This window comes from Heterodontus francisci, chromosome 13 (genome assembly GCF_036365525.1).
Source record: "Heterodontus francisci isolate sHetFra1 chromosome 13, sHetFra1.hap1, whole genome shotgun sequence".
NCBI lineage: Eukaryota > Metazoa > Chordata > Chondrichthyes > Heterodontiformes > Heterodontidae > Heterodontus > Heterodontus francisci.
In genome coordinates this window covers 75,109,532-75,253,710 of record NC_090383.1, presented here as the reverse complement: position 1 = coordinate 75,253,710, position 144,179 = coordinate 75,109,532, and the positions used below count along the sequence as shown (strand labels likewise).

Here is a 144,179-nt window from a genome sequence, read left to right as displayed (position 1 = left end):
TTCATACGCCAGTTCCCTTAGGAAATCATCCGTCCACCACCATTGGCTCCACTTTTCCCTGACTTCCCTTCCATCTGGGACACCCCATTTACAGCATCCCTTTGGCCTACAATAAATGACACCAACAAAAGCCTTTCCAATACATCTCTAACCAACAACACATCCAATTAAACAATTATTATTGAACTATTCACCCTTGTGCATTCCAGGAGTGCCTGTCTTGCAGGTAGCTTTGCCTGGCCTAGTGCTCCCACGCAGAACTGTCCCTGTGGCTGCAGCATGACTGGTGGAAGGCTGCTGACTTTCACTAGGGCAGATTGCTGATGGCCTTGAAGGATACTCTCGAGCAGCTCTAGGCTTTGAGGGCCCAGCGTTGGACTGTTCCAAATTGGTATGAGCGGAGATAGTCTGGGCTGGCTGGTGGAAAGACACCAGCAAGGGCACTGGCAGAGTGGTAGTGGGGGAGCACAAATGCTGTCATTCTGAGAGAAAATAGCAGGTTCAAGATCCATGGTGCCCCTGCGACTCCCTTGGGACGTTGCCTTATTAATCAGTTGGAGACAGATTTCTGGACTGCCACAAGAGCTTGTATGCCCCTTTTGAGCTCTGAGATCCACAGCCATGATGGCAGCAGTCTGAGCCTGCACGGCAGAAATCATGGATCTGCTGACTCTAACTGAGCTTCCACTGAGATTTTGAGCGGTGTTATGAAGGTGCTTCCATTTTTTGAGGACTCGTGTTTGAAAGACTCTGGCAATACCTGAGGAGATGCTGGACTTGCTTTTTTTAAAAGGGTCACTGGAAGGACACTTGGGACTTAGTTTAAAAACAAACACCTAGGGGAAGTCACATGTCTTAAGCTAAGTAAACAGCAGGAGCTTTGCTGTCTATTGGAGTTGTTTACAGAGAAGTCATATTGGTTATTAAAGAGCTTCGATTTTTAATATTTTTTGAGGACTCCCGTTTAAAAATTGTGGAAATTGATTCATTTGAAAGATTGAAGAGATTCCATAGATGCTGGGTGCTGTTTTCTTTTTAAAAGAAAGGTCACTGGAAGGACTTGGGGGCTTTGTTTAAAAATGATCCCTTACTGGAAGTCACATGTCTTAAACTAAGTAAACAGCAGGAGCCTTGATGACTAGGGGAGTTGTTTACAAAGAAGTGACATGGAGTGGAGCATCTGAATGTTAAGCCTCAATCCTAACTGTGAGGGACTGCTAATAGGTGAATGGTGGGGGTGTGGCGCATAGAACAGCATGAGAAGTTGGTGGTTTGGTAGGTAGGTCATTGAACTTCTTCCAGCACTGCTGCTGTGTTCTCCGGGCCAGGCACCTTAGATTTACCTCCTTGGCCACTTGTTCCCATTCCCTTCGAAGGGCATTCCTTGATGACCTCCTGGCACCTCCATGGAAACATGGCCTCTCTCCTCCTGTTGACCTCGATCACTAAGGCCTCTAGCGCCGCATCTGTGAACCTGGGAGCCCTCTCTCTTGGTGCTCCTTTTGATTTGTTTCTTCTTGCAGTCAATTGCAATTGGGCAATCAGCAACAGCTTCCTTTCAGTCAGTGCAGCTCCCCTTTTAGAGGGGTAGATTTCCTTTAAGAGCTGGAACACATGTCTGCCTCACATGCTGTTATGCACCCTGTTGTGTGTTCAGCCAGCCAGCAGTGGCCACAATCGATTTGAATGCTGTAATCATGGAAATGAGGAGGCAGCACAAAGTTTGCATGCTGCCTGCCTCAACGAAAATGGGCAGGGGCATATCGGGAATCATGACCCTCATGCCCGAAAATGGATGCAGACCAATTTTAAGCCCTTCATCGAGCAGAGTTATAATGTAGTTTAGAGCTGGTGTCATACTTGGAACAGATGACATTGCTGGACCTGGACCCTGCACACTGGCGAGAAACTGCTGATCTGTGAACAAACCAGTACTGAGGGTTGAGTAATGAATGATATACATTCCAGGGCCCCATTAATAATGCACAAAAGCAGCTAGGCACAAAATAGTTTGTTTTTGTTTACTTGTTTAAATGGAATTCATGTTGCTGGAAAAATCTGAGAAATGCAGAGGTGACACCTCAACTGTTCGAGCAGCCAGGAATGATTTTTGTCACTAAAGCATTGAAGATTATTGTAAATGCACACTGTGGGGAGCATGCTTTCACTCTGAATAGATTTCGCAGATAGATTTCATAGGCTGTAGCAGTCATGTATAAATGAATTTCCAGCAATTAGTCAGATTTATTTTATTAAAATCATTATATTTGATGTATAGATATTGTGTGTGATATATAAATATATATATATGCATGCACACAAATCGAAAAATGCTTTGTGAATATATTATGTTCTTGCACATATTAAAATACTCTTTGCCCTTAACACGGAGTCTGATTTTAAAGTACTGTGGTGAACAATCTCTTAAGTTGAGTCTATGGTGGTATTTTGTTAAAGTGCTCTAAAATTAACTAGATTATAATCATTTTAAAATAAAATTTAAAAAGATTCCTGGAGAGCATATTCATGGACCGTTACATCTCCTTCTCTCCCCAGGAATGAGCATTAGTGTTCCCAGCAGGAGTCGGGTAAACATTTGGAAAATATGTACAGGAAAAAAAAAGAAAAATTGGAGGTGCATTAAATGCCAAAGGACAAAATAGATGCTGTAGGAAGGTGGCACAATGCCTCATCCCATGTTTGGTTGGTAAGTGAACATGCACATGAGGTGGGTGTAATGAGGCTTGACCTTAATGCACCACAGGGTACTCTCCTCAATGGACACCATGCTCGGCAGGAAGTGTGGTGAGACTGAATGCTGTCTATAATAGCTGGAACAGATGTGGAAAATGACATCACACTTTAAGTGATCTGAGAAGGTAAGACCAACCAACAGTGTCATCGACTTGTTAGATGGCACATAATGCAAAGTGTAATCTTTCAACTTATTCAGTGTTTACTGCTCACGGGTGCAATGACTTGATACAATCTTGTAGCTTTTTCACTGCTTGTGATGTGTACCATACGTGAGCAGAACACAGTCAACAGTCAAGATGCAACATACAATAAACATTTTGTGATATTCAGATCCAGTATGTCCCTATTTTCATCTTGTACCACATCTACCATAAAAATGAAGTGCTTTAAAAGCAAGCTTACCTTAAGGAGAGAGCAAAAAATGGCTGTCAATTTTTCCCCCCAAAATTAAATTGTTTTGAAATGTCTCACCAAGAATGCTGTATTGTAGACATCCTGTAAACATTCTAAAAATAACACCTCTTCTAAAGGCTATTTAAAAACTGCATCCATGAAACTTCCCTATTCATACAAAAAAAGCAAATTTGACAGATATTGGGGAATTGAGGGGTATTTATTCAAATGTTATATCAAATCTGGGGACTTAATGAGACTTATTCATGAAATGGGTACAAACACAAGTGATAGAAAAGCACGGAATTGCAGCCTTAAAAGAAATTGTTACTGGATCTCTACTTTAAAATTTTCTATACCCTCTGTATTAGTTGCACACCTATTCTTGCAGCACAGAGGGCCAGGTGTTTGGCCTTAAATTGTGGCCTAAGTATAGCACTGCACATATTTAATGTGACATCTTCTCACTTGTACCCTGCAATAAAGTTTAACACTCTATTTGTTTTGTTGCTTACTAATCTAAAGTGATGGTATCTCTATGTGCCATGTTTAGTAATGCCCTTTGATCTCTTCCAACTTGTGATTTCCAGCTGTTTCAATGCTATCGAGTACTTTTATTTATTTAGAGATACAGCACTGAAACCGAGTCTGTGCCGACCAAGAACCACCCATTTATACTAACCCTACAGTAATCCCTTATTCCCTACACTAGGGGCAATTTACAATGGCCAATTTACCTATCACCTGCAAGTCTTTGGCGGTGGGAGGAAACTGGAGCCCCCGACGAAAACCCACGCAGTCACAGGGAGAATTTGCAAACTCCGCACAGGCAGTACCCAGAATTGAACCCAGGTCCCTGGAGCTGTGAGGCTGCGGTGCTAACCACTGCGCCGCCCACTAATGTTGCCGTTTTTCTCTAATCTGCAATACTTTGGTTACTTATGTTGAATTTCACCTGCCACTATTCCACCCACTTAAAGATTCTACCTGATTTGTTTTTTAAGTCTTTAACAGTCTCCTTCGACTCAGTTGATTCAGTTTTGACCAATTTGCATTGGGTTTTGCTTGTGACATGTAAATTTGGAACTAGTAGGAGGGCGACACATTCCACTTTATATGTAGCTCGCCACTTCACCCCAAAATCATACCCCTAATGAGGACAATACTTACTATTTAATATCCTTCAGTCAATTTCTTATTCATTTTCATATTTTACCTCATTATCTACCTAATTTGAATGTTTTGAACTACATTAGAATATTCTATGTTTTACTGATGCAGAGTAAACCAGACTAAGAATAATCTTCAGCTTTGCCTAATCTACCAGCAATAGCAAAAAGATGTTACAGCACCTTGTGAAACTCAGCCACTTTATGATTGGTTGCATTTACAGCATCTCAAATTAACTTTCTCTCCAGTGATGTTTTTTTCTGCTGTTTTCCTAGATTGTGGCAAAACATTCAGGACCACATATGGCACTCCTAACCCTATACTCTCTGACTTGAACTGTCCATATTTTTTCCTACCCACTGAACCATTTGCAAGCAGGGTACAAGTGAGAAGATGTCACATTAAATATGTGCAGTACTATACTTAGGCCACAATTTGAGTTTACCATTGCAAAAGGAGCAAGTTATTTTCATGACTGCATTCTGCAGGAAAATGAAGAAGTAAATCTAGTATTGCAGGTTCAACAGCAGGATTACAGATGTGTTTTGATATCAGCATAGGTCCAAGCCATCTATTCAAGGTGCCTTTCCAACTGGCTGAGAGCAGCAAGGCTGGATTGCATGAGATTAGTGGGTTAATCCAGTACAGCATGGGTGGCCTAAACAGCAAAGGTGACCAAGTGTCGAGCTCTGCTCCACTTGGATTCAGGAGCTCGGATAGGGATGTTGCTTTTGGGTCTTCTGAAGTTGGGGAGTATGTCATAACAGCAGTTTCTGTAGTACAACCACAATGTTGCAGTAGTACCTTTCCACACTTACTCTAGTAGGCCTTAAACCTTATTTATACAGCCCAGCTCATTTGGAATGGGGTATGCTCATTGGTATACCTACATCGGAAAAGGATACACACATCAAAATGCACCTACATCAAATTCATAACATAAAACAAAGAATGGAGGCATGATCTGCAAATTTGCAGATGATCAGATCTGTGTGAGCGTTAGGACTATAGATGATGCTTGAGTTCTTTGGGCAGAGCTTAATGTATTGGGAGATTGGACTCACAACAGGCAAATAATGTCTAATTTGGATAAGTGCAGTGTTATGGGCAGGGCGAATGTTCAACGTTCATACATCCTTAATGGAAAAGCATTAAAAAGGTTGAGAAATAATCTAGGTGCATAGATCTCTGAAGGTACATGAGCATGCCGTAAATTGATACAGCAATCAGGGTATTTGTGTGTATTAATAGGACAATTGATTATAAGGGGAAGCATCCTATTTTTTGTCCTTATGCAAGACCTTGGTCAGGTCTCACTTGGAGTACTGTGCTTTCAGTTTTGGTGTCCTCATATGACAGGTGATATTGAGACTTTGAAAAGAGTGCAGAGGAGAGTCATTAAACTAATTCCCAGTATAAATCATCTTAGTTATCAAGATAGGCTAAAAGAGTTGGGACTCTACAATTTAGAGAAGTGTAGATTTAGTGGTGATCTGATTGAGCTTTACAATATGATGAAGGGATTAAATTGTGTTTCCATTGACACTTTGTTCCAATTAAATAGATTAAAGAGCACCAGGGGACACAATTTTAAGTTGTGTATAAGGCCAAATCCAGGTTAGATTTCAGGAGATAGTTTGTTCCCCAGAGAAAAGTGGAACTCGGGAATAAACTGCCATTTCATGCTATGGACGCTGATTCGCTGAATTCCTTCAAGTGAAAGCTGGACCTGTTTCTTGTTAGGACAGATATCAAGGTAGGTGCTGCAGGGAATTCGAGGCCTGAGTGATCTCTAGGACTAGTTTCAATTGCCTAGGTGGGTTGGAGAGGAATTTTTCAGATTTACCACCCCCCAAATTGACCGGGGTTTTTAATCTAGTTTTTCACCTGTCCCAGGAAATCACATGGTTTTGGGTGGGATGGAGAATGTATATATTGTGATGCACAAGATATCACAATTATCTGGGACAAGCTGGATGGACCAGAGGGTATTTTCCTATCCATCATTGTTCATATGTTCACCTTCAACTGTTTTCCTAGAGTCGAAGGGGACTAAGTCCCTTTCTCAATATTTCTGCTGTTTTAAAGCTGACATTCAATTATTTTATTTGTGCTGATCATACAAGGAGAATCTTTTTGTGATATACATTTTGTATCAAGAGGAAAGAACAACCAAGAGAACAAGAGTTTGGGTCTTAATAAAATTGGGAGTGAAGAATGAAGTGCTACACACAAAAATTGTTATAGTTTGTGTCATTACCAACTGCATGTGTCACCTCTTTTTTTTGGTCTGGATTCAAGGCTTGGGGCACTTCTGAGGTAAAGAGGGTGGGATAGGACTGGTGGGGGTGGTGAATCAGGGAAGACCCAGAAATGCTGACTCTCTACCGTGAATACATCAGCCCGGATATTCCCCTGTCTCACTCCCAGCAGGAAGTTCCACCTGCCTCATAAACAGCTTGACAGATGGGGCTTCCAGGGAGGTGTCATCTGTCAGATTTCCTGCAGCTGTCACCTTCTGTACCCTCAGTGACCTGGGGATCAGAAAGATATTGGCATCAAGATCAACGGAAGGATGATAGTGGGGTTTACAAAGGTGTTGAGGCCTGTGTCTTGACCAGAATCACATCAGAACACTGGAGATGGTGGCATTTACAAGCAAATTTGCCTTTTTGTGAAGGAGACTGATTTTTTCCCCCTTTTTTTGTACTTCCTCTTAGAACATCAACTTAGAAAGCAGGTAATGCAGGGTGAGACTTTGAGGGGACTGGGGCAGAGGAACATCAGCAGGATGTTACTCCTGAAACTCCTTTGTGGTCTTGCTCTCAACATTGTCCTCAAATGTGGGAATATAAACCCATTAGGATTAAGGACTCAGAAAGGTTTGAAAGCTTCTGGCTGTCTTTTGCTTCACAGATGCCCCCTCCAGTGTCTTGCTTTTCATGGTCACTATGTGCAAGTTTCTCCAATAACAAAATTGATGGAGTTAGGTTAGGGCTGGCATTCAAAGAATGTCTCCCAGATGGCTATCAGATGGCTGATGTAATAGATCTGCAGGTATCACCTTGTTAAAGTGGAAGAACAAGTTTTAAAATTCTGCATGCAAGTAATTGCTGTTAGGAGATAGCATTTCTCTCTCTCTCTCTCTCTCTCTCTCGCTCTCTGCCCTCCCTTTGTTCAATGGGCATTTGGATCCAGGGCCATGTCTAAATGACATGGCGGAAGTCCATGCACACAATACTGTTTACACTCCTGATTACAGCACATGTAAGCTTTCTATTTAAAGGCATGATTACCTTTCATGTAGCTGAAAGGAAATAGCACCAGCTGCCTATTCTGGGCCAATGGAGATGCAACCTGCAGCAGGGTACTCTTGGGGTCAGTTACCCTGACAAAAGGACCACCTGACTTTAAAAAGGCGAATTTTACTAAAATACAGCCAAGCAGCTCCAGAACTTTGGCCTACAGGTAGCACTGACACAGTGCTCCAAAGTAGGCTCAAGGACAGTGCCAAGGGTACCAAAGAAAAGCATGGTGTTCACAAGAAAGAAAAACCTAAGTTTTTTTTTTTCACATTTTTAAAAACAAAATTTGATGTTGAACAGTTGTCATCACAAGACTACTCATAATTTCAGGAGTGTGATATTTCTGTGAAAGCTCTGCTGGGGTTCCAAGATGAGATTAGTATGCAGTTGGTGCTTATGAGAGAAGGCAAAGTTTCTTTGCACTCTGAGACCACAGTAGAGCTTTATTTCTTTGATTTACTAATTGGAAAATATATTTCTAATAACCTGCAGTTGAATCTCTCTTGTTCCTGGTCCCAGCTTCTCGTTTGCCTCTTTCTCTTGCTGCTGTTCCTCTGCGTGACTTGATCCTAACTTACTTTTCTCCTCAGGGATATCCATCACAGGGCCTTTATCTAGTCTAGAGCATAATTATGAAGAACACAGTAAACCACAAACATTCTTGAGACTCTGCTAGGTGTATACAGCATAGTACCTCTAGAATGATGTAGACAGTGGAATCATCCACTTGAAGTGCCTATAGTGTGCTTTATCATGCAGGCCCTGGAATGGGCCTCATTATACCTCTTTTGCAGCTGTTGTGGGCCTCAGAACAAATGTAATGAACTGTGGAAGATGTGGATAGTCCATGTCTTCTGGTACTACGCAGATACTTTTCTGTCTAACTGGAAGAGTTGTGGAATTCTGGAGTGCCTCAGCAAAAAAGAGTCTCAGCAGTTGCAAACAAGCTTTGCCCTGACATAAGGGAAAAACACATCCTGTAACATTTATAAAAACTTAAAGCCATCTCATGTTACATAGGAGACATGCCAAAATTTATAAAATTTACAGGCTTGTTAAACAACACATCAATCACCTGTTTTTTAAAAGTATTTATTCTAGGGATGTGGGAGTTGCTGGCAAGGCCAGCATTTATTGCCCATCCCTAGTTGCCCTTGAGAAGGTGCTGGTGAGCCACCTTCTTCAACTGCTGCAGTCCATGTTGTGAAGTTTGGTTGGAAATTCCAGAATTTTGAGCCAGCAACGATGAAGGAATGCCAATATACTTCCAAGTCAGGATGGTGTGTGACTGGGAGGGGAACTTGCATGGGTGTTCCCATGTGCCATTTGGCCTTGTCTTTCTAGGTGGTAGAGGTTGAGGGTTTGAGGGATGCTGTCGAAGAAGCAAGTTACTGCGGTGCATCTTTGTAGATGGTGTACACTACAGCTACGGTGTGCTGGTGGTGAAGGGAGTGAATGTTTAAGGTGGTAAAAGGGGTGCTGATCAAATGGATTGCTTTTTCCTGGATGGTGCCGACCTTGAGTGTTGTTGGAGCTACACTAATCCAGGCAATTGGAGTGTATTCCATCACATTCCTGACTTGTTCCTTGTAGATGGTGGACAGGTTATGGGGAAGTCAGAAGGTGAGTTACACAGCCTACAATATCCATGTCTCTGACTTGCTGCTATAGCCACAGTATTTATGTGGATAGTCCAATTAAGTTTCTGGTCAATGGTGACCCCAGGATGTTGATGCTGAGGGAATTCAATAATGATAATGCCAAGGGGAAGTGATTAGATTCTTGGCTGGCACTGTGTGGTGTGAATGTTACTTGTGACATCAGTCCAAGCCTGAATTTTGCCTGGGGTTTGCTGCATGCAGGCATGGACTGCTTCATTATCCGAGGAACTGTGAATAGAACTGAACATCTGCATCAGTGTGGATCGCCACCTCTAACCTTATGATGGAGGGAAGGTCATTGATGAAGCAGCTGAAGATATTTGAGGCTAGGACACTGCCCCGAATAACACTTGCAGCAATGTCCTGAGGCTGAGATGATTGGCCTTCAACACACAAATATTTTCCTTTTGTGTTCATTATGACTCCAGCAGTAGAGAGTTTACCCCCGATCCCCATTGATTTTCAGATAGAGACTGGTTCATTGAATATATTCAAGGCTGAGTTAGATAGATTCTTGATAGACAAGAGAGTCAAGTGTTATGGGGGGGGCAGACAAGAAAGTGGAGTTGAGGCCTCATTCAGATCAGCCATGATCTTATCAAATGGCAGATCAGACTCGAGGGGCCGAATGGCCTACTCCTGCTCCTAATTTGTATGTTCGGATATTCACTAGGGCTTATTGATGCCACACTTGATCAAATGCGGCCGTATGCAGCAATGCATGGCATATTGACTTGGAAATTAGTAAAATCCCCTCTAGCTGTCTGAGGAAACCTGCAGTCAAAAATGTTGAGCGCTGATGTTACCTTGTTTAGCATTAGTATTGGAGGTGAGTTGCAAATCTGGCTGTGCCAGGTGATTAAAGTTTATCCAGAGCTTCTTTGATGGTGCACTGTTTTTTCTTGTAACATCCTAGGAGTACTGGGGTCTGTCTATTACTGCTGCTAGGTATTAGCATGTAGGTCTCCTCAAATCATTCAAAAATCAAAAAGTTAGAGCCACTTTTTCTAAGATACCCAGAAGCCTATAAACATACTTCTGCCTTGATCATAGGAACATAGAAACAGGAGTAGGCCATTCAGCCCCTCAAGCCTGTTGTGTCATTCAGTTAGATCATGGCTGATCTGTATCTTAATTCCATTTATTTGCATTGGTTCCATAATGTTTAATAACTTTCACCTAACAAAAATTTATCAATCTTAATTTTGTAGCCAGTCTTCATGTTTGGCCTGGATAGCCGTGAGCAAAGTTTGGGAAAATCCTGGTGGACCTTACAGGATTTTTGATGCAAAGACAAAATATTGCAGATTCAGGAAATATGAAATATCAACAGAAAGTGCTGGAAATACTCAGCAGGTTAGGTTAATGTTTTAGGCTTGTGACTGTTCGTCAGAACTGGAAAATCTTACATATGTAACAAGTTTTAAGCAAGTACAGAGGAAAGGAGAGGAGGAAAGAGCTAAATGGAAGGTCTGTGATAGGGTAGAAGGCAGGAGAGATATGTCGGAAGCACTGGTATGAAAGGTGGCATCATCAGAATAGATGCAACGGAGATGGAGAAACTGGGAGAATGGAATAGAGTCCTGGCAGGAAGTGGGGTGTGAGGAACTGTAATCAAGGTAGCTGTGGGAATTAGTGAACTTACAGTAGACATTGGTTGACAGACTGTCCCCAGAAATGGAGATGGGGAAATTGAGGAAGGGAAGGGTCATAGATGCACTACTTGAAGGTGAAAGAGGGGTGCAAGTTTGAAGCAAAGTTGATGAAATCTTGCAGTTGTGGTGAAAGCAGGTATCGGCACCGATCCAGTCATCAATGTACTAGAAAAAGAGGTGAGGGAGGGGACCTGAGTAGGACTGGAACAAAGACTGTTCCATGTATCCCATGAAAAGGCAGGCATAGCTAGGACCCATATGGGTTGCCATAGCAACACCTTTTATTTTTAGGAAATATGAGTCAAAGGAAGAGTTGTTCAATGCAAGAATAAGTTCACCGAGGCTGAGAAGAGTGGTAATGGATGGAGACTGTTGCTCCTCCATTCAAGAAAGAAGCAGAGGGTCTGCAGGCCATCCTCGTGGAGGATGGAGTTGTCGAGAGACTGGATCTCCATGGTGAAAAGGATACAGATAAGGCCAAGAAACTGTTAAAGTGGCAGAAGGAGCCAGAAGAATCACAGATATGGGTTGGAAAAGAGACTGGAGAAGGGGAGAAAAGATGAGTTGAGATACGAAGAAATAAGTTCTATGGGGGAAGAACAGGTTGAAATGATTGGTCTATCAGGACAATCCCATTTTGTTGATCTTGGGAAGAAGGTAGATACAGGCTGTGTGGGGATGGAGGCCCTGGGGAGAAGATCATCAGAGGAGACAGTGGGAAATCATGGCTTGATGGTCGACAATGGGGTCAGGGTCTGGTGGAAATAGGAGGTGGTGTCGGAGAGTTGGAAGATTTTTGATGGATATCCTTATCCTATCATTTATATTGTTATGACCAAGGCGGGAGTAATGCACTGTTAATTCAGTTCCACTACTCCGCAGGTCATAGCATATCAAATAAAGTTTCCCACCTACCGAAGAATAGCCAAATTAAACACTGTATTTCCCCCCAGAATAAAGCACAACAAACCAGGTTTCTTTAAACAATAATACTAACTATTAGAAAAGAAATAATAGGTCTTAACTACTAACGAGATAAATCTATATATACGAAAAATACTCTTAATTCCTTAACCCTCATGCACATACACATACATACAAAAAGAAACTGGTTAACTGGGGAAAAAGGATTTTTGGTTTACAGCTGTTTCTTAGGAATGGAAGGAATATTAAAATTAATTGAGGTTCACGTTCTGTTAGGATGTTTTTGGTATGGTGAGGTGTCCCAGAGTCAAATATTTGGATGCCACGAAGTCTCTCCAGGCGAGGTTGATAAGCAGTCTGACATATAGGCATTCATGGCAATTTAACTGCAGCAGGCATCACATAGGTCTTCCATCGGGGTGTAACAACAGGTCTGCTTGGGTTTTGAAGCAGCTGTCTAGCAGTAGAAGAGTTCTTCAGATTTCAGGATTTCTTAGCACACAGGAAGCAGCAGGAATCTCATTGGATGCAGGAATTCTTCAGAGACCAGAGGCAACAGGAATCTGCCACCTTTCAAATGCAGGATTCCTTTTCAAGAGATGCAAGTCTCAACGGATGTTGAGGTTAGGGACAGATGTTTGATTACTCTAGGTCAAGTCGGCATAAGGAGGGAGGAAGTGTTGGGTATTCTAAAAGGCATTAAGGTGGACAAGTCCCCAGGTCCGGATGGGATCTATCCCAGGTTACTGAGGGAAGCGAGAGAGGAAATAGCTGGGGCCTTAACAGATATCTTTGCAGCATCCTTAAACACGGGTGAAGTCCTGGAGGACTGGAGAATTGCTAATGTTGTCCCCTTGTTTAAGAAGGGTAGCAGGGATAATCCAGGTAATTATAGACCGGTGAGCCTGACGTCAGTGGTAGGGAAGCTGCTGGAGAAGATACTGAGGGATCGGATCTATTCCCATTTGGAAGAAAATGGGCTTATCAGTGATAGGCAACATGGTTTTGTGCAGGGAAGGTCATGTCTTACCAACTTAATAGAATTCTTTGAGGAAGTGACAAAGTTGATTGATGAGGGAAGGGCTGTAGATGTCATATACATGGACTTCAGTAAGGCGTTTGATAAGGTTCCCCATGGTAGGCTGATGGAGAAAGTGAAGTCGCATGGGATCCAGGGTGTACTCGCTAGATGGATAAAGAACTGGCTGGGCAACAGGAGACAGAGAGTAGCAGTGGAAGGGAGTTTCTCAAAATGGAGACGTGTGACCAGTGGTGTTCCACAGGGATCCGTGCTGGGACCACTGTTGTTTGTGATATACATAAATGATTTGGAGGAAAGTATAGGTGGTCTGATTAGCAAGTTTGCAGACGACACTAAGATTGGTGGATTAGCAGATAGTGAAGGGGACTGTCAGAGAATACAGCAGAATATAGATAGATTGGAGAGTTGGGCAGAGAAATGGCAGATGGAGATCAATCAGGGTAAATGCGAGGTGATGCATTTTGGAAGATCCAATTCAAGAGTGAACTATACAGTAAATGGAAAAGTCCTGGGGAAAATTGATGTACAGAGAGATTTGGGTGTTCAGGTCCATTGTTCCCTGAAGGTGGCAACGCAGGTAAATAGAGTGGTCAAGAAGGCATATGGCATGCTTTCCTTCATCGGACGGGGTATTGAGTACAAGAGTTGGCAGGTCATGTTACAGTTGTATAGGACTTTGGTTTGGCCACATTTGGAATACTGCGTGCAGTTCTGGTCGCCACATTACCAAAAGGATGTAGATGCTTTGGAGAGGGTGCAGAGGAGGTTCACCAGGATGTTGCCTGGTATGGAGGGCGCTAGCTATGAAGAGAGGTTGAGTAGATTAGGATTATTTTCATTAGAAAGGCGGAGGTTGAGGGGGGACCTGATTGAGGTGTACAAAATCATGAGAGGTATAGACAGGGTGGATAGCAAGAAGCTTTTTCCCAGAGTGGGGGATTCAAATACTAGGGGTCACGAGTTCAAAGTGAGAGGGGAAAAGTTTAGGGGGGATATGCGTGGAAAGTTCTTTACGCAGAGTGTGGTGGGTGCCTGGAACGCGTTGCCAGCGGAGGTGGTAGATGCGAACACGATAGCGTCTTTTAAGATGTATCTAGACAGATACATGAATGGGCAGGAAGCAAAGAGAAAGAGACGCTTAGAAAATAGGCGACATGTTTAGGTAGAGGATCTGGATCGGCGCAGACTTGGAGGGCCGAAGGGCCTGTTCCTGTGCTGTAATTTTCTTTGTTCTTTGTTTACAGAGAGCGATAACACTTTTTTGGGGTCTTTTCTCTCTTTCTCCAAGCAGGTCAAAGCAAAGATTTAAAATGCCTGCCCTTTGTCCAATTCACAGGCTTTTTAAAGGGTCCAAGGTGAATAAAGAACCTTCCTGAACATGGTCACATGTCCAGACACAGTGTCTCCCCTGTCACTCAAAGGCTGCTCTGAAGAAACGTCAAACCCCTGTGGTTTCCTTGAAATTTCTGGCTTTCCTGTCCTTGTACAAGTTGAACTTCCTTTCAAAACACCCATAAAGTTCAACTCTTGTTCTGAACTTCCTTTCAAAACATTGCAGGAATTCCAATTATTTTGCAGGTGTCTTTCACTGAGCAAAAATCCTTTTCTCAGTTTTTTTTAAACATACGAAATTCTAAGTTCTGAGCACAAAAATAAAACCTTTGTAACAATATACATTCAATGGTAGGGGGCAGTGGCTTCTTACTCCCATGCCCTCTTCCAGCAGAAATTGCAGTGGTGCAAAAAGGGATAGAATTTTGCATATCTGGACACTGTTCTCTTTTCCTTCCTTCTCCCCATTGCTCCCTCCTGCATCTAGTTTGCATGATTTTATTGCTATTAAAGTGTAGGAATTTCTAGCGTAGGAAGGTCCGAGTGACAGAAATAGTGGCCTGACACAACTGGTGGATATCTTCAGGAGGAATTTCATCCACTCATTCACTGTAACTTTAGTGGTAGAACTCCTGGCTCCATTTGGTTAATTTTTTCTCTAATGAATGAAGCAACAGTTAGTTACTTGTGCTATATTAAATTCAACATCAGTTTCTTTTGTAGCTTTTTGTTGAAAATTACAAAATTCATATTTTAAATGTAAAACAGATCCTCAGCAGCAGACTACTTTCCTGTTTCAAAGCTGCCAGAAGGTCCGACTGAATTAGCAATATTAGTTATTTCTCTTTTTGAAAGGTTATGAATGAATTGTTCAGAAGTGTGAAATTTTGTATCTTGTTTCTACTGTTTGTTTGGACAAAGTTTTTTAAAGACATGTTATCTATTTGGGCCCAATGTCTTTCAACATTGTAAATATCTTTCTTCATTCAGCATCATGAGGTGGAGTTTTTGCCAGTTTTATCAGCGCAATCCAAGTGAAATTGATAAAACCAGTGCAAACATAAGCATAAGTTACACGAAGGGTAAATCGAGTTTCTGCCATCTTTAACACTAGTTTAAAAAATCATTTCTCCCAAAGCCAGCTCTTCCCACAAAACTGGCCACGCCTCCAGATCGAAATAACGAGGATGGTGAGTTTCTGCCGATTGGCCCATTCAAGGAGGATCTTCAAATTGAACTTGTTTTCTTAGGCACACAAATACTAGTAGGCATATTTTAAAAGTTTTTACACGTTAAAAATATTTAATTTACTGAGGAACTGACTAATGTACACCAATGAAATTAGTAAATCTTTCAGTATAGTTTTTTTTGTCATTTTCAGTGTTTCAAAAACAGGTTATTCACAGGCTGAGATCTGTACATGCTTATTTTTTGTGATAAACTCATATTTTCAGCTCCAATAAGAAAACTGCACCACATGACCAATTCTAAGCACATCAATGAATATTTATTTTTATTGCAAAAAAAACAATTGCGTTCTTTTACGCTGACCTGTTTGTGCTGGTTCATGGAAAGTTTTATGTTTGTGTTCATGCAAATTTTACTGGAAACTTGAACAGTGCAATTTGCACCCAATTTTTCAATTGTGTCAAGGCAGTGGAAACTCTACCCGCATCCTGCTGCCTTTCAGAACTGTGGTTGCTGCCTTCTTGCCCAAAAAGCATACCCCTGACCTATCCTTCTTTTTGAACTATTGTCCCATCTCGAACCTACCTTTTAATTTGTTGTTTCCTCTCAGCTATATTCACCGTTCCAAATGGCCTCAAATGACTTTTAATCCTACTTATCTGAGTGCAATCACCGATGCATCTCCAGTAAGGACTTCCTTTGCTAAACCCGCCTTCAGAGTGTCTCATCAACGTGTTGCCTCTCAATGACATTATCTGTAGGCATGGGGTCAACTTCCCCATGCCTATGTTGAGGACATAGTTCTGCCTTTTTACTATTTCTTCTATTAACCTCACAGCTGATGGGCTGGGCCAGCCTCGGACCTCTCAGCTGGGGCATGCATTGTCAATTCTGGGCCCAGGAACAAATTTGTACCTCATAGTATTTTCCATCTTCTAGATTCAGTTTAGTATGGCAGAATAAAAGATACAGACAAAAGTTTGTTCGGAACAGTCTACTTGCAGATACATTACAATGATAACTCGCATTTTAACATAGTAAAACGTCCCAATGTGCTTCACTGGAACATTATCAAACAAAATTTGACTCTGAGCCACATGAGGAGATATCAGGACCGATGACCAAGAGGTAGGTTTTAAGGAGCGATTTAAAGGTTGACAGAGAAATAGAGGGAGGGGAGAGGTTTAAGGAGGGAATTCTAAAACCGAGGGCCTCGGCAGCTGAAGGCAAAGCTGACAATGGTGGGATGATTAAAATTGGGGACGCATTAGTGGCCAGAATTGGAGGAGTGCAAAGATCTCGGAGAATTGTAGGGCTGGAGGAGGTTACTTAGGTAGGGAGAGGGGAGACCAAGGAAGGAGTTAAAAACAAGGATGAGAGTTTTAAAAATTGAGGCATTACTGGACTGGAAGCCAATGTAGGTCAGTGAGTGCAGGGATGAGGGGTGAATGGGACCTGGGGCTGAGTTTTGTGCTAGAGGCGGGGCTCCTGGCGCTGAGCCGAAAAGGCAGGGGGAAATCCCACCTCTGCCTTTTCTCTCCCTCCCCTCCAATCTTTTTGTTTTAGGAGATGGGATCCCTGTTCCCTTTACAAACTTTAAAGTGATGGGAATCCTGCCTCCAAGAGCTGCTGGCCAATCACAGGGTTGGCAGCTCAGCAGTGCCATTGGGAGTGGTGGCCACTGCCGGTACTGCAGAGGCCTTAGACCCAGGCCCAGCGCTGGAACCCCGGAGAAGAGGTAGATGAGGCAGGGTCACCGGAGCCAGTCCAGAAGGCCCTGGCGAGGGGTGGGTGGTCTTGTGGTCCAACGGGAGGGAGGTCATGAGGGATGAATTGGTTCCAGGTAGGGTCCTTCATGGGCCACAAATTTCCCACAAAGGAGGGACATCACCCCCGAGCGCGCAGGGAGGGCGCCTCATTTTACAAGGCGTCCTCCCCGTCCAGCGGAGGCTCCCCCCACCCTCTGCTGATCGTAAGATCCCAGCGGTGGTGGGAAGAGGCCCTTTATAGGCCACTTAAGGACCTCAAATTGCCTCTAGGCAGGAAGGCCATCATCAATCTATCCCATCCCTGGGAAGATCGCTGGGTGACAGGGAGGCGAAGGGCCCCATAAAATCCCAGCCTTGGTGTGAGTTAGGATCCAGACAACAGAGTTTTAGATGAGGGTGCAAGGTGGGAGACCAGCCAGTGGAGCTGTTTGAACCTCTTAAAAAGTTATTGGAGAAAAGCCCAGCCATACTGCTGGCTATTTTAAAAACTGTTCTGAAGCTTAAACTGTTTCTACTCTCTAGAATATGTTCTACTGCCAGCAGACTATAGGGTGGGACGTTGTAATCTTAGATCTTTAATCATTATCTTTTTAATGATTTTTTTTGTGTGCACATGCTGTACATGTGCAGATTCCAGTCCATGTTATACAACATATTTCTTCACCTGAGTGTTCTGTTTTACCAATGAAGTCTCTTCTTAAGTTCAGTCACAACTATTACCAGCACTGAGTCCAGGGCCGTTTTCCTAAAAGGCAATAACCATAAAGGGTATGATCACATTATATAATCCTTCCTTGTTAAGATTGTTGTGCTAAATTGCTTTCTTTTGTCATTAATCATTATCAGAACAGTGACCAACCAGCCTAGTAAATATATTGCATACATAAACGTTTTGAGTGTAACTACGTTCTGCTTAAAAGGCACCAGGGGCTAAATTGGAGAGCCCACCCCAGAAGCATCACCATAGTCACGCTACCTGCTCGTTTTAATTATTATTGTATGCAGCCAGCGCAAACCAGGCTGTTCATTGGCTGCACGTATCAGCAGGGGTCCAACAGGGTAGCACTACTTAAAGCTAGCTTGCACCACTTAAAGGGAAGGTGCATGGTGGCTGCTGGAGGTGCTGACATCATTTGGAATAGTGCTGTGCAACAAAGAACAATGGCAGAACATGGGAGACACAGCACGCACCAAGACTTTATAATTCTGTATTGGAGATCTTGGTGGAGGAGGTGGAAAGAAGGAGACATGTCAGGTATCTGCAGGGGCCAGGAGGCCCTCTGAACACATGATGAGAAGGCTTTGGGAACAGATAGTCATGGAGGTAAATGTCAGAAGTCTAGCCCTGAGGACCTGGATGCAGTGCCGCAAGAAGTTTAATGATATCACACCAGTGGTCAAAGTCAGCGAACACATCTTCAAATGCCACTTCCACCAACTGCACCACTAGCCTCAGCCACTGCTCAATTCACCACACACCCATCTCTATAACCACCAACCATCTCTATCAACAGGATTCATATCAAGAATTCATATACTCACCATCACACACCCAGCACTGTTGCAAACTTCACACCCATATCTCATGCCTTGCATACACTGCCAGCTATTCAACCACGATGGCCACATCACCGAAACAGATTGCACAAGACTCACTGACACACTTCTCTCTCTCTCTCTCTCTCTTGCAGAAGAAGATGATAAACAACCAGAGGCAGCAAGAACTAACCGGAGGGGGAAGGCAGGCCTACATGTTCTAACCAATCTCACCACCAACCCCCCCCCCCCCCCCCCACCCACAACCACCTTCGCCATGGCGGAGACAGTGCTGGCCATTATCAGAAGGGCTGTTGCTGAGGTGACGCTGTGGTCAGAAGCAGGCGTGAATCTGTTGAAGATGATGGTGTCCTGATACCTAATCATCCTCCTAACATCCTATTTTCCCCTCATCCCACAATCTATTGTGACTTACAAGCTGCAGATGCACTTCTTAATTTCCTTTCTCCCCTCACCACAGCCTATCCCTTGTCCATCTTTCCTTTCAGATATCCAAGAACTGATACCTAGTCAGGCAGCCAAGGAAGACCTAGAAGACAGTGATGACGAAGGCACACCATCTCTTGATTTCACACTTGCAGCTTCCAGCTCAAATATTGACATTGTGCGGTATCCTGGAAGATAGCATAGAGGCGCGAACTGCATGTGGTGAAACATCAGTCTCAAGTGCACTGCAGCTAAGGCAAGGAGCAGGATGGTGCAGCTGGAGCTCATTGGAGGGTGATGTTGCACATGAGTTCTGTTGCAGAGAGCTCGGATGAGGACTTTGATGTGCCAGACTACAGAAGAATGCTGATGGATGTACACAACAAAATACTTGGTGTGTTTGGAAGCCTGCATCAATGTCAAGGAACATGGAGGAGTCTGGTACCATCTTGGGACAGTGCTTTGCCCAGAGCTTCAAGCCAACTCCATCAATGCACCTGTGTACCCAGCCATAATGCAACATCTGATGGCTGATGTTTCAGCTTCCATTACAGCGTAAGCAGCAACTAGCCAACACCTGAGTTCTGCAGTGGAAACTCAGACTGCTGTCATGCAAGATTGGCAGCAAGCTGAGAGTGGGTGTCACAGCAGTGCAGCAATCTGTCCTGCAACAGATTACTAGGATTGCTAAGACGCCACTTCGGAGAACTGGCCATAGCTCCATGGAGCACGAACCTGCTGTCTTCTCTCAGGATGATAATATTCATCTTCTCACCCCTGCCACTCTGCCCTTGCTGTTGCCTATCAGCCAGCCAGCCCACACTGCTGCCACCCATGCTGAGGAGGTGCAGTCTGCAGCTGGGCCTTCTAGGCTCAGAGCTGCTCATGGTTATCCTCCAAGACCATCAGCAGTCTCCCCCAGTGAAAATCAGCGGCCTTCCATCAGCTATTCTACGGCCACTGCAGTAGCGCTTTGTAGGAGCCCTGGAACAGGTAAAGGCACATGGAAGACAGGCAGTAAGGGACTGGAAAAGGGCAATTAGTTTAATTTTGTATGCAGTATGGCATGATTTAATTTATAGCTGATTTGAAATGTGTGTTGTGTGTTGGCTTTTATTTTTGCATTATGGGCAAGAGGATGATGTGAGGGTTAGTGACAGAGGGAAGGTAAGGGTTATGGCACTGATGGTGAATGGGGAATCAGGGTTGAGGTTACTCGTATCACAATTGAATTCATTCGCTACGTACAGCCCAGACAGAAAGGGTTGTCTAGGTTACAGTCTCCCTGCTTCTTCTCCTCCTCCTCCTCCTCCTCCTCCATATTCTAGTTGCTTGCCCTATGCAGCGTGGCCTCTGCTAATTCTCCCAATCATACTTGATTGCAAGAGGAAGGCCTACTAGTACACCCAAGTCTGGGAGCAACTGGTATGTGCAGAAGCTTTGAAGTCAGCAAAAAGTACTTCAGCACCTGCTATTCCACTCTCTGTAGACTATTGAAACATTATGGAAAGCACTTGTAGAATTGTAAAGAAATAAGGCAGTATCTAACGTGTAAGTCGTTGATGATCCCCTTAAATAACACTGGTGGGAGGTGCTTTATGCTGCTCAATGTATGTACAGCTGTGCAAGGTTAAGAGAGGGCATCAGCTGAATCATGGAGCTCCAGAATGGCAGTGTTGCATGCTGATCAACGTCATGATCTTCCTGCTCTGCATAATTTCAGCAGATGCTAAGTGTATGCTAAACCCTTTACCAAGATGGCATCAGCACACTGCGCATTGGAACTGTGTGCTATGCATACCATTTTGGAACCCGAAGGGTACTCATAGCCGCCCAAAATGTGAGTGCTACTGAGCCCAATTTCTCCCCCATTGAATTTGTCAATTACTTTTGTCTTTAATAACCAGCTTTTCAAAAAAGAATGCCCAAGGAGATTGATTGGATAAGAGTAACAGTGGTTGAAATTGGTTATGGCCCATTTTAGGCCTCATTTCAATAAATTTGAAAGACCTGCCGCTGTTTGTTGCAACTTGACAGGCAGCTTGAACATTTCAAACAGATCAATTTCAGGTTGCTTGCCTCACCAACAGAGGCTCTCGGGTAAATCACGGGGTGGAAGAGGATGGGAGGAGAGGAGCAATTGTTGGCCAACAGCGGCCCTCACAAGCGTGGTGCACTCCTCTCCTCCTCTGCATCATCATGCTGCAAACAAATGTGGCAGCTGCTTACTGGGCTACATCCATGACAAGAAAACCTGAGTGGTGCAGGGCAGCCCAATATAGTAGAGGGGTTCTAAAACAAGCATTAGACTGCTCATTAACACATACAATTAGCCAACATCTGTTCTAGGCACCTGCTGGAGACACTGGGAAAAATTGCTCCGATGAGTATAACAGTGGCATGAATGCACACGCAGATTCAGTGTGGGCCTTTGCACCGCTTAGTTTGCCATTGATGCGCCAGTTTGTTCCCTGGAAAAAGGTTGCAACGCATAATTTCTACCCTGAAATCTGACCTGACTGAATTAGTAGGTTAAGATATAACCTTGCATTTCTGAAACAATGAATGCTGTTGGCATCCTTCCATCTACAAAAGATGATGGACATGTAACAAACAATCCATTTAGGTGGGGTGTCTTCTCTTGGTGCACCTTTGTTGATGGCTGTAAAGGTCAATCCTTGAGAGGCAGATTCGGACACAAATGCTGCATGTGAAGCTGCCAAGTGATGCTGTGAGTTGTGCTTTGACGTTGGCGACTGTTGTCAAGCTGCTGTAGCAACTGGTCATCATGATAGTGCACCAATCCATAGGATGTGTCGCCATTTCCCTCTTTCGCCAGCTAGTGACTTGCAGGTGCAATAGTCGACATTTAGGGCCTCCATGTCACACTTGCAAGCATCCTTGAAGTAGAGCTTTGGGCGTCCCACTGGTCATCTGGCCCCAGCTACTTCACCATACAGAAGGTCCTTGGGTATGCAACTGTCTTCCATCCTGCGGATGTATCCGATCCACCGAAGCCGCCTCTGTTTGATTAGTGCTAACACACCTGTGAGCTCTGCCTTTGAGAGGACTGCCACGTTTGTGATTTTGTCCTGCCAGGATATACCCACAATGCGCCGCAGACAGCGAAGATGGAAATTATTGAGATTCTTTTCCTGGTAGCTGTAAGTCGCCCATGTTTTATAATGCATGTTATATTCAAGATTTTTTTGATTGTGTATTAATTTTAATTCCAAGGATTCTGTATGAAGTTGACTGTATAAATGTGTATCATGACATAAATGTCATGGCACTGTCTGACAAAGACAACCATTCAACAAATGTGCAAGCTGCACCTAATTCCATCCAAGTTAGCAATAGGATGGACTGTAGCAATGATGCCCTATGTTATACAAAGCCACATACAGCACAAATTGTATCCTTCATTGTTTAACTAGTGTGGCAGGGGGGTGGGAACCAGAGCAGTAGGTCAGCTGGTGAAATAACTGAGGGGGAATTAGTAAATAAGGCCAGTAAGACTAAGAGGAAGAGCAGGCAGGGAGATGTTGCTGAGCACAGCAGGACTGGTGGTCTGAAGTGCATTTGTTTCAATGTGAGAAGTATAACAGGTAAGGCAGATGAACTTAGAGTTTGGATTAGTACTTGGAACTATGATGTTGTTGCTATTACAGAGACTTGGTTGAGGGAAAGACACGATTGGCAGCTAAATGTTCCGGGATTTAGAAGCTTCAGGCAGGATAGAGGGGGATGTACAAGGGGTGGGGGAGTTGCATCACTGGTTAAGGAGAATATCACAGCTGTACTGCGGGAGGAAACCTCGGAGGGAACATGCAGCGAGGCAATATGGGTGGAGCTCAGGAATAGGAAGGGTGCAGTCACGATGTTGAGGGTTTACTACAGGCCTCCCAACAGCCAGCGGGAGATAAAGGAGCAGATATGTAGACAGATTTTGGAAAGATGTAAAAGCAACAGGGTTGTAGTGGTGGGTGATTTTAACTTCCCCTATATTGACTGGGACTCACTTAGTGCTAGGGGCTTGGATGGGGCAGAATTTGTAAGGAGCATCCAGGAGGGCTTCTTGAAACAATATGTAGACAGTCCAACTAGGGAAGGGGCCATACTGGACCCTGGTATTGGGGAATGAGCCCAGCCAAGTGGTCGAAGTCTCAGTAGGGGAGCATTTCGGGAACAGTGACCATAATTCTGTAAGTTTTAAGGTACTTGTGGATAAGGATAAGAGTAGTCCTCGGGTGAAGGTGCTAAATTGGGGGAAGGCTACGTATAACAATATTAGGCAGGAACTGAAGAATTTAGATTGGGGGCGGCTGTTTGAGGATAAATCAACATCTGACATGTGGAAGTTCTTCAAACGTCATTGGTTCCATAATGTTTAATAACTTTCACCTAACACACCTGAATTCATACATATATATTATATATGAATTCATTTTTTAATATATAACTTCTCAACTGTCTGAACAGAGCGACCTCGGAGTGCACGTCCACAGATCCTTGAAGGTAACAGGACAGGTAGATAAAGTGTTTGAAAAGGCATATGGGATACTTTATTAGATAAGGCATAGAATATAAGAACAGGGATGCTATGTTAGAATTGTACAAAACACTAGTTAGAGCACAGCTGGAATACTGCGTACAGTTCTGGTCATTGCATTACAGGAAAGATCTGATATACCAGAGATGGCAGAGAGGAGATTTACAAGGATGTTCCCAGGATTGGAGAAGTTCAGCTGTAAGGAAAGATTGGATAGGTTATGGTTGTTCTCTCTGGAACAGAGGAGGCTGAGAGGAGATTTAATTGAGGTCTATAAAATTAAGGACCCATCCCCTTAACAGAGAGGTCAACAACCAGGGGACATAGATTTCAAGTATTTGGCAGAAAGGTTAGAGGGAAGTTGGAGAATTTATTTCATCTAGATCTGGAACTCACTGCTTGAAAGTGTGATAGAGGCAGAAACCCATCGCATTAAAAAAATCCTTTCATAGGCACAAGAAGTACCGTAACTTGCAAGGCTATGGACCAAGAGCTAGAAAGTGGGATTAGGCTGGCTATCTCTTTTCTGGCCAGAACTGACAAGATGGGCCAAATTACCTCCTTCTGTGCTGTAAATTTCTATGATTCTTTGATACTGTGAAGACAAACACAAAATATTTGTTTAATGTCTCTGCTATTCACTTATTTTCCATTATAATTTCTCCTGTCTCAGCCTCTAAGGGACCCACATTCACTTCAGGGGACGGTAATGTGTCCATATATGGAGACCAGTATCCGTGGTCATTTTAAATGTCTTGCTCCAAGCCTTTCAACTTTTGTTTTAAAATAACTTAACACAAGTCTAAAGGCTTGCAGCAAGACATTTAAAATTACCAGGAGTGAAAGTAATTAGAAAGGATCGGGATCATCAGTGCATCGGTAGCACCAACCAGTCCCAGTGGGGCAGCTCGGCGGCTGGGACTGGAGTATATGCAGTGTGTATTAGGAAGTATTAGCGGTTTTAACGGGCTTAAAAGTGGATAAATCACCAGGCCCAGATGAGATGTATCCCAGGCTGTTATGTGATGCAAGGGAGGAGATAATCGGGGCTCTGACACAAATTTTCAAATCCTCTCTGGCCATAGGAGAGGTACCAGAGAACTGGAGGACAGCAAATGTGGTACCATTATTCAAGAAGGGTAGCAGGCATAAGCCAGGTAATTACAGGCCAGTAAGTCTAACAGTAGTGGTAGGGAAACTATTGGGAAAAGTTCTGAGGGACAGGATTAATCTCCACTTGGAGAGGCAGGCATTAATCAGGGATAGTCAGCACGGCTTTGTCAAGGGGAGATTGTGTCGAACAAACCTGATTGAATTTTTCGAGGAGGTGACTAGATGTATAGATGAGGGTAAAGCAGTTGATGTAGTCTACATGGACTTTAGTAAGGTTTTTGTGAAGGTCCCACATGGGAGATTGGTTAAAAAGGGATCCGCGGCAATTTGGCAAATTGGATGCAAAATTGGCTTAGTGGCAGGATGGTCGAGGGTTGTTTTTACGAGTGTAAGCCTGTGACCAGTGGTGTACCTCAGGGATCGGTGCTGGGACCCTTGCTGTTTGTCGTGTACATTAATGATTTAGACATGAATATAGGAGGCAAGATCAGTAAGTTCGCAGATGAGATGAAAATTGGTGGTGTTGTAAATAGTGAGGAGGAAAGCCTTAGATTACAGGAAGATATAGATGGGCTGGTAAGATGGGCAGAGCAGTGGCAAATGGAATTTAATCCTGAGAAGTGTGAGGTGATGTATTTTGGGAGGACTAACAAAGTAAGGGAATATACAATGGATGGTAGGACCCTAAGAAGTACAGAGGGTTAGAGGGACCTTGGTGTACTTGTCCATAGATCACTGAAGGCAGCAGCACATGTATTTAAGGTGGTTAGGAAGGCATGTGGGATACTTGCCTTTATTAGCCGAGGCATAGAATATAAGAACAGGGAGGTTATGATGGAGCTGTATAAAATGCTGGTTAGGCCACAGTTGGAGTAGAGAAGGCTGAGGGAGGACCTGATTGAGGTATACAAAATTATGAGGGGCATTGATAGGATAGATAGGAAGAAACTTTTTCCCTTAGCCAAGGGGTCAATAAGCAGGGGGCATAGATTTAAGGTAAAGGGCAGGAGGTTCAGAGGGGATTTGAGGAATTTTTTTTTCACCCAGAGGATGGTTGGAATTTGGAATACACTGCCTGATGGGGTGGTATAGGCAGGACCCTCACAACATTTAAGAACTATTTAGATGAGCACTTGAAACACCATAGCATACAAGGCTATGGGCCAAGTGCAGGAAAATGGGATTAGAATAGATAGGTGCTTGATGGCCAGCACAGACACGATGGGCCGAAAGGCCTGTTTCTGTGCTGTATAACTCTATGACTCTATGTGGATGCTGGAGTGGATGGAGGTGGTCATGTCAGATCCGCAGCAGGTGAGAAACTGTTGAGTGCAGGAGAGAAATGGAGCTGGTCGGTGGGTGGAGAGGCTTCAGAAACTCCCGGTGTAGGCCTCAACACCCCCAATAAGAAGCTACCGGTCCCGTATTTGCACTGAGTAAGGCGGCAGCTGCGGGGCTTCTCCCAGTGACAGACCTGGGATAATGGCCACGAGCTTCTAGCCTTTTTGGAGGAACTAAGGATTAATAAATTGTAACATCAAACCCCAAAACTTTAAAGCAAGCTTAGCTCAGTTATAAAGGGGCATGGGGGAGGGGAGGGAGGAACGATTTGGGACCCAGCACAGGTGGGAAGTGTGTGTGAGAGAGAACCTGCTGGAAAGAGGGAAAGCAACTGATCCAGAGCTACTACATAAGGCAGAAATTCCTTTAATTTAAAAAAAACACCACTGTCCAAAACAAACTAGAAACTCCCCAGAAATACTGGTTTAACATAATAGAAAGGAGGAGGATGGGAAGTTAAGTAAATGAGCCATTTCATAAAGACCACCAGGATATTGTTTTTTTTTCCTTTTATTCTTTACGGGAGGTGGGTGTCTCTGGCAAAGCCAGCATTTGTTGCCCATCCCTCATTGCCCTTGACAAATGAGTGGCTTGCTAGGCCACTTCAGAGGACAGTTAAGAGTCAACCACATTGCTATGGGTCTGCAGTCACATGTAGGCCAAACCTACTAGGTAAGGATGGCAGATTTCCTTCCCTAAAGGTCATTAGTGAACCAGATGGGTTTTTACAACAATCAATGATAGTTTCATGACATCATTACTCAGACTAGCTTTCAATTCCAGTTTTTTTTTAAATTAATGAATCGAATTTATTAATTAATTGAATTTTTAAATTCCACCAGCTGTTGTGGTGGGAAGAATCAGCCCGGGCCTCTGTATTACTAGTTCAATGACATTATCACTCGGCCACCACATCTCACGTCCTGGTAGGAAACGGTCTCATCTGGAACCATGGTGATCGCACAATGGTCCAGGATGTAACTTCTTTGTTTCAGAAGAAGACATTCAATTCTGGAATGTTTAGGATGGGGAGCAATTGACACCTCTTAGCTTTGAAGATTTGTCCTTTTGTCTTTGTCAGACAGTTTGAATACACAAAGGCCAATCCCTTTTCTTCTGTGGCCATTTTGGACCATTGTTCACTTTTTAAAATAAAGGTTCTTTTCTAAAAAGACAAAGTCAGTTTGTATAACTCTTCCGAGTTTAGTCCATGATTGTTGTATCATTACATTCTGGTGTGCGTGACACCTCCCCCAAGAAGAGAAAATATGAAATTCCTTGGATTTCATCTTTATGCTTCTTTTTGGATTTAGAAAGAGGGAAAAAAGAAACAGTATGAAAGTTTAGGTTCCCACCACTGCACACATTCAGGCTTCCAGTTTAAGTTTTTTCAGCATTCTTCCTTTAGATGAGGTACCATTAAAAAAAAAAGTTGCATTTCTTTTGGTTATGTGCGGTCAAATGGGGTTGTAGTTTCTCTTGCACCAGTTTGTACTACTTTAGGAATGTTAAACTCCAGAACCATGTGATTGTTGGTGAAGCTTGTGGTATTTCTGTTACTGCTTGAGGCAAGGTTCCCTGTTTGTACAAGCTTTAACCCCTTAACTACTGCATCCACAATACATGGCTTAAACCATTCAGGTTCTGGCATATTGATCATTCTTAGTTCTTGGGCAATAGTGGGTATACTTTTTTTTAGCCCCTGCAAGGCATCTGGGATTTCTTCCTGCCCCTTGTTCTTGCTGAGTTCTGACTCAAAATTGTTGGGTTTGATTAGTTTTGGATTTGGATCCTGATCACTTGATTCTTCAGTGGGTAGATCCATACTAACCTCACTTTTAGTTTTCTTGTGATTTTCACAAGTGTGGTTCACTTTAGGGTATGCTATCTTCCCTTTTCCTTCAGAGATATGCGTTTCCCTAATCTGCCCCATGCCCTCCGAGACACTACTGCTCGCGGGTGGTTGTCCAGCTTCCACTGCACTCCCTTCAGTTAACTATCTCTTTGATGCTTTTCCTTCAGCTTTTGTGGCTTTTATCATGGCTTCTTTAAATCTTTTTGGCTCTATCTGGGCCCTTTTAAATTCTTCTGGCTCTGTTGCCCCCAGTGGGACTTTTGGGATCTCCTCAGCCCTTCGCAGCTGTATAGAGTTTTGTTTTCTCACCTCAGTTTCTCCAGTCTCTGTGGACTGTTCTGGACCCTCTGGGTACAATACTATGGCTTCCTGCCAAGTGATTGCCCAGCAATAGGTCTACTCCCTTCATGGGTAAGCTCGGAATGATTCCGACTGTCACTACCCCGATGACCAACTTATTCTGTCGGTAAATTTTAACTAAGGGAACCTTCAAGCATTTGCCAGTAAGCCCTTTTACTAATACCATGGTATTTGTTCTGCTTTCCAGTCACATTTATTTATTTAATTTAGAGATACAGCACTGAAACAGGCCCTTCGGCCCACCAAGTCTGTGCCGACCATCAACCACCCATTTATACTAACCCTACATTAATCCTATATTCCTACCATATCCCCACCTTCCCTCAATTCCCCTACCACCTACCTATACTAGGGGCAATTTATAATGGCCAATTTACCTATCAACTTGCAAGTCTTTGGCTGTGGGAGGAAACCAGAGCACCCGGCAAAAACCCACACGGTCACAGGGAGAACTTGCAAACTCCGCACAGGCAGTACCCAGAATTGAACCCGGGTTGCTGGAGCTGTGAGGCTGCGGTGCTAACCACTGCGCCACTCAACTTCAGTTTGGCTGCCAGTAGGGTTTGAAAACAACCGTTATCCCCGAGCATGTTTATCTGGCCACAGATGTGATTTAAGGATATGTTGCCTCCCTGGTACTAGGGTCAAGGATGTCACTGAGCAGCTGCAGAGCACGCTGGGGGTGGGGGTGGGGGTGGGGGGGGGGGGGGGGGGAAAGATGAACAGCCAGAGGTCGTGGTCCATATTGGTACTAACAACATAGGTAGAAAGAGGGATGAGGTCCTGCAGGCAGAATTTAGGGAGCTAGGAAGGAGACTCGCAAGCAGCACCTCAGAGTTAGTAATCTCTGGATTATTCCTGATGCCACATGATAGTGAGTATAGGAATACAAGGATAGTGCACAGGAGGATAACGCAGACGAATGCATGGCTGGAGACATGGTGCAGAAGGAAGGGCTTTAGCTTCCTCGGATATTGGGACAGGTTCTGGGGAGATGAGACCTACACAGGCCAAATGGATTGCATCTCAGCAGAATTAGGACCAATGTACTGGTGGGGTGGTTGGCTATTGCTGTTGGGGAGGGTTTAAACTAACTTGGCAGGGGGAATAGGAACCAGGATGTAGCATTTGAGGGAAAAAAACAAGGTGCACAAGGGATTAGCACTGGAGTAAGAAATAGTCAGATGTTAGTTGGGGTCAGAGTAAGAGGGAATGCAACAAGTTCTAAATTAGGGTTTACGTAGCAGTATTAAGGAGAATATTACATTGCTGGAAGCAGGATGTCCTAGAGGGGTCAAGGACAGAATCTATTTGTTTTAAGTTAAGAAAAATTATGGGGTGTATACTGTAGGCCACCAACCAGTGGGAAAAATATAGAGGAACAAATTTGCATTTATGTAAACACATTAAGTATAGTAAATAAGTTTGGTGAGCTGCAGCCATGGATAGCCACATGGGAAATATGATGTGGCAATAATAGAGACCTTGCTCAAAAAAGGGCAGATCTAGATATTACATATTCATGGATACAAGGTGTTCAGGAAAGATAGGGAACGAAAGAAAGGAGGCAGAGGAGCAGGACTGGTAAAGGAGAATATTGCATTGCTGGAAAGAGAATGTCCTGGAGGAGTCAAGGACAGAATCTATTTGGTTAAAGTTAAGAAACAAAAGAAGGAACATTACACTATTGGGTGTATAGCATAGGCCACCAACTGGTGGGGATCATAAAGAGTTAGGACCTGGTGAGAACAGTGTCTAGGGGTCTTTGGCTGTTTTTACCTGATCTTATTGTAACAGGGTTTAATTTTAAAGACACTGTGTTTTGAACTTCCCCTTTGTGAATCCTTGGTCACAACTTTCCAATTATAAGGCAAAGAAATGAACACAAACAGGCTTTCTTTGCTTTAAAGAAGATAGATGAAATTTATTAAACCGTAAACTCAAATTCTGTTCATGCCCACAGCTATATGGCACACCCACACTAGCAGGCACAAGCGATATAAACATGCAGATAGGGACAAAAAAAAATTAGAACAGTTTGAGGCAATATCTTGTTACTGTTTCTTGAACTCGCTGTAGTCCTCGATTGAAGATATGGTCTTGCGTTGCAATAGGGCCCAGTAATCTTCCTAAAACTTTGTTCACATAGGAAACCTTTCTTTTTTGAGTGTCACGTGTTTTCACCAGATTCAGTTCCGTGGGAAGAGATGAAGGCAGGCAGACAGGAGAGATGTTCTCAGTCCATGAGCACATGGCATTCTCTTCAAATCCTTTGTTGAAAGTTCAAATTCAAAAACTCCAGCCAGCTAGTCATCTGACTAAAATTTCTGTGTATTGGGGAAGCAACCGCTGGGTCCCCATTGTTTCAACATTGTGTGGTGCTACGCAAATGTCCTTCCAGTCAGGGCTTGCAATATTAAGTTTTAATGTTCACGTGGCAAAATAATGTGTGCCTCAGTCTTGGCAGGTGGGATTTGCCTGACAATAGGGAAACAAATTTGCAGGCAAATTACAGAGAGGTGCAAAAACTATAGAGCAGTGATAATGGGGGACTTTAATTATCCCAATACCGACTGGGATAGTAATAGTGTATAGGGCAGAAAGAAGCAAGAGTTTCTAGAGTGTGTTGTGGAAAATGTTCTTGATCAGTATGTTTTGGGCCCAATGAGGAAGGAGACATTCCTAGATCTGGTTCTGGGGAATGTGGTGAGTCAAGTGGCAGTAGGGGAACGTTTAGGGAACAGTGATCATAGGTGGCGTAGTGGTAATGTCACTGGACTGGTAGCCCAGAGGCCCAGGCTAATGCTCAGGGGACATGGGTTCAAATCCCACCATGGCAGATGGTGAAATTTGAATTCAGTTAATAAATCTGGTATTAAAAAGCTAGTCGTGTGACCACGAAACCATTGTCGATTCTTGTAAAAATTCATCTGGTTCACTAATGTCCTTTAGGGAAGGAAATCTGCTGCCTTTATCTGGTCTGGCCTACATGTGACTCCAGATCCACAGCAATGTAGTTGACTCTTAAAATGCCCTCTGAAATAGCCACTCAGTTCATGGGCAATTAGGGATGGGCAACAAATGCTGGCCTAGTCAGCAACACCCACATCCCATGAACGAATAAAAAAAAATGGTAAGGTTAGCCAAGGAAAAGGCCAGGAAACAATCCAGAGTAAAAATACTTTAGTGGAGGAGGGCCAGTTTTCGTGGGGTGAAAATGGATCTGGCTCAAATAAATTGGAATTAACAATCATTAGGCAAAATTAAAACAGAACAATGGGTTGCCTTTAAACATTTCAGATCCAGTCAAGCTATATTCCCACAAGAGGGAGAAGTAGGAGCTCCCTGGATAATGAAAGAAAGGATGAAGCAGAAAAAGGGTGCGCATGACAGATGTCAGTTTGATAATACAAGTAAGAACAAGACTGAATATAGTAAGTTCAGAGGGGAGGGGAAAAAGGAAACGAGAGGCAGAGAGAGAGCATATGAAAAAAGATTGGGGCCATAAGTGTTTGCTACAGTCTAAATTAGCTGGAGGTATTCAATGTGGCAGCTTACAAGGAACTTTTCAGAGCTGAGTCTGACCAAAAACTCTAGCGATACTTCCCTCTTAAACAAACTGGTTGTTGCATTTGCTGTGCTAATTGTATTTAACTGGATATAGGTTAAGGAAATTCTTTTAAAAAAACTTGCATTTAAAGAGCACTTTTCACAATTTCCATTCTTTTCAAAGCACTCCAAACACCATGAAATACTTTTGTCGTAGTCACTGTTGTAAAGTGGAGAAATGCAGCAGCCATTTACACACCGCAATGATGCACAAACAGTAACAAAAGCAATGACCAGATAATCATGTGAAACTGAGAACTCAAGTGAAGGAGGGTGATGGAAAAGTTGCAAATATCGATGGGTTTCCCTCGTCCTCACCTTCCAACCCACCAGCCTCCATATTCAAAAGATCATCCTCTGTAAATTCTGCCTACAGCACGATACCACCACTAAACATCTTCCCCTCCTTTTCCAGTGTTCCGAAGGGACCATTCCCGCTCGACACTCTAGTCCACTCCTCAATCACTCTCGACAGCCCCTCTCCTTCCCATGCAAGTGCACGAGATGCAACACCCACCCTTCTATCTCCTCTCTTCGCAAGGTCTAGGGCCCCAACCGCTCCTTCCAGGTGAAACAACAATTTACTGTACTTCTTTCAGTTTAGTTTTCTGTATTCCTACTCACGATGTGGTCTCCTTTACAATGAGGAGACCAAACACAGATTAGGTGACCACTTTGTGGAAAACCTCGGTTCAGCCTGCAAACATGACTCCAAGCTTCTGGCCGTCTGTTATTTTAATTCTCCATCCCGACCTCAGCTTCCTACACGTCACAAAAAAGAACTATGATATTATTCTATGAAGAGCAGGAGTGAAGCACTGAAGCTCAGGTTGAGTATTTAATTCTACTTGAAATTGAGTTAAACATTGCTAACCAGACACTCCATTCCATTAACACATTCTGTTCAGAAATGCTTCTTTTTCATTGACTGTTTCAATCACATGTTAAATGACTGCCTGAGATCTCAATTCTAATTGTGACAGTTTGTTACCTGAAGCATGAAAGGTGGCTGTGGCAATTAATTCTTAGACAGCAGGTTTATTGTAGATACAGGCCTTTAGTGGCATTATTTGATCACAATTACTGGAAAGAAAGATGAATGAACTTGCATTAATATAGTACCTTTCATGTACGCAGGATGTCCCAAGGCACTTTACAGTCCATGGATTTGTTTTTTTTTTGAAGTTCAGGTCCTATTTTTAGGTAGCCAAACACGGTAACCAATTGCATGCAGCACAGGTCCCAGAAACAGAGATGCTGTCTTTCGTACTATTGGTTAAGGAAGGAATATTGGCTGAGACCTCAGGAAAACTCCTGTTCTTCATAGAACGTCAGATTTTAAAAAAACATGAGCAGGCAGACAGGGTTTAAAGTATCATCCAAAAGGCAGCACCTCTGCCAATACAGCACTGCCTCAGTGCTGTACTGCCATCCTATTATCCAAAGTTGGGCTTGAAACCATAATCTTCTAACTCAGAAGCAAGACGTGATCAACTAGGCCAAGCTGCCATGACTGAGAACAGGCTTATTCCTCTAATAGCCAGGTGGTATATTTTGCTCTGTTAAGTTAAGTTAAAGAAATAATATTTTACTAATCTGCAGGGCAATCTGCAACACTGCCAGAGCAAGTCCCCTGGAAGTGCTTTGGAAAGGTCAGAAATTGGACAAAGATATCCAGCGGATCTCAGCTCGTGTTGGTAGTTTCTGTAAGGACTTGTTTGAGACAACCTCTATCGGCCCCCAAAATGGTCCCCGATTTCAGGAATTTCTTCACCTTCAGCCTGATTTATGCAAGGCAGACAGTATGCCTGCATTAACCTGTTAAACAAGCCACCAGTCAGAATGTCCAGGTATGGGTCTTAGTATTATCAGAAAATTGGTCCTCTTTACAAGCTAGCCACAATTGACCCTTTTTAAAAAATACTCGTGCTAATAATTCTGCAGTATTTACCCCAACTGTAACTGCTACTTTTTGTTCAGAGCTAAAATGCTTTTGGATCAATAGATGGATTTAACACCACTTTTTAGTGCATTCAAATTGATTCCCAATTTTACCATGCAAGGGCTGAAACACTTTGCTTCAGAGTATAACAATTGCAGCACAGAATGTTTTTAAATAAAACAATTTGAGGCAAGAAATCAGTGTCAGAAGTGCATTCAGAACAAAACAGTAATATTTCTATAGTATTTGAAATCAGATATATACTTAGGAAACACACAGCGCATGTGCTTGCAGTATTGAACTGCTGGAGCCAATTAACAAATGGAGAATGCCAATAGACATGGTTGAACATGCTTTGGTGGAACTGAATTTTAACATGCACTGTCATGGTACTTTAATTGTAGTGAAGTAAGGGGAAGATGCATAAAGGTTGGGCTGAGGGAAGGTAGGTGGATTGTAGCAGTAAGGTAGTCAGTGATAAGAATTGCAAGACTTGTGTGTATTTGGAATGGGAGGGATGATGTTTCATTTAAAGCACTCTTGAATGACCTGCTTTCCAAGAGCTCGGACAGCTGGAACACTGCTCTTCCTCGATCTCCTACACTTCCTGATGCCCAGGTAGTATTATTAGCACTATTAATGCAGTACTGTACCATAAAATGGAGAATGTCCTACATATTTTGGAAGCACAGCATTACTTCAAACTGCAGGGTACAATTTTACCCAAACTTCATGGAGCAAGAGATCAATCAAAATCTTGTACACTGAATATATGCTGCAACTTTAATTTCCAATTTCAAATAAAACTGTTTCTGAAAAGGTGAAACTTTTACATTATACTGAATATTCCAAACAGGGACTGCCTGATAACCAATGATAACGTCAAACAGCAACACTTTACAGCATCAGTAAGTTAACCTTGATATGCAACAGTTAGGAACATAACTTTACTGGATTATTGTACTAATTATCAAACAAAAGTAACATTAGGAAAGGCAGTAGTACACCAGCAATGGTAAAACCCCGTCAATTCATATTGTATCAGTTCTGTACATGTAGAAATCAGAAAGCTAAGAGGATGGGACTGAGGAAGGATATGAACCTTCTACTGCTCAATGTAGATAAACTATTGTTTTTACTTAAGAAATCAATATGCCCCTCTAGTATCATTTTGTTACACATTATCATGATTGCACAGTCTTAAAGACACTGAAGAAATTATTATACATTCCTTGCAACTAAACCCTTTAACTCCATACTCATTTATGTAACAATGAAAAATCTTAATGCATTTTCAAAGTGCAGGCATGATGGTAAAATCCAAATTGTTCCAAGCTCTGAAACTGTTTCCAGGTTTATATCAAAACAAAATCTGATTTAGAAATATGTGGAGCGAAGTTTAAGGAACAATAGGGTCAAAATTAACCAGTAACACGACCAGTTCATATACATAGTTGCAACTCAGTGCCTTTTAGATGGAAAACAACATTTTGAAGGGTAAGTAAAATTATGCTGGAAAATGTTGTTTAAAAATCAGATAAAATTAAAATGGAACCACATCTTTTTACAGGCAAGTAAACAAGGCTAACAGAACAAACTAAATGATTACTTCAGCATTCAAACCATTGATTAATTAAATACAGGAGTTTTGTTCTAGCTTGTAGTCCTTTATTTTCTGTAACTGCTCATTTCCCAATACTGCAAGATGAGCTGGTTTTGGTACAGGTGGCAGCTTTCAATCCTCCTATATACACACATAAAAATACACTGGCCTCTTCTGTACATGAACCAACACTCGAGTCAGAATCCTTGGATCAGTAGTAGGGAGCTGCATTACTAGTACATATTTTTGTCATCATCAGAATTTGAATTGTTACCTCGATAGGTGGAGGATGATTTATTTTGATTGGGGAACAGAGATAAAAGTGAACAAAAGGTTAAAGAAAAATTAAAAATCTATCAACCCAGTTTCATTGGCAAACTAATTGAAACCAGGCACCATCACAGATGGCACTGACAAGAAATAGTACACAATGAAGACAAGTGTTCCATCAAGAGTGTTGCAAGGTCATAATGCAGCATTAATTTAAGTCAATAATTTGTCCATTCTCAGCAGCAAATATGGTCAGTTAGTTGACTTCTGCTGAAAATATGAAGAGATCTTGCGCATTGAAGCTGGAGTCTGTAGAACAAAAAAAACAGTTTGTGAGGTAAACTTTGCCACACAAGTTACAACATCTTCGGATACTAATGTTTGTACATGGAAGGGAAATTAATCAACAAGGGAAATTAATCAATAGGCACAGTGGCGCAGTGGTTAGCATCACAGCCTCACAGCTCCAGCGACCCAGGTTCAGTTCTGGGTACTGCCTGTGCGGAGTTTGCAAGTTCTCCGTGTGACCGCGTTGGTTTCCGCCGGGTGCTCTGGTTTCCTCGCACAGCCAAAGACTTGCAGGTTGATAGGTAAATTGGCCATTGTAAATTGCCCCTAGTGTAGGTAGGTGGCAGGAGAATTGAGGGAAGGTGGAGATGTGGTAGGGAATATGGGATAGTATAAATGGGTGGTTGATGGTCGGCACAGACTCGGTGGGCCGAAGGGCCTGTTTCAGTGCTGTATGACTCCAATCTAATCTAATCTCTAAAACAACCCATTTCACGTTTTAGCTACCAGTTTGAATGGAGAATGCTAGTGGCATCAGCAAATTGATTTGGCTGAGGTAAAGCATGCAAGGGTGTTTACTGGTCAGCAGTCTGTACCAACACACAGCAAGACTGGACAACATTCAGGCTTAGGCTAACTGAGCGGTAACTAACATTTGCAATACACAAGAACTAGTGAATGACAATCCCCAACAAGAGAGTCCAACCATTTCCCCATGACATTCAATGGCACCGCTGAATCCCCCACCTATATCCTGGGGGTCAGCACTGACCAGACACTTAACTGGACCAGCCAAATAAATACTGTGGCGACAAGAGGATGTGGTAGGAATATGGGATTAATGTAGGATTACCGTGGAATCTCCCTGCTCAGCATAGTGGGGAAAGTCTTTGCTCGAGTCGCTCTAAACAGGCTCCAGAAGCTGGCCGAGCGCTTCTACCCTGAGGCACAGTGTGGCTTTCGTGCAGAGAGATCGACCGTTGACATGCTGTTCTCCCTTCGTCAGATACAGGAGAAATGCCGCGAACAACAGATGCCCCTCTACATTGCTTTCATTGATCTCACCAAAGCCTTTGACCTCGTCAGCAGACGTGGTCTCTTCAGACTACTAGAAAAGATTGGATGCCCACCAAAGCTACTAAGTATCATCACCTCATTCCATGACAATATGAAAGGCACAATTCAGCATGGTGGCTCCTCATCAGAGCCCTTTCCTATCCTGAGTGGCGTGAAACAGGGCTGTGTTCTCGCACCCACACTTTTTGGGATTTTCTTCTCCCTACTGCTTTCACATGCGTTCAAGTCTTCTGAAGAAGGAATTTTCCTCCTCACAAGATCAGGGGGCAGGTTGTTCAACCTTGCCCGTCTAAGAGCGAAGTCCAAAGTACGGAAAGTCCTCATCAGGGAACTCCTCTTTGCTGACGATGCTGCTTTAACATCTCACACTGAAGAGTGCCTGCAGAGTCTCATCGACAGGTTTGCGGCTGCCTGCAATGAATTTGGCCTAACCATCAGCCTCAAGAAAACGAACATCATGGGGCAGGACGTCAGAAATGCTCCATCCATCAATATTGGCGACCACGCTCTGGAAGTGGTTCAAGAGTTCACCTACCTAGGCTCAACTATCACCAGTAACCTGTCTCTAGATGCAGAAATCAACAAGCGCATGGGTAAGGCTTCCACTGCTATGTCCAGACTGGCCAAGAGAGTGTGGGAAAATGGCGCACTGACACGGAACACAAAAGTCCGTGTGTATCAAGCCTGTGTCCTCAGTACCTTGCTCTATGGCAGCGTGACCTGGACAACGTACGTCAGCCAAGAGCGATGTCTTAATTCATTCCATCTTCGCTGCCTCCGGAGAATGCTTGGCATCAGGTGGCAGGACCGTATCTCCAACACAGATGTCCTCAAGGTGGCCAACATCCCCAGCTTGGCCATGTGAGCCGCATGGAAGATGGCAGGATCCCCAAAGACACATTGTACAGCGAGCTCGCCACTGGTATCAGACCCATCGGCCGTCCATGTCTCCGCTTTAAAGACGTCTGCAAACGCGACATGAAATCCTGTGACATTGATCACAAGGCGTGGGAGTCAGTTGCCAGCGTTCGCCAGAGCTGGCGGACAGCCATAAAGGCGGGGCTAAAGTGTGGCGAGTCGAAGAGACTCAGCAGTTGGCAGGAAAAAAGACAGAGGCGCAAGGGAAGAGCCAACTGTGTAACAGCCCCGACAATCAAATTTTTCTGCAGCACCTGTGGAAGAGCCTGTCACTCTCGAATTGGCCTTTATAGCCACTCCAGGCGCTGCTCCACATACCACTGACCACCTCCAGGCGCTTACCCATTGTCTCTCGAGATAAGGAGGCCAAAGAAAGTATAAATGGGTGGTTGATGGTTGGCACAGACTCGGTGGGCCGAAGGGCCTGTTTCAGTGCTGTATCTCTAAATAAAGAGCAGGTCAGAGGCTGGGAATTCTGCAGCAAGTAATACACTTCTTGTCTCTTTTCCACCATCTACTAGGCACAAGTCAGGAGTGTGATGGATACTCTCAGTTGCCTCAATAAGTGCAGCTCCAACAATACTCAAGTAGCATGACACCATCCAAGACAAGGCAGCCCACTTGATTGGCACCCCATCCACTGCCTTAAACAAACATTCATTCCCTCCTCCACTGGTGCACCATAGCAGCAGCGTACACCATCTATAAGATGAACTGCAGCAACTCGCTAAGGCTCTCCAAACCCACGAGCTCTACCACCTAGAAGAACAAGGGCAACAGATGCAGGGAATACCACCACCTGCCAGTTCCCCTTCAGGTCTCACACCATCCTGACTTGGAAATAAACTGGCGTTCTTCACCAAAGAGTCAAAATCTGGGAACATCCTCCCCAACAGTTGGTGCACCATCATAGACTGCAGCAGTTAAGGTGACTCACTACCACCATCTCAAGGACAATGAGGAATGGGCAATAAATGCTGGTCTTGCCAGCAATGCCCACATCCCATGAATGAATTTTAAAAAGTCATTGACCTGGGGAGCTTTACTTCATAATGTATGTGTGGTCAGACTAACATGTTGAACTGAAAAAAAAGGAAATCTCAGGGCAGTTCATACACAAGTGAAATAAGGCATTATTCAGCATCTGGTGGATTCTATGAATGCATACCAAAATTCTTCATTAATAATTTCACCTGGGGGAAGAGGACAATGAAATGTAATTTTAAGAAAAAGTCTGAGCTGATTCTCTGAACACATGACTCATCAAAAAACAAAATAGGTGCTTTTTTTAAAAATCAAGGGATATCAATAGGGATTCTAAAACTTAGTGCACAAAATTGAGAGATTAAATCTGTAGAGAGAATTTGGAAAGGAGTATCAGTACAGAGGGTGTGAAATATGGATGAACAATGGAGGAATCCCCATGCAATGTTACGAGATTAAGAGCTTAAAGTAGCAACTGAACAAAGAACACCCCTTTGGAACAAAAGCAATTGGAACTTTTGAAAGTCGATCAAAGCCAAAAGCCTGATTTGAGCATTGGAACCTCTGCAAGTTAAACATGCCTGTATTTATGAAGATTATTTCACAATCACTATTCCGACAGCAGTCCCAATTATAATCTAGTACATAGCATTGAAGTAAATTACTTACTGGCGAGCCTGTTGCTGTCCTTTCTTCCTTTTTCTTTATAGCTGGACTACGTGAGGCTGTAGGACTGTTGGATAATCTCCCCATTCTACTTCCCATTTCAAGTTTCTGTTTGCCCCCCAATTCTGTGAGCCAATTTAGTTTTTGAGGAGAGCCGTTTTCTTTGTCCAGTATCTCAGGTTTCTGTCTGTATTGCAGCTTGCAGGAAGAAGCAGCAGCTTCCAGGCCTGGACTCAGGAAAGGACTTGCCAGAAGGATGTTTTCCCCAGTGGTGCAAGCACAGCTTATCATCCCTTTATCTTCTGTAGATGGGTTTTTCCTCTTCTGCTCCTTCAAGCAGCAGATACCAACTTTACATCTTTTAGAAACGGGACTGACTTCTGCTACAATATGACTGTCTTCATTTTTACTATTGTTCATTATTGACCTACCACTGGTGTCCAGTCTCCTTTTAACTTTCTTCTCTGAAACCTGGATAGTTACAGCTGCCGAGCCATTTTTTGATTGACTTTGTTCAACTGGGCCAAGCACTCTCCTGGGTGAAGTATTGAGGGCATCAGAAAAAGAGATAGGAGTGCTAGGGCTTTTAACCATCCATTCTTTGATTGACATTTTCCCAGAGGCAGAATTTGATGAAGTAGAACTTGTCTGAACTAGCTGACGTGGTCTACAGTTCTTTACTAAGGAACCCTGAGCCACAGAAGTGGGTGTGCTGGAAGCGAGAGGCAGGCCTCCATTGACATTAGGGGCACATGCAGCTTGCTGAGGTGATGGCAGATTGGGACTTTCTATCATTGATGCTTTAGGAGGAGTATTGTGTATTGGCCGAATGACAGCATCTGTTAAAAGCAAGATGTTAAAACTTACTAAGATTCATAAATTTCAAAAGTAATATAGAAACTGCCAGTAAAAATTGCTAATTGATAAATTCTGCAGGCAACTTTGGCATGTTCCAGAGAAAGTATCCTGGAATGCAGCTTAAGTACATAAACATGCTGCAGGTTTGTACAATTTTGTGCAAAGCATCTGCAAAATTTGCCTTCACCGGCACACCAATTCATAAAACTCCAAATTGTTTAAAAAGACTTTATGCAGTTCTATATTCCTATATACTGCTCAGCACAACATGGCAAGTTACAACAACCAGTCCTAACTGCACTTTGATTAGTTCACATAGTTCATTTCTGCTCAGCTGACCATGTCAAGCACTTCCCTCTCCATGGCAAATAGTCATCTCCAGACATTACAATCAAGACTGGAAGATTCAAGTGACAAGCAGCTACAGGACTCAAAACCTCATTTTCATCATCAGGTTGCTCAATAGTCCATGAAGATAGTTAACAGTAGAAAAATTAATATATTAATATATTTCTGAAGTAAAAACGTACAAAAATAGAAAAGTACAACTAGTCAAGACAGCATTTGAAGCAGAAAGACAGGTTAAATATTTTGGGAAAAATGCTTCTGTATTCTGAAGGATCACTGCCAAAATATTAACGTGGTTTTCTCTTTAATGTGCTGAATGACCTGCTGTGTTTTACAAACACCTTCTATTTTTACAAGTTTTGAAAATATTGGTTTTGTTTAGCACCATTTGCCCAAGAAGAAAATTTAGCATCCCGTCAACATTATTTTATTATGTTTAGGGTTGATGAGTTGCATTTTGCAGCTCTGCAGTAATGTAGATATACACACTGATCAAATCATACTATTACCATACACAAGACTACAACCTCCAAAAGGTCATATGCCCCAGACTTTAATAGGTCCAATATCTATTTTACCTTTCTTTAAATGCTTCTTCTGGCATGCAGTTCCCACCAAATCAGACTTTGCCACATCCATTTCTCGATTGAGACGCCAGATTCGAACAGTATTATCATCAGAACAAGTGGCAATCTAAAAGAGATGACAGAGAAATAGAATTAGGACATCAAATCAAAAGCTTGTAGCTTTGTGATGTAGATTTACAGGAGGGGCTTTGTGCAGAAGGTGCTCATTATTTGTGCACCTGAGAGCTTTACTGTAAATAATCTATCTTCATGTTGTTAGACATTTTTAGAAAGTAAATCCTTTCCAGTCTTTGGTTTTTTTTTAACTAACAATAAGCCCATCTCTAATAAAGCAAAATTATAGAATGGTTGCCCAAGATAATTATATTTCCTTAAAGGCCAGATTAAAGATGCATCTACAAGACTTGCCACCTCCAGACATGATTCAAATACTGTTTGGAGTTTCCTCCAATCATGCACATTAAGATTCTTATTTTGGAGTGGTAAGGATTAGCTAATCAGTGTACAACAGCAGCATAACTTTAGTGAAATTTAGCAGAATCAGTTTGCTTCGTAACCACCCCCTACTGGCTCAATCACCGCGTAACTGTGTTGTAAAGTCAAACAACAAACAGGGCCAATGTGAAGTTATGTATTTAAAAAATAATTTGTTACACAGTTAACAGAAACAGAGGTTCAATTTTCAAAAAAAATGTTTCATGATGATGATTTAGCTGAAAATTGTTGCCCCGATTGCTTCAGTTAAGCAGAATATCCTCGGGCAAGATCCTGAGAAGTACAGCCGAATAACCAGCTGTTTTTTTCATAAGGACAATTGGTCAGCATCAGCATAGTGAAAGATTTCACTTGACAACCTGGAACAAACAAATAGTTTTTATTCTATAATCAAATTGACAATGATCTCCCCTTTAAATACCACCTGGAAGAGATCACAAAGACACACACTGACCTTTGAGAAGTCTGAAGGGCACCAGGTCACACAGGTCACCTCTTGGGAGTGCCCCTGGAGCACTGTTGGAGGATGAAGAGGATCAGAGACCTGAAATAATGAGAACTGGGATTAAATTGATTTGCATTAAAGCTAGATAATTTAACAACCCAAACATCATCTGCTGCGCTATATGTTTAACTCGATTAGGTCTCATTGATGCAATTATGAATCCTAGTATTCAGGTGAGAGAAAGTCACAAGTGGGAAAAGTTCCAATGATAATGCTGCAATTCAGACTCAAATTATTATTGTGACCTTGTCATGAGCATTCAGTCACTGTAACTAAATAATGCAGCACTACAACCCTTTGACACAAGTCTAGATTGGAATGCTGTCAAACACTCCAGAGCAGTTTGGGATCATGGGGCAGTTCTTGACACATCAGTGTCGCCTAGATTTTAGTGATAAGATGACAGCAAATGGCAACTCTCAGCTCAAACATCCCTCATCTTATGAGAATAGGCTCATGTGGTCAGCGTGTCTCATGCAAGTTTACCCACTTGCAATAGATGGTGAAAAGATATGATTAGCAGGGCGTCTTGAAACTATCCTACCCATCAGCAAAGGAGATTACAGGGCAGTTTGGAACTGATCTTTTGTGGAGAAAAAGTTCCCTGCTCCCCCAATCTACTCGAGAACTGCACAACTCACTAGAAGCAGTTGTGACAAGTTCCTCATTTGCAATATCTCCTCTTCCTTTCCTGAAAGTGATGATTCATGCTGTGGTGTAATTCAATAGACAGCCCGATGAAACCTTCACTGTGACGCAAAATAGTAAGGTTACTTATTTAATCATGAAAGACATCACAACCGAGCTCAATCCTGTTCTCACTGAACGCATATGGTTAACTTTCCAGCAGAAGTCACTGGCTAGTGTACAAGAGCAGCAACTTTAGCTGATTTTTCTACATCTCGTACCCAAATGCTGAGGCCAGCTGCAGCAATCCACTGCTGCCCCAAGTTAGGATTGGCTAAAACATAGAAACTGGGTGCTTCCTGGTTCATACGGTTCAGTTTCTCACCTCAGAGTGCACTAACCATTGAACTATTAGAGGAGCACTGAAGGTGCTGATTAAATGGACTCCTGCACAGCACAGAACAGAAGCTGTCATTTCAACATGGCGTCACATTGTCCAAGATTGAAATCCAAGGCCTCCTGCCTTGGGCGCTATGGCATTGGAAGGATGAATGAGAATGGACCAAGAATGCTTGGGTTGTGTACCTATCATAACCACTGCATCACCAACTCGCTCTTTCACAATAAACCCTGTCACCAGGTTTCTTGGAGGCACCCAAGATCACGTTGTTGGCACCAGCTGGACCTCATCGTCACAAGGCGAGCATCTTTAAAACAGTGTTCAAACCACACGCAGCTTCCACAGTGCGGACTGCGACACCGACCACTCCCTGGTGTGCAGCAAGGTTAGACTCAAACCAAAGAAGCTGCATCACTCCAAGCAGAAGGGCCACCCGCGCATCAACACGAGCAGAATTTCTTATCCACAGCTGTTACAAAAATTTCTAAATTCACTTGTAAAAACCCTTCAAAACACTCCCACAGGGGATGCAGAGACCAAGTGGGCCCACATCAGAGATGCCATCTATGAGTCAGCTATGACAACCTATGGCAAACACGTGAAGCGGAATGCAGACTGGTTTCAATCTCACTTTCAAGAGCTGGAACCTGTCATAGCCGCTAGCGCATTGCACTGCTGAACTACAAGAAAGCCCTCAGCGAGTTAACATCCGTAGCACTTAAAGTAGCCAGAAGCGCTGCACAAAGAACAGCCAGGTGCTGCGCAAATGACTACTGGCAACACCTATGCAGTCATATTCAGCTGGCCTCAGACACCGGAAACATCAGAGGAATGTATGATGGCATTAAGAGAGCTTTTGGGCCAACCATCAAGAAGATCGCCCCCCTCAAATCTAAATCAGGGGACACAATCACTGACCAACGCAAGCAAATGGACCGCTGGGTTGAGCACTACCTAGAACTGTACTCCAGGGATAATGTTGTCACTGAGACTGCCCTCAATGCAGCCCAGTCTCTACCAGTCATGGATGAGCTGGACGTACAGCCAATAAAATCGGAACTCAGTAATGCCACTAATTCTCTAGCCAGCGGAAAACCCCTGGGAAGGACGGCATTACCCCTGAAATAATTAAGAGTGCTAAGCCTGCTATACTCTCAGCACTCTACAAACTGCTTTGCCTGTGCTGGGATGAGGGAGCAGAAATTAATTTTACGCTTTACAGCTATGGGGACATTGTTGAAAATGAAAACAGTATCAATTTAAAAGACTCGCTCTTCTGAAACAGGCAACTTTGAGCTGGAAGAAATCGTTACAAATGAGTTAAACCGAAAAATCTCTCTCTTCCTTTTCTCAGTCTTTCGAAGAACAGTCACAGAAAAATTCCTAACCTCCTACAACAGTTCTGCAGGCTTTCAATTTCCCGATGATGAGTCACCCTACATTTCAGCACTGCGCAGATGTTACAGTTAATAGATTGGCTGCTACAATGAATCAAACATGAAAAATCTACCAAGAAAAAAGATGCAGTGTTACAGGGAGTGTGTGTTGGGTAAAATATATATTTAGTGAGACACTGAAACAACTTAAAGAAAGACCCTGACATTGAACTTAGGCTATACTAGGATTTAGCAATGTACTAATATTTAAACACTGAAACCAAACATTTAGTTTAGATCCTGAACTAAAGGCAACACAGCCCAGGCTAATGCAGAAGAATAATGGAGAGAAATTCATTCGCATTGCACTGCTTCTAGTGATATCATCAATGAAGAATGCCGTGCAGGTAATGGCCCATGGTGCTGCCTGACCCTGGAGAATTGACGTAGTTTCTCCCTAATGAGCTTGGTCACAAGTGACATTGTAATAATCCACCCAATTCAGGCACATTCTTACAAAATGTTCCTAGTCAAGAGTTTTGGTCTATGCAGTTAGTTAATCTGATTACTGCCAGAGTGACAGCAGGGACACTATAATGCAAATCAGTATCCCCTAGGTTTAGGAGGGGGAGGGAGCAGGTGAACGACAAGTTTCCCATTCTTCCTGACGATTCAGTAATTCCTGCTGGAAATTAATATGTGCATGTGCATTGGGTGACGACAGGACAGTTGTGAAAATGATACCCCTGCTTCCTTCCACCTTCCTTGCAACTGGGTGAATAACTTGCTAACAAGCATCACACATGAAGAATATGTATTTAGATATAGCGGGAGCTCTATCAAACCATATGGCAGCATGAATTGGCACATTTAGGAAAGCAGAAAATTGAAGAGGCAAAAAACTGCTAGCTTGTAGATTATAGTAACTCAACGTAATTCATTTACTTTCAGCACAACTGTACCACGGTTGAGAAAGGGGGAAGAGGGGAAGCTTTTTAATGTGACATTGGATTGTAATAACTCAAGTTCCTGCTTGGCCTGAAGTGCTCTTCGATGCAGATTGAAGAGTATAGAATTATAAGCACTTTGGCTTGTTGCACCTGCTTCCACTTCTGACTGCACAGCAGTTACTCACCTTCCAGATATAGGCATTATGGTCAGTGGACCCACTGAGGAGGAATTGATCATCCAAACTAAGATTGGCCTTAATATAGAAGGTGGAGTTCTGGTGCCCACTGAATGTTGCCACTATATAAAACACAAAAGAGCAATCAGTAAAAGGAGGACAAAGAAATTTCATGAATTAGGATATAACCTGTTTTGGTGCAACTTAGTGCCAGACTTTAGGTCTTAAATTGTTGGAAATTTTAAAAACATGCAGAATAGTTCAAGACGATCAAAAATTATAATGCGAATCATTTCTTTACTTATATTTCCCACTAGTTCACATTCTTTCTCAATAACATACAGTCTCTAATTGTTGCCTTGACTGTGACCCTGAACTTGGTAAATGGAACAAGTCATATTCAGGCTAAACCAAGATGTCAATGGAAGTGGAGTCAAAATTAGACATTTGGGGAAAGTACAGTGCATTTCGGCTCATTGAGCTGTGTCCATATTTCCTTACAGAGTTATGTTCTAATCTCATGCAGTGTGATAAAAGCAAATTAAGCATTTCACAGGGAATGTGGCATCCAAAAATAGAATTTCTTCACTTTGGGGAGGATCTTGCAAACTTTAATGCAGTCAGCTACAGACGTGGAAAAAATCTCCAATTCATTCCCTCAACCAGCTGAAGAAAGGGGCAACATAAATACAAGTTCTTTTCTCTGTATTCATGGTACAACACATTTTGATGTGTGGCAGTTTTACTTTGCATCAACTCTGTGTTGACTGCAGTGCAAATCCTGAGTTGTGCCCAAACTGAGTTGAGCGCATTAGAGCGAGACCTGCTGAAGGAAAGTCTCAACTCGCCTTTATTCCGGACTCATTCTGGACCTGGACTTAACTTCTAAACTTTGCACCAACACTAGTTGTAGTTTAAATACTGCCTCTGTGTTACTCATCAGAAATTTTAAGCAAGGCCTACATGTGGGGTTGTGGACATATAAAGAACACAAGAACATAGGAAATAGGACCAGGAGTAGGCCATTCAGCTCTTCGAGCCCACTCTGCCATTCAATGAGATCATGGCTGATCTACTTCAACACCATTTTCTGGCAGTATCCCCATATCTCTTGATGTTTTAAATATCATAATAGCATCTATAAAGCACCTTTCATATCAAAAAGGTCTCAAAACACTTTACCCAATTACTTTTTAAAAACGTAGACAAGTTGGAAACATGAAAGGATGCTGATATAGATGTTATATGAAAAAAACTAATTCACTTTTTAAAAAGATGAAAGAAAAATGATTGTCATGAAATAAATTAAAATGCTCTTCTCCTCCCCATTACCGCAAACATAATTGACAGTCCACCCCTTACTCACCTGGTACAGTTTTCAGGCCAGTCATATTAAACATGTAAATGTTATCATCAGTGCAGTTTGCAAAAATATTGGAGCCTTTTGAGTCCAAGACAAGATTGGAGTATCCTACAAAGTGAAAGAATTGAAATTCCCTAATTATTTTAGGGTTTGGTTAAAATTCAAATTATACACAGCTAAAAACTAACTGTACTACAACTGAATCACCTAATGCTTACACACAAGGGCCTAGCCCAAAACAAATCTGTTAGGCCTCAGAAACAAAGATAAACTGCAGTTAAGGTCCGCTATACTTTTACATTCAGACTAGGACATAACTGTTATAAATATTCAGTGGCTCATGGCATTAAGAACTTCAGTATTTTACTTCCTGCTACTGCTATTTGAATGATGACACCTGGTCAGAGTAGGTCACGCACTATTTCCTCTGCTTCTTCACGGGAATAATGTTGCATTCAATAGCAGATTCCTAACCACATATCAGTGAATCCTCACCCATCTCCCAAAGCTGAACTGACAATAAAAGAATATATACCTCGCTTCCGTGCACTGGTTCCTGGATAAGGGAAGGACTGGACTGGCACAGGATCTTGGTGATGAATGGTGTAGTTCTTTCTCAAATCCCACACTTTGATGACACTGGAAAATAAATAGAACCCGTTTTTACTCATGTGACCGACATTGACTAAATGCTCTAAATAACGGTCAGCCTTGGCTTAGTGATGGCACCTTTGTCGGAGTCAAAAAGCCATGGGTACGACTCCCACTCCAGGAACTTCATCACATAGTCCAGATGTGCTTCAGTGCAGGACTGAGGGTGCTGTCCTTTGAATGAGATGTTAAACTAATATCCTTACAGATGCTGTGACACTATCTAAAGAACAAGGGAGTTCTTTTTTTATTATTCATTCATGCGATGTGGGCGTCGCTGGCCAGGCCAGCATTTATTGCCCATCCCTAATTGCCCTCGAGAAGGTTGTTGCGAGCTGCCTTCTTGAACCACTCCAGTCCTTGGGGTGTAGGTACACCCACAGTGCTGTTAGGAAGGGAGTTCCAGGGTTTTGACCCAGCGACAGTGAAGGAACGGCGATATAGTTCCAAGTCAGGATGGTGTGTGGCTGAGGGGAACTTGTAGGTGGTGATGTTCTCATGCATCTGCTGTCCTTGTCCTTCTAGGTGGTAGAGGTCACGGGTTTGGAAGGTGCTGTCGAAGGAGGCTTGGTGCATTGCTACAGAGCATCTTGTAGACGGTACACACTGCTACCACTGTGCGTGGGTGGTGGGAGCGAGTGAATGTTTGTGGATGGGGTGCCAATCAAGCGGGCTGCTTTGTCCTGGATGGTGTTAAGCTTCCTGAGTGTTGTTGGGAGCTGCACCCATCCGGGCAAGTGGAGAGTATTCCATCACAAGTGGAGAGTATTCCATCACAAGTGGTCAGTATCCCAGCCTAAAATTTATCCCTCAATCAACACTATTAAAGCAGATACAAAAGCAAAATATTGTGGACGCTGGAAATCTGAAGTAAAAACAGAAAATACTGGAAATACTCAGTAGGTCAGGCAGCATCCGTGGAGACGGAAACAAAGTTCCCATACCACTAAAACAGATGGTCTGATCATTGATCTAATTGCTGTTCAGATTTAACCCTACTAAGCAGAGATATCATGCCATCTCTGCACCACACACTCAGACCCTCCTCACCCCTCCAAACGCACACAGCTATGTGGAAGTAACCCCTCCTCGGTCCCAACCCCGGTCCACATTTTAGAAACATAGAAAAATAGGAACGGGAGTAGGCCATTTGGCCTTCAAGCCTGCACCGCCATTCAATACGATCATGGCTGATCATCCAAACTCAGTATCCTGTTCCCGCTTTCCCCCCGTAACCCTTGATCCCTTTAGCCCCAAGAACTATATCTAATTCTTTCTTGAATATATTTAATGATTTGGCCTCAACTGCTTTCTGTGGTTGAGAATTCCACAGGTTCACCACGCTCTGGGTGAAGAAATCCTTCCTCATCTCAGTCCTAAATGGCTTACCCCTTATCCTTAGACTGTGACCCTTGCTCCTGGAGTTCCCCCACCATTGGGAACATCCTTCCTGCATCTAGTCTGTCCAGTCCTGTTAGAATTTTGTTGGTTTCTATGAGATCCCCTCTCATTCTTCTAAACTCTAGCGAATACAAGCCTAATCGACCCAATCTCTCTTCATACGTCAGTCCTGCCATCCCAGGAATCAATCTGGTGAACCTTCACTGCACTCCCTCCATAGCAAGAACATCTTTCCTCAGATAAGGAGATCAAAACTGCACACAGCACTCCAGATCTGGTCTCACCAAGGCCTTGTATAATTGCAGCAAGACATCCTTGCTCCTGTACTCGAATCCTCTCGCTATGAAGGCCAACATGCCATTTGCCTTCTTAACTGCCTGCTGCACCTGCATGCTTACTTTCAATGACTGATGCACAAGGACACACCTCGCTGCACCTCCCCCTTTCCCAATCTATCGCCGTTCAGATAATAATTTGCTTTTGCCACCAAAGTGGACAACCTCACATTTATCCGCATTATACTGCATCTGCCATGTATTTGCCCACTCACGCAACCTGTCCAAATCACACTGGAGCTTCTCTGCATCCTCCTCACAGCTCACACTCCCACCCAACTTTGTGTCATCTGCAAACATTTAATTCCCTCATCTAAACCATTAATATATATTGTAAATAGCTGGGGTCCTAGCACTGATCCCTGCAGTACCCCACTAGTCACTGCCTGCCACTCAGAAAAAGACCCGTTTATTCCTACTCTTTGTTTCCTGTCTGCCAACCAGTTCTCTATCCAAGTCAGTACCTTACCCCCAATTCTATGCGCTTTAATTTTGCATGCTAATCTCTTATGTGGGACCTTATCGAAAGCCTTCTGAAAGTCCAAATACACCACATCCACTGGTTCTCCCTTATCTATTCTACTTGTTACATCCTCAAAAAAATTCCAGTAGATTTGTCAAGCATGATTTCCCTTTCATAAATCCATGTTGACTTTGTCCGATCCTGTCATTGTTTTCCAAGTGCCCTGCTATTACATCTTTTATAATGGACTCTAGCGTTTTCCCCACATGTTAGGCTAACTGGTCTATAATTCCCTGTTTTCTCTCTACCTCCTTTTTTAAATAGTGGGGTTAACATTAGCTACCCTCCAATCCATTGGAACTGTTCCAGAGTCTATAGAATTTTGAAAAATGACCAGCAAAACATCTACTATTTCTAGGGCCATTTCCTTAAGTACTCTGGGATGTAGGTTATCAGGCCCTGGGGATTTATCGGCCTTCAATCCCATCAATTTCCCCAACACAATTTCCCTACTAATACTGATTTCATACAGTTCCTCCTTCTCACTAGACCATATGTTCCCCAACATTTCTGGGAGGTGATTTGTGTCCTCCTTTGTGAAGACAGAACCAAAGTATCTATTTAATTAGTCTGCCATTTCTTTGTTCCCCGTTATAAATTCCCCCGTTTCTGACTAAGGGACCCACATTTGTCTTCACTGATCTTTTTCTCCACGTATCTACAGAAGCTTTCACAGTCAGTTTTTATGTTCTCTGCAAGTTTACTTTCATACTCCATTTTCTCCTTCTTAATCAATCCCTTTGTCCTCCTTTGCTGAATTCTAAACTGCTCCCAATCCTCAGGTTTGCCGCTTGCTCTGGCCATTTTATATTTCTCCTCCTTGGATCTAATACTATACCTAATTTCTTTTGAAAGCCACAGTTGAGCCACCCTTGCGCCAGACAGGAATGAACAATTGTTGTTATTCATCTATGTGCTCTTTAAATGCTAGCCATTGCCTATCCACTGAACCCTTTAAGTAAAGTTCCCCAATCTATCATAGCCAACTCCGCCTCATACCTTCATAGTTTCCTTTATTTAGATTCAGAACCCTAGTCTTGGAATCAACTCTCTCACTCTCCATTTTAATGAAGAATTCTATCATGTTATGGTCGCTCTTCCCCAAGGAACCCCGCACAACAAGATTGTTAACTAATCCTTTCTCATTACACAATACCCAATTGGTCCAAAACAACCATCACGTATTCACTCCAGGAATTCCTCCTCTGCAGTATTATTGCTAATTTGGTTTGCCCAATCTGTATGTAGATTAAAATCACCCATAATTACAGTTGCACCCTTATTGCATGCATCTCTAATTTCCTGTTTAATGCCATCCTCTACATCACTGCTGCTATTTGGGGGTCAAAATATAACCCCCACCAACGTTTTCTGCCCCTTGGTGTTTCTTAGTTCCACACATGCAGATTCCACATCAGGATTCTCTGAGCTAATATCTTTCCTCACCATTGTATTGATTTCTTCTTTTATTAACAACGCTACTGCACCTCCTTTCCCTTTTTACCTGTCCTTCCTAAATATTGAATACCCCTGGATATTCAGTTCCCATCCTTGGTGACCCTGCAGCTATGTCTCTGTAATTGCAACTATATCGTATCCATTTACATCAATTTGCGCGGTTAATTCGCCTACCTTATTGCGAACACTCTGTGCATTGAGACACAATGCCTTTAGGCTTGCCTCTTTAACATTCTTAGTCATCTTAGCATTATTTCGCACTATGGCCTTATTTGTTTCTTGCCCTTGATTTCCATGCCTTCCACTTTTACCTTTTTGTTTCCTGTCTTTCGTTTCTATCCTTGTTTCCTCCTCCTCAGTCTCCCCGCTCAGGTTCCCATCTCCCTGCCATTCTAGTTTAAATCCTCCCCAACAGCACTAGCAAACGCCCCTGTGAGGACATTGGTTCTGACACTGCCTGGGTGTAACCCATCCCACTTGTACAGGTCCCACCTTCCCCAGAACCGGTCCCAATATCCCAGGAATCTAAATCCCTCCCTTCTGCACCATTTCGCCAGCTACGCATTCATCTGCCCTATTCTCCTGTTCCTATACTCACTAACACAGGAAGTAATCCTGAGATTACTACCTTTGAGGTCCTGCTTTTTAATTGAGCTCTCAACTCATTAAATTCATCTTGCATGACCTCATCCCTTTTTCTACCTCACGACCACTGGCTGTTCACCCTCCCCCTTCAGAATGTCTTGCAGCTGCTCCAAAGCATCCTTAAACCTAGCATCAGGGAGGCAACATACCATCCTGGAGTCTCGTTTGTGGCCAAAGAAACGCCTGTCTGTTCCCCTTACAATTGAATCTCCCAGTCTTTCTCCCCCACTGCTGTGCAGCAGAGCCATCCGCGGTGCCACAAACTTGGCTGTTGCTGCTTTCCCCTGGGAGGGAATCCCTCCCCAACAGTATCCAAAGCGGTATATTTGTTTGAGAGGGGGATGGCCACAGGGGACTCCTGCACTACCTGCCTGCGCCTACTACTCCGCCTGACAATCACCCATCCCTTTTCTGCCTGTGCAGCCATTACCTGCAGTGTGAACACCTTGCTAAACGTGCTATTCACGACATCCTCAGCATTGCGGATGCTCCACAGTGAATCCACCCGCAGGTCCAGCTCCGTAATGCGGGTAGCCAGTAGCTGCAAATGGATACACTTCCTGCACACATGGCCGTCAGGGACACTGGAAGCATCCCTAATTTCCCACATAGCGCAGAAGGAGCATAACATGGGTACGAGCTCTCCTGCCATGACTTACCTTTAGATTTCTTAGTTACTCCCTATAAAAAATACTAATTACAGTAGGGGCCTTGTTCTACTCCAAACTCTGCCCACTACAATCTAAAGTTCTTAATAAATTACACTAATTAAAAAAAACACTTTAGTAGTATTCACCTTATCACTTTATACGGTAGGTTTTGAGGTTTTTTTCCCCCCCAAAAAAGTTCCCCTTTTTTAAAGCTATTTAAATGCACTAACAGCTATTACTTACCCAACCAATCACCTTGCAGATTTCCCGTGATGTCACTAAGTTTTTTTTGTACCACTGGACCAAGCAGAAATATAGTGGATGACCCCTCCCCACTGAACAGTACAGAAGATGTTTGGAGCCAACCTTCTCCCCATACCACACCGGGCACACTTTTGATCAAGGTCTACACACCCAAGCTAAGCACCCCTCCACATGCCCCATACCAACCGTTACTAAGGTGATCAGTGTCCCCCCCAACCCACCCCAGCATCAGCCCCTCACTTGTGCACATCTCACCTCACGCTCCCACTGAGCACCATTTAGCTGACTGGAATCATCTCTTGAAAATTCTTTTACCCATCCTCCTCTCATACGTTTCTCTCTTCTTCTCTTTGCTAGTCTCTGCTTCCATTCATCCCCTTTCTTGGTCCAATTCTTTACTTCCTACTCTCGTACCCTGTTTGACCTGAAATCTGAATTTTCCCTCAACAACCCGTGGATACCACAGGAGGTTAACTACTCTATTAAGAAAATACATGGAGGAGGAGAGTAATAAGGCCACCACCCTCCTCAGGTTTTTAACTGTAACTCTCACTTTCTAGTAAAGCTTTAACCTTAATTTTGAATCATCATAATGAATGGGAGGAGATTGAAGCAGTGGCCAGCAGAATAAATATTTCATGAATCTGAGAGGGGAAGAGAGCAAGAGAGAACAAGGGATGGGGGGGGGGGGGGGGGGGGAAAGAGCAGAAGAAAGAGCCGGAAAGGTGGGCGAGTGTGCAGGGGGCTGGCTGGGGAACACGCGTGACAGAAAGCAAAGCGAAAGAGTACAAAGAAAAGATTGAGAAAGAAGGAGATCATGGCTTACTACAAAGCTGAAAGAAATTTATTTTATTTTAGAAAAAGTTAAGTGCGGCAAGGCAGAATGAGAACTCATCTGAATAAGAGTGTAACTTTAGAAATTGTTATTTCACTCAGTTGACCACACAGCTCTCAATCCCATTCCAAGTTCCACTTACCCATCCACTGCTCCTGCAGAGATCAAAGTGTTCTCATCTCGAAAAATCACCACCGTTACACTCTGCTGAAAATCCTGTGCAGAAAAAGAGACACAACTCAGCATATGCAACAATCCTGACCATTATCAGGACACTGGAAGCCCAGCCACTGAAGCAGCAGTGATCCGAGCACCACTACAGAGAATGACTGTGAAAAGCAATCATACCACAGAAGGAGCAAGTCCCCGTGAGGCCAGTCGCCGTTTCTTCTGTTTTGGAGGAGTTTGCTTGGCCTGCATGTTGTGAGCGCCAGTAATTTGCTTGACTTGTCTGTAAAATCCATCTAAACAGGAGCAAGAAGTCTATGAATATCCTTCAAACTTAACACACAGTCTCTCCCCACCACCCCCCCCCCTCTCCTCCTGGAGGAACTCATTTGCCCAGATGGCCACTCTTCATGCCTAAATGTAGACAGTGAGAATCAGCAACCTCTTAGACCTGGTCTGGGGTGGAGAGGGCATCACAACCAAACCACAGAAAAGTATCTTGACCACCTCATGAGAACAGGGATCTCAGCTTTATGTTCTGTATAGTTCAGTTCCACACTGGCATACTGCAGAATTATATAGCAGGGAACATTGAAAAAGGCCAGTTAAAGAATGCACTCTTGCAAGCTTATTTTAAATGTTTCAAAGAGTCACTGGTATTTGGGTATTGCAATGAAGGAAGTTTCATATCTGACTACAAAAGAACGGAACTGCCATTAATAAATGAACATATTATTGCAGTAATAAAAATGGAAAATACTGGAAATACTCAGCAGTTCAGGCAGTATCTATGGAGAGAGAAACAGAGTTAACAATTCAGGTCTGTGACCTTTCATCAGGGCTCATTTTATTTCAGTATTTTATTTTTATATATATTATTGCAGTATGGCATCAGTGGATAGTTATTCTATGCCCTTAAACAGGTCAGCAACTTTTGTAGTCAATACGTCAATGAGGCCAACATCTGCTCTTTCAAATGAAAGAGCACAAATCAAAAACATGTTAGATTTCTAATTTATTTTCTCTGAATGCAAATACCGCTCCAAACAGCAAGAGCACATATGGCATCCTGTTATGTACAGGCCAGCGTGCACAAACTCAACAAAATCTTACAAAAAGTTTTTAATACACCAATGCTTTTACTTTCCATCATGGCACAACTTTGCTTAATACCACTTTCCTCTTATTAAGCAATATTTCAATAATCAGACAACACAATCAGTTCACATTTCAGTCTGAACACCAAGGGCTGCAGCAGTGCTGGGACCATTGATATATTCCACAATTTATCAAGTTACACTTGCACCATTAACAGCCTCAGTAACACATCCAAAATGGGAGGCAAAAACTTGTTATAAAAAGCTGTTGGAAAGTGACTCATTTTGTTACATGGGAGGGACATAAGAGGAAGTACCTGCACTCGATTCACACTGGGAACATCTGCACCCAAATTACTGGTTTAAAAGAGAAGTACTTAGGTCTCCGAATTGAACACCACAGAAAGAGGCCTATCAGCACTGCATGCCTGTGCCAGCTGTTTAAAATCCAATTAGTCCCAGTTGCCTGCTCTTTCCTCAGAACCCTACAAATGTTTCACTATTTTGGTGAGTCCATTTCACCTATAGAATTGTTTCCATAAAGTAGGAAATGAAAAATAAACTATATGCAATACTTTGGAACCATAAACGGGTTGCATGAACCTGGAAACACTACTATCCACAAGCATTGCTCGGTACATTAAGCTAGGCAGAGTCCACATGGAGCAAACTGCAATTCTCTGATGTACAACTGAGTGATTTCATGGCATTTTGTACTTTTCTTAAAAAGTGTTGAGAAGTGTTCTTTTCAGATAAGTCATATTACTGCAAGGCAATGCATTAATTGTCTTGGCTTACAAATGAAAAATTCAAATGTTTTTAAATGTGCATTTTACAAACAAGATAAAAGATCAGTTCAAAGAGAAAATGATCTCACAGTGAATGTCAGCATTAAGCGCTTCTAAGCTGTGAATAGCAAAGCCAGGTGCAGATGAAAGCTCCTTCTACTCTTTCCAGCTTGATTTTCAACTTCAAAAGCAGCACATCCCGAAATGCATCAGGATTTTTTTTCCTGTTCCACATCCCAGCAATCCATACCTGGCTTTCTGAGGCAGTTTTGTGCTTGAATTTGAACTTTTCTGTGCCACAGTAACTGCAAACTGGGTTCGGACCGTCTGAACTCATTAAATAAAAACCTTACAGCCAGCAAAAAGGAGGTCAAGTGGCAACTATTACACATTCATAAAATCACTTAGTGCTTTGTTGAAATGGTTACCCTCAAATGCATATTTGTAATCGAAAGAATCTAGTTAACAGAAATTGTGACAGGGACTGTTCTACTTTTAAATGGGGCCTCAATTTCTCCAACTTCTCCCCACATCCCTCGTCAGGATTGGCAGATACTAGAAAATATTTGCTTGTGGGTACTTTTGAAGAGCCTACTGGTCCATCAGCAACTAACACTGAGTAACCAGTACCCATATTTTAAAATTCCAATCTTCCTTGCAATATATCAAGGAGAGGGCTCCATGGCCTGGGGGGAGGGGGGGCTGCTGGGGGTATGGAAGCAAGGAATAAATTAACGCTCCCAGTTTCTCATGTACCTCTTAGGGGCTGATTATATACTTTCAGTGCTAGGGGCTTGGGGGAGGATACACTGCAAAATGATGCAAATGACAGACTCAAGATTAAAGCAGGTGATGAAGATAAAAAATAAAACAAAAACTTAGGGATAGCTTTTCTGATTCTGACAGTGCGCTATGCCCCACAAACACAGTTCATTGAACGCTACTGACACTTTACAAAATGTGTTTACGTAACTATTTTTAGGGAACCCATACCTTTCTTACTGCTGCGAGTGTCCCAGACCATTATATTGCCATCTCTTCCACCAGTGCAAAATACAGCTTTAAAAACAAAAAGGACAAAATGAAAATTGTTTTTTCCCCTTTTATAAATAAAGCTCTACAAATTAAAACAATTAGATATGGTACCTTTTTCCTGCTTTCCAAATGCCACAGACTTGAGGCTACATTGGTGGCCTTTAAATGTGCCAAGGAGCTCACTCACTTTCACATCCCAGAGTTTTGCTGTCTGATCTCCTGAAGCTGTAACCTTCAAAACACATACAAAAAGCACAAATGTTCAACAGCACTATCATTACACTCTTATCTGCTAAAAGGAAGGTACAAGGAAAACAAGAGAGTACTTACTAATTTTGGCTCTCCAGGAACCCAAGCAAGGTCAAACACTGCATTGTTGTGAGCCAACCATGCTGTAAATATAAAAATCTAATTTAGAGAGTAGAGACCAGGTTAGAAAACAGTCACAGTTGTCACTGGTATCTCAGTACAATAGAATTGTGGGCAAATGCAAGGTCCGCTTAAGCTGCAAAGAACATTCAACAATACGTTATAGATTTTGCACTTCCAAAATTAGGTTAAATCTAGAGCATTTCGAGTTCCACAACATTAGGGTGGAGTGTCGGCAGTTACAGGTCTGTCACTATTGCTGTCAGTGATTGGGGAGGGGTGGACAATTTGGAATGATGTTAGAATTTCACCAAGAACAGGATCATATATGGTGGGATGGGAAGGGAGATTTCCACTGTTTGCTATTTATAGCGATTATAAATAATGCATTTAAAATTTCAGTTAAACAACAGCTGAAATCTCACCCTTAAAAAATATTGGCATCATTATGCTAAACAAGCCTGGGGAATCACAATGATATATCACACAAAGATACCTTACATAATATTGGAATGACGATAGCAGTTTTTAAGCTAAGTCTAAGTTATCAAAATCTCCACATAATACTTAAATTTTTTTATTCATTCACGGGCTGTGAACATCGCTGGTAAAGCCAGCATTTATTGCTTATCCCCATTTGTCCTGGAGGTGATGGTGAGCTGCTTTCTTGACAACTGAGGATCTCAATAGGCTATTTCAGAAGCCCCTGTATCTTTGCCTGAGGCTGGTGGCCTATACATCACTACCGAGCTCGTCTGTACCCAACTTCACAGTTCAGACCAACAACTCAATTCGAAGGGAAGAAAAATTTCTCCACACCACTGCCTTGACACTGAGTCAGTGCTCCAAGACGTGGACAATTTGATGATGGGCAATGTAACTCTTTTGAACTGGAGAAAGAAGAAAAAGGCTGTAGGTGGCAGCTTAGTAAATGAACTTTTATTGCTTGTAATGACCATGAATGAAGATACTTTTGGCTGCTAGATAATTTGGGTTGCTGGTTTCATAGGCAGGTAATATATATTTTTTTCACCACATATTTTGTGAAAGCAGGAAGCAGGTTCTCTCAGTTTATTGAGCTGTATCTGCTGTACAGCTAAACACATATATGTGTGTGTACTCTAGAATGAAAACCAATAAAAGATAAACCACAATTGATGTAGTTATACATGAATTGTGCAAGGAGCTGGGTATGAGTCAAAAGGTCTTTCCTCATTCTAAATTTTATGTTCTTAAAAGGTCCATGTCATTCCCACACAGATTTTCCATTTGAGGCTAGTCCATTTACATGAATTTTAAATTACTTGCAGATTTAATTGAAATGGGGACAATAGCTCACCACATATAGAGCTACAACTACTACTGAACAGGAATCTAGATAGTGCCTGTGAAGGATAGAATGGTATCACACCAAGAAGCGCTCTCACAGCTACCCCCTTACCAGATGTTTTGTGTTTATAAAACAGTGATGAAATCATTTTTAAAATGAAACGTGTAGTTTCATGACATGATCAAGATTTAGACACACCCCTTTCAAACAGGAAAGCAAGCAAACAAAATCTTGGCATACCTCGAAAAGTTGGGTCCTCCTTGTTGTGGCATTCTGTATCATACAGCTTAACTACACCTTCTTCATTTACTACTGCAAGGACCTGATGCAACTGCTCTGCTGTAAAGTAATCAGGTTAAAAATCAACCAGCACATCAATATCTAATTTGCAAACAGTCCTTTTTTTTTTACATGGAAAGCAATACTATGTTACACAAATGAAGACTAGGAAGGGATCTCCCAATTTTATATTAACATGCATTAGGATTTAATTCCATTCCCTTTTTGTATGATTGTCCTTGTACAATTTTATGGAGGCTCTTCTAGCAGGATAGGCAGGTGTCAACTCCAATGCCATCCAAAACATTTCTCAACAGAAGTGTGCACCTTAAAGAAACAACACCTTCAGGTCTTACTTCTCTCTGTCAGACAGCTCTACTACTCAAACTATTCACCATACTTCAAAATGTCCAATTGGCTCACATGTGTCATTACATAATGTAATCGAAGAAGCACACACTTGAATCACTAATGCATTTTAAATTAGATGTAGTTAATTCTGCCTCATTATCCCCATCAATACACTGAATAACATCTTAGAGGCACTGGTTGTTTGCTTCAGATAATCAGACTGTAACTTCAGGTATGTGGCAATCAAACTTGCAGTTTCCAACTACTAGCATTGCAGACTGTAGCAAATGTATCCCAGACTAATGTCATCTCTCAACCATTGAAAGAGATGCTCTGCATAGAACTTTTAAATGAAATCTAGTGAAACGCAATAAGTATGCAGTCAGTCTTCATTACAAGCCCTGGATAGGTCAATTTACCTGTAGACCACAAGCAACGAAAAGGAGGAACAGGTACCCCAAGGTCACCATACGAAGTGTGTTCATCCCGTCGATGACATTGGTAATTTTGCAGCAGGGTCTCTAAGGGGTAGCTGTGAGGCTCTAGCAGGAAAGATAAAATTATAGTGAAACTGATGGAGAAGCAACAAAAGATAAACAAATGTCCACATGACTTAGTACAACATATCTTTTGTGTCAGATATCCCACATGTGAAAGTTTACAGCAGTCTGTACAGAAGTGAAGCACTAAGAAAGCAGTATCCAAAAGCTGAAGTGAAATCTTGAACCAAATTGAGTTTAATGTATTGTTACTAGAAAGGTGTCTCGGGTTCCCTCTCAGCCTTCACCTGGTCTTACCGTAACAGGGTTTAATTTTAAACACACGGTGTTTTTACCTCCCCCTTGGTGAATCCTTGTTCACCGCTTTCCAATTATAAAGGCAAAGAAACCAGCACAAACAATTTTCTTAGGTTCAAAGAAGAAAAGTTGAAATTTATTAAAAACTCTAATTCGGTTAATGCCTAAGGATACCCGACGTGCCCATGCTAGCATGCATACGCAATACACACAGGCAAATAGAGACAGAAAAAAGAAAAATAAAGTGGAAAGCTTGAGGCAATATCTGAAGAGTCGTTATGGTTCTTCGAGCTCACTCTAGGGTCCTTGATTGTAGGTAGAGCTTGCCTTTCGCTGGGGCCCAGTATTCTTCTTAAACCTTATTTGTCATAGGAAACTTTTCTCTCTTGGGGTTCATGTGTCTTCAGTGGATTCAGAGGCTTGTGAGAAAGAGATGGGAGCAGACAGGAAAGATCTTCTCAGTCCAGGAGCAGACAGACTTTCTCTGAGTCAAACTCTCTGTGGCCAGTTCAAAAGAAAACCCTAGAACAGCCAGTTAGTCATGTGACCAGCTGGTCGAACCAGTCCTGGTCCTTGTGGATTGTATCCTCCTTAGCAGGCCCTGGAATGCGCTTCCTCACCTTCGATGTCTGTTAGTATGTAAATGTTTTTTTTCCAGCCATGGCTGATCTGTTTAACAAGTCATTTCCTCATGACAACAGCAGTTAAAAATCAATGTTCATACCAAAATTAAATGTGCTTCATTCTTGGCAGGTGGGGCATAGCATGACAGTATATTCAACCTCACCCCTTCCCCCAAAAGTCAGCCAGCCAGCCATCCATCGGAGCCACATTCAAGTGGCAATAAATCATGCGTGAACCTGGAAGGCATCATAGCTGAGCCCAATTTCATCCTCATCCAACATCCACACTTTTCAGCAGGAGCCCAGGGTCGAATGCAGCATCCTTAGTGCACTTCTGTTGAGAAGAGATGAGGTGGGACCTTCTGATTTGTGTGGTTCAGTTCCAGTTCAAATTAGGTGGAAATACATTGCCAATGGGGGAGCAGTTTGAATTTTGTGTCAAATAAAAACAGTTGCATGGTGGACTTCCTGCAACACATGGCATCGCAGCTTGAATTCTTCCTCTAGCTCCATTCTGCACTATTAAACTAACTACTACTAGAAATAAATCATGAGCTGAAAGGCAAAATGCAGATAGCGACACAAATCACAAAGATACCCCTTTATAGGGACATATGAAAATAACTAACAGAAAAAGATTAGCTGCTCCATCAAGCCTGACGCATACTGTTACGGTGCAACATCATATCCCCAGTGCTCCCTGTAAGATCTCATTGTAGATCTGCTATTGTAAGTCGCTGGAAGAACCACACAGCACTACCTTCTGGATCGCTGCTATAAACTGAACCCTTATTATCGACTCCCTCCAGTGGCACACTGCACATGCTATATCAAGCACGCACAGTAGTTTCAAATGAACAATACACTACATCCATCTCCTTCTTGGTAAATGATTTTCAATGGTTTGTTTACATTGTTCTGTTTCGACATTACTTCAGTTTGTAACATAATCGCTTAATTTGGCAGATGTTTCCGCTCACAAGTAGGATAACAGACATGTGACATCAGGAGTTGTCTCATTTAACTCATGTGATTCATCTGATGTGTTGACATCTGGATCCGATGCAAGACTTATGGATGGTAAAGAACGCGCATTTCATGTGATGATTTGCAAACCACACTTAGCAGTGGTTAGTGATCCTTTTCTGTTGGTTACAACAAATGGCTGGATGTAATAGGGGGTTGTTTGCTTGCCAACATAACCATCACGTTTTACAAGCACTTTGTCTCTTGGTTTTAGTGGTGTAGTTCTGAATTTCATGTTTTGCTCTGCATTTGCTTCCATGAGATCTTTGTCCTCAATCACGCTCATGTACATGTTGATCATTAGCTTTGCAGACAGCTCAGTCAAACATGTGCGCATAGGATGTGCAAAGATGAGCATAGCTGGAGGCTTTCCAGTGGTCGAGTGAGGAGTCTCTCCGTAATTGTGAAGAAAATGATATAACTCCTGCTTCCACGACTTGCTCTCAGCAGTAGCTGTATGGATCACTTTTTTCAAGGTACGCATGAATCTCTCCACTTCCCCATTAGCTTTTGACCAACAGAGTGTGATTTTTCAGTCAGGTAGTTCGCAAATTTATTGAACTCATCGCTGTTGACTGGTGGTCCATTGGCACTTCTCACCATTTGAGGGACTCCAACCAAAGCGAAAATCTGGTCAAGCTTTGGGACGACTGCTTTCACTGAGGTAGACATAACAATTTCTACGACTGGGAATCGACTGTAGTTGTCACTGACAACAAAGAAGTGCTCATCAGTGGTTCAGTCTGCAAAGTCTACGCTAACTTTAATCCATGGGCCTGCAGGTAGCTCAGCCATGTTGAGCGGATCAGAAATATTTTACATTACGGATGGCTTGGCATGGCAAACATGGATTGATTGTGTGCTTCAACATACGGTCAATTCCATGGAACTATACCTATTCCCGAAGAAATTGCTTGGTTTTGATAATTCCCAGGTGACCCTCATGTGCTATTTCTACAACCCATTCTCTCAATGACTGTGGAATGACTATGCAGTTGCTGCGTAATCAGAAGTGGCTGCACCTGTGAGCTCATTTCGAACATTGTGAAGACCGTGTAGCATGTGAGTGACTTGGTTTGTAGATGCTCTCAATTGTGCAACGTGTTGACAACTGATCTGGGTGCATAGCTTGTTTGTGTGATTTAGTCCACTCCCACTTGGTGGTCTCTTTTGTCAGATCACAGAGGGGCAGACAGCATAGCAAGGTCAGGAATGAAATGTGATGAGCCCAAGCTGACTCCAGACTTCATGCATGTTCATAGGATCTGCAGCATTTCCAATGACTTCAATTTTGTGGATCAGGTGATACTCTTTCACTGCTGAATACATGAAGAATTTGATACTGCTTTTATTGAACAGGCACTTGTCTTTGTTCAGGGTGAGGTTGCATTCTCTAAGATGTTGTAGGCATGCGTGTAGCTGTGTCCTGAGTTCACTTTCAGTACCACTTTAGATGAGAAAGTCATTGCTGATATTCAGCTACCCCTCAAGTCCTTGAAATGCAGACTGAATCACTGAAATACCTCAGCTGCTGACTTGACTCCAGAGTTGAGTCTCTTAACGAAAGAGTCTGATGTGAGTGGAGAACAGCATAAGATCCCTACATTCTTCTGCAAGCTTGATCTGATGGTAGCTTGCATGGAGGTCAAGTTTAGCAAAATGTTTGGCACCATTCACTTTCTTTATGATCTTGTCAATTGTCGGTGTCAAGTCTTTCTCGTTGTATTGTATTGGTTTGGTGACCACATATCGACACAGATTCTGATCTTGTTCTCGCTCTTGGGTTTCTTCACAATTTACATGGGTGAGACCCAAGGGGCGGGTTCGTCCCTAACATTCTCAATGTCAAGGCCAAGCAAGTGAAGTTCCTTCTCTGTCTGCTTTCTGACATGGAATGGTATTTGTTTATGTTGACGCACGACTGGTCGCACCTTGGGATCTACATGCAGCTTACATGTAGCACCCTTCACTTTGCTGATACTTGAAGTGGTCAGCATACAGTTCAAGAATGTTGTTGATATGTGTAGAAACTGCACATGTGACTGCAATCATGTGCAGATCTGTTGCTGTGTGGAAACTGATGAGTGTGTCATTTTCTCCAAATATGGCATAGGATGCAGCATTCGTTCTGGTGTCTTTGAATGTGACTAGTTTCAAAAGTCACAAGAACTTTCAGTGGTTTGTTACTGTTGTAGGGGAAGATTTTTGTATTCCCTGGTTTGCAAAGGATGGGGCAGTCCATCACACTTCTTTGCAAGAGCTATCCAATTAGTCCTAATCCCCGGCACTTTCCCCAAAGTCCTGCAAGTTTTTCATTTTAAAGTACATATCCAATTCACTTTTGAAAGTTTCTACTAAATTTACTTCAACTAACCTTTCAGGTGTCCTTTCCACTCATAACAACTCACTGTGAAAAATACTCATCTCAGCTCCTTTTGTCCATAAATCTCTGTCCCCTGGTTACTAACCTCTGGCCAGTGGAAACAGTTTCTCCACATCAAAACACCTCTATTAAATCACCCCTTAACCTTCTCTGGTCTAAGGAGAATAATCCCAGTTTCTCTAGTCTCTTCACAAACATATTCAACAACAGCTTGTATTTGAATAGCACTTTTAATTTAAAAAATCCCAAGGCACTGCACAGGAGTGTTATAAAACAAAATATGACAGCTATCCACATAAGGAGATACTAAGGGAGTTGACCAAAAGCTTGGTCAAAGAGGTAGGTTTTAAGGAGTGACTCAAAGGAGGAAAAAGAGGGAGAGGCGGAGAAGCTTAGGAAGGGAATTCCAAAGCTTAGGGAGGGAATTCCAGAGCTTAGGGAGGGAATTCCAGAGCTTAGGGAGGGAATTCCAGAGCTTAGGGCCTAGGCAACTGAAGACATGGCCGATAATGATGGAGCAATTAAAATTGGGGATGCTCGACACCAGAATTAGAGGACTGCAGATATCTGAGGGCTGGAGGAGATTACAGAGATAGGGAGGGGAGAAGCCATGGAGTGATTTGAAAACAAGGATGAGAATTTTAAAATCGAGATGTTGCTTAACTAAGAGCCAATGTAGGTCAGTGAGCACGAGTGATGGGTTCCTCTGTAAACTTATTTTTAAAGTATTTTCCGTTTTTGTAATCGGGAAAATACCTAACACCAAGTAAAAACTAAAACTTATTCAAACGGGATTCATCTATAACCTTGATCAAACTCATTCAAAAATACTCAGTTGAAATGACTCGATTCTGATTATTTCAAGCAACTACTTAACAGTCTCACCAACGTCTTAATAGCTGAGACATAGTAATGCATACCATAGATCATCAGGAAATAACTTTTCTCCTCTAAAGCCAGTAAATAAAGTGACAACGCAGTTATTTTGAACCTACATATTGCAATATAATTAACCAATCGTCTTGAGTTTTTACTGCAACATGCACTTCAAGTAAGAACGCTTCAGGAAATCTCTATCTTTTAAATTAACAATCGAAACGCATGAAAGGCAAGATTAGCTTATATCCAAATGAAACAAAATGGCACAGGTCATTTTTAAAACATTCGGATTCATAAAATGTAAACAAGCACGGCCACAGAAAATGTTAGAAACGCATTTTTAGAAAAAATGAAGAGCAGTCTCACCCCGCGTTCTGTTATAAACCCTGCTGTTGAGTATAGCGCGGAACAGCATCTTCTAATCGCTGGAATTCCTGAAATAAACTATTCCAACTCCCGCGCTCTCCACTCCATACTCAACCTCCCGCCAAATAGACGTCACGCTCTCTGATTGGTCCGCGGCCCCCAGCGGAAGTATGTCTGTAACTAGATTCCGCTCGCCCGTGGTGGTCTTGTCGTCACTTCCGCTCCAGAGGCATTACTGGGAGAAGGCGGTTGAGTGTGAGAGGTAGCTGGCAGCCATGGCGCTGGTGACAGCTCGGTCGTTCCTGTCGGAAGGAGGTTATGGGGAACAGGAAATGGATGCGAATTCTGCTTTGATGGAACTGGATAAAGGTATCGGTGCTGCCGCTCACTCCGCAGCCAGAGGATTGGGAGCCGACCCTGCAGCCGGCTGGTGCCTGTTGGGTGCAGATTAGCCGCCGCTCTGGGTCTCAGCAGTGACTAACTCACTTCCCTGAATTTAACACAGTCGTAAAATAAATTCCGATACGGTGTTGAAGTCGCGTTAAAAAGTCTCCCTTGGTCCGTGGGACCCTCCCTGAATAGAAGCATCGTTTTTTAAAAATTCTCTCAACAGCACTCAATGTTAAGAATTTCCCTTTTGATGGTGAAGGTCTGTGCAATTGGGTATAAATTCTTCCATCCGCAAGAGTACAGCTCCAGTACGGCAGGATAATTCAGCTGTTGACGGATGCGAGTTGATTCTATCACTATTAGTTTCAGAAAAGCACCACATTATAACCAGTCTCCTTTATTAAGAATGATACTATCTCTAGTCAGATTAAAAATGACGCAAAATTTGATGCAAATTGGCATTAAAAATTAACGCCAATTTTGTACATTCTGAATGGATTTATGAATTGTTTGGAATCCTACACTTTCCACAGAGATAATTTTGACAATTGTTTCGTGTGTTTACCTTTTAAGTTGGTCAAGTTTCTAACATGAGCTAAATATAGGAATAGTCATTTAATTTGACAACAAATCCACTAATTATAATAGTCAGTGACTCTGATCTAGTATTCCCAAATTAAGTATGTTGAAATTGTGCTGTATGATATTAACAAAAATTCATTAAAGCTGTTACTTTAGCACAATTTCAAGTGTCAAAGCCAAGTAATACTGAACATTCACACGTGTCTGGAAATTTAATAAAAGTAGCCTTGTTTTATTTTAATCAATAGTTTTCTCCAAGCTAAACTTCCATGAGAACTAAAATAAAAGCAAAATACTGCGGATGCTGGAAATCTGAAACAAAAACAAGAAATGCTGGATTCACTCAGCAGGTCTGGCAGCATCTGTGGAAAGAGAAGCAGAAGAAGGGTCACTGACCCGAAACGTTAACTCTGCTTCTCTTTCCACAGATGCTGCCAGACCTGCTGAGTGAATCCAGCATTTCTTGTTTTTGTTCCATGAGAACTAAGTTATTTTCATACAGGTTCTCACCTGTTTGCTACCTTTCATGCTTCCCTTCTGTCGTTTTTGTGCTTCTACCTGCTCCGAAGTTCATAGGTTCTAGTTATCTGTCTTTTCCTCCTCCAATCTGTAGAGCCACTCTTTCCTTGCTCCTCACCTACTTTCACGGAGGTGCTGCCTTTTTGTTTCACTGTTCAAGGTGTTCTTCTCTCTTACCTTTTCTTTCTTCCTTGCTTCAATTCACAGATTTTTTTCTCCCAAATACCCACCTGGTTCACAAAGGCTCTCTTCCATTTAACCAGTTCAAGGAAGCAATATTCCCTTCATGCACCATTCACTGCCACTCTTGACTCTTTGCTAATACTGCTGCTTTGTTTGGGCTTCCCACCTGGCTGTGGATGAGAAGTTCTATCAATTGAGAGACCAGGAATTTGTGTTCACTGCCTGTAGCAGAACTGAATCCCTGAGGAAATCGGCACTAATGGGATGGAGCCAAGGCTCCAAATTGGGGAATGGAAGATGACCGATTTAAGATGATTGGCAAAAGAACTAAAGGCAACACCAAAGAGAGATTGAGGAGGCTGAGCTGGTATTCTCGAAAGTTTAGAAGGATGAGGGGTATCTCATTGAAACATTCAAAATTCTTAGAGGGCAGGAAGGATGTTTCCCCTGAGGAGGTGGGGGTCGATAGCCAGGAGAGAGAGTTTCAATAAGAGATAGGCCATTTAGGACTGAGATGACGAGGAATTTCTTCACTTAGAAGGTGGTGAATCTTTGAGCCTCCATAGCCCTCTGGGATAGAGAATTGCAGTCATTAAGTATATTCAAGACAGATATTGATAGATTTCTAGATATTAAAGGTATCCAGGGATGACATTGAGGTAGAAGATCAGCTATGATCTAGCTGGCCCGAGAGGCCAAATGGCTTACTCCTGGCTCCTGTTTGTTTGCTTATTTACTTAGAGATACAGCACTGAAACAGGCCCTTCGGCCCACCGAGTCTGTGCCGACCAAGAACCACCCATTTATACTAACTCTACAGTAATCCCATATTCCCTACCACCTACCTACACTAGGGGCAATTTACAATGGCCAATTTACCTATCACCTGCAAGTCTTTGGCGGTGGGAGGAAACCGGAGCGCCCAGCGAAAACCCACGCGGTCACAGGGAGAACTTGCAAACTCCGCACAGACAGTACCCAGAATTGAACCCGGGTCCCTGGAGCTGTGAGGCTGCAGTGCCAACCACTGCGCCACTGTGCCGCCCGTTTGTTACGTTCCTATGACTCTTTGCAAGTGGGATTCATGGTGTGTATTTAATTGTGAGCGTTTCATTCCTGGTATCTGGATTTGGGCTGGGATCAGTCATTTGAAATGTCCACATACTAGAACAGCAGTTTAATAACTGCTGTATGTTTATTGAGACTAATTATGAAAAGTACATCCCAAATTTAAAATATTAGGATAGATTGAAACCATGAGTTTTGACTTTTATTTAGGAATGCCTGAATGAGCAGAGGTCAGAACTGTTTGCAAATAGAATACATGATGCAGGATATTGATCTTTGCTACACATGAATCTGTTGTATTTCACCTCTTTCTCAAGAAAGATCCAGAATTTCGACTTTCAAAAAGCACAAAAATGTCATAATGGAAAAAATTGAGATTCTGACCTGATTTGCATGTTAAATAATATAAACCTTAAAATGTGATGCAGTGAGTTCATGTACCAATGTAATGTTTTGTATCCTATTTCTCAAGGACTGAGATCAGGGAAACTTGGTGAGCAGTGTGAGGCAGTTGTTCGTTTTCCTAGGCTGTTCCAAAAATATCCATTTCCAATTCTTATAAACTCGGCTTTTTTGAAACTTGCAGACATCTTCAGAGTTGGGTAAGCATTACAATCTCTTGAAAGAATGATCTAACAATTACTTTTTTTTATATTTGTTTTACAAAATGGGATTTAATTAACTTCACTGTTTCTCTTCTTTAGAAACAACTTTTTGAGATTGTGTGTACTGAAGGTGACTCAGCAGAGTGAAAAGCACTTGGAGAAAATCTTGAATGTTGACGAGTTTGTGAAGAGAGTCTTCTCAGTCATCCACAGCAATGATCCAGTGGCCAGAGCCATCACTCTCCGGTAAGCAAAAGTCCAGTGAAAGGTCAAAAGCTGCTGTGTTTTTGAGCCAAGAGCATTTATTGTGACTTTACAGATAATTAGCCAAAATAAGTAAATCAAATTTATCCGAACCATTTGGTAAATAAGCTACACTGTAGTCACACTGACCTCTGTAACTGTGATGGAAACATAGAAAATAGGAGCAGGAGTAGGCCATTCGGCCCTTCAGGCCTGCTGCGCCATTCATTATGATCATGGCTGATCATCCAACTCTGTAACCTGTTCCCACTTTTGACCCATATCCTTTGATCCTTTTAGACCCAAGAGCTATATCTAACTCCTTCTTGAAAACATACAATGTTTTGGCCTCAACTGCTTTCTGTGGTAGCAAATTCCACAGGCTCACCACTCTCTGGATGAAGAAATTTCTCCTCATCTCAGTCTGAACGGTTTACCCAGTATCCTTAGAGTATTCTGGACTCCCCCACCATTGGGAACATCCTTCCTGCATCTACCCTGTCAAGTCCTGTTAGAATTTTATAAGTTTCTATGAGATTCCCCTCACTCTTCTGAACTCCAGCAAATATAATCCTAAACGACTCAATCTCTCCTCATACGTCAGTCCCGCCATCCCAGGAATCAGTCTGGTAAACCTTCGCTGCACTCCCTCTATAGCAAGAACATGCTTCCTCAGATAAGGAGACCAAAACTGCACACTGTATTCCAGGTGTGGCCTCACCAAGGCCCTGTATAATTGCAGCAAGACATCCCTGCTCCTGTACTCGAATCCTCTTGCTATGAAGGCCAACATACCATTTGCCTTTTTTACCGCCTGTTGGACCTGCATGCTTACCTTCAGCGACTGGTGTACGAGAACACCCAGGTCTCGCTGCATATTCCCCTCTCTCAGTTTATAGCTGTTCAGATAATCTGCCTTCCTGTTTTTGCTACCAAAGTGGATAACCTCACATTTATCCACATTATACTTCATCTGCCATGCATTTTCCCACTCACTCAACTTGTCCAAATCACCCTGAAGCCTCTCTGCTTCCTCTTCAGAACTCACCCTCCCACCCAGTTTTGTGTCATCTGCAAATTTGGAGATATTACATTTAGCTCCCTCACTAAATCATTAATGTATATTGTGAATAGCTGGGGTCCTAGCACCGAGCCCTGCAGTACCCCACTAGTCACTGCCTGCCATTCGGAAAAAGACCCATTTATCCCTACTCTTTGTTGCCTGTGTGCCAGCCAATTTTCACTCCATCGCAATACACTACCCCCAATCCCATGTGCTTTAATTTTACACGCTAATCTCTTATGTGGGTCTTTGTCGAAAGCCTTCTGAAAGTCCAAATAAACCACATCCACTGGCTTCCCCTTATCAACTCTACTAATTACATCCTCAAAGAACTCTAGTAGATTTGTCAAGCATGATTTCCCTTTCGTAAATCCATGCTGAATCTGTCCCGATTCTACCACTGTTCTCTAAGTGCTCTGCTATAAAATCTTTGATAATGGACTCTGGAATTTTCCCCACTAGCGACATCAAGCTGACTGGTCTCTAATTCCCTGCTTTTTCTCTACCTCCATTTTTAAATAGTGGGTTTACATTAGCTGCCCTCCAATCTGTAGGAACTGTTCCAGAGTCTATAGAATCTTGGAAGATGACCACCAATGCATCCACTATTTCTAGGGCCACTTCCTTAAGTACTCCGGGATGCATGCCATCAGGCACTGGGGATTTATCACCTTCAATCCCATCAATTTCCCCACCACCATTTCTCTACTAATTTCTTTCAGTTCCTCTCTCTCACTAAGCCCTGTGTTCCCCAACACTTCTGGTATGATATTTGTGTCCTCCTTTGTGAAGACAGAACCAAAGTATGCATTTAGTTGGTCAGCTATTTCTCTGTTCCCCATAATAAATTCCCCTGTTTCTGACTGTAAGGGACCTACATTTGTCGTCTTCAATCTTTTTCTCCTCACATACCTATAGAAACTTTTACCGTCAGTTTTTATGTTCTCCGCAAGCTTGCTCTTGTACTCTATTTTCCCCTTCTTAATCAATCCCTTGGTCCTCCTTTGCTGAATTTGAAACTGCTCCCAATCCTCAGGTCTGTTGTTTTTTCTGGCGAATTTATATGCCTCTTCCTTGGATGTAATGCTGTCTCTAATTTCCTTTGTAAGCCATGGTTTGGCTACCTTTCCCTTTTTACTTTTGTGCCAGACAGCAATAAACAATTGTTGAAGTTCATCCATGCGCTCTTTAAATGTTTTCCATTGCCTATCCACCATCATCCCTTTAAGTAACGTTTCCCAATCCGTCATAGCCAACTTGCGCCTCATACCTTTGTAGTTTCCTTTACTAAGATTCAGGACCCTAGTCTCAGAATCAACTATGTCACTCTCCATCTTGATGAAGAATTCTATCATGTTATGGTCGCTCATCCCCAAGGGGTCTCGCATCACTAGATTATCAATTATTCCTCTCTCATTACACGATACCCAGTTTAGGACAGCCTGTTCTCTAGTTGGTTCCTTGACGTATTGGTCCAGAAAGCCATCCGTATACACTCCACGAATTCCTCCTCTACAGTATTGTGATTCAATTCATTTGCCCAATCTATATGTAGATTAAATTCACCCATAATTACAGATGTTTCTTTATTGCATGCGTCTCTAATTTCCTGTTTAATGCTATTCCCAACATCACAATGACAGTTTGGGGGTCTATATACAACCCCCACTAATGTTTTTTGCACCTTAGTGTTTCTCAGCTCTACCCATACAGATTTCACATCGTCAGAGCTAATATCTTTCCTCACTGTTGTGTTAATTTCCTCTTTAACCATCAATGCTACCCCACGCCTTTTGCTTTTTGTCTGTCCTTCCTAAATATTGAATACCTCTGGATGTTCATTTCCCATCCCTGGTCACCTTGCAGCCATGTCTCCCTAATCCCGACTATATCATACCCGTTTACATCTATTTCCGTGATTAATTCATCCACTTTATTGCGAATGCTCCGTGCGTTAAGGCACAAAGCCTTAAGGCTTGTCTTTTTAACATTACTTGTCCCCTTCCCACTATTTTTCACTGTGGCCCTGTTTGATTCTAGCCCTTGATTTCTCTGCCTATCACTTCTCTTATTCCTCTTACTCTCTTTTGTTCTTGTCTTTGATTTCCCCCCCCTCCTCTGACTCTTTGCAAAGGTTCCCATCCCCCTGTCATTTTAGTTTAAACTCTCCCCAACCACTCTAGCAAATACTCCCCCTAGGACATTAGTCCTGGTCCTGCCCAGGTGTACCCCATCCAATTTGTACTGGTCCCACCTCCCCCAGACTCTGTCCCAATGTCCCAGGAATCTAAAACCCTCCCCCTCACACCGTCTCTTCAGCCACGTATTTATCCAATATATCCTGCTATTTCTACTCTGACTAGCACGTGGCACTGGTAGTAATCCTGAGATCACTACCTTTGAGGTCCTACTTTTCAACTTACTTCCTAACTCCCTATATTCCGCTCTTACGGTCTCATCCTTTTTTTTTTACCTACGCAGTTTGTACCAATGTGTACCACGACCACTGGCTGTTCATCCTCCCCCTTCAGAATGTCCTGTAACCCCCAGCACTAGGGAGGCAACATACCATCCTGGAGTCTCTTTTGCGACCACAGAAACTTATCTATTCCCCTTACAATTGAATCCCCTGTACCTATTGCATTCCCACGCTTTTTACTCCTCCCATGTGCAGCAGAGCCAACTGTGATGCAACGAATTGGGTTGTTGCTGCTTTCCCCTGAGAGGCCATTTCTCCCAACAGTATTCAAAGCAGTATATCTGTTTTGCAGGGGAATAGCCACAGGAGATTCCTGCACTGCCTACCTAGTCCTCTTGCTCTGAATGGTGGTCACCCATTCCCTTCCTACCTGTGGAGTCTGAGCCTGTGGTGTGACCACCTCTCTCTACATGCTATCCACGATACTCTGCGCCTCATGGATGCTCCACAGTGTCGGCAGCTGCCATTCCAGCTCCAAAACCCGGGCTTCCAGGAGCTGTAGCTGGAGACACTTCCTGCACACGTGCTGGTCCCGGGCACTGGAATTGTTCTCTGCTTCCGACATGGAGCACGAGGAGCACACCACAGCTTTGAGCTCTCCTGCCATGACTTAACCCTTTAAATTAACCTTTTGGAAGATCTTAATATCAAGTAATATCAATTACTTTGGGGGACCTTCTTCACTGGTCCTCGTTACTACAGAACTCCATAAAAAAAACTACTCACTATATATGAAAATAAACTGTAAATCTTTCTTACTTTCGTTATTTAACCAGCTATTTACAGCTATTCCCTCACAGCAGTGACTCACCAACCAGTTACCTTCCAGCTTTCCTGCGACGTCACTGTTGGCTTTTTAAAATAAAATTCAAAACTCCACGCTTTTAAACTGTGCTGGTCTCACTCAGTCTCGTTCCTTGGTAAACCTATTGAGTATGTTAGTTATTGCAAGAAAGTTATGATATATTGGTCATAAGATATCCCAGGAATCTACTGCAAAAACTGGCTTCAAACAGAATAAAATTGTGGCGCATATATATAGTTTTTTAGTAGGGTCATTTCAAGGTGAATTAATTTAGTTCTTCAATTGTAAGCCCATCAAGTTTCGATCTTACTGTTATCATCTACACCCTTTGATTGGATTACAGCTTGGTACTCCACATAAGTCATCTGTCTAGTATATATGTCTGATAATTTCTTCGTTTTCAAGTGCAATCAACTTTTTGATCATTAAGTACTGATGCCACAGTTATTCCTTTGTTGTAAGTTAATAAAAAATCAACTGTCCATAACTTATAAACAATTGTCCCGTTTATTATTTATATTACATATAGCCTAGAAAAATTTCAAGGCATCTGATGTACTTTCTACTTTGATATGAACATTGTAACTTGCAGGAGCTCTTGTGAACTGTAACCTAGTACAGATACCCGTGATAGATTTCCACTTTGTGGACTTATAAGGTAGCTTTATTTATTTTCATGTGTGAGCGTTTAAATGTATGTCAAGCATTGTGTACCTAATCAGTGAATGTGAGTCACTGGATTGTGTCCTTTTGCAGAATGTTAGGAAGTATGGCGTCTATCATTCCTGACAGAAAAAATGCTCACCACAGCATTCGGCAAAGTTTAGATTCACATGATAATATCGAAGTAGAAGCTGCCATTTTTGCTGCTGCACATTTTTCTGCACAATCCAAGTAAGTACAGCTAGACCTTTTGAGTAATATTTATACCTGCCACAAAGCTGATGTTTCAGAACTGTTACATCTCAGTTGTGATTTTGGGGGAGATGCAACATCATTCATTCATATAGACATACATGTTTATAATTATTAGCCTCAGCAAAGCTGCTGTACATAGTTGGTACCTTCTGTGCCTCTTGAGAGATAGTGTTCGTGAAGTAGCAGTCAAATCCAAGGTGTCTTGTTATGTTGCTTTATGTTTACGGCAAGTGTCTGATAGTCTACAGGTACTGGGCTAGGTATCTTTGTGGCTGTTGCAAAATCAGTGAACTAATTTGGAATGGGGAGGGGCACCAGGATGAAGCATTACAGAAGGGTAACAAGGTGCACAGAGGATTGGGAGCAGTAAACATCATTAGAATAAGATATAGTTCAGAAATACAAGGGTTCAAATGTGGAGAAATACAAGGCAAGCTATGATGTGTTTGGTGTGCATGTGCTTAAATGCTTGGAGAGCGACAAATAGGGTTGGTGAGCTTCTGGCACAAATTGCCACATGGGATCGTGATATAGTAGCAATATCAGAGACCTGACTCAAACAAGGGGAGGAATGCACACTTGATATTCCTGGTTACAAAGTATCCAGGAAAGATAGGGAAAGAAAAGAATAGGGGTGGGTGGCAGTAATGATTAAAGATATTGCACCACTGGAATTGAATGATGCGATTGAGGATTCAAAGACTGAATCTATTTGGTTAGAATTAAGGAACAATAGAGGAGCTATTATATTGCTGGGTGTAGATTGTAGGTCAACAAATCATGAGAAGGAAATAGAGGAGCAAATTTGCTGGCATATTTCAGAAAAATGCAAGAATTGTAAAGTAGTGATCATGGGGTCTTCAGTTATCTTAATACAGACTGGAAAATTAACACTTTAAAGAGCAAAGATGGAGAGGAATTCCTGAAATGTGGACAAGAGAACTTTCTTGATCAGTTTGTTTCCAGTCCAATGAGGAAGGAAGCAGTGCTGGTTCTGGGGAATAAAGTGGATCAAATAGAGCATGTCTCAATGGGATGGCATTTGGGAAAAAGTGATCACAATATCATTAGGTTTTTGTAATGGAAAGGGGCAAGGAAAATTAAAATACTCAATTGGAGGAGGGCTAATTTCAGTGAGTTGAAAAGGGATCTGGCCCAAGTGAATTGAAATCAAAGATTGGCAGATAAAACAGTAAATGATAAGTGGGAGGCTTTCAAAGAAGAGATAATTTAGGTATAGACTAGATGCATTGCCAAGAGGGGAAAAGCAAAGGCATCCAAAACTGGAGCTCCCTGGATGACTAAAGATATAGAGGTTAAAATGAAGCAGAAAAAGCCAGCCCCAATAAATGTCCGGTTCCTAAAACAGTAGAGAACCTAACTGAATATTAAAAAGTACAGGGGAGAACTGAAAAGGGAATAAGAGCAGCAAAGAAAGTATATGAGAATAGATTAGAGGGTCACATAAAGCACTCTTTATAAACCCGTTGGTAGTGAAAGAAAGGCTGGGATCAATTAGGAACCGAAAAGATCATCTGGTGGGGCAATCTAGAACGAGAGGTCATAGTTTTAGGATAAGGGGTCGCAGATTTAAAACAGATATGAGGAGAAATTACTTCTGTCAAAGGGTCATGAATCTGTGGAATTCACTATCCCAGAGTGCGGTGGATGCCGGGACATTGGGTAAATTTAAGGAGGAGATAGACAGATTTTTAATTAGAAATGGGTTGAAGGGTTATGGAGAATGGGCAGGAAAGTGGAGTTGAGGCCGAGATGAGATCATCCATGATTGTATTCAATGGCGGAGCAGGCTCGAGGGGCTGAACTGCCTCCTCCTGCTCCTATTTCTTATGCTAAGTGCATGGCTGAGTACTTTGCATGTCTTCATTAAAGAAGAGGATGCTGCCGATGTCACAGTAAAAGAGGAACTAGTAGAGAAATTGGATAGGATAAAAATAAAGAGGAGGTGCTTCAAAGTTTGGCAGTGCTCAAAGTAGAAGAGTCACCTGGTCTGGATAGGATGTATTCTTTGTTGCTTAGGAAAGTTAAGGTCGAAATAGCGTAGGCTCTGGCCACAATCTTCCAATCCTCCTTTAGATATGTGAGCAGTGCCAGAGGACTGGAGGATCGCAAATGTTATACCCTGTTCAAAAAAGGAGAGGGGGATAAATATGGCAACTACGGGCAGTCAGCTTGATGTCAGTAGTGGCAAAACTTGGAGATAATTATATATAATTTATTGGCAGTTGGGAAAAGTATGAGTTAATAAATGACAGCTAGAGGCAAATGATATTTTGATGAACTTAGTTGAGTTTCTTTGAAGTTACGGAGTGCGTTGATAAAGGTAGTGCGGTTGTTGTATATATGAACTTTCAAAAGGCATTTGATGAAGTATCACATAACCAACTTTGAGCAAAATTGAAGCCTGCACGATTAAATGGGCAGTGGCAGCTTGGATATGAAATTGTCTCATGGACAGGAAGCAGAGAGTCGTGGTGAATGGTTGATTTTCAGTCTGGATGGAAGTATACAGCAGTGTCTCCCAGGGTTCAGTATTAGGACCACTACTCTTTTTGATGCTGTAATGACCTGGATTTGTGTATAGGGGAAATAGTTTCAAAGTTTGCAGATGAGACAAAACTCAAATGAGGTAAACAATGAAGTGGATAGTAACAGACTTCAGAAGGACATAGACTAGTGAAATGGGCAGACACATGACAAAATTTAATGCAGAGAAATATGAAGTGTTATCCTGGAGTTTGTTTTCTTTTCCGGGAAGTATGCGGTGTGCCTTTAAGGCTGTAACAGGATCTGTATTGCTTTAAGGCAGCAAGTTCCAGGGACTGTGTCAAAGAATACATTCTCGTTGTCATAGGCGACAGCCACTCCTGACCAAGGACATGAGATACAACGTTGCCGTTTGACATTTGAAACTAACTGAAAAACAGGCTTTTGAAACACAGTTAACACACACACACAGACTGTCTGCCAGCTTGTACTGAAGGAAAGAGAGCTCTCTCGGTTTATTTAAACCCTATTTATTATACTCTCAGAATTCTGAGAAGTCAAGCCAGATTCATTTCTTAAGAGAAAACAACCAATTCCTTTAATTACTGAACTGTAATTGTTGAAATTCATCACTGGAAAAGAAAAGCATCAATTCAACTGCTGAATTAGACTACTGACTATCCTACTGTTGAAGAGCCTTTTTTCCCCATCGGACAGCTGTGAGGACTTCAAGCTACCTTGGACTGTTCCACGTTGGAAGATTCCACTTCGGCAGGAGCGTGAATCTGCAAGAACACTCATTTTTCTATTTTAAATGTTGTTTATATCTTGGTAGTGTTTAAGAATTTAGTTTTTCTAATTAAACAGTTAATTTGTTGATCTAAAGACACCTGGTTTGGTTAGCCTCATTCAGGGGTTAATGGTACAATTTGGCTGGGTCTTTCTTTAATTTGGAAAGGTTAAAATGATATGTTAGGCGATCTGTGGAGGGGCAGGACTGAATCAGCAGTGGGTTTCTCCCACCATAATCAGAATCATGTATTTGGATTGGGGGCTTTGTCTTGAGTGGTTGGTCGTAATAGAAGTGATAGGAAGAATGAGATGAGGCAATATAAATTAAAAGATACAATTTTAAAGGGGGTGCAAGAGCAGCGAGATCTGTGTGTGTACGTACACAAATCTTTGAAGCGGAGAAAGCTGTTTTTATTTAGAAAAAAAAGCTTATGGGATTTTTGGCTTTATAAATGGAGGCATGAAGTACAAAAGTAAAGTAGTTGTGATAAACCTGTATAAATCATGGATTAGGCCCCAGCTGCAGTATTGTGTCCAATTCTGGGCATCACATTTCAGGAAGGATATCAAGACCTTGGGATACAAAGGAGATTTATGAGATTGGGATCAGGGACTTTACGTAGGCAGAGAGACTGGAGAAGCAGAGGTTGTTCTTCGAGCAGAGATGGTTAAGGGAGATCTGATTAGAGATGTTAAAAATCATGAAGGATTTTGTTAAAGTAAATAAAGACTAACTTTCCTTTGGCAGAAGGCTCCGTAAGCAGAGAACGCAGATTTAGTGTAACTGTCAAAAGAGCTAGAGGCATTGAGAAATTTCTTGGTGTGTTGTTGTGACCTGGTATGCACTGCCTGAAAGGGTAGTGGAAGCAGTTTCAATAATAACTTTCAAAAGGGAATTCGATAAATATTTGAAGAAAAATTTTCAGAGCTATGATGAAGGTGCTCGGGAGTGGGGATAATTGAATAGCTCTACAAAGAGCTGGCAAGATGTGATCAACTGAATGGCCTCTTGTGCTGTATCATTCAATGATTAATCCATACAAGTTGGTATGAAAATAGCCTAGCGCAACTTAGTTCAATTTATTTGAACCTGATTACACCACCTGTGTAATCTCTCTCCACCATTAGCTGCAACTTATTAAGCTTGTTGTCTTTTAATATCTTTGTGTAATGAATGCATATTGGAGATGGTCAACCATCAGGCAGAGTGAATAAGTGCCATTTCAGAGTTCCTTTTTAACAATTATAGAAACTTTCAGTACAGTTGTTGACAACTTGGTTCTGTAAATTTCGATCAGTTAAGCAAATTTACATGTTTGTTGTTAACGATCCACTAATTGAATAAAAAGTGAGACCACACAGAGCTTTAAGCAATTTATTGCTGTTTTGTGTAAACTGCAAGCCAAAAGGCGTTAAGCTGCAACAGATGTTACCAAGTCCAATGATCTTTAACTGTACTGAGACCAGGAACAAGAACAGGGGTTTCTCTGCAGGCTGGCAAACTATAATATTTCATTTTTAGAATAACAAGGTACATGATTGTGAAGTAGATTCCCAGACCATTTATTTGGGTTAAGAAGTCTGTGCTGATGTTTTTCTCAATGTGAGCCACTCAGTCTCATCCTAACTCTCTTCACTACCTTTACCCTTGAAAAGTCTTTTTGAAGAAATTATCTAATTCACTTTGAAGGTACAAAAGCAAAATACTGCAGATGCTGGAAATCTGAAGCAAAAACAAAGTGCTGGAAATACTCAGCAGTATTTGTGGAGAGAGAAACAGAGTTAACATACTCTGTTTTTCTCTCCACAGTTGCTGCCTGGCCGTCTGAGTATTTCCAGCATTTTCTGTTTTTATTTCACTTTAAAGGTACTTTGCTTAACAATGATTTGTGAATCTGTTAATCAAAGTTTCTCTGCTCCTCTAATGCAATTTAAACATTATCATTTAAGTTGCATTTCAATTCTTTACTCTCAAAATGTGTTCATTGCTTTTGTTAAATAAGAAAAGTGAACTGCATCTGCTAACTATAGTCTCATCTTGTTAGCCTATCTATGTTCTCTCTAATCTTCCACACCCCTTGTGACAATTTACCATCCAGTCCCAAAATTTGGTGCCATCAGAAAATGTCAGTATTATTTCCTCAATTCCTAAATCGGTATCATTTACATGCAAAATAAATAAGAGCAGCCCCGGTGCAGACCCTTATTAACCCTGCTCATTCCCATCTTGCAGTCTGTGAAAGCTTTGCCCATCACTTTTTCTGTTCTCTAACCATTTTCTAACATCCTTAATTCCAAAGGCCTTTGCATTTGATTATGTAACAGTAGTGACTGCATTGCGAAAGTAATTCGTTAACTGTGAAGCACTTTGTGATGGTCTGAAAATGTGAAAAATGTTTTTTTTTTACTTTTTTAAATGCTTGTTGAAAATCTGTATAAACCACTTGCACTGCTTTTCTTTATCCCCATCAGATTTTTTTCAAAGAATTTTGAGTTTCATATTTTGAGTTATCAGTACATGGATGTAAATAAAAATTACATTGCTGTAATGTTTAGATTCATTTTGAGTTTTATTCCTAAAGCATCACAGTATTTTGTCTTAACATTAAAGCCTGCAGATGTTGAGTCTGAACTGGTTGTCATAGTTTGGAATGTTGGTATACAGTAATGTACAGTTTTGCACATTTTCATAAAGAAAAAAACTTGCATTTTTATAATGCCTTTCACAACCACCGGATGTCTCAAAGCACTTTACAGCCAATTAAGTACTTTCTGAAGTGTAGCCACTGTTGTAATGCAGGAAATGTGGCAAAATATATGCGCAGAGCAAACTCCCACAAACAGCAATGTGCTAAATGATGAGATAATCTGTTTTGGTTGTGTTGGTTGAGGGATAAAAATTGCCCAAGACACCGGGGATAACTCCCCTGCTGTTCTTCAAAATAGTGCCACAGGATCTTTTACATTCACCTGAGCAAGCAGCTGGGGCCTTGGTTGAACATCTCATCTGAAAGATGGCACTTCTGACAGTGCAGCACTCACTGAAATGTCAGCCTTGATAATTATGCTCAAGCCCTGGACTGGGACTTGAACTTTGAACCTTGTGACTCAACTGAGCCACAGCTGACACCATTTCATTCCATTATTTGGAGGGATTTCCTTTACGACATCTAACTGACCAGCTGCTGCTTCATTCAATCATTCGGTGCACCCAGCAAGGGTCTTAGCTAAAGAGAATCGGATGTTAGGGTACATGCATAAACATTATCCAACTGAGATAACAGGAGAGTCCTGTTGTTAGACCCCTGCCACCCCCTCCCCCCAACCCCCACTGGGTCCACTTTTGTATTAAACAAAAACAGAAAATGCTGGAAAGACAGGTCAGGCAGCTCTGTGCAGAGAGAAACAGAATTGACATTTCAAATCAGTGACTTTTCAACAGATGGTATTGTTTTGGAGATTACTTTGGAACTTTGAATTATTTCTACCCTGTAGTTCTCATACACAAACAACCAACTTATCCTTTCATAGCATATGCCTGCATGCATTCTTTGGAAGCTGTCAAAAAAGTTAATTAAACTCCAGTAACAATAGCTAAAATTGTGAAGAGTTAAAATTCATTCATTTCTGTTAGTTTCAGCATTTTCTTTTACAAAATTGTAAAGTCTGAGTGATGGTGACCATTTCCATTTGTTTCTTCCCACCCCAGAGATTTTGCTGCAGGAATTTGCAACAAAATTGGTGAAATGATTGAAGGTAAGATTTTAAAATTTCAGGGTTATTATTGTGTTATATTTAGTGCCTCTGCAATCTATACATGATTTTAAAACAAAATTTTGTCTTGTGTCGTTAATGTTTTCATGTATCACATTGGTCAAGTGCTTACCAGGAACTATTAATGCACCAGTTACGTGACTACTGGAGAGCAATCAGCACTACATTCCTAATTGCAGTGCTGTTCTCCCTGCACCATTTCAATATTTTCTGCTCCCTGCCCCTGTTTTCCACTCCGCAGCTAACTTGCTCACTCTTTTCTGTCAACCTGCCTTCCTCCTTCCAGGCTCTTCCATTGCCTTCCACTTCTATCTCCAGGATTTAAACCAACTTGTTCTTTCCCATACAAAAACAAGAAATGCTGGAATCACTCAGCAGGTCTGGCAGCATCTGTGGAAAGAGAAGCAGAGTTAACGTTTCGGGTCAGTGACCCTTCTTCGGAACTGACAAATATTAGAAAAGTCACAGATTATAAACAAGTGAGGTGGGGGTGGGGCAAGAGATAACAAAGGAGAAGGTGCAGATTGGACCAGGCCACATAGCTGACCAAAAGGTCACGGAGCAAAGGCAAACAATATGTTAATGGTCTGTTGAAAGACAAAGCATTCGTACAGATTAGGTGTGAATACACTGAATATTGAACAGCAGCAAGTGCAAACCTGAAGAAAAACAACCTGAAAAAAACAGTGGGTAAGCAAACTGAACAAACTAAGATGAAATGAAATAAATGCAAAAAAAGATTGTAAAAAATGTAAAAAGGAATGTAAAAAAAAGGAAGAAAAAATAACTAAAAATGAAAGTAAAATGGGGGCCTGTCATGCTCTGAAATTATTGAACTCAATGTTCAGTCCGGCAGGCTGTAGTGTGCCTAATCGGTAGATGAGATGCTGTTCCTCGAGCTTGCGTTGATGTTCACTGGAACACTGCAGTAATCCCAGGACAGAGATGTGAGCATGAGAGCAGGGGGGAGTGTTGAAATGGCAAGCAACCGGAAGCTCAGGGTCGTGCTTGAGTTTTTTTCAGGTTGTTTTTCTTCAGGTTTGCACTTGCTGCTGTTCAATATTCAGTGTATTCACACCTAATCTGTACTAATGCTTTGTCTTTCAACACACCATTAACATATTGTTTGCCTTTGCTCCGTGACCTTTTGGTCAGCTATGTGGCCTGGTCCAATCTGCACCTTCTCCTTTGTTATCTCTTGCCCCACCCCCACCTCACTTGTTTATAATCTGTGACTTTTCTAATATTTGTCAGTTCCGAAGAAGGGTCACTGACCCGAAACGTTAACTCTGCTTCTCTTTCCACAGATGCTGCCAGACCTGCTGAGTGAATCCGGCATTTCTTGTTTTTGTTTCAGATTTCCAGCATCCGCAGTATTTTGCTTTTATTGTTCTTTCCCATACCTTCCTCCCACCCACAAATGTTGTAGCAGCACCAGTTGGGAACATGACTGCATATCCAGAGCAAATGTGATAAGATCATTCAGCTAGGGTAAGCAGTGTCTCCCACACCAGGCCTAGTTTTTCTATGTTGTAACTGCTTTCTAATGAGACCCATTTCTCACCTCATGCATACTGAATGATGTCTTTCCCTGGGATCTTAATGCTGAATGTTTTACATTGAACATTTCAGTATGGGAAGCATGCTGAGAGAAGTGAGAGACAACTAGAGCGAGAGAGAGTTTGCTTATTTTTTTTGAGTGTGAGCAATGCAATGGAAGGCAGGGTGCACAGAAAGTAGTGAAAAATCTTAAATTTTGGGGAGTAAATTTGCATTTTTTAGTTCCCTTTATATTTTGGCTGCCTGTTTGAACAAGATTGGTGATCAATAAGAATTATTCCAAAGTGGTGGCTTAGCTCCCCACAGTCAATGGTGGCCTCACTTACCAATAATTTACCTGTAGGCAATTGGTAACAAGGTTTCCAAGGGGGCAGTGTCGAGGAATATAGTGACAGATTTCCCAATAATGCATTGTTGAACCTTGACCCCAGAGTGGAAACTTTCTTTGGAGTTTGGGAATTATTGCATTGGTTGGTGCTCATGGGTTTTCTCATGATGGCATCTCTAAGGACCAGTGTGTCCAAGTTATTGGCATCTAACCCTAAAATAGGTTGAAGGTTCATAAAGATTAAGAGGAACCTTTGTCTAGTATTCAGTGCAGACTCAACAGTTGCACTGCAGGTCTAATCCGGTTAGCATGGAGTGCTGGAAGACCAGTTGAGAACGTTTATTTCCCAAAGACTCACCCAATTTTAGGGACTTGCTAAAACAGGTCAAGCTATTTTTCAAGTCAGTTGCTGCCCTTGATTGTAATCTAAAAGCAACATCATTGTCCTGGATTAGAGACCGAGATCCATGACTTTCAGTATATTCCTTCATCAATTGTTAATGAATGTATTTGCTTTCATTCTCATGGAAGCTAGAGCAACAACTTTCATAACTGCTGTTTAATGGGGAAAAGTCTTTTTGGGGGGAAAGTAGAAGTGCAACTGGAATTTTAAGAGAAAATAGCAGCACACAATCAGCATTCTTTTTAAAATTCCCTCGTCCTGTTTCAGGAATTAATGGCCATTTCACCACAAGTGATTGAGAAAAATACTTTTTAATGTTAATCAAAGTATATTCTTTAAAAATATTTTTTAAAATAAAGGCACCTAGATGAAAGATACCATGCTAAATGAAAGTAGGGTTTAACTGAAAACTGAACAGTGCACAATATTTGAACTTGTTTCTTGGTTGCAAAATTCCGAACCCCCTTTATGTTGGAATGTTTGTCCTTGTCTATACGCAGATGGAGGATAAACATAGAGAGGTTTTTTGAATCAGGAAGGCTGCAAAGTCGAAGTTGTGAGGGTTTTCACTGAAACAAAATGGTTAGAAATGCTGGAGGATAGTTCGAAGCCATCTTGCTTGAATCAAGTAAGATATACAGTTATGTGGTTTATTTGCTATGCGTGAGGATAAGTCATACAGATTGAATTAAGTGAGTCTAGTCATAACTGTCGAAAAATAATTGAGTTTAATGATTCATAGCTAGCCTCCTCTCAATGTTTGGTCAGTCCATATTTGGAAGGATTGAAGAAATGCAAGTGTGAAAGACATGAATATCCATTGCAGATATTGAGATGCTATTGTTGTGTCCCTGAGGTACATGATTGTACAAGTTGTTGTAGGGCATATTGAATCAACTCCCATAAAAGTAAGACACTCTGGCTGCTTATGTGCCTACTGAAGCCACAGTTACAAAAACTTGCACCACCTTAATGCTACATGCCATTTTCAATTATCCCATCCCATTCTGTCATTGATCTTTCCACCCAGTGTGCCCACTGGGGTCTAATCCTGCCAATCTCCTTCCTGCCCAACTCACCTTTCCCACCACTGACCCTGTGGGCTTTGCCAGTGGATCAGCTCTCACCATCCCTCTACGCATCTCCCTCCAGAATGTCCATTCACTTGTGAACAAGGTTCTTGGCATCTGTGAATTTATCGTGGTTTAGTGCATCAACATCATGGCCTTGAGGGAAACCTGGCTGAGGGGTGATGACACCTTTCCTCTTGAAACGTCCTCACCTGGCTATATCTTCCATCACTTACCCCGTCAAGAATGTTGTGGTGGCAGTGTGGCTCTTCTCTCAAATCACACCTTGGCCTGATCTCTATTCCTCTGGCACTTTCTCCTCCTTTGAGTATCTCACCTTGTTCTACCCCTCTCACCTCTCATTCAAAATCCTCATTCCCTATGGCCCTTCTAAGGATGTTTTTAAAAAGATTCTCACCAAGCTATCTTCACTGCTTTCCTCCCTCAGCGCCAAATGACTTTTCATCCTTGGTGATTTCAACCCATATCTCAGCTCATGCTCCCTCTTCTCTGAGTTCACTGCCCTCTTATTCTCCCTAAATCTGCCTTCCAAGTAAACTCCCCAACCCATATTCACAGCCACCCCTTTGACCTTACAATTTCATGTTGTCTTGCTAGTGCCATTGTATTAATCAATGATCAGACAATCTCTTATTTCCCTGTATCACTCTTCAACCACAACCCCCTTTCACACCCCAACCCTATCTCTTTCTGTATCCATGCATGGGGAAAAAAAATATTCCCCAATTCACTTACAACTGCATTTTCAAAATCCCAACTGTCTAGCCTTTGGCTGCCACATTTCTGCAGCCACTGATTTGCTTAACTAAACCTTCACCTCCACCCTTGATGCCCTCGTCCCCAATAAAATCATTACTGTCTCTTGCCCTGGCCATTACCCCTGGTATGACCCTCCTCTTCACTCCCTTAAGTCCAAGGGATGCAGACTGAAAGGATATGGCAGACAACTGGCTTAACCATCCACTGCCAGATCTGGCTGGATCACATAACGCACTATCGGGTCCTGCTCTCATCTGCTAAAACTGCTCGCTATTCCAGGATCATCCTGGAATCCAAAGATGACCCCCCCCCACCCTACTTTTCTCTACTGCAAGCTGCCTTCCTGAATCCCTCTCTCTATTCTCCTCCACCCTCACCTCCAACAATAAGTGCGAGGAGCTCATGGAATTGATAAGATCGAGACCATCCAATCAGCTGCCTCTGCTACATCCCTCCCTTCCACGAGCCCACCGGGTCATATTTCCTCAAATTCCCTTCCTGCCCGAGCCCTGAACTCGCATTTTTCTCTAGTTTCTCCCCTATCTCCCTCATGCCCTCTCCGAGCTCATCTTGACCATGAGACCCACCTCCTGCTTCCTCGACCCAATTCCCAGTAAACTGCTGACCACCCAACTTCCCCTCATGGTGCCCATGTTAGCTGATATTGTAAACAGTCTCTCTCTTCGGGTATTGGCCTCTCTCCTTTAAATCTTCCATCATCACCCCCTCCTGAAAAAGACAACCCTTGACCCACTGTCGTTGCAGATTACCGCCTCATCTCTAACCTCCCTTTCCTCTCCAAAGCCCTTGAGTGTGTTGTTGCCTCCCAAATCGATGCCCATCTTTCCCAGAGCTCCATGTTTGAATCCCTCCAGTCAGGTTTCCACCCCTGCCACAGTACCAAAACGGCTCTTATCAGAGTCACAAGTGACATCCTATGTGATTGTGACGAAGGTAAACTATCCGTCTTCATCCTTCGCGGCCTGTCTGCAGCCTTTGATATGGTTGACCATACCATCCTCCTCCATCACCTCTCCACGTTTGTCCAGCAGGGTGAGACTCACATCGTCTTTTTGTAGCCAGTGTATTGCTGGCAATGGTTTCTCCTCCTGCGCCCGCACCGTCACTTTTGGTGTCCCTCTTGGGTCCCTCCTAATTCTCATCTGCATGCTGCCCCTCAGGGACATCATCTGAAAGCACATTGTTAGTTTTCACCTGTAGGCTGATGGCACCCAGCTGTACCTCCACCACGTTTCTTGACCCTTCCACTATTGCTAAATTATCAGTTTGTTTATCCGACATCCCGTACTGGATGAACAGAAATTTCATCCAATTAAATATGGGGAAAACTGAAGCCTTTTTTTTTTTTGGTTCCTGCTCCAAACTCTGTTCCCTAGCAGGTGACTCCATCCCTCTCCCTGGCAACATTGAGACTAAACCAGTCTGTTTGCAACCTTGGTGTCATATTTGACCCCCAGATGAGATTCCGACCACACATTTGCACCATCACTAAGACCTCCTATTTCTACCTCAGTAACATTGCCCTGATTTCACCCCTGTCTCAGCTCATCTGTTGCTGAAACCCTCATTCATCCCTTCGTTACCTCTAGACTTGTCAATTCCAATGCACTCGAGGTCATCCAAACCTCTGCTGCTCATGTCCTAACTCGCACCAAGTCTAATTCACCTATCATCTCTGTGCTTGCTGACCTTCATTGGCTCCTCGTCAAGCAATCTCTTGATTTAAAATTCTCATTCTTGTTTTCAAATCTCTCCATGGCCTCTCCCCTCCCTATCTCTCTAATCTCCTCCACTCCCACAGCCCTCAAATATTTGCACTCATCTAATTCTCACCTCTTGTGCGCCCCTGATTTTAATTGCTCCACCATTGGTGGCTGCACCTTCAGTTGCTTAGGCCCTAAGCTTTGGAATTTGCTTCCGACATCTCTCTACCTCCCTTTCCTCCTTTAAGACGCTTCTTAAAACCTATCTCTTTGTCCAAGCGTTTAGCCATCTGACATAATATTTCCTTCAATGGCTCAGTGTCATATTTGGTTTTATAATGCTCCTGTGAAGCACCGTGGGATGTTTTATTATCTTCAAGGAGCTATATAAATATTCTGACCCGAAACGTTAACTCTGCTTCTCTCTCCACAATGCTGCCAGACCTGCTGAGTATTTCCAGCATTTCTTGTTTTTATTTCAGATTTCCAGCATCTGCAGTATTTTGCTTCTTTATTACTATATAAATATAAGTTGTTGTAACAATTCTGTGGGTAGTTTCTGCTGAATGGTAAGATTTTGAGATGCTAGCTTGAATCATTGAGCTTTTTATTTCAGATATTCTGAATGGTGGGTTCTGTAAACATTCTCTATGTCTGAATATGGCAAAATGGCAGCCAGCCGAGGCAATTAGTCATTGTATAGTTTGTTCATGTATATTGTTCTGCCGTGCTTTCAGAAGATTTCGAAACAGTTCAGCCAATTTATCTGACGGAGCTGAAAGAATCAAGCAGGGCTGGAATGGACTGTATCTGAGATGTGTGCAAGTGCAGGGTCATTGGCTGTAGACTGCCCTGTAGCAGAAATTTCAATTGTGGTTTTAACTGTGGCTCCATATCACTTCTTAACCTACATCCAATAGAGGTTCTAGGCTAGTTTCATTCCTTGACAGCATTTTTGAAGAAGTGAGCTCCCATTTCAGTATCCAGTTATGTTGAAATACTGCTCAAAGGAAGTAACTTTATTGTTTTAATACACATGAAGGATAGCAAAGTTTGTTAATTCCTATAAATACATTGTTTCATTTTGAGTACTTTTTGCTTATGTCTGTGTTAAATATATTATTGGTTTATAGCCTGAGCCATGGTCTGGTGGAGTGTACATTCAGTCCATCTAATGAAGGTGAACAGAATCAATTGTCAGTGTCCCGTACAGTGCAGTAAGCTGGTTTTCAGTGGGAAACATTCTCTGTTTGATATCTGGGTCTCTCTGCTGTTTACCTTTTAGGTAGGTATCGAGGTCAGATGGTCTGCTTAAGGAAATGGTTGGTGTTATAATCCCTGTGGAGATCAACAACCAAACTACCCCAGTAAAAAAAAACAAATGGACAGGATTTCACTTTTCTATCTTTTACTTCAACAATCAAACCAAAATCAGCATAAATTAAACATGAAATAACAGACAAATTACAGTCAATATATATTTTAAGATTGCACATTAATTATCAAATAGAACAAAGATAGAGCTCAGATTTATTGGGCAGTCCACTCATGATATATGGCGCCAATTACAGCCACAAAGTCCTTTAAAGGTCTTCAGGTAGACCTCCAGCTCCTGTCTTCCAAGATGCAGTCATCGATTTTCTTCTGACAGCAGTTCCCCTCCAATCCCGAACTCTGTGGGTACGGTCTCCACTACTCTGGAACCTCCTTAGCTCTGCTCACAGCAGTCCTGATGGCATGGATCCACCAGTATTTTTTTAAGTAACCAAAAACAGCTGCAGCAACACAATTGCTTAAGGCCAACTCTTGTATTCAGTCTCCTCCTTCTCAGCCTACTTGAACTCTGTAATCTTGTGATCTGGGGATGACTCTAGTCAGATGAGTTTGTCTCTTATCTGGTTGCATCCAGTTCTGTCTCTCCAGAACCCTGAAGTTTTTAGTTTTACTTTTAGTTAGGGACTGTCTCAAAAAAAACAAGCTTTGAAACTAGAGTCAGTTTATCTAATAGAACATTCAACAAGTCATCTGTTCAGACAACAGCTTGCACATGCTCCTCCATTGGTCTTGCAAATAGTGGCCTCCATCACTTTGGTAATGCTGCGCCAGACTAAATGATCTTATGTAAAACACTAAATTAAATGGAGGTGTCTGAAGATAGGCCCATTTGCCTCCAAATAGTGCTTTTCCTGAGACAGAAGCCAAATCAACCTAAAGGCTGAATATTCTACTTTTCTTGGACATGTACATTTCTGTTGGCACTTTTTTCTGATCTCTTAGATAGCTGAAAAGGTAACAGAAGGAAGACTGAAAATGGCATCTTACCTCAGTTGGTAGCAATCTCAGCTCATAGAAAGTTGAAAGTTGTAGGTAAACTTTGGGCTCTCTACAGATATTTTTACTTATGCTAACTGCAGAGGACCTCTTCCTTAGGCAAACGTCTGCCCTTTATCAACTGAATGATGATCTTAAACATAGTAATCTGGGAGGTAGTGTGTCCAGAGTGGCAATGAACCCCTTATGACAATAAGCTCACTAAACTTATTCTAAAGTCATTTGTACCCTGCGGATCTCTTAATAAACGAGCAAGGCCAACCTGGCGTGTTCCCCGAGGAAGATGACGTTACGCGATGACGTCATCTGCGCATGCGCAAACTGGTCCTGGCAAGCCGGACCGCAGCGCATGCGCAGAGGGACTGAGACCGTGTGCGCACCGCAGCGCAGCCTGATGACGTAGCGTTGTCATCAATCACTTTGTTTAAAATTAGCAGAGAGAAGAACAAACTCATTAGATTACAAAACCAACACCATCAAAAATAGATTAACATAATTTTTCTCATTGCTGTTTGTGGGACAATATTTTTCACAAAACGGCTGTTTCCTTCGCTCACGTTAAGAACATTAAAACAACGTTCAAACAAGTATGGTACAAAGAATCCCTCGCAGAATGGAAGGCAGTGGGTTTCAAAGGGAAAATCCTCCAGTGGCTGAAGTCGTGCGTGAAGCAAGTGAAGATGGTTGCTATTATAGGCTGGTCATTACAGCCCCAGGACAACACTTCAGGATTTCCTCAGGGAAATGTCCTTGGCCATCCATCTTCAGCTGATAATCAGTGACCTTAAGGTCATATGTGGAGCTCTTCGCTGATGATTCTACAGTGTTCACCTCCATTCATAATTCCTCTAATAATCAAGTAGCCCATGCAAGATTACAGGGAGATCTGGTTAACATCCAGGTTTAGACTGAAAAGTCATGCCACTCTTGCCACTGAAGTGCCATCTTGAACATGGTAAAGCCAAGTGTTATGACCAGGTGAGAAAGGTGTCTAAAGGTCCCTCTCAGCTTTCACGTGGCCTTACTGTAACCTGGTTTAATTTTAAACACACCATGTTTTTAGCTCCCACTTGGTGAATCCTTCTTCACTGCTTTCCAATTACAAGGCAAAGAAACCAGCACAAACAGGCTTTCTTAGATTTAAAGAAGAAAAGTTGAAATTTATTAAACTTAAACTCTGATTCAGTTAATGCCTACCAATACATAACCCCACGCTAGCATGCATACGCGATACACACATGCAAATAGAGACAGAACAGAGCAGAAGAAAAATAAAGTGGAAAAGTTTGAGGCACTATCTGAAGAGTTTTTGTTACGGTTCTTCAATCTCTATAGAGTCCTTGATTGTAGGTAAATCTTGCTTTTCGTTGAGGCCCAGTATTCTTCTTAAACCTTGTTCACTGTAGGAGACTTTTCTCTCATGAGGTTCATGTGTCTTCAGTGAATTCAGAGGCTTGTACGAAAGAGATGGGAGAAGTCAGGAGAGATCTCCTCAGTCCAGGAGCAAACAGACTTTCCCTCTGAGTTCAAACTGTTTGTACATCAGAAAAACCCAGGTTGCCAAACAGGCTGGTCTGACCACATCTTGGATTATAGCAGTCTCTGGAATGCTCCTCTTACACACAATACCTGGTGATCAAGGTCCATTGTGGGTTGAATGTGTCAGGCAATGATCCTTTGTCCTTCCAATCACTGTCTGTTAATATGCACATGTCTTTGCCAGCTAGGGCTGATCTGTTTAACAAGTTCTTTCTTCACTCCAGTAACAGTTTAAAATCAATATTCATGACAAAATTAATATGCCTCATTCTTGGCAGGTGGGGGCCTAGCATGACACCAGCCATTCCACTCTTAATGTTCAAGGGCACTACCATCACTGAGTCCATCACCATCAACATTTTGAGGCTCAACATTAACTGGACCAGCCATTATTAATGTTGGCTACAAAAGCAGGGAAGATACTGGATACTCTGCGGCAAGATGCACACCACCTGACTCCTCAATGCTTCTCCATCATTTACGAGGCTCAAATCAGGAGTGTGTTGGAATACTTGCAACTACTTGGATGACTGCAACTACAACAACACCTGAAACTCAACATCATCCAAAACAGAACAGTCTGCTTGATCAGTTCCACTGCTGGCACACTGTAGCTGAGTGTGTGCTGTCTACAGGTTTTCACTGCAGCAGGGCACCAGGTTACATTGACAACATTACCACCTCTCTTCCCTGCTCCCCCCCACCCCCCCCCCCCCCCTCAACTTTATAACCAAGAATGGCAAATACAACATCACCTGAGCTTCAGGGGAGGGTGTTCCAGGTAGTAGAGCAAGATAACTCAAGGCTCTGTCGCTGAGATGAGGAAGGAGGGGTGGAATGGAATATTTATAGGATGACCGTCAGAAAACAAAGCACACAGGTTGGGATGTAGGGCTGTTAGGAGGTGTGGAGTTTGGGTGGAATGAGCCCAAAATACTGCTATTTTGCAGGGAACAAACCCAGGCTAGATTGAGAGCCATTCCATGCCACCAACTTGACCATCTTTGAGTTGGGCTCTACGTGATAGCATCCAAGGCTAACACACGAAACAATCTTCATACAGCTACTAAAAGTTATGGTACAAATTGAAATCTACCACACACTAGTATCGTTGCAGATTGGTCCTCACAGTGGATGTTCTGGATTCTACAATCAATAGCTTCATAGCACCATTACTGAGACTATCTTTCAAGTTCAGATTTTTATTGATTAGTTAAATTTTAAGTCCATCAGCTGCCATGGTGGGATTTGAACCCGTGTCCCCAGGACATCAGCCTGGGCCTCTGGATTACTAGTTCAGTGGCATTACCACTATGCCACTGTCTCCCCAATAGCATCCCCTCTGACCCTGCCCCCATTCTGTGGCCCAAAATGAACTGTAATTATTGCATTTGCGGAGCACTGAAGCAAGAAAAATATGCTCAGTCTTAATTATTTAAAACTTTGCTTTCCAGGATTAGCCACACCCGTGGATCTGAAGTTAAAGCTGATCCCCATTCTGCAGCACATGCATCATGATGCCACCCTCGCCTCCAGCACTCGAGTCCTTCTTAAGCAATTGGTGGCATTATACCCTTCCACCAAGATGGTCGTGGTTACCCTACATACTTTTACACAACTAGCTGCATCTTCATTGGTTGATATCCCAAAGCAGGTACGCGTTATCTTTTAAAGAGCACTCATTCATTAGAAAGCCATTAGCACAGCCTACTTAAATATTTGTGTATTTAATTAATTTGATCAGTCTAATTCTATGCCCTCATCAAGGTTAATGTGGGAAATCATGGGTGGGTAACCTGAGATTTTCTGTCCATTAAAATTAAGTCTGTGTTGCTATCCACTGGGGCTACAGGAGCACTAAATTACCATAAATATAAAATCAACCATTTTATTCGTCTTTGCTTACTTTAGAGCTATCATAATTCTGTAAGTTTATTTTGTCAGCAGTATTTAGGCTATGCAAAATTGTGGATTTATGGTATTCAATATGGTGAATTGGTGCCTATTGAATATAATTAACAACAGCAGGCTATTTTGTGTACAAGTTGCTGAAAGACTGTCTTGAATTTTTTTTAGAACTATATTGAGAAACCTAGTTGAAGGACCATTTCCTACCCATGATGCAGGACACAACTATTGAAATGAGTAATTGAGAAGACAGGGTAAATAGAGAAGCAGTGCTTTGATGATCAGAGTTCTGATTTGAAAGCCTGCAGAGTGTAGGAGGGAGTACAGAGGGTCAGAGGGACCTTGGGGCTTGTCCATAGATCACTGAAGACAGCAGCACAGGTAGGTAAGGTGGTTAGGAAGGCATAAGGGATACTTGCCTTTATTAGCTGAGGCATAGAATATAAGAGCAGGGAGGTTATGATGGAGCTGTGTAAAACGCTGGTTAGGCCATAACTGGAGTACTGTGTACAGTTCTGGTCACCACACTATAGGAAGGATGTGATTACAATGGAGAGGTTGCAGAGGAGATTCACCAGGATGTGGCCTGGGCTGGAGCATTTCAGTTATGAAGACAGACTGGATAGGCTGGAGTTGTTTTCCTTGGAGCAGAGAAGGCTGAAGGGGGACCTGATTGTGGTATACAAAATTATGAGGGACATTGATAGGGTAGATAGGAAGAAACTTTTTCCCTTAGTGGAGCGGTCAATAACTAGGGGACATAGATTTAAGGTAAGGGGCAGGAGGTTTACAGGGTGGTTGGAATCTGGAACACACTGCCTGAAGGGGTGGTAGAAGCAGGAACACTCACGACATTCAAGAAGTATTTAGATGAGCACTTGAAACGCCATAACATACAAGGCTACGGGCCAAGTGCAGTGAAATGGGATTAGTTAGGACGGGTGCTTGATGGTCGGTGCAAACGCGTTGGGCCGAAGGGCCTGTTTCTGTGCTGCAAAACTCTATGACTCTAAAGAATGCTCTCTTTACAGGGACCCAAACAAACTATTGTTGCACACAAGTGTTTTAGTGCTTTTGTGAACAATAGAATAGGGTTGTCAAAATAGGTTTTGTATGCAAACTTTTGTTAGAATTGATTTTGATGGGCACTTTTCAAAAAAAAATATTGTGGTTTAGGATTGAAAATTTGATGTATTGTAGTCAGTGATTAATTTGTTCTGTCTTTTCTAATACTTCCCCTGTGTGTTGAACAGATTCAGCTTTTGCTGCAATATTTGAAAGAAGACCCCAGAAAAGCTGTGAAGAGACTCTCTGTTCAGGATCTGAAATTGTTGGCTTCTAAAACACCACACATGTGGAGCAAAGATAACATTCAGGTAAAATTTGGGCATGAACACTGAGAAATGGTTGACTGAATTACTTTGGCATGATGCTTTGAGGAGTGCTTAAGCAAATTTGGTTACAGTTAGTTGTTCTAAACATGCGCTGTGCCACCTCTTGACCGTAGTCCTTTTTAAAGTTATTCATAAAATTCCTTGCTACTATGGTGTAGAATAATGTGGCCTTCAACAAATGATTCCATTAATGAGAGTTCTTTGTGCCATTGCTATACTCTTTTTTTTTTCTGGGTTTCAAATCCTCCTGTGTTCTCTCCTTGACCATGTTGATAGAATCATAGGAAATCTGTGTCCAGGAGCAACAGCAAGATAAGTGCTCACTAGTGTGTACCAGTGCTATTGAGAATCAGCTATAGAAAGGCAGATCAGCACGGCTTGGAAATAATGCTCTGTGCTTTCTTCTTTTCCTTGTATGCGCAGCTCAAACATACAACCTAGGCAATCACTTTTTTTATTTGAAATTCAATAAGCCCATTTTATTCTAATTTACCTGATATTACCTTTCCAACACTTCGCTGTCTCTGGGTTGTCAGACATAGAATCATACAGCACAGAAGGAGGGCATTTGGCCGCTTGTGCTCTTTTGAAAGCTACTGTTGAATCTGCTCCCATTGTCCCTTCAGGCAGTGCATTCTAGCTCATCATAATTCACTTTGTAAAATAATTTTTCTGTATCTCCCCTCTTCCCCACTATTGGTGGCAGAGCTTTCAGCTGCTTCAGTTGTACTCTTTTGAGTTCCCTGCTTCAAACCTCACCACCTCTTTATTTTTAAAAACCTCCATGTGTTTTACCAAGCTTTTGGTTACCCACTCTAATTTGGCCCTTCCTGGCTTGGTGTCTGTATTCCTATGACTATTTCTGAAGAGCATAGGGATACTTCTTCAGTTAACTTCATAAGTGCATGTTGCTGTTGTTACATGTACCAATTTTTACAGATTATATTACCATGGGTCTGTTTAAGTTTGATGCCTGATAGAATATTACTAGTGATTCAATTACAGCAGTGTTTTGAGCCGGGATTGTTCAATGTGGGTAATGATTTATAATTAATCAGCTATTGTGATAACTTTTACCCTTATAAATAAAAACTACTTAATGCTTGACAGGTTAAAGGATGTAAGGTCACAGGTTAAATTTTAATGAAGAAAGCCCTTCAGCCCATTTGGTCATGTCCTCCCAAAATACAAAATCTGTTGTCTTATCATTATAACATCGAGCTGTTCAGCCAATCTTCCTGAGGACATAATGGTAATTTGCTTTTTCTCTTCCCTGTCAAGTCACTGTGTGAATGTGCCCTTCAGAGCCCTTACGACAGCTTGAAATTGGGAACACTTTCAGTTTTGTCCACACTCTCAGGAACTATAGCTATGAAACAGTACTATTATAGTTCGCAAGGTAAGGCCAGTAACTCGTTTAACTTTTCATTGTCAATGATTTGGATCAGCTGTGTTGTATTGCACTCTCCGATGACGCAGTTCTATGAGTAGATTATTTTCTAAAGCTGGAATTGTGGAAAAGGGTATCTGGAATGAGCTGCCAGAGGAGGTGGTGGAGGCAGGAACAGTAGCAACATTTAAGAGGCATCTGGACAGGTATTTGAATGAGCAAGGCATAGAGGGATATGGAATTAATGCAGGCAGGTGGGATTAGTATAGATAGGCATTATGGTCGGCAAGGACGCGGTGGACCGAAGGGCCTGTTTCTATGCTGTACGACTCTGTGACTCTGTAAAAGGAAACTTCCTTTTGATGCACACTATTAATGGATTGGTAAGATTGGACCAAACTCCATATCCTGAAGCATGTGCTCCTAACATTTATTTGACAACCAATGAAATCATTGCTTTGTTAAAAAAATTTTTTTTAACTGCAATACAATTCCCACCACTCCCATCCATGCTTAAAATGGGCAGTCACTTAATCAGCCAAGAAGTGGTGACCATTAGCCATTTGTGTTGATGCCAATTTCAAAGTTGCTGGTTATAGTGTCCTAAGTGCTCCATTTATTTCAAGTAGTAACAGGGACTGTGCTTGATCAGTAATGACGAGGGTTAACAGGCAGCTATTAGTGCAGAATTGATCAGATTCATCAAGGTTGGAGATGGAGCAATAGTTCGTGTTAAAGTTAGGCAGTTACTGCTAGCACTAAAGTTCAAAGTTAGTTTTTTTTGTTCTGTGCCAATAGTCTACACATTTACACAACTAATTTGGGGTGATTAAAAATAATCCAAACAGATTCAAATAGTAAAAATTATTTAATTCTCAGTGAGTATACATCAGTTTAGCACTTTTCCTGTCAGGTTAACGTATAATAAATCAAGGATGTCAGCATTCTTAAAGGGACCACTGCAGTGGAAGTCACATTGAGAAAATTCCAGGAGATTTTCTGCCATGAGCAATATACCCTCCTGAGCCAACGATGATGATGTGGCTGTGCAGAGGACAGCAGATACAAGGCATATGAATGACAATGAAATAAAGATGAGAAGTCGTTTTAAAAGTTTTTCTTTTTAAAAAAGAAAAACTACCTCGGACACTCTACACATTGCATGGAAAAGTAATAAACTCTGATTCAAAGTGTGAATTCCATGAATCATACTGTATCTGATAGTGGTCCCAGTGTTAGAAACTGTCAGCCAATAACTCATATTGCTACCCTATTATACTTGCCATCGCACGCAACAGGCATATTGTATTCGCACAAGCGAACCTGTAGAAGTGGTGGGGACTGTACTGTCAAGTGAAACTTTGGAAGGTGGAGCAATTGTTGCCCATGGTTCTTGTGTTTAAGATTTCTCAGAGCTAATGGAGGCCCCAAATCATTAGTGTTAAAATTTTAAGTCCAGTGTTCCAATTGCAAGATCTGATTCTGCACTGAAACTTTTCTTAATACTGCTGGTTTGAGATGGAAATTTCCAAGTATGAGAGAAGGTAATGTTGGTTCTTTGGTTGTTCAGTGGTCTAAGATACCGGTATATATGGTACTCAGCCATGCACAGCAGGAAGGTCTCGGATTCAATCCCAGTTCATTTTGAGTTCTGTAGGCTCAGATGGATGGTAGAAAGTGGTCTATTTCAGATAGCCATGTAGTGAAGGATAGAATTGGAGCCTAATCTTTACATACTTTTATAAGCTTTTGTACAGAGACACAAATAACAAACATGTACCTCTAAACCCACCAACCACCATTTCAGTCTACTACATATAGAAGCACAGGTGAATCTCCCGTTAATGCCACCACCTGAATACAACTGAGCACTCAATTAATCCACAGTTAACATTAGGGATGCCACAATTGGCCTCAATGGTCTTGGACTAGGCAGCAGGAAAATCAACATGTTTCGTCGTCCTTATAGCTATTCGGTGACTCTGTGGAAACTCTTGTGTGTTTGAAAATGGAAAGCACGCAGCCAGTTTAACAGTCATTGGCTCAGCTTATGTGTAACTATTGGGGACCTATTGGCTGAGTTCCGGGCAATTAACCAGCTGCCGTGCAACTTTTACTCCAGGATCAGTCATGGCCTTCAGGGGAAAAAGAAAAATTTGTATTGATATAGTGCCTTTCATAACCTCAGAACATCCCAAAGTCCCCACAACCAGTGAAATATTTTAGAAGTTTTATAAAGTAGGAAACACGGCACCTAATTTGTGCATAGCAAGCTCCCACAAACAATACTGTGATCATGACCAGATAATCTGTTTTAGTGATAATGATTGAGGGATGAATTTTGGCCAGGACACAAGGGATAACTCCCATGCTCTTTGAAATAGTACCATGGGGTCTTTTTCATCTGCCAGAGAGGGCAGTTGGAGCCTTGATTTAAAGTCTCCTCCAAAAAATGGCACCTCCAACAGTGCAACACTATCTCAGTACTGTAGTGGACTGTCAGCCTACAAAAACAGTGAGGGAGGAAGTGAGACAAATTTGGAGGGAAAGATGTTTCTGCACTAATACTGTTTTAAAACGATCAGTCACATCTGTCTAGGTAGTTAATGAATCCAGGTCCTCCCTGCATGACCCAAATGAGTGCGCCGTCCACTTGGAATCTTTTTATATCTTTGATCTGGAACTATATAATTACAGCACTGCATATATTTGGTAGCTTACAGCACCCACTTCCAAAAAATTCTATGTGGGAGTCCAGCTGTATGTTAAAATATCACTGAAATTGGTAATCAACTTTATTTGTAAAGTTAATATTTGATAGTTACACTGTAATGAATTTGTTTCAAGGCTGCAAATGGCAAAAGCAGTTCTCGGATAAAATCAAAAGCTCTTAACCTGCTTATTGTTATTCCATTCTTTGATGTAAATACATCATTGGACTGCCTAATTTGTATGCTGTGTGATTGAAATATGAATGCAACTAATGCTATTTGCATTTCTCCTTATTTAAAAGGAAACACGACTGCTCCAGTATGTCCTGATGACCTGATAAAACTTGTACAAGAGTGTTGTTACCATAGCAACTGTGCAATTGCAGCCCACAGCGTTACTGTTCTGACAAACATAGCTTCCTGCTTGGAGAAAGGTAATCTTAGACAAATGAATAGTAGGGGTTATAATGTCTCTAGATTGATTGCAATGATTTTACAAGAGCTTTGTGCCAAATCTAGATTGAATAATTATTTTATATTTAAATAATACAACACTGGAGAAAAGAAATATACCTCCCCTCCATTCATGGAATTAGCAATTGAGAAAGTTCTGATCTAATTCAGGAATCTAAATTAGAGAAAAATTTATTGGCATAGTGCTTTATAATGAATAAGACCTATAAGTATAATGCTCTTTATCATGATGATTACAGTCAAAAGTTGACAAAACACAGAATCAAAATTTTGTCCAATGACTGGATAGGAGGAAGGAAACAATGCATGATTACTGGTGGCCCAAGTGAGGTGTGAAAGTTTTGGTATATGATGGCATAAATTCTGTTTTGAATATTCTCTTTGTATATAGACCTTATGTAAAATTATTAACATTGCATTTTTTGTTGATGTTGACAGTAAAAGCTGAAATATCGCCCTCGAAGGTGGACAGATGGTGCTTTAATACTGCCCATATTTTTAATATGTTTTTACCACTCCCCTGAAAATTTTGTTAGGGCAAATAAATTCGATGATGGAAATTATGGGCAGATGCAGCCTGAACAACCATATATTTAAATAACCTGCCATGGAGCTTGTTTAAATTTCATGTTTAAAAATGCATGAGTCATTGGCACTCTAAACACTATAAATAAATATCGAACCAGCATACAGCTTCACCTGTAAAGTGCCAATAATAGGAATGTGCTTTAAAGTTCCTTCCTTTCCTCACCCGATTTTAAAATCTTATTTTGTTACAGTGCTGTAAACCTGATTAGAAATATGAACAAATTCCTTGATTTAAGGCATGTTTATCCAAAATTATATTTATCTTCCTATTTAACAACCTGTGCTCATATTTTTAAATTGCATGCTTACCTGTTAACGACATGTTTTGATTTGAATATATTTTAATTGAAGGAATCAATAATTCATGTTTTTTTTTTTAAAAAGGGAATGGAAAAAAGGGTACAAGGTAACAAAGCTGGACCTGCGAGTAGGCCTGAATTGGGGATAGTGGAAAGCCCAGAGTTAAGCATGGGAAGATGTTTGGATAGAAAGCAGTAGTGAGAGCAGGATCAAATTGAGCAAAAGACACTACAATCAGATTTGAGATGAGAGGGAGTGGCTAGGTCTTGGATCTTGGGTCGGTGTGATGGCTTCTGAAAAGTTATGCTGTGGCTGCTCTGTTGCATTGCAATCGTCTCTCAATACTTTTGAGGTGTTTGTGTCTGAGTTAATACAGAGGCTCAGTAGCTGGTGCAGTGCAGTCCTTTGATTCAGAAAATCAGAACTCAGCTGGTCCATCAGTGGTAGGGAAGCTATTGGAAAAAATTCTGAGGGACTGGATTTGGAGAGGCAGGGATGAATCAAGAATAGTCAGCATGGCTTTGTCAGGGGGGATCATGTCTAACAAACTTGATTCAATTTTTTGAGGTGACGACTAGATGTGTTATGGCAAAAGCAGTTGATGTAGTCTGCATGGACTTCAGTAAGGCTTTTGATAAGGTCCCGCATGGGAGATTGGCTAGGAAGGTATGGGATCCAGGACAATTTGGCAAATTGATTCCAAAATTGGCTTAGTGGCAAGAGGCAGAGGGTGATGGTTGAGGGTTGTTTCTGCAATTGGAAGCCTGTGACCAGTGGTGTACCGCAAGGATCAGTGCTGGGACCCTTGCTGTTTGTAATGTACATTAATGATTTAGACGTGAATATAGGAAGTATGATCAGTAAGTTCGCAGATGACACCTAAATTGGTGGTGTCGTAGATAGTGAGTAGGAAAGCCTTAGATTACAGGAAGCTATAGATTGGCAGAGCAGTGGCAAATGGAATTTTATCCTGAGAAGTGTGAGGTGATGCATTTTGGGATGACTAACAAGGCAAGGGAATATACAGTGGATGGTAGGACCCCAAGAAGTACAGAGGGTCAGAGGGACCTTGGTGTACTTGTCCATAGATCACTGAAGGCAGCAGCACAGGTAGATAAGGTGGTTAGGAAGGCATATGGGATACTTGCCTTTATTAGCCGAGGCATAGAATAGAAGAGCAGGGAGGTTATGATGGAGCTGTATAAAACGGTAGTTCGGCCACAGCTGGAGTACTGTGTACAGTTCTGGGCACCACACTATAGGAAGGATGTGATTGCATTGGAGAGGGTGCAGATGAGATTCACCAGGATGTTGCCTGGGCTGGAGCATTTCAGCACTGAAGTGATACTGGATAGGCTAGGGTTGTTTTCCTTAGAGTAGAGAAGGCTGAGGGGGGACCTGATTGAGGTATACAAAAATATGAGGGGCATAGATAGGGTAGATAGGGAGAAACATTTTCCCTTAGCGGAGGTGTCAATAACCAGGGGTCATAGATTTAAGGTAAGGGGCAGGAGGTTTAGAGGGGATTTAAGGAAAAAAAAATTTCACCCAGAGGGTGGTTGGAATCTGGAGCACACTGGCTGAAGGGGTTGTAGAGGCAGGAACCCTCACAACTTTTAAGAAATATTTAGATGCGCACTTGAAACACCATAGCATACAAAGCTACGGGCCAGGTGCTGGAAAATGGGATTCGAATAGATAGGTGCTTGATGTCCGGCACGAACACGAAGGACCTGTTTCTGTGCTGTATAACTCTCTGACTCTATGAAGTATCTAGGATGGGTATTCCAGGGTCAGGGATGTTCTTGAATCCGAATGGGGTGTAGTCAGGAATTGCGTGTGGGGTGGGGGGAGGGGAAGAGGAGAAGAGTTAATTAGAACCAAGAAAAGATGAGATAGATGAGCTCGTAGGTAAATTTTATATTTTCTGAACACCTTTTAATCCTGTTAAATTTATTTTTTAGCAGTACAGAGCGAACTGGGTGTAGAACTGTGAAGGCACTGTCTGTTTGGTAGAATGTGCATGTGATTTGAGGGGTGAAATTTAAATTGTGTAAGGTTTTGCACAGAATGATTTATGAATAATGATTGTAGGTAATAGCAAATTAGAAAGGAGAAAAGCAAACTTATACCCTCACCAGTGAGATGTAAGGAAATTGATCAATAGTTTGATGGACACCAGAAATGTTGGTATAAAGTTATGTTGTCTTCTAGTATTTTGGAGACTAATAGAAAAGAAAGGGGCGGCGGTGGCGTAGTGGTATTATCACTGGACTAGTAACCCACAGACCCCGGGTATTGATCGGGAGACATGGGTTCGAATCCCACCACAGCAGAAGGTGGAATTTGAATTTAATTAATAAATCTGGAATTAAAAGCTAGTCCAAGAACCCATCTGGTTCACTAATGAACTAAGGAATTCTGCTGTCCTTACCTGGTCTGGCCTACATGTGACTCCAGATCCACAGCAATGTGGTTAACTCTTACATGCCCTCTGAAATGGCCTAGCAAGCCACTCAGTTGTACCGACAATGAAAAGGAAATGAAATGGACCACCCGGCATCGACCTAGGCACCGGAAACGACAACGGAAAACCCAGCCTTGTCGACCCTGCAAAGTCCTCTGCAGTAACATCTAGGGACTTGTGCCAAAGTTGGGAGAGCTGTCCCACAGACTAGTCGAGCAACAGCCTGACATAGTCATATTCACGGAATCATACCTTACGATAATGTCCCAGACACTGCAATCACTATCCCTGGGTATGTCCTCCCACCGGCAGGACAGACCCAGCAGAGGTGGCGGGACAGTGGTCTACAGTAGGGAGGGAGTTGCCCTGGGAGTCCTCAACATTGACTCCGGACCCCATGAAGTCTCATGCCATCAGGTCAAACATGGGCAAGGTAACCTCCTACTGATTACCACCTACCGCTCTCCCTCAGCTGATGAGTCAGTACTCCTCCATGTTGAACACCATTTGGAAGAAGCACTGAGGGTGGCAAGGGCACAAAATGTACTCTGGGTGGGGGACTTCAATGTCCATCACCAAGAGTGGCTCAGTAGCACCACTACTGACTGAACTGGCCGAGTCCTAAAGGACACAGCTGCTAGACTGGGTCTGCGGCAGGTGGTGGGGGAATCAACACGAGGGAAAACCATACTTGTCCTCACCAATCTGCCTGCCGCAGATGCTTCTGTCCATGACTGTATTGGTAGGAGTGACCACCGCACAGTCCTTGTGGAGACGAAGTCCCGCCTTCACATTGAGGATACCGTCCATCGTGTTGAGTGGCACAATCACCGTGCTAAATGGGATAGATTTCAAACAGATCTAGCAATGCAAAACTGGGCATCCATGAGTCACTGTGGGCCATCAGCAGCAGCAGAATTGTACTCAACCACAATCTGTAACCTCATGCTGTGGCATATTCCCCACTCTACCATTACCATCAAGCCAGGAGACGAACCCTGGTTTAATGAAGAGTGCAGGAGGGCATGCCAGGAGCAACACCAGGCATACCTCAAAATGAGGTGTCAACCTGGTGAAGCTACAACACAGGACTATCTGCGTGCCAAACTGCATAAGCAGCATGCAATAGACAGAGCTAAGCGATCCCATAACCAACGGATCAGATCTAAGCTCTGCAGTCCTGCCAAATCCAGTCGTGAATGGTGGTGGACAATGAAACAACTAACTGGAGGAGGTGGCTCCACAAATATCCCCATCCTCAATGATGGGGGAGCCCGGCACATCAGTGCGAAAGATAAGGCTGAAGCATTTGCAACAATTTTCAGCCAGAAGTGCCGAGTTGATGATCCATCTCGGCCCCCTCCTGAAGTCCCCAGCATTACAGATGTCAGACTTCAGCCAATTTGATTCACTCCGCGTGATATCAAGAAACGACTGAAGGCACTGGATGCTGCAAAGGCTATGGGTCCTGACAATATTCCGGCAATAGTACTGAAGACCTGTGCTCCAGAACATGCCGCATCCCGAGCCAAGTTGTTCCAGTATAGCTACAACACTGGCATTTACCCGGCAATGTGGAAAATTGCCCAGGTATGTCCTGTACACAAAAAGCAGGACAACTCCAACCTGGCCAATTACTGCCCCATCAGTCTACTCTCAATCATTAGTAAAGTGATGGAAGGTGTCATCAACAGTGCCATCAAGCAGCACTTGCTTAGCAATAACCTGCTCACTGATGCTCAGTTTGGGTTCCGCCAGGGCCACTCAACTCCTGACCTCATTACAGCCTTGGTTCAAACATGGACAAAAGAGCTGAACTCAAGAGGTGAGGTGAGAGTGACTGCCCTTGACATCAAGGCAGCATTTGACCAAGTATGGCATCATGGAGCCCTAGCAAAACTGGAGTCAATGGGAATCAGGGGGAAAACTCTCTGCTGGTTGGAGTCATACCTGGTGCAAAGGAAGATGGCTGTGGTTGTTGGAGGTCAATCATCTGAGCTCCAGGACATCACTGCAGGAGTTCCTCTGGGTAGTGTCCTAGGCCCAACCATCTTCTGCTGCTTTATCAATGACCTTCCTTCAATCATAAGGTCAGAAGTGGGGATGTTTGCTGATGATTGCACAATGTTCTGCACCATTTGCAACTCCTCAAATAATGAAGCAACCTGTGTAGAAATGCAGCAAGACCTGGACAATATCCAGGCTCGGGCTGATAAGTGGCAAGTAACATTTGCACCACGCAAGTGCCAGGCAATGACCATCTCCAACAAGAGAGAATCTAACCATCTCCCCTTGACATTCAATGGCATTACCATCGCTGAATCCCCCGCTATCAACATCCTAGGGGCTACCATTGACCAGAAACTAAACTGGAGTAGTCATATAAATACCGTGGCTACTAGAGCAGGTCAGAGCCTAGGAATCCTCTCCACTTGCCTGGATGGGTGCAGCTCCAACAACACTCAAGAAGCTCGACACCATCCAGGACAAAGCAGCCCGCTTGATTGGCACACCATCCACAAACATTCACTCCCTCCACCATCGACGCACAGTGGCAGCAGTGTGTAACATCTACAAGATGCACTGCAGCAACGCACCAAGGCTCCTTCGACAGCACCTTCCAAACCCGCGACCTCTACCACCTCGAAGGACAAGAGCAGCAGATGCGTGGGAACATCACCACCTGCAAGTTCCCCTCCAAATCGCACACCATCCTGACTTGGAACTATATCGCCGTTCCTTCACTGTTGCTGGGTCAAAATCCTGGAGCTCCTTTCCTAACAGCACTGTGGGTGTACCTACCCCACATGGACTGCAGCAGTTCAAGAAGGCAGCTCACCACCACCACCTCAAGGGCACTTAGGGATGGGCAATAAATGCTGGCATAGCCAGTGACGCCCACATCCCATAAATAAAAAAAAAACTTGTTTCGCACAAGCAAATAAATATAACATAATCGAGTAAAAAAAGTATATTTCACGCCTGTACCTTGTACTTGTGGCATAATTGCTAATAGTGTAAATTGAGCATTGGGTGTAAATTGACTATTATATCAACAAACAAGTATGAAGATAGGGGCTTCATGAGTTTAAACTTCATATTTTCATCTCTGGGACCTGGTTTCAAATTTGTTTGGATGATATAATAACTTGCACTTACTTTGTGCCGTTAACCTGAAACAGCCAAAGGTGTATTTTCATATATCAGCTAATATCCTTCCTATGAATACGGGCCAGAACTGCCCGTAATACTATAATTTTGGGGTCGGGAGGATGGGGGATGTTGAGTGATCATTCGTGGTTTTAAAATGAAACTAGCCAACAAGAAGCAGCTGCATGTGTCCAAGGTGATAACCAAATACTTTGATCAATCTTGATCCCAGCTACCAGCTGACAATCTGTATTCTGATTGCCAATAATCCAACTTTACATGTTGTAGCTATTTCTTGGTCCAATGGGTATCTTTTGTTGAACGTGTAAACTCAAATGATGTTTTGCACTCCCAGCAGTTTTGCTGCACAAGACACAACTCTATTAATGTTCATGGAAAAAAATTTGTTTTTTTGTCCAATAAAACTTTAAGTAGCCTAACCACTTGCTGTACATTGAGAAAGTTGGTCATGAAAGCATGTAAAACTTTATTATTATTACATGTTAATTTAGGTATTAAAATGGTATCACCCCTTCATAATGGAAAATGCTGATCTTGGTTAGCAACTGTTCTGCACTTTGCCAACATTGCAATTGGCCCTTTCACTTCTACCCGCCATAATAATAATCCTACTGCAACTAACCAAATCAAATTTACGTTATGAAGTTCCATCCTTGGTGCAGCAGTAAACATTGTAACTATGACTTTGGGTTATGCAGGAGTTGACTTGATTTTGTTGAGGATAAGAACATCTGCAAGTTTTCTTGGTACTACTTCAAAAAAGGTAAATTGCTTGGCCAGTATTAGCACTAGACTGTTGCAATCACCTACCTCCACTACCTAGCCTTATATTTGCAGCACAAGACATAATAGAGTAAAATGTATGACAGCCAAGCATAAAGGTATCATTGGAGGTAGCATAATATTTAACTGCCGTCCTAGATATTTTAATCATGTTTGCTGCTTGCAGATTGTTTGGCTTTGGAACAAGATGCAGTTTTTGCTCTGGAGTCTCTCCTAGTTCTTTGCAGCCAGGAAAATGCTGTTGGAGCACAGAATGCTTTAAAGGTAAGGAATAAGATCTGCTCAAGGATGAGTGAGATGGATCATGTGAGAGTCTTTTTATTGGATATTTTTGCTTTGCCCATTATATTGATGCAGTGCATTCCTCTCCATTTGAGGTTGGCAGCCGAAAAGGAAGAATTAAAAACAATTTTATTTTGTTATAATGGACTTTTTCTCAGATCAGTGCTGTTTGAAATGAAAACTAGATATTTGCAGTATATTTTAGTTAAGTAGATTAGCATGTATTATCTATCTTGTTCAGTCAGTTTTCAGACTGTTATCTTTCAACGAAGGGTATGTATTTATTTTTCTCCTCCTTAGCAAGATATGTCACTGGCTGAGAACGCACAAAGAGTGGGCTGATATCTTAGTGCTGCAAATACTGATTTTAGTAGGAATCGTTGGTTTTAATTTTTGCCCCTTCCTTATAGGAAGACACCTGACTTGAACAGATTTGTTTGAATTGCAGTTTCAGTAAAATTGGTACACTGCTAGGACTATGAGGAGAGCCGCTTCTTGTTGAGCCATGATTCAAGCCAGGACCTCTGACAACATTCTCTGCACTTCAATCACAGCTAAATCATTGCATGTTAATAGACTGGAGAATAATATAGGGAGTTGGAAGGATGCTCAAAATAAACCATTTTTTTTTTGGCAAGTGGGTCAGTAACCCGTGTCATAGATTTAAAATAATTGGTAGAAGAGCTAGGGGGGAAAGTAGGAGAAATTTCTTCACACAGAGGGTTGGTAAGATCTGGAATGCACTACCTGAAATGCTGGTGCTATCAGATTCCATAGAAACTTTCAAAAGGCAATTGGACATGTACTTGAAGAAAAATAAAAACAGAAAATGCTGGAAATACTCAGCAGGTCTGGCAGCCTCTGTGGAGACAGAAACAGAGTTACTGGTTCAGGTCTATGACCTTGCATCAGAACTGGGAAAAGTTAGAAATGTAATAAGTTTTGAGCAAATGAAAGGGGGGCAGGATGGGAAGAAAAACAAAAGGGAAGGTCTCTGATAGGGTCGAGGGGGCAGGAGAGATTAAATGACAAAAGGTTTCATGGTGCAAGACCATAGGGAGTGGTAACAGGACAAATAAAGAAACAAAAGATGTGTCTAGAGGAGGTGCGAATTGCAGGATAGCTGCTGTCCAAATGTAAAGTAAAAGAAATGAGAGAAACAAGAGATGAAAGCAAACCAGCAAAGAAACATAAAATGGGTGCAGAGGTTATGATCTAAAATTGTTGAACTGTGTTGAGTCCAGAAGGCTGTAAAGTGCCGAGTCGAAGGATGAGGTACTGTTCCTCAAGCTTGCTTTGAGTTTCATCGGCACACTGTAGCAGGCCAAGGACAGAAATGTCAGAGTGGGAGCAAGGTAAAGAACTGAAATGACAGGCGACTAGAAGGTCATGTTTGTGGTTTGAATGGAGGTGTTTCCTTTTCACCATGGACGTCCAATCCCTCTATGCCTCAATTCCCCACCAGGACGGTTTGAGAGCTGTCCAGGTCTTCCTTGAATCGAGGCCCAATATTCCCTATCCTCCGCCGCCTGGCTGAACTCGTTCTCACATTGAACAACTTTCCTTTCAACTCCACTCACTTCCTCCAAATAAAAGGTGTTGCTATGGATACCTGCCTGACTTTTTGTGGGATATGTGGAACATTCTTTGTTCCAGTCTTACTCAGGCCTCCTCCCTCAACTCTTTTTCCAGTACATTGATGACTGTATCGGTGTAGTTTCCTGCTCTCGCCCAGAACTGGAAAACATCATCAACTTTGCTTCCAATTTCCACCCTTCTCTCACCTTCACATGGTCAATCTCCGACTCTTCCCTTCCCTTCCTTGACTTCTCAGTCTCCATTTCTGGGGATAGGCTATCAACCAATATTAACCATAAGCCCACTGACTCCCACAGCTATCTTGACTACACTTCCTTACACCCCGCTTCCTGTAAGGACTCTATTCCAATCTCCCAGTTTTTCATTCTCCATTGCATTTGTTTGAATGATGCAGCCTTCCATATTCACGCTTCCAATATGTTTTCCTTTATCCTCAACTGAGGAATCCCCCCCCCCCCCCCCCACCCCCAGCACAGTCAACAGGGCCCTCGACCGTATCCATTCTATTTCATGTACTTCTGCTCTTACCCCATCCCGTCCCTCCCAGAACCATAATAGGGTTCCCCTTATCCTCACCTTCCACCCCACCAGCTTCCGTATTTCAGCAGATCATCCCTGGCTATTTCCAACACCTACAGCACAATGCCACCAGCAAGCATATCTTCCCCTCCCCTCCCCATTCAGTATTCCAAAGGGACTGTTCCTTCTGTGACACCCTGGTCCAATCCTCAGTCACCTCCAACATTCCCTCCCTTTCCTAGGATACTTTTCCATGCAAGTGCAGGAAATGCAACAACTGCCCTTTTACCTCCTCCCTTCTCACCATCCAAGGCCTCAAACCCTCCTCCTAAGTGAAGCACCAGTTTACTTGTCCTTCTTTCAATTTACTATACTGTATCCATTGCTCATGATGTGGTGTCCTACGTTGGGCAGATCAAACGCAGACTGTGTGGCTGCTTTGTGGATCACCTTCATTCAGTCTTCAAACGTGATCCCGAGTTTCCAGTTGCCTGTTATTTTAAATCTCTACCTTGCTCCCATTCTGACCTTTCTATCCTTAGCCTGCTGCAGTGTTCCAGTGAAGCTTTAAGCAAGCTCAAGGAACACCCCCTTGTCTTTCGACAGGGCACTTTACAACCTTCTGGACTCAACACTGAGTTCATCAATTTTAGATCATAACCTCTGTTCCGTTTTGTGTTTCTTTGCTGGTTTGTTTTTCCTTCCTCTTTTTTGCTCTCTCATTTCCTCTACTTTGCATTTGGGCGGTAGCTATCCTGCAATTCTCACCTCCTCTAGACATATCTTTTGTTTCTTTACTTGTCCTGTTACCACTCCCTTTGGCCTTGCACCATGAAGCCTTTTGTCATTTAATCTCTCCTGCCCCCTTGACCCTAAAACAGGCATTTCCTTTTGTTGTTCTTCCCACCCTACCCCCTTTCAGTTGCTGAAACCCATTACAATTCTACCTTTTCCCAGTTCTGATGAAAGCTCTCGGACCTGAAACATTAACTCTATTTCTCTGTCCACAGATGCTGTCAGACCTGCTGAGTATTTCCAGTATTTTCTGTTCTGATTTCGAGCATCCACAGTATTTTGCTTATGTACTTGAAGAGGATTAATTTGCAGAGTTATGGGGGAAAAGCTGGTTTGTGGGACTAAATTGGACAGCTGTTTCAAATAGCCAGCATAGGCATGACTGGCCAAATGGCGGCCTCCTGTGCTGCAAGATTCTATGATTCTATTAAAAGTGAACAGAAAAAAAGATGGAAACTGGGAATGGGCAATAATATGATAGGGAAGCAGTAAGATTTTTTTAACAAGTGGGATGTACCCACTTACTGAACTATAAATATGAATCTCACGTCACCACCACCCCTTTATTGATTGAGATACTAACCTCTTTTGTAATTTCTCAATCAGCCATACACTAATTACAGCTGAATGAGTTGGCAACTTGCTCTCAGCCCTACAGCTTGCCGCTGTAAACTGCCTACCAGAGGGAATACAAGATCATTCTGAGGATCGTACTCCCTCTATTCCTTCTGTCCTCTTTCCCTATCTGACTGCACTTACTACCTGAGTTTGAGGAGTCAGTGTTGGGTTGAATCACTGATAACCATTGTACACCTTACCCTTCCAGTCATTTTTGAAATATTTAGGATTCTAGTGTAGTAAGATTTTGACAACGTTGCTGTGCTCAAAAACTCCTCCTCATATTGTGACTTAGTGTCATTAAGATATTGAATTGCTCTAAATTTGCATATGGTTTTACTGCTAGTCCCATTTATGAAGTTCAAATACATAGACCTGATTAGCATTTCATACTATAAACATTTGTGGTATATACTAGTTTATCTAATGCGCATTAATAGAAATGTAAATCACTTCATGTAATGGTCAGTGTTTCTACTTGTTTCCCACTCTCTTTTGATCCCCTCTGTCTTTTGTCTTCTGCTCTTTCAGTCAGTTTTCTCTCTTTTCACCACACTCTTACCCTCCGTCTTCACCTCCCCTGCTGTTTCTTTTTTTCCCTCTCTCTCTCTCTCTCTCTCTCTCTTTCTCTCCCTCTCTCCCCCCCCCCCCCCCCCCTCCGGCAACCTTCCTACAGAAACCTGGAGCCTGACCTAGTGTCTTGATGCACTGATTGTCACTCGGCTGTTACTGCCTTTCTACACAGCTCTTTTCTAGTGAGCAAGGGAATTAATTGTGAAGCAGAATTCCAGAGCTTGCAAATGAAGTGGCTGGGAGAAAGGTATAGGGAGGCCAGGCCTGGTTGAAGTGAGCAAATAAAGTGGGTCAGGAGCAAACGAACAGGAAAACTGGGACCAAGATGTAGGGGCAAGGAAGCTGTAATCTTCTGGGACTGGGAGGAAGGAAATGGAGATACTCAGGCTAGGAGGGAGGAAATAATGAGGTCAGTGCCTACCTTGGGCTGGGAAGTACAGAGCAAGGAGCTAAAGGAGAACAAGCAGAGAGACTGCAAGGCAGTAACGAAATACATGCCTCGCACTTTTTTTTTTTCTCCCCTAGTTGATATAAATGTAGGGCAAAGTCCCAAAATTATAAATGTTTGCAGCAATTGTATATTTTGGAATCATATTACAGCCCCCAAGCCCAGTACATGTGTACTACAGTTTAAGTATTGCTATTGAAATTTGTGCAACCACAAGAGTGTTGAGCCCTAATTTTATGTTTGCATTGACAGGCCATGTTTTGCCATTGCATTCAGGGCCTCAGCCTCTTTGGTCCCATTCAACCAGGAAGCAGCAAAGTCTATGACTTTGAGCTAGTGGTGGCAAGCCCAGGCCTTGGAGCCAAGTTGAAGGCTTGTCCTGGACAGGGGCCAGCTGACTAGACAGGAGAGGCAGTGTATGATTGCAGGGACAAGTTATGATAACTACTTGACTGATACATTGGTTATCACAGACCAATAAGCGATTGAAAAAGAACTAGAAAGGAGATACAGGGCACATGACTTGGGTTTAAAGATAAATACATGATGGATAATCAGACTGAAATAGTTGGAAGCTAATCTAAAGTTCAAGAATTATTGATACCTTACAGTACCTGTCAATAAAATTTTATGAGTACATGGAGAAACACTAATTACTTTGGCCCTGATATTTATGGGGAGATGGGGATGATGCATGATAGACTGATGAACCTGGCAAAGCCTGGGACGTGGAGGTCCTGCTGAAATTAACAGCAATACCTCATCATTTTGGATCCATTTCTCACCCAGCGGTTACTGGTTGCAGCTGGAGACGGTCCCTGGCAATCAGACGGGGAGGAATGTCATTGGTCGCGGCTTGGTGGGGGAAGATCAGCTATTGCGTCAGGGTCAGTGGGAAGGCCAAACATCGTGGCAGCAGTGGGGGAGGATCAGACATTGTGCCAGTTGGGTAGGGGAAAGTCAGACCCTGTGATGCTGCGAAAACAGACGTGCGCGCTGGGTCAGTGTCGCATTTTGCACTTTTGATGGTTTAACCCTTTCCGACCTGTCATGGGGGTGAGGTCGGGGTTAATATTGACGCCTTTGGTGTGATTTTTAATATTCTGAATCAGTGCAATTTTTTTCCTAATTATTATGAAATGTTTTGCATTTAATGACGTAGTAAACTGGGTATCTGTGCTCTTGGTGCCTTTATTGGTACTCATGGCATCCTAATGTATTTCTCTGAAATCAATATATTTTGTGGATTTGATGTGCTCTAATGCTTGCCTTTTTCCCTCTTATACAGACTGCATTTACTTGCATGGTGAAGCTGATGCGCAGTCGCCCACACCTGAGCCAGCCAGTGGTTGAATCCCTGCTGACCCAGCTACATACTGCACAGGACACTGCTCAGATTTCAATGTGCCATTGCCTTGCAGCTATAGCAGTGCAGATGCCTGTCTTGGGAGAGGGGATGCTAGGAGAACTAATGGAGTTGTATAAAATGATAGGATCTTCATCTACAGACAAACAACAAGAACTTCTGGTAAAAAAACAAATCTCCAGATTGATCTAATTTGTTTGAATGAAAGAAACATGAGTACTTCAGAGTCTGGTGTTACTGATTGTATACAAGAAAATAATCCATTGGTGATATAGCTAATGGCAAGTAGAGTCACTGAGGAGAATGATAACATTTTACAGCACAGAAAGGATCCATTCAACCCATTGCATCCATGCCAGCTCTCTGGAAAAAAAACTCCAATAGCACCTGACCAAATACATTCTGAAGATTCATATGGACAATATCCATTATATTTCTTTTCACGAATATACTTATCAGAATCATATCAATTTGTCATTCGTAACTTGCTTTATTACAAGGCCTTCCTTTCTAAGTGAGTGTTTAATTCTATATTATGGTCTCTAGAAGCTTACCCCCTACTGATAGCTCACTTTAATTACCTGAATTATTATCTTTGGTGAATCAATCCATCAAATCTGTATATTTTAAGATATTAGGATTTGTTATTTTAAAATATGGCTTAAGTAAAAATTTATTTTTCTACTGAGAATCATTCTTTGTTCCTTTGAAAAGTGATACATTAGCCTTCAACATACAAATCATTTAGTTTGTCATTTTTATTACCAAAGAATTGGATTGTTTGCTGTGTGTCCATCATCCATTTTTGAAGGATGCCAACTCAGTTTTGTATATTTTTAAAAAGTCATTTTCAGTAATTTAATATCAGGTTACTCACAGGTAGTGGATTGACGTTATGACTTAAAATGCTTATTTTTTTTGTGATATACCCATTTTCAGCTGTATTAATCAAATTTTACCATTTTAACACTCTTAAATATATCTAAGAATATTTTTAAAGCAAAATTTTTGCCTTCAAGGTCATTTTTGCTTCGTAGTGTCACTCCAAAATAGAAAATTGTTTTCAAATATAATTATTTTCTCATGAAATAGCTATATTGTGTTCATGCCTTCAGGTTCTTGACAAAATTGCCACTGCAATGCAGCACCAAAACTAATTTGACTTCGGATTACTTATCATTTCAGCTTTTGGTCAACGCATTATTGGCTTGTGTCAAATTATGTTTGATTATGCTCCTGTAAAGTGCTTGGGAATACTTTATAATGTTAAAGGTGCTTTATAAATGCATGTTGTTGTGTTGCATTTTAAAAATTATTTTCATAACCTTTTGATACATGTACACTCTTTGCCTGCCAGGTAGCATTAGCTACAGTCATTTTTGTAGCCAATCAGAAAACTTTGTCTTCTGAAGTCAGAAGTGTCATAAAACAACAATTGGAAAATGTGGCCAATGGCTGGACAGTTTACAGAATCGCCCGGCAGGCATCGAGAATGGTGAGTATTTGAAGATATTTTTCATTCTAGTACTTTATGAATGAATTATGGCTAAGCAAATATTGCGAACATTTCAAATTCTGAACTTTATGAGGGGCATTGATCTCTCCTAAAAGCAACTTGGAAATTGGAGCATGCTCTCTTCCTTTCTTAAGTTTCCCCCTGCTCATTATCCTCTCCCTGATAAAAGCACCTAGGGTTCTTTCAGCATTGTTCTTGAGACTGTGCCAAGGCGTACGTAAGAGTTGCATGGGCTGTTGGATTTTCTGTCACTGGGGAGATGTGCTAGTTCTGTTTAGAGGTAGAAATGGAAGCAAACAAAGGCATTCTTCTTGTATCCCCTTGCTTGAATAGTGTCCCTATTTTTTCAAAACCTCCATCATCCTTCCCCCCCCCCCCCCCAAAACAAAACTCCAAAAAGTGTCCTGTTATCCATCCCATAATGCGGACCAGGAGATGTAGTTGAGTTGAATGTGACGACGATCAAAGGAGCAGGAAGTGGGTTATTTTAATGACCCCCTCCCTAACCTCCATTTCCTCTTTGAGCTACTTAAACATATTGCTTCATAGCTACATGCCCAAAACTCCCTTGCAATTCACTGTTCAAATCTGGCTTCTGCCCTGTTCATAGCACCATGATTGCCTGGCAAAATCATAAATTGCATCCTCTGTGACTGCAGCCATGGTGCATTATTCCTCCTTATCCCCCTCTACCTCCCTGCAGCATTTGACAAGTTCAACCAAGCTGTTCTCATTACCCTGTAACACCTCTCTGCCATTCTCTAGCTTTCGTGAATAGCCCTTAAATGTTTTCATTCCTGCCTCTCTGAAAGTAACCACAACACCCCAGCAGTATTTCTTTTTCTGATTCTGTATTGTTATCTCTGGCACTTATCTCAACTATGTAATCATCTGCGTGCTATCAGACTGACTGTCTAATATCATGTCATAATGAGTGTCAACTTCCTCTTCCTCATCACAGAAGAGGAAGAGGATAATATATCTGACATTCCAGGGAAGATAATAATGAATCAAGGACTGGACTCCACGAAAGCTAAAGTAAGCAACAGAACAGTATGAGGAAAAATAATAGCACTAAAGATTGACAAATTCCCAGTACCTGATGGTTTCCACCCCAGGATTTTAAAGGCAGTAGTTGAGAAAATTGCAGATGCTTTAGCCATAATTTTCCAAAGTGCTCTCAATTCAGGAGTTGTACCTTTTTAAATGGGAAAATTTCAAGTAAAGTTTCATTATTTAAGAAAGATGAGAGAAAATGAGAAAATTATAGACCTGTTAGTCTAGCTTCTGTTGTGGGGAAGTTATTGGAATCTGTAATTGAAGGGCAGAGTGACTGAGCACTTGGGGAAATTTGAATTGATTAGGGAGAGCCAACATGGATTTGTAAAGGGTAGGTCATGTCTAAGAAACTTAACTGAATTTTTTGATGAAGTAACTAAAGTAGTGGACAAGGGAAAGTCCATGGATGTCCACATAAGAGACTGTTAGCTAAAATTAAAGGACGTGCAATTGAGGGCATTTTATTTACCTGGTTAGGAGCAGAAGACAAACAGTAGGGATAATGTATATGTACTTGAATTGGAAGAAAGTGACTGATAGTGTCCCAAAAGGATCTGTGCTGGGGCCTCGACTATTCGCTATATTTATTAATAACTTAAATAACAAAATATGGAGCCATATATCCAGTTTGTCGAGGACAAAATGATAGGTGGCATAGTAAGTTGTGTGGGCAGGAGCATTGATAAGTGAGTGAGCAAAACTGTTGCAGATGGAGTTCCTTGTATAAATGTTATTTGATTGCGGTTTTTAGGATTTTGAAAGAAATCAATGGGTTAAATAACAAACTTTTACCTCTGGCAGGGAGCCGAAGACAAGGGATATAACCTTAAAATCAGTGCTAGGTCATTCAGGGGAGAACTCTTCCACAAAAAGCAGTAGATGTTAGCTCTATTAATTTTAAATCTGAGTTTGATAGATTTTTGCAAAACAAGGATGTTAAGGGATCTGAAGCCAAAGTGGGTGAATGGAGTTAGGATACAAATCAGCCGTGATCTAATTTAATGGTGGAACAGGCACGAGGGGCTGAATGGCCTACTCCTGTTCCTAACTGAACATTAGGAAAACCAAAGCTTATTGTTTTTGGTCCTTGTCACAAGCTCCACTCTCCTGCCACTGACTGTCACCTTGTCCCTTGCCATTCACCCAAGCTGAACCAGACTCTGAAACCTTGGCATTCTGTCCTGAGCTTCATATCCCACGTCCTATCCATTACGAAGACTTCTTACTTTCACCTCTGCAATATTGTCTGCTTCCACCTCTACCTTAGCTGCACTGCCACTGAAATTCTTAACTGCTTTTGTCGCCTCTATACTCAGTTTCTTGAATGTCCTTCTCACTGGCTAATCATCCTCCATAAACTCCAACTGGTCCAAAACATAGTTGCTGCATCCTGTCTTCTGAATCCTGCTTATCCCTGCCCTTACTAACACATTGGCCCTGATATTGGTGGGAAGGAAACTTTTGAGGCCAAAAATGGCTAAAAAAACACTGCATGGCAAGGGGACACTGAGGTCCTGCCAATCTTGATGGCAGGACCTCATTTGCATCTGTGACTCTGCTTCCAATTCACAACCAACAAAATGGCCAGCTCAGATGCCCCTATATCCTGTCATAAAAATAAGGTCAGGTGCCTGCGTGACATGTAATCAAGTTCTGTGAATTTCACTTCTTAACCCCTCTGCTGTCTGTCAGAGAGGGTTTAATTCCCCCAGTTCCCAATTCACTCTTGCTCTCTTTTTCATCATCTCCGGCTTTGTTTGTCCTACCTTTGCTCTTCATAGGAATGTACCTTGATTATACCGGAGCTATCTCCTCTTTGAAGGTAGCCCATTGTTCCGTTACAATTTTACCTGCCAGTCTTTGATTCCAATTTATTTGGGCCAGATCCTTTCTCTCCCCACTGAAGTTGGCCCTCCCCAAACTAATTATTTTTATTCTGGATTGCTCTTTGTCCTTTTCCATAGAAAACCTACAACTTATGATACTATGATCACTCCCCCTAAAGGTTTCCCTGCTGACACTTGATGCACTTGAGCCACCTCATTTCCCACAACCACATCCAGCAATACCTCCTTCCTTGGTGAGCTAGAAACATACTGATGTAGAAGATTCTCCTGCACACACTTCAGAAACTTTTCCCCCTCTCTGCCCTTTACACTATTACTATCCTAGTTTGTTAGGATAATTGAAGTCCTCCATTATAGCTATACTGTAATTCGTGCACCTCGCTGTAATTTTTTGCAAATTTGTTCCTCTGTATCTTTCCAACTAGTTGATGGTGTATAGAATACACCCAGTAGTGTAATGGTATCTCTGTTGTTTCTTAGCTCTAACCAAATATATTCTGTCCTTGACCCCTCTTGGACCTTCACTGTCTCCAGCTCTGTAATGTTCTACCTAATGCTGCTACCCCTCCTCCTTTCCTTCCTTTCTTATCTTTCCTAAACACCTTGTGTCCAGTCTTGCCCTTTTTTTTGAGTCAGGTCTCGTTATTGCCACTACATCATACTCTCATGTGACTATCTGCGTCTGCAGCTCACCAACCTTATTTACCACACACTGTGCGTTCACATACATGCACAATAACCCTAATTTAGACCTATTACATTCCTCTCACTCTGACACCACTTAATACCTTACTATTTCCTATTCTAGTGCCATCTGTCTCTCCCAATTCTTTGTGCACCTTGTTTTTTCCTCTCTAATATTACCCCCTGGTTCCCACACCCCTGCCAAGTTAGTTTAAACCCTCCCCAGTAGCAATAACAAATTGCCTTGCAAGGACATTGGTCACTGCTGTATTCAGGTGCAGCATATCTGGCCTGTATGGGTCCCATCTCCCCCAGAACACGTTCCAATTTGCCAGGAATCTGAAGTTCTCTCTCCAGCACCATCTCTGCACCAATGCTTTATCCTCCTATTTCTATACTCACCAGCATGTGGCACTGGGAATAATCCGGAGATTACTACCTTTGAGGTCCAGCTTGCTAGCTTCTTTGCTAGCTCCCTAGAATCTGGCTGCAGGACTTCATCCCTCTATATATCTATGTCGTTGGTAATGATATGGACCACAACCACTGACTGTTCACCTTTCCCCCCCCCCCCCCTCAGAGTGCTCTGCAGCCAATCTGTGATATCCTTGACCCTGGCACCAGGGAGGCAACATACTATCCTGGATTCATGCCTGTGGCCGCAGTAACATCTGTCTGTTTCCCTAACTATTGAATTCCCTATCACTATTTCTTTGCCAATCTTCCTCCTGCCCTTTTGTACAGCTGAAACAGCTGTGGTCCCGTCAACTAGACTCTGGCTGCACACCCCAGAGGAGCCATCACTCTTGGCAGTATTCAGAGGGGAATACTGGTTGGCAAGTGAGAGGCATTCAGGGGACTCCTGCACTACTTGCCTGGTTCTCCTTGACTGCCTGGCGGTCATCCATTCCCTCTCTGCCTGCATACCCTTATCTATAAAGATACTATCCCCAAAACCCTCTCCTTCCAGATGTACTGCAGAGACACCTGCTGCTGCTCAAACTTCAAAACCGAGCTACTCCACTGACAACACATCCTGCACGTGTGGTTGTCTACGACATGAGAAGTGTCCTGGAGTTTCCACATGGACAGGATGTGTACTCCACGGGACTGAGGTGCCCTACATGTCTCTGTTTATTAGACTATTAATCTTAAATAAATGAAGACTCACCAGCTACTCGCCAATCAGCTGCTTCTCTTGTGCTGACATCACTTTATAAGGTAGTTAACTGAAATGTTTTACTTAACTGCTATTTTTTAAATGCCCTAGGTTTTAATTACTGAAAAATTCAGAACTCTTCAGTATTATTATTCCTTGTTTAATTCCTTGTTCTCCCTGTGACCATGTGGGTTTCCTCCCACAGCCAAAGACTTGCGGGTTGATAGGTAAATTGGCCATTGTAAATTGCCCCTAGTGTAAGTAGGTGATAGGAGAATTGTGGGGATGTGGTAGGGAATATGGGAAATATGTAGGATTAGTATAAATGGGTGGTAAATGGTCGGCACAGACTCGGTGGGCCGACGGGCCTGTTTCAGTGCTGTATCTCTCTATGACTAATTTTAACTTTATGCCTTAGATCGATTGTAATTATATGATAAATTATCAAATTGGCTTTAGTTTTTAATTTTTATACTAATTAATCTATCAAGTCTTACTTTATAGTTGATTAATTTAGATTAAATTAAAAACTTACCAGAATACTCTGCCCCTGTGATTCCTTGTCCTGTGACGTCACCAGGATTTTTTCCCTCCCATTTGGTTCAGACTCTCAGAACACAGCCCACTTCGGGTCTGCTTCGCACTCCATATTTTTGGTGTCCTAGCCAACTTCACCAAAACAAGTTAAATGGTCTTTCATTTCTTTGGCCTTTTGTCTGTCATCGGCTCCTACGTTGTTCTACATGACGGAAGTAGCAACACTTCAAAAGTAACCATCTTCAGCTGCTTCATCAATGACCTTCATTATTCAATCATAATGTCAGAAGTGGGGATGTTCGCTGATGATTGCACAATGTTCAGCACCATTCGCGACTCCTCAGATACTGAAGCGGTCTGTGTAGAAATGCAGCAAGACCTGGACAATATCCAGGCTTGGGCTGATAAGTGGCAAGTAATATTCGCGCCACACAAGTGCCAGGTAGTGACATCTCCAACAAGAGAGAATCTAACCATCTCCCCTTGACATTCACTGGAATTGCGATCGCTGAATCCCCCACTATCAGCATCCTAGGGGTCACCATTTACCAGAAACTGAACTGGAGTGGCCATATAAATACCATGGCGACAAGAGCAGGTCAGAGGCTAGGAATCCGGCGGCGAGTAACTCACTTCCTGACTCCCCAAAGCCTGTCGACCATCTACAAGGCACAAGTCAGGAGTGTGTTGGAATACACTCCACTTGCCTGGTTGAGTACAGCTCCAACAACACTCAAGAAGCTCGACACCATCCAGGACAAAGCAGCCCGCTTGAGTGGCACCCCATCCACAAACATTCATTCCCTCCACCACCGTCGCACGGTGGCAGCAGTGTGTACCATCTACAAGATGCTTTGCAGCAATGCACCAAGGCTGCTTAGACAGCACCTTCCAAACCCGCGACCTCTACCATGGGAACGCCACCACTTGCAAGTTCCCTTCTAAGGTACACACTATCCTGACTTGGAACTATTTTGCCGTTCCTTCACTCGCTGGGTCAAAATCCTGGAACTCCCTTCCTAACAGCATTGTGGGTATACCTACCTCACATGGACTGCAGCAGTTCAAGACGGCAGCACACCACCACCTTCTCAAGGGCTATTAGGAATGGGCAATAAATGCTGGCCTAGCCAGTGATGCCCACATCCCATGAATGAATTTTTTAAAAAATTCATTGGTTGCAAACCATTTCACAGTATGTAAGTTGTGGCATGGTAGTAAGGAACATCACATTACAGTCTGTAAAAAAAAAAAAGTTACTGGCAGGGAGACTGTTTTATCAAATCTACAAAGTTAGTTCTACTTCATCCCACTTTTCAATAAACTTTATTCATACAGTTTTATATTCCAGATCGCAAACAGAATTAATTCAACCTCTTTAATGCATACACAGGTGTCAGTTAAAAATTGGAGGCTTATAACTTGTTGGTGTATAGTGTCAGTGTAGTGCATGGAATTTTGTGTTGATCTGGTATCCTGTTTCAGCCCTAAAAGCTATCAGGATAAAGTGCAATTAGCCTGTAAGTCATGTATTCTCCATTGTGATGTAACCTGACTTTGGCTGTAAATGTTAATTGCAGTTTATTTGCAGCCTCTAGTGGTAGATATCAAGGAATGCAGCAATGTCACACTGAAAATCCAGAACAATGTAATCATATGTTAGCTTTGTGTTCCTGATCTCCTCCACTCATCACCTGCCTTCCACCCAACACAGAGAGCATTAAAAGATGGGAAGAAAAATTTGGGCAAGAATCCCTTCCACCTGTACCATACTTGTATATTGAAATGTCACCAGTTTGCCGACATGTCTTTTGACTGATATTTCTCTCTCCTGGTATTTTCAGGGAAATCATAATATGGCTGGAGAGCTTTACCATGGCTTGTTGACGCAGGTGGCATCCGAACATTTTTACTTCTGGCTAAACAGTTTGAAGGAATTCTCGAAAGCAGAACAGTGTCTGGCTGGCCTTCAGGACAGTGAATCTAGTGCTGCACTGGCCTGTATTGCTGAAGCTTTGAAATACTACCAGAGGGGCATAGCTTCACTGACAGTGAGTTCACTTCAAGTGCATGCGTCCAGTTTAAAACTTTACAGCTTTAGTAGTAGTTCAATTCTTTCAGATTTGTATTGTTGCAGAATAAATTGTTGTCAATTGTTTTGTGAGCTCCCCAGAGGACATTGCAGTTGGCAGCTGTGTCTTATGTTAGTTCTGCATTTTGAAGGCAAGATATGTTAAGCCATACAAAACTCTTTAGAAATCTAATTCATAAAAAAAGAAGGGTCAAACTCTTTTCAGAAAAACTACCTAAACAAAACATTACTAATAGTGCAGGAAAACTTGTTTGAGTGTAATGCGATTTAAGTAGGATTATCTTTTTTGGTGGAATTAGTCTACGTTCGGGTTTTAGATAGGTTAACTACAGACAACGAAGTAACTGCTGAAATAGTTGGTCAAATTCAAAATGCCCTGTGTCATGGATCCTAGAATACTGACAAAATTCAGAGAGGAAATAGAGACTCTGACCATCTTTCAAACATCCTTCAATATGCAGCTGTGCCTGATGACTGAAGACCACCAGTGTTACAGAATTTGGGCTTGGTGTAGGTATCTTCCCGGGTTCAGTGTAGTTTGGTCGCTCCCCTAAGCAGACTAAGCATTCTTTTTTTTGTGGAGTTAACTCCCACTGCCTTATTTGTATTTGCATGATGACATAGCATATCATGAAGTACTGTGACATTGATCACAAGTCGTGGGAGTCAGTTGCCAGTGATCGCCAGAGCTGGCGGGCAGCCATAAAGGCGGGGCTGAGTGGCGAGTCGAAGAGACTTAGCAGTTGGCAGGAAAAAAGACAAGCGCAAGGAGAGAGCCAACTGTGTAACAGCCCTAACAACCAATTTTATCTGCAGCACCTGTGGAAGAGTCTGTTCATCTAGAATTGGCCTTTATAGCCAATCCAGGCGCTGCTTCACAAACCACTGACCACCTCCAGGCGCTTACCCATTTTTCCTCGAGACAAGGAGGCCAAAGAAAAAGAAGAATAGCATATCAATATATCAGTAATGCCCCCTTGTGACAGAACTGAATATTCCTGCCTTTCGTACATGCGCTTCAATCTCTTAAAGTGGATCGAACAAATTACTTGCAAGATAAGGTCGGATATGAATTGTTGAGCTGCTTTATTTCACCATAAGGTGAATGTACAAAACAACCGTTATTATTGGACTCACTGAATTCGGTCCAGATGACCTATCTTCATGTAATAATATGAATAAAGAACATTACAAACAAAGTGACTTCTCACTTTCCTCCAACATTTCCAACCCTCTGCCACAGTGAAACCTGTCACGCTTTTCTGTTTAACAAGCCTGATTGCACATGCAGTTTTCCTATTGTTCCTATTCCTCTTGGTTGTGGTAAAGATATTCTATATCCCACTTGCTCTGATTGCATCTTCAGACATGTCAAATCCCTTCATCCTGAAAAGAAACCTTTGCTGTCTGATTTTCTTTTATAATCATGTTATGTATAACAAAACAAAATTGTAGGCAAGGTAAAGCAAGCTTGCTAATTTAAGGAAAAAAAACATATGGAGTAGTTGAGCGCATAACAATAATTTGTGGTATATTAAATGTTCCTTTAAGGCTGCAAGCACACCTTCCAACCCCCTGACTTTTCAGTGTGAATTTGTCAAACTAAGGATTGACGTGCTGCAGGCATTCTCCCAGCTGATCTGTACCTGTAACAGTCTGAAGACCAGCCCTCCACCTGCCATTGCCACAGCAATTGCTATGGCATCTGGAAACGATTTGCAGAGGTGTGGCCGTATTACCAACCAGGTATGGACATGTTTTACAATATCTGTTTGATCAGGACTACATTCAGACTGGGCTAGATGATCACTTACAGATTGGTTTGGAGGGTCTTCAGCACAACCAAATAATTGAAATGGTTTCAGAAAGCCAAAGTGGCAGCTGGAGCAGGTTGAATGTCCTCTGAACCCTTTGCTATTATATCACCTAACTCACCAGTGATGTTTGCATTCCTGATATCCATGTACTTTGCAAATTGCTGCTGTACAATAAAGTTCATGGTCAATAATGTCCACCATTTACTCTGAACAGAACATTGTTTTATCAACATGATTTCTTGTCGTTGGAGTGGAAAGATTATCTTATGGCTGTGATGATATGAATTGCATGGTTACTATTTCCACACCCGTCTGTGAGCAACATGTCATAATTGTAATGTACACACAGGCAGAATACTTGTGCATAGGTAACAATTTGGTACATTTTCTTTAAAACTTTACTGAAAATAGTATGTTTATAAGATTACAAGGAGCAAGTTCAAAGTAAGCACATGGATCGAATATTTCAGCTGCTGTTTATGAATTTTGATCTTTGTTCTACCAGAACCCTTTGATCAAGTTACTTCCTTTTAACTGACCCAAGGGCATGCATTCTGTTTTTGATGCTGTTGCTGACAATGGAAATACTTGCCGTTTCCTGGCATGAAAATATCAGCCAATTTTGAATTTTAAAAAACCCTAGATAGAAGTTTAATGTTATGTCAACCTCATTTATTATTTTTCAGTTTTGAAATGTTAACTAAAAAAAGTGCCCTTATTCTAATCTGAATTGTGTTTGCATTCATTTAGATGAAGATATCAATGGAAGAGTTCAGAAGTCTAGCGACACGCTATCATGACCTTTATCAATCCTCCTTTGATGCTGACTCTGCTACCTTGAGAAATGTTGAGCTGTATCCTTTTCAGTTAGCTGTAAATTGCTGTTTTGAGCCTCAATTCTGGCAAAAAAAACATTGAGTACCTAAAGGCAGAAAACCTAAAAACTCAGTTGTAGATATGACCAGCCATTACAAGTGACTGTTCTGTGATTACTCTTTTTTAGCAGTTACAAATACACACTGAATTGTTTTGTGTTGCACATCGTTTCCTGTTTCATAGTTATTAAAGTTCATCCTAACAAGTCTTTCATTTTGTACAAATGTTAACTTGATCCTGCCCCCTGGAGGACAGTAAGTTAGTGTGTTTTGCTTTATTCTGCATTGACATGAGCAGTGTTAGCTGGGGGTGGGTGGAGTGATAAAAATTGTGGTATTGGATTGACCAACTCTTACACCCCCTCCCTAACTTTCAAAGGGAAATGAAGAGGGATATTTAAATGGTGGCCAAACAATGCCGCCAGTTTTATGCCCCCACGGAAATTAAGTTGCCTTCAAGATATCAGCAAAGAAGTAGAATAAATGGCACATTTCAATAGTATGCATTCAAAGGGTTTTTTCCATTTCTTAAGCTCTGATAGCCATTTTTGCTCACTTCTACGCAATTGGGAACAAGGTAGTGCAGTTTAAATGGTTAAATTGTTTGCTGAACGCTGTGGCCTTAACTTTATCCGTAGACAACAACAAAGTTGCCTACTGATTTCTCATTCTATTGAAGCTCTAATTCTGGATCCAGATTCTGCTAGGTAATGACTTCTAGTATGTGTTTTATTGTGTGGTAATTTCTATAATGTAGTGATAGGCTATCTAGTATCCTCGACAGGAACTTGTTATGGAGGAAAAACTTGAGTGGTGCAGTGAGTTAGCATACCTCCCTTTCACCTCCATTTTGAATCCAACTCAGACTGATGGGATGAGAGTCTGCTCTAGTTATAATGGTCTTGGTGAAATACTTACAGCCAATTTCCTCCCTGCTCCTACTGACCTGCATCAACAGCATAAAATTGCCTATAATTTGGCACGTATTGACACTAGATTGCAAGTCTCACTCAAGCTACATGGATAACTGCAGCAATTGTAGATGCTATTTCAAGGTTTTGGTTGAGGCTTATTGCTGATGCAGAGTTGAGAGATCATTACCCTGCAGGTAGCTGTGTTGTATATGACTTGATGTCATTAAAAAGTAGATCAGAAGAACACCCTAAGGGCCACTGTTAACATCTTCAGCTGCAAATTTTGTTAAGACTTCACACATCATGTCACGAATTCAGCCCAGCTGATAGGCTACTTGAATGCTGCAAATTAAATATACCACAATATAAAAAAAGTAAAAATTCAATGACAGACACTGAAGTTAGAAATCTAATGGAATTCTACAGTTCACACATTCAGAGCTCTCTTGGGAACTTCTGTTAAATATTAATCTCTGATTAGGACGGATGAATTGTTGGCTCCCGTAAAGACTGTTTATATCTTTGTCTTTTACAGGATAGTACCAGTTAGAATATTGAATTAACTTTCAGAATTACAGAAGCCATTTGCAGCTGCTGTGTTGATAAAATTAATGATAAAGCTAAAGCAATTTATTTTATTTTATTTAAGCCTGGTACTGTTTTTCTTCCTTGTAGAATTTGAAACTTGAAGTCTGTGGCAACAAAAAGAATTAAGTTGTGCAGTTCAGTGAATTTGGCGCAGAACAGCACTACAGTAAGAGTTACTCCAGGCATAGACATAAAAGCTAAATGTTTGGGCCGGTGGGTTGGGATGCAACTACCCTTGATATGAAGTATTGCACCAAAGAGTCTTTGCAGTATTGAGGACAGTGGGAGTCTTAGGGAAAACCCTCCAATGGTTGGTATACTGATTCACAGGAAGATGGTTGTGGTTGTCAGAGGCAAATCATTTGCAGTCCAGGGCATTACTTCTGGAGCTCCAGGCCAGCCCCCTGTGCCTCTAATCTTCAGCTTCTTCATCAATAGCCATCTCTGCTGTTGTGGGATCAGGAGTGGAACTGTTAGCTGATCGCTTTAGAGTGTTCAGCTCAATTCACAACGCCGTGGGTAACATTCAGCCACATAATTGCCAGATACAAGCCAGCTCCAAAGCCATCTCTCCCTGACCATTGGTGGTACCATCATGATCCATCTCTTGCAAAAAACATTCTGTGATTCGCCATTGACCAGAAGCTGAACTAGGCCAGCCATATCAATATCATGACTACAAGAGCAGTGTAAAAACTAGCTGCTTTCTGACAAGTGGGTCACCCACTGATCCCTCAGTGTCTTTCCAATATCTAAAGGCTTAATCGTGAGTGCACTAGAATACTCACCACTAGCCTCTATAGATGACAGCTACAACCACCACTCAAAAAGCTCGACATCATCAAAGACAGAGCACCTTGCTTGGTTGTTACCCCTCCATACCCATTCTATCCATCACCAGCACACTGGCTGCAATATGAACCATCTGCAGGAAGCACAGCAGCAATTCATCAAGCTTGCTTTGACTTACAAAGCTTACTTTCATTAACTCCATTATCTCTTCCACCAAGGGCAAGAGCAGCAGTGTCATAAGCATGCCATCCTGATTTGGTTATAAACCATTGTTTATTACAAGGACTGCAGAGGTTTAAGGAGAAGGGCCAATCACCACCATCGTAGCAACTAGGGATGCCAAGAAATACGGCTTGCCAGGGTTGCCACACCCTAGGAATAAAATTCTAAAACAAATTACAAAGATTATTGAGCCAAAATAATTTTTGAGTCAGATTGTTTACTGGCAAATGCTAAACTTATTGCACATTTCCTGTGCAAGCAATGCTTCTGTAGGTCTCAGAGAGCTGGTCCCAAATTCTAACTGTCTTTGCTGAGCAAACATTGATATCTTGAATTGTTGCTGTCATCATAACAATTCAGCCTTCCTTGGATTAGTATATTACAGAAGATCCTAATTCACTGCCTGCTGTGAATGTTTGAATTATACAATTTTAATTATAATTCTTAACTTCACTATATTACCTACTGAGCCTTTAATTTCTCTTTTTTTTTTACTGTGGTTTATTTAATATTATCCCGATGGTTAGCCTGGAATCTACAATCCTAATGCTTTGAATTATTTCCTAGGCAGAACTAAAATCCCAGTCTTAACTAAAATTTGTTTTCTCATAATTATGGAATAAATGGCATCCTCCCTACATTAAACTAGATTCTCTTGTGTGCCTGATTAATTCAGGAGTGTTACTGATGGTTTTAGTTGCCCTTGGACTAATTGGTGGAGAAGGAGCTTTTTCGGTCAGGGTAATTTGTAATTTGTGGACATTTACTAGGACAGTGTGTTTTGCAGAGTTGAGTTTTAAATGGAGGCCCAGAAGTGAGGCAAAATGAATTTATTCCATGCAAATTTTCTATGAGAATGCATTGCGCTAGATGAAATATTTTGGGACTCTCTTTCCCCTTCTCTTCCCCATCCCTGTTCTTGGCTGGAGGGAGAGAGGGGGGGTGGGGTGGGGGCGGGGGGTGCAGTGACTTCACTACAAAATGTGCAGCCCTAATTCCACATTACCCTTATTCATATAAATTTAATTTCTCAAGCAAAATGACAAAATTGTTACAATTTGTTCAACTGTTGTGAAAGTGCTTGATAAATATTCTCATACTGCAGTGTAATGTCATCCTGTCTGAAACTACACTTTTACTACCTCTAAATGAGACGTTTTAATACTTAATGGATTCCATTGTGAGCCAATGCTGCTAGAACTCTTCAGGGCATCCTCCGTTATTTTAAAATTATAATTACTTTATTTCCTTTTTGCCTCAGTGCACAAGGCACCTAACATGGTGGATGCATCTACCCTTTACAGATCACAAATCTTTATTTAGATCATGAAGCCAGCTGTGTAGAGAGAATACTTTGCAAAACTATAATTGGTGTGATGCTATGTTTATTTCAGTAATAAAGCAGGCCTACTTAGCTTTTTGTCACCCTCCTCCTGTGCATAAAGTTGTAGCCATTCCCATCAATTCTGTCATATACATATAAAACTAGCTTAGTATAGTGAGTAAACTATGGGATACAGTATAAACTGACTTGGCTAAAATCTAAATATATTGCTGCTCAAACCTTTTAAGGTGATTTGTTTTAATTGACTCTCCTGCAGTTTCCAAGAGTACGGATGCAGTGGGAATGTGCATGCTGAGAGTGAATATGAAAGAAGCATGCTTTCTGTGTTTGCTCAGGTGTTGGAGGACGTTGAGTCTCTCAGCAGGAAATATCCTCCTGTTTCCTACCTGGTAAGTGCATTAGGTTGTAGCTGGTTCAATAATAAATTGTGATAATATTGGACCCAAAAAAAAATTCCTTTGTTTTGTGAAAAATAGTTCAGCTCCTCAAATAACTTTTCCACCCACTGTTGTCCTTCTCCTTTTCTGAATATGGTGACAGTCTGGGTAATGGTTATGATTCCTCAGCTAGAAGAAACATTTTCTTAGTGTCTACCCTTAAGAATTGTATGTTTCAATTAGGTCACTTCTCATTCTTCTAAACACCAGGGATTATAGGCCCAGTCTACTCAATCTTGTCTGACTTGGGCAATCCCGTCATCCCAGAAACCAGTCTAGTGAGCCTTCATTACATACCCACTTAGGCAATTATGTCCTTCCTTAGGTAAGGAGACAAAAACTGCATACAGTACTCCAGGTGTGCAGGGATAAGAAATTTCCGCCAAATGGTGGATTTCTGACAGGGTTTTGGAAATCTGCTATCGGCTTTTCCCGGCCCACCAAAGCTTTCAATCCGGCCCTGTCTATGATTGGTCAGTGTCTGTGACTGACAGCAGGCTGCCTGGGTGGGATGAGTGCTGCTTGGTTGTTTGCAGTGTAGGTGCAATGGGACCAGCCACCGCCGTTGTTTCCAGGCGGTTCGGTGAGTGAGTCGGAACGGCTATTGTGGGAAGAAGAGGGTGAGATAGAAGTCGAGGGATGAGGAGGAAGAGGGCACACAGCAAGAGGTATGGGGCGGAGCAGTGCTGAAAGAGAGCACGCAGTGAGTCTGGCAGCCCTTTAATCCTGCACCAGCCCGGTGAGCAAAGGGAGAGCAGCGTGCTTGGGGGGAGGGGGATGGTACAGAGAGAGTGACGGGGAGGATGCGGAGACCGAAGGAGTGGGGACGGGTGCAGAGAGAGACAGAGAGAGTGGGGACGGGTGCAGAGAGAGGGCGAGGGATTGGGGGCGGGGGCAGAGAGGGCGAGGGAGTGGGGGCGACTGGGAAGCACTGAGAGACCGACCGACCGACTGACACCGACACAGATGCAGAGAGAGGGGGAGCGAGCGAGACAGACATGCAGAGAAGGTGAGCGAGCCAGACAGACACGCAGATAGAGGGAGGGAGGGAGAGAGAGTGTGTGTGCGGGAAGTCCTGTCAGGCAGACAGAGGGAGTGAGAGAGAGGGCAAGCGAGACAAAGAAGAGTACAGCACAGGAACAGGCCATTCGGCCCTCCAAGCCTGCGCCGATCTTGATGCCTGCCTAAACTAAAACCTTCTGCACTTCCGGGGACCGTATCCCTCGATTCCCATCCTATTCATGTATTTGTCAAGATGCCTCTTAAACGTCTCTATGGTACCTGCTTCCACCACCTCCCCCGGCAACAGGTTCCAGGCACTGAACACCCTCTGTGTAAAGAACTTGCCTCGCACATCCCCTCTAAACTTTGCCCCTCTCACCTTAAACCTATGTCCCCTAGTAACTGACTCTTCCACCCTGGGAAAAAGCTTCTGACTATCCACTCTGTCCATGCCGCTTATAACTTTGTAAACCTCTATCATGTCGCCCCTGCACCTCCGTCGTTCCAGTGAAAACAATCCGAATTTATCCAACCTCTCCTCATAGCTAATGCCCTCCAGACTGGGCAACATCCTGGTAAACCTCTTCTGTACCCTCTCCAAAGCCTCCACGTCCTTCTTGTAGTGTGGCGACCAGAATTGCACGCAATATTCCAAGTGTGGCCTAACTAAAGTTCTGTACAGCTGCAGCATGACTTGCCAATTTTTATACTCTATGCCCTGACCGATGAAGGCAAGCATGCCGTATGCCTTCTTGACTACCTTATCCACCTGCGTTGCCACTTTCAGTGACTTGTGGACCTGTACGCCCAGATCTCTCTGCCTGTCAAAGCTCCTAAGGGTTCTGCCATTTACTGTATACTTCCCACCTGCATTAGACCTTCCAAAATGCATACCTCACATTTGTCCGGATTAAATTCCATCTGCCATTTCGCCGCCCAAGTCTCCAACCGATCTATATCCTGCTGTATCCTCTGACAATCCTCATCACTATCTGCAACTCCACCAACCTTTGTGTCGTCCACAAACTTACTAATCAGACCAGCTACATTTTCCTCCAAATCATTTATATATACTACAAACAGCAAAGGTCCCAGCACTGATCCCTGCGGAACACCACTAGTCACATACCTCCATTCAGAAAAGCACCCTTCCACTGCTACCCTCTGTCTTCTATGACTGAGCCAGTTCTGTATCCATCTTGCCAGCTCACCTTTGATCCCATGTGGCTTCACCTTTCGTACCAGTCTGCCAAGAGGGACCTTGTCAAAGGCTTTACTGAAGTCCATATAGATAACATCCACTGCCCTTCCTTCATCAATCATCTTTGTCACTTCCTCAAAAAACTCAATCAAATTAGTGAGACACGACCTCCCCTTCACAAAACCATGGTGCCTCTCGCTAATAAGTTTGTTTGTTTCCAAATAGGAGTAAATCCTGTCCCGAAGAATCCTCTCCAATAATTTCCCTACCACTGATGTAAGGCTCACCGGCCTATAATTTCCTGGATTATCCTTACCACCCTTCTTAAACAAAGGAACAACATTGGCTATTCTCCAGTCCTCTGGGACCTCACCTGTAGCCAATGAGGATGCAAAGATTTCTGTCAAGACCCCAGCAATTTCTTCCCTTGCCTCCCTCAGTATTCTGGGGTAGATCCCATCAGGCCCTGGGGACTTATCTACCTTAATGCTTTGCAAGACACTCAACACCTCCTTTTGGATAATGAGATGACTGAGACTATCTACACTCCCTTCCCTAGACAGATGAGACACGGGCAGAGATAGGGGGCTTGCGGGACAGACAAGGGAGAGAGAGGGCAAGCGAGCCAGACATGGAGAGAGAGAGGGCAAGCGAGACGGACCCCGGGGGTGGGGGGAGTGGAGCGAGCGCGATCAAGATCACTCCTGACAGATGGACATCTAACTAATTCAGCGTTCAACATAGTGACAAGAAAATAGATTAACAAATTAGTCTTCTCATTTAAAATTTGTCCACAAAAATGCACATTTTTTGTTTTGATTAAATGATAAAATAAATTTTTAATGCCTTTATCGTTCTGAAATTTGCTCACTGCCCCCCCCCCCATGTAGGACAAAAATTGTGATGGTGGCCCCTTATGCGAAAAGGTTAGCCATTCACGCGAAAAGCTTGGCCACTCCTGAAGTTTCTGACCTTCAGATCCAAAAGACCAGCTTTTTTTAAAAAAAAAGTTGCAATTGTCGCCGCGAGTAGGAACTGCTGCTTCCGACCTTCGGGGTAGCTTTGTGGTTTTCTAGCAGGCTTTTAAACAAAAAGTCGGAACTGACAGTTCTGGTGTTAAAATTTACTTCATCCTTCATAATTACATGATGTGCTAACTGTATTCAATGCTGAAATATTGGAATGCTGAGGTCACTTTGGTCAGTTTATACATAGCATTGGTCCACCGTCTTGACGGTAAACAAAGGGAAAACTAATGTTTCTACACATTAGAAGTGGCCTGGAAGCATTTGCATTCATTTCAGATCATTAACAGTTCTATAATTACATGATTCCTTGTCAAAAAAAATCAGAATTTTTTGTTTGTCTTTGGCAACTAATTTTCAGACCTTTTGGTCTTTGGCCACTCTCGCCCCTAAAGTGTGGCTTCACCAGTGCTCTGTATAATTGTGATAAGATTTCTTTACTCTTATACACCAATTCCTTTGTAACAAACACTAACATACCATTTTCCTTCCTAATTGCTTGCTGTGCTTACTTTGTGTGATTCATGTACAAGAACACAGATCCCTTTGAATGCAGACATTTCCCAGTTTCTCACCATTCAAAAAATATTTTTTATTTTTCCTAGCAAAGTGGAAGAACTTCACACTTCACTTTGTCGTATTCCATCTGCTGTGTTCTTGCCCACTCACCCATCTGTCTATATCCCTCCACAGCCTTTCTGTTCCCCTTATGTATCGTATGAACCCGTGTGAGCTTGAACAGTGAGTGTTGACAGATGATTTGACCAGTGGAGAAACATAGTTAAACCTAATCCCGTCCTTCCCACTATATCCAAGCACACACTTTCCAGCATCAGATTTCAGATAGTTCTGTAAACTCAGCAGTGCACTGATCGACTGGACTATTACCAAAGCTCATTTGTGTTTCTTCAGGTATCAGCCATGGCTCAGTGGTAGTAATCTTGCTTCTGAGTTAGCTTGCATGTTCAAGCTCTTCACAGATATGAGGACATAAGCCAAGCTGACACCTCAGTGCCACACTGAAGGAATCCCGCAGTGTTGGAGGTGCTATTTTTTTTAGTTAAGACATTAAACTGAGGACCTGTCTAATCTCTCAGATGAAGATAATAGATTTCATGACACTTTTCAAAGAAGAGCAGGGGAGTTCTCCTGGTATTCTGGCCAGCATTCATCCTTCAACCAACACCACTAAAATAGATTATCTGGTCATTTGTCTCATAGCTCTTTGAGACTTTGATGTCATGTTTCCCTACAACAATGAATACACTTCAAAAGTACCTCAGTAACTATGAAGCTCTTTGGGATGTTCTGAAGTCATTAAAGGTATTCTAGAAATGAAAATTCTTTCTCTACTTCGGCTATTGTAAAATATCTGTAACCTGTAATTCTGTTATCCTGGTCCTGATCCAGTATTTGCACAGATTTTTTTAATTCTCTTAGTTGAAAACTTTACTGTGAGTTGCATTTCAACAGCACCATATATTTGGTACTCATCGGAAGCAATGCCAATAATATGCGTATTTATTTAAATAGATCACACATTACTGTAGTATTTCTGTTTAATACTAAAATAATTGACCTCAGGAATAAAAATGTTTGACAAAAATTACTTTTTTTATTCGTTCATGGGATGTGGGCATCACTGACTAGGTCCACTTTAATCTTTGACTTTTTTTGCTGTAGTGCCTTGCCTAAGCAGCCTGAGATTAACTTTATTAATCAAATGAAACACGTAATATATGTATAATATACTAGTTGATCTTCTGTGGCATTGCATATGGAGTCGACCAAATACAATCTTCAGGTCAAGCAGAATTTAGGAGGCAGGTGAATAATTGGATGAAGGTTGGGGTGAGGTCGGGAGGGGGCAGGGAGGAGGAGTTCTCAGCAGGTTGGGAATTGAAAAAAACTCGGGACAAAACATTGGTGAGGATCTGATTATAAGTTTAATTTAGCTTTCAAAAACCATAGAGGTAATTTTTCAGGTAAGTAAATCTACATGTATTATTATTAGGGTAACAAATCTATACAATTAGTGTCATATCCTGTGCATTTTGTTTTTTACAGCTTGTGTGATGATTATTGATCTTCTATTGTAATTTGATTCCAGCACACCATGTGCCTATGTGGGGCTGTTATTTCCTTGCTGAAGGTCCCTTTGTCACTTCAGAGATATTTCTTCCAAAAGCTTCAGTCTACCAGCATCAAGGTATGTCTATGAAAAGAACTGTCTGATTTTTATTTCTGATCTTGAAGACGATGTTGGAAGGTTCCTCCTCAGATTTTGCAATAGCATAATTCATTCTTCATTACCTTTTAAACTTTTTAATTTAAGTAAAATTTTAGGTCATGATTAACTTGTACTTTCTCCGTTACACCTCGCTTCCCGCATTCTTTTTCTCTGTCTACATTACTCAGTCTGCCATATTCAAAATATAATTTTTTTTTAATCAGTGTAGCACCTCACATTTATTGGCATTGAATTTCATCTGCTACTTTTTTGGTCATTCCAAGTTCTTATGAATATCCTCTTGAAGTTTTCTTTGGTTCTCTGAATTATTTTGTATGCCATCTATTTTAATAATTGAAAATTTGGACAACACTCCCTTTGGCCTTGTAGTCAAGTCATTGATGTATGCAATGAACAGAAGCAGTCCCAGAACAGAACTCTGGAATGCCACTTCTGAATACTCTGAGAAATTGTCTTTATTTCGTCTCTCTTTCCTCCATTCTAGCCAGTTTTCAATTTTCTACCCTTCCCCTAATTCCATGTTCCTTAATTTTCTCCAGTAGTCTGTTGTATGGTACATTGTTAGTGGCCTTCTGAAGGTTGATGTGCATCACATCAACTGCATTTCCCCATCCACCATATCTATAATGTCCTCAAAGAACTGCATCAGGATTATCACACAAAATCTTCCTTTCTGAAATTAATGTTGGTTGCTTCTAATTATACTTTCGTCTTCCAGATATTTCACCTTTAATTAAAGATTCCAAAGTTTTCCCCACCACAAATGTTAAACTAACTGGCCTGTAATCACCTGGTGCACGCTCCCTTTATGGAAATAGGTATGACATTAGCTATTTTCCAGTCTGCTGTGTAGACATTACAGTTCATAGAACCCTGAAATATAATTTCTGGTGTGTGGGAACACCTCCACTGAATAACCCAAAAATCACCACTTTGGCCTAGCCTCTAAGCCAACTGAAATAAGAAAAGTTGGCACTTGCTTTTTAGTAATTTAAGCTTTCCACAGGTCAGTTACAATTGCAGTTAATTAATTTTCTCTAACGTTTTTGCAGTTGGCACTGTCCCCCTCTCCCCGCACTCCAACAGAACCAATCACTGTGCAGAATAACCAACAACTGGCTCTGAAGGTGGAAGGAGTTATCCAGCATGGCTCGAAGCCTGGGTTCTTCCGGAAGATTCAGGCAGTTTGCCTAAATGTTTCATCCTTACTACAGACCAAGGGGATGCAAGATTACAAGGTAGCTGTCCCCAGAGAGTTTAAAAAGCTGCATTTATCCTAAATAGGGTCGAACATAGTATTGATAACCTAATATTTGAAACACTTTGTGTAATGGGTTGTAAAAAAATTAATGTTGATTTTTGTAAAGAACATATTTGTGATTGTAGATTGTTAGGATTAAAGTGGAAATATTTGGGAATAGAACATCAGTCCAGTTTTCATTTTGCATTCATGATTAATGTATTCCTTGGTGATATGCTTTGCAGGTTAGGACACAGTTTGATATCTTGCCTTGCATCTTTCTGTGCAGCCTTAACCTGGTCTTTAAGTGTTGTGCATTACAGAAAATGTGAATGTATTTAATTCAAGATAAAATTACAGTTGTTACTATGTAGTGAGGCTACATATTTAGAACGTTTGTCCATTTATCACTTGATAGATTGTTCATAATGTTGAATGATTGTATTTTATCTCAAAACAGGATGCATAATTTCAACTATTAAAACTTTGGATTGATAGAGCCAGTTAAAGTTATAACTTCAGTATAATTCATGTGCTTTATAATGCTGACTGATGTGGTATGAGTTTAAATTTCTTGTTATGTCCATTTCCCAGATGTTGGAGAATATGACCAATGAAATGGAGCAGCGGGTGGAACCTCATAATGACTATTTCAGCACTCAGTTTCTGTTGTGCTTTGCTGCTCTTGGGAACCACAGTGTCACTGTTGAAGCATCCGTTGTTGATTCTCATGGTATTATTTGGAAAACAGGACCCAAAACTACCATTGCTATCAAATCCATGGAGGATCCATTCTCACAGCAGTTACGTCTGCAGCAGCAGCAACAGCAACAACAGTCACAACAACAGTCACAGCTGCAAAGGAATGCACTCTGCCGATTTTAATGATGAATTACTTGTACTTAGGAAATAGACTGAGAGAGAATATTTTGCAAGGTAATGAAGACTTTTGCCAAATATCAGATGCCCAACATAATACTGTGTTTGGGGGACATCAAAGATGTGCTCTATCCTTTTAAGTTCCCCAATATTGTATTCTCAATTTGCAGTCCAGATTAATGGAGTTTTTTGTTTTCTAACCTACTGCCCAGAAAGTTTCATCTTGCTTTTTTCATCAACCCTTTCTGCCCTGTCCACCAGAAAACAAACCAAAACCAAAACCACTCCAGCTTGCATTGCCAGTGCTGCTCTTTGGACCAACTGACAAATCTGTTGAACTAGATTGCACACTTTATTCTCTAAACTTCCTATTTCAGAATCAGTACGCAGTGATTTAACTTACTCCAACTTAGCTAAGTTTCTTAGCAAATCTGTTTGATGGTGGCATCTGTCAGAGGCTGGCTAGGGACTTTTATTATTTATGTTTTTGTTTGGTTAACTCTTTTATCTGTTAATTTTGAATTTGGAGGGATTGTGAACTTGGATCGAGTGACTAAGGTTTGTGTAGATCACATTACAATGCAAAATTCTGTTGTGAATAGATGCAGATTTTAATGGGTGGGGGAAACCTGTAAAGTGCAAAGTCCCACACTTATCAGAAAAATATCCTGTGGCAGTGTCTGTGAGGATAATACCATGGCTCTCTGTCCTGTCCTGTGTTGATGGAGAGAGGGAGGATCATCGGAACAGGAATAGGCCATTTAGCCTCCCAAGCTTGCTCCACCTTGGCTGATCTGTACCTCAACTCCATTTAATCATCTTTGCTCCATATCCCTTGATTCCCTTAGCTAACAAAAAAAGTATTGATCTGTCTTGAAAATTTCAATTGACGCAGCATCCCTCAGCCTTTTTGAAAAGAGAGAGCATTCTTGGGATCTTTTGCCCTTGAGAAGGTGGTGATAGATCTTCTTGAAATGCTGCAATCTGTATGGTGAAAGTGCTCTCATGATGCTGTTAGGGAGGGGTGTGGTTCCAGGATTTTGACCAATGCTGAAGGACTGATGAAGCATGTCCAAGCCAGAAAGGTGAATGACTTGGGAGGCAACTTGATGGTGTTCCCCTGCGGCTGCTGCCCTTGTCCTTCTAGGTTGTGGAGGTTGCCAGTTTGGGAGATTCTGCCGAAGAAGCCTTGGTCAGTTGCTGCAGTGTATTCTGTACATAGTACACACTACAACTACGGTGCACCTGTGGTGGAGGGAGTGGATGTTTAAGGTGGATGTACCGCTGATCAAGTGGACAGCTTTGTGCTGCATGGTATTGAGCTTCTTGAGTTTCAAAAAGGCTGAGGGATGCTTCTTGAGTATTTTGCAGCTGCACCTATCCAGATAAGTGGAGAATATTTCATCACACTCCTGACTTGTGCCTTATAGGTTATGGAGAGGCTCTGGAAAGTCAGGAGGTGAATTAGAAAAAAAACCAAATCTTCCTTATAGGATAGTGAAGCCACATATAAAACGTGCCTGTCCTCAAACTAATTTTTTTGGTTCTGCCCTGTGTTTGTTTTAAAAATGGATATATGTTTGGTTTATTGTAAATTCAGGAAATGAATTTGAAGTTTTTATAAATTTTAAGCTTTATACAGTTCAGATAAAAAGCAGTCAAAATAATGGAACATCATACTTCAGGTATGTTTTATGTAAAGGTCATTTTGTACAATTTAGATACCATCGACAGAAATACATAAGACAAATATAAATTGCCGATGACTGTTATGCTTAATACTTAAGGGCGGCACAGTGGCGCAGTGGTTAGCACTGCAGCCTCACAGCTCCAGGGACCCGGGTTCGATTCTGGGTACTGCCTGTGTGGAGTTTGCAAGTTCTCCCTGTGTCTGCGTGGGTTTTCTCCGGGTGCTCCGGTTTCCTCCCACAAGCCAAAAGACTTGCAGGTTGATAGGTAAATTGGCCATTATAAATTGTCACTAGTATAGGTAGGTGGTAGGGAAATATAGGGACAGGTGGGGATGTTTGGTAGGAATATGGGATTAGTGTAGGATTAGTATAAATGGGTGGTTGATGGTCGGCACAGACTCGGTGGGCCGAAGGGCCTGTTTCAGTGCTGTATCTCTAATCTAATCTAAACTTCTGGATCCTAGCAGCAGCCAATGGATTTTAGCACCCAAAATTCTATTTAGGTCTCTGTTACATTTATATCTCTCACCTTAATAGGATTTTTTTCCAGTTATAAACCTTAATTTCTCTTCACTTCTTGATGTTTCAGCTTGTAACTTTGAGAAATTATTGAAGTGGTTTCATATTCTTGGAGATCCATCTAATTTTATATCTGCACAACTTGGCGTCATGTTGTCATGATTTTGTCACATATTCTGTTAAATTTTTCCTATTGCAAATTCCTTTGTCCACATTTGAAATGGACTTTGTCTTTGTAAGCTTGTCACTCTGCAATCTGCTTAAGATGCTTTCAGACATTTTTCCTCCACCATTTTCTCAGTAACTGGGGTTTCCTTTGTCTAAAATAAAGATTTAAACATTTTTTTTAAAATCACAATAACATGATTGAACTTATCCATAGAATTGCCATTTCTATCTTTTAATGCCTTTATTCAAGTTTTTACATGAGGACCTCAGCCTGTCACAATAGCCTGGACGTAGATTTAGTATTTTTGCCCCATGTCCTGTGTTAAATTTGGGCAGTCTAATCATGTGCCTAATTTTCCAGGCGAACAGTCCAATGATAGAATATTTTTTATTTAGCCTCTAGCAGTTTCTGCTCAAAAGTTCTTCAAAATTATTTCAAGGAGTGTTACAGGAAAAATGTTAAAAACTTTATTCAGTTAATACTATATTGAGTTTTTTTTTTAAGTGAAATCTGTGGCTTTGTAATAGAGAGCCTATCTGTATGTGTAATTTTTGTTTTATGTTCTATAAACTTCATGAAGTGCATTAAACTAAGATACACTGGCTTTCCTCATTAATTTAAATCACTTTTTAAAAATGTTGAATTTTGAAACAAGCAGCCTCTGGTTATCGTGCCTGATCATCACCTGTGTTCTGTTCACTATTGGAGAAATGAAGTTTTGTATTGTTAACAGCTGTTTCCAAATAAAAACAAACCAGTTGAATTTTGAAAGCTGTAAATACAACTACTACTGTATTTTTTGTTCGTAGTTATAATGTTTACATTTTCTTACAGCTGTGAGAAACAGAGAAACACAGATAGATACTGATACACATCCTGGAAGCAATCACAAACCAGCGATGTGACACACGGGATTTCCCCACCCTCAACCTGTTTCCTAACCTATGCCTCCCTTCGGTGCTGACAAATCTCAGAAATCTACTAGCAAACCAAACCTCATATCCAATCCCTCCCTACCACAATTCCCCTCCCCGCCACCGCCCAACCAGTTGTGGCAAGCATTAGTTCTGCTAAACCCCAAAATACCTGTCTACAGTGATTGCAGATCAAAGGATTCTTCCCAGTCTGCCAAGTTCCAGCAGTCCCACCGCAGTACTGTTAAACACCAAGACCCCAGCACCACCACCCCCCCGGCAATCAAAGGGGAGGATTGCAACCAAGGGCCGCTATGCTCCAACACTCTGCTCCCCACCTGAAGTCAAAGACCAGTCCTTCGAGGAACTCCATAATATCATTAGTAGCATTCCCAATACCGAACATTTGTTCCTGCTGGCGGGCTTTAACGCCAGGGTTGTGGCCGACCATGACTCATGGCCCTCCTGCCTTGGGCGCTATAGCATTGGAAGGATGAATGAGAATGGACAGAGACTGCTGGAGTCGTGTACCTATCACAACCTCTGCATCACCTACTTGTTCTTTCATATTAAACCCTGTCACCAGATTTCATGGAGGCACCTAAGATCACGTCATTGGCACCAGCTGGACCTCATTGTCACAAAGCGAGCCTCTAGACAAATATAGACCTAGGTTAATGTTATTCTCAATATACTCATGTCCTAATGTAATAGGTATTTGTGCTGATTACAAGATTGCCAGTGTTCCACTCCTGCCTGATCTGGGAAGGACCGTCTCCCTTCATCTGGTTCTAACCACAGTGTGTTTCCCTGGAAACCTGAAGTTGTTTTTCCAGCTTGTGTTTCAGTTTTGGTTTCCATCTTGGTTAGGATCTAAAAAAAAAACAAATTCAGTGGAATATTCCAATAAATTAATCTTGAGTAAATTAAATTTTTAAAAAATTCTTAGAACTATATTCATTGATTTCTGCTAATACTATTTTGTTTAAGTACTGAAATGCAAGCTTGTTAAAATACTGGAGCTACATAAATGGAGTCACAAAATAGAGATGAGAGCCATCATTGTGTAACAGTAATAGTCACAATTTAGATGTCCTATTTGACATTTTCATATAAATTCAGTTCTGTCAGTTGTTGAAATGGGTTGACATTGCACCAAGAAATGTGATTAATCAGAATCTAGAGACCAGATGTTAGTAATCTTTATATTCCCTGTGTTGGAATCTGCTGTTACAAAGCTTGTTTTTTTTTAGATCCTAACCAAGAGGGAAACCAAAACTGAAACACAAGCTGGAAAAACAACTTCAGGTTTCCAGGGAAACACTCTGTGGTTAGAACCAGATGAAGGGAGACGGTGCTTCCCAGATCAGGCAGGAGTGGAACACTGGCAAGCAGAATAAAGTGAAGACTGAATCTAGGAACTGCCTCTGTTACCTAAAGTAGCGACTAAACGGAATCCGCAATACAGTACACAGGTTGTTGCTGAAGGACTCTGATAAAGGGAAGACTGATAAATCCATGCCATCAAGACTGTCGTGTGCAGAGTTGAGGTGGTCCTGGAGAAGTACGTCTTGCGGTGAAGACTGCATGCGTGGAGTTTGGATTAATAGGGTGCTGCTGTCGGATGAGGAATAGTGGCTAAACCCTTGAAGAAAGTAGCTGAACATCTACCTGAGGAACTTCATAGCTGTGAAGAACTGTGTGGCTGATTGGCCATTTATGCTAGGTAGACTGCCCAGTGAAACCATGAGACCCATCTCTGTTGTATTTGATAGTTAAGGTGTTATTTGTCTGTTGCTACATACTTAATTTATGTTGGTTTTGATTTGAGTGTTAAAGTAAAATTTATAAAAGTGAAATCTTGTCCGTTTGGTTTGGTTTCCAAAACTGGGGTCAGTCGATGGATTCGATTCTTTTCATTGGTGGTCTTCATGGGGATCATAACACCCTGAAATGTATCATACAATTGCATATTCATTGTTTAGAATACTGCAGGTAGGTCCATAGTCCTTCAAAACTTGGCCTGTTTTCTTTATTTTGATAAATCCAACGGATGGATTTGATAACTCGCCAAAATGCATGAATGCATTTCGAAACTGAAGTTGTCTTCTGTCTTGACATATTGACTTTGTCTGGCTTTCTTCAAATTAGTGACATTGATGATGCAGTATTTGTTACTACTTACATAAGCATACTTGGATCTGTTTTAAAAGTAACTGGAACATATTCTACATTTTTCATTATATTCTGGTTGCTATAAAGGCTTGATGTATTTCTAATCTGAAAGTAAAAATTTAATACTAAACTGTTCTTACCAATATGGAAGTTTGAAGACCATGACTGCAATCTGTGTTTGTTATTCATCTGCCATTAGAAATATTAGAAACATTTGGGAGCTGAGCTGTATTTTGTGAAATGTTTTTGAAACCTAGAAAAAAAAAAATTTGTGAATATGAAAATATTTATCACAAAAAGCATGGTATCATTACAAAGTTGCAGGGTGTTCTTTCTTGGAGTTGTGATCTATTTTGGTAGAGACTGAAAAATTCAGATTAAAAATATGGCAGGTGGTTAGACTAGAGCAAAATCAAAATAGCTTTTGCTAATGGTAGAAATCTCTCGGTCAGAGGCTCTATAACAGTTGAAAACAGTTGACATATGTTTTGAGTTTGATATCTAATTTACTCATTTCTGTTGAAGTGAGAAAGCAGCTTCTGTATTCTGGTTGGGCCTGTCGTTCTTTGATGTGTTTCATATTTTCCAGTCTTCAATCTGACCAGGTTTTGCTGCCCTGATTCAGACTGTGCCCAATGACATATCATATTTTACATGGTGCCTGAAGGATATGGGAAATAAAGTTGCAGCACAATTCACTTCAACTTATACAAATGAAAAACTTTCAAATCTCAATCATCTTTAACAACTCCTGAAATTAGGTATTTCCATTGCATTACTTATGTGGAAGAATAGTCGAAATGAGCAGAATGTGTGTATTATTCACCATGAGCACTTAGTTTAAAAAGCTGTATTGTCCTGAAACAGTTTTTATCCGCTGAAGATTCGGGTGAATGCACTCCTGAAGTCTCGCCCCCTCCGCACAATGCCCCCGCGGTGGCTGTGGTGGGGAAGAGACGGTCGCCCACCTCCTCCTGGAATGTGTCTTCGCAAAGCAGGTGTGGAAAGAGATGCAGTGGTTTTTGTCGCGGTTCATCCCAAGCACGTTGGTGTATATGGGTGTATATTTAATGGTAACACAGGAGTCTGTGCTCTACGGGCTGTTCTCAGGGACGCACACCGAGACAAACATCAACTGCTGCTGGAGGATTATCAATTCGGTGAAAGACGCCCTTTGGTCTGCCCGAAACTTGCTGGTCTTCCAGCGCAAAGAGTTGTCCACCACCGAATGTTGCAGACTGGCACATTCCAAGGTCCAGGACTACGTGCTGAGGGACGCACTAAAGCTTGGGGCAGCCGCAGCAAAGACTCAATGGGGAAAGACCACAGTGTAAGGTCCCCCCACCAAGCTGAACTGAGGGGCTGGATCCATGGGAAACCCCTCGAACTGTATCAGAGAAATTTTGTGTGCTGTAAATGTAAAAATGTATATGGCATGACAATGAAATGGAAGGGTTGTGAGGCAACTCAGGATTGCATAGAAGGTAACTGATCACCTTTGCACTGTCTGTATTCTTTGACTTGATGCTGTTTTAAACTGTTTGGGAATGTAATTTTTACAGATTTTTATGAATAAAGTATATTTTGGAAATAAAAAAAAAGTTGGTGAAACTGAAGCAATGGAATTAGGAGAGGGCACCTGGTTCTGTGGAACAGGGTATTTGATCAATTCATAAAACTGAAAACTCAAATGTAAATGAATTCCTGATGTCAAATATTTTTTGGCAAAATTTACAAGCCATACAAAATAAATAATTTTGAACTGATGAGTAGGTATTAATATGGGTGTATATTTAATGGTAAGCATGGGCTCATTCATACAGTTGTTTCTCTACTTCCTTGTCTCAGTAAATTAATCAATTAAATACAACTGAAATGCAATATACTTAGCATCTGGTTTCATCCATAAGAACATTAGACATGAGCACTAATTGTGCAAAAATCTGATCTCATCAAAATCCCAGCTCCAGGTTCGAGCAGTAAGTCAGTGAACCATTTATTCACTGACTTCTGCTGAATAGAGTCTTTACTGCGTTTAGGCTGAAGTTATACAGGTGTCTTGTGAAACATGTAGGAAGCAGTGAAGCAACATAATTATGCACTTTTTGCCGAGGTACAATTAATGATTCAAATTTATTGTACAAGTATGCAAATGTATTGAAAGAAAATATTGCTGTAACAATGTATTCTCTCTCTTGCTTGTGGTACCTGTGCAGTAGTGTTTGTACAGCAGGCTGTTGCCAAAAACTCCCTCAAGTTATGGAGACCTAATTCTGAGTATCATCAGAATTGATTTATTTAAAACTTGTCCTCAATGGGCAGGATGTAGCCATGGTTGCATGTCAATCCATTGGGCCTCTAAAGAATATTTGTTCCCTAATGGATCAGTTTGTAAATTTGGTACAGCACAAAGCCATGCAGTGGTGAACTGCACTGAGTTAGCCAATCTTACTGAAGCTACTTGTCCCTGATCACTGTCGCATG

General features: G+C 42.0%; 2 protein-coding genes across 3 annotated transcripts; one reads left to right on the top strand and one right to left on the bottom strand.

Annotated features, from left to right (window-relative positions):
* Nucleotides 1–34,728: 34,728 nt before the first annotated feature.
* On the bottom strand, nt 34,729–65,821 carry dtl (denticleless E3 ubiquitin protein ligase homolog (Drosophila)). The gene is made up of 15 exons (XM_068045828.1): nt 65,696–65,821; nt 60,041–60,163; nt 59,232–59,330; nt 57,623–57,684; nt 57,404–57,524; nt 57,251–57,316; nt 54,553–54,668; nt 54,347–54,420; nt 47,978–48,081; nt 47,446–47,550; nt 46,089–46,201; nt 42,500–42,589; nt 41,542–41,656; nt 39,761–40,596; nt 34,729–36,133 (listed from the first exon to the last, which is right to left on the bottom strand). Exons 1-15 carry the CDS (start codon nt 65,742–65,744, stop codon nt 36,077–36,079), a joined length of 2,130 nt encoding a protein of 709 aa, XP_067901929.1. The 5' UTR covers nt 65,745–65,821; the 3' UTR covers nt 34,729–36,076.
* Nucleotides 65,822–65,923: 102 nt separating this feature from the next.
* ints7 (integrator complex subunit 7) lies at nt 65,924–143,366 on the top strand. Of its 2 annotated transcripts, XR_010976214.1 has the most exons (21): nt 65,924–66,064; nt 68,910–69,039; nt 69,142–69,288; nt 74,389–74,526; nt 81,560–81,606; nt 92,814–93,013; nt 94,521–94,643; nt 95,943–96,060; nt 99,065–99,196; nt 106,712–106,809; nt 112,668–112,907; nt 114,103–114,240; nt 121,392–121,598; nt 123,191–123,385; nt 124,207–124,310; nt 124,970–125,038; nt 128,449–128,581; nt 133,968–134,066; nt 135,161–135,346; nt 135,943–136,284; nt 140,774–143,366. XR_010976214.1 is itself a non-coding variant. In XM_068044987.1 (20 exons), exons 1-20 carry the CDS (start codon nt 65,971–65,973, stop codon nt 136,231–136,233), a joined length of 2,889 nt encoding a protein of 962 aa, XP_067901088.1. In that variant the 5' UTR covers nt 65,924–65,970; the 3' UTR covers nt 136,234–139,376. The 2 variants fall into 2 exon arrangements, 1 of the variants encoding a protein (XP_067901088.1); XM_068044987.1 differs by lacking the exon at nt 140,774–143,366 and having other exon boundaries at nt 135,943–139,376.
* The last annotated feature ends 813 nt before the right edge of the window (nt 143,367–144,179 follow it).

Excerpts from the sequence above, each read along its gene's own strand:
- dtl (XM_068045828.1), bottom strand. The coding sequence starts at position 65,744 with ATGCTGTTCCGCGCTATACTCAACAGCAGGGTTTATAACAGAACGCGG. Across the intron at positions 57,525-57,622 it reads TTCCTGGAGAGCCAAAATTA|GTTACAGCTTCAGGAGATCA; the intron begins GTAAGTACTCTC and ends TGTGTTTTGAAG. Across the intron at positions 47,551-47,977 it reads AACCAGTGCACGGAAGCGAG|GATACTCCAATCTTGTCTTG; the intron begins GTATATATTCTT and ends TTCACTTTGTAG.
- ints7 (XM_068044987.1), top strand. The coding sequence starts at position 65,971 with ATGGCGCTGGTGACAGCTCGGTCGTTCCTGTCGGAAGGAGGTTATGGG. Across the intron at positions 121,599-123,190 it reads GGGGCATAGCTTCACTGACA|GCTGCAAGCACACCTTCCAA; the intron begins GTGAGTTCACTT and ends TGTTCCTTTAAG. Across the intron at positions 123,386-124,206 it reads GTGGCCGTATTACCAACCAG|ATGAAGATATCAATGGAAGA; the intron begins GTATGGACATGT and ends GCATTCATTTAG.